General features: G+C 36.7%; 2 protein-coding genes across 2 annotated transcripts; one reads left to right on the top strand and one right to left on the bottom strand.

Moving 5' to 3' along the window:
* Window positions 1–7,203: 7,203 nt before the first annotated feature.
* On the top strand, window positions 7,204–18,323 carry Mocs2 (molybdenum cofactor synthesis 2). The gene is given in 5 exon segments (XM_034636846.2): window positions 7,204–7,301; window positions 10,359–10,486; window positions 11,098–11,248; window positions 12,099–12,222; window positions 14,418–18,323. Coding segments are annotated over 5 exon segments (570 nt in total). The 3' UTR covers window positions 14,487–18,323.
* A 3,559-nt stretch (window positions 18,324–21,882) lies between these two features.
* Itga2 (integrin subunit alpha 2) lies at window positions 21,883–118,209 on the bottom strand. The gene is made up of 30 exons (XM_027954420.2): window positions 118,034–118,209; window positions 86,978–87,098; window positions 72,930–73,039; window positions 69,773–69,864; window positions 66,320–66,434; window positions 66,037–66,164; window positions 63,139–63,287; window positions 59,691–59,841; window positions 59,242–59,407; window positions 57,046–57,122; window positions 55,254–55,392; window positions 54,015–54,160; window positions 52,018–52,161; window positions 48,327–48,530; window positions 47,619–47,755; window positions 45,223–45,362; window positions 42,005–42,156; window positions 39,792–39,902; window positions 39,528–39,610; window positions 38,967–39,108; window positions 37,783–37,875; window positions 37,145–37,221; window positions 36,983–37,066; window positions 33,032–33,134; window positions 31,655–31,765; window positions 30,566–30,670; window positions 28,696–28,809; window positions 25,473–25,562; window positions 22,956–23,072; window positions 21,883–22,368 (listed from the first exon to the last, which is right to left on the bottom strand). The coding sequence occupies exons 1-30, from the start codon at window positions 118,107–118,109 to the stop codon at window positions 22,288–22,290; spliced, it is 3,558 nt and encodes a 1,185-aa protein (XP_027810221.2). The 5' UTR covers window positions 118,110–118,209; the 3' UTR covers window positions 21,883–22,287.
* Window positions 118,210–121,896: the final 3,687 nt, after the last annotated feature.

Raw genomic sequence — 121,896 nt, forward strand, 5'->3', positions numbered from 1 at the left:
AGATAAATAGAGAGCCTACATCTTGGGAGAAAAGTTTTACCCCCTCACACATCAGATAGAGCACTATTCTCTAGAGTATATAAAGAACTCAAAAAGCTAAAGTCCACAAAACCCACAAATAACCCAATGAATAAAAGGGCCAAGGACCTAACAGACACTTCTCAGAAGAGGATATACAATCAATCAACAAATGTATGAAAAAATGTTCATCATCTCTAGCAATTGGAGAAATGTAAATCAAAACTACTCTTAAGATGTCATCTCACTCCTGTCAGAATGGTAGCTATTATGAAGACAAACAACAATAAGTGTAGGCAAGGATGTGGGGAAAAAGGTACACTCATATATTGCTGGTGGGACTGCAAGTTGGTGTACCCAATATGGAAAGCAGTATGGAGAGTCCTTGGAAAACTGGGAATGGAACCACCATTTGAACCAGCTATCCCTCCCCTCGGTCTATATCCAAAGGACTTAAAAACAGTATACTGCAGGGACACAGCCAAATCAATGTTTATAGCAGCACAATTCACAATAGCTAAACTGTGGAACCAAACTAGATACCCTTCAGTAGATAACTGAATAAAAAAAAAGTGGCATATGTACACAATGTAATATTACTCAGCAAAAAAGATAATAAAATCATGACATTTACAGGTAAATGGAGGGAGTTGGAGAAGATAATGCTAAGCGAAGTTAGCCAATCCCAAAATAACAAATGCTGAATGTGTCCTCTGATATAAGGTGACTGACTTATAGTGGGTAGGAAGGGGAGTATGGAAGGAATAGACAAATTAGATAGGGCAGAGGGAAGGGAGGGAATGGGAGGGGGCAAGGGGTTAGCAATGATGGTGGAATGTGATGGACATCATTATCCAAAGTACACATATGAAGACAGGAATTGGTGTGAACATACTTTATATACAACCAGAGGTATGAAAAATTGTGTTCTATATATGTAATATGAATTGTAATGCATTCTGCTGACATTTATTTTAAAAAATCAATAAAAACCTACACACACACCAGCCTACTATAAAGTTTATTAGAATTGCTTGAATGTGTTATTATAATACTAGATCTTTAATCACTAAACATGATAAATATATTCATTATTTGGTTGTTTTTCAATATAGTCTAAGTATTTTATTATTTTATTATTTAGCTATAAAAAAACAAACATCACTTTTATTTTTTTATTCCAGATATATGTTTTTAGTTTTGTTATAATTGCTTCATTATGATACTCATTATATAAATGGAACTGATTTGTTGGTATTTTTTTTTCTCAAAAAGGGTTGCTAAATTCTCTGGTAATTTTTATAATTTATTTATATATTCTATATGTAAAAATAAAGTGTTTTTAATTTTTTCAGTTATTACCTATTTTATTTCTTGTTCTTATTATTCTAACAATGTCTTCAAAATATAATTTTGAAAGAAGTAGTTACAGTCATCTGTTTTATTCCTGATATTAAGGGGACATTTTTCCAAAGTTCTGATGTTTGTTGTAAGATTTTGTAGTCCTTACTACAGTAAGGTAATTCTATACTCTTAATGTAGACAGATGTTTTATCATGAATAAATTTTGAATTTTATCAAATAAAAAAGAGAACTGATTCATATACTATATAATGAACAAAAGACATAAACAGGAACTTCACAGAGAAATACAAGGGCCAATAAAAAACATGAAAAGATTCTCCTAATAAGCAGAAAATACAAACAAAATAGGACAATATTATCAACATATTAGTCAAGGATTTTCTTCTTTTTCTGGGTTATTTACTTGAATTTATAAAAAACAAAGTAACTGAAGGGAAGCTGGGGAATGGAATTAGAAATCATCAGATTAGTATTTGTTCTTGATTTTAAAAAGATCCTTCTAAAACAAAGAAACCAGATTATGGAAAATATTGAGAAACATGAATTAATTCTTTGCAAGTATATGATCCAATTTTGGGCAATTCCCATATATATTTTAAATAATAAATGATATTATTCTGATAGCATTTACTTTTTCTTCCATAAACATAATCCCACAATTGATTTCTTATATTTGAATGGATTAAAATCTCAATGTGCTTTCTAATCTTACCATTAATGTCTTTATTCCTGAAGTTCTTGTTTTTACAACTGTCTTGACTGAATAAACTTTTTGCTTAAGAGGAATGTTTATCTGTTTCTTTGCTTTCTAGGAATATCAGTCTCTGGCCTTTATAAACACCAATTTGTGTCTATGTTTTTGTACTCGGCTTTTTTTTTTTTTTTTGCTATTGCACAACACTATTTTATGTCATTGGATGTCATTGGTTTAATTAATGAATTTGTAATTAAAATGGTCTAAGATCACTGTCATCTTGTTGTGGGGCAGGTCACTCAGAAAACACACCAAGTCCCAGTTTTGTCCAAATTGAAGACACTTTATTTAGCCAGCAAGCTGGTGATTGCTCCCTGCAGGACCCATAACTGTCTCTGCAAGGAACAGCCCCAAGCCTGAGCATTTTAGGATATTCAAAGACAAAAACTACATCAGGATTGATGTAGCTGTAAGCAAGCAGGTACAGAAGCTGAATTGGGCGATTAGCGAGACAATGCGATGGGTACACTGGTATTTCCCACAGGACTTTCCAGGTTGGCACAGTAGCAAACAAGCAGAAGGGAAATGGGTCAAAATGACCATAGTTGAGTACAAGTTAGAGAATGGTTACTAACATCTAGACAATCAATCTCTGACAAGCTATATCACCCATGAAAAATGGAAACCAAAGAGAACAATTTTACATTTTATAAGAATTGCTATTTTGTGTTGCCAAGTATGTTATGCTAGGTAACTATTAATGGGTGCAGAAGTGGGGCTTTCCCATGGGAGAAGCATTTCTTACATGATATGAAGTTTCACGGTAAAATGGAGTCTGTTTGGTTATTGCCCATACAGTCTGGCCCCTAACAATCTTTCCCTTGTTTTTCGGTATGGATGTGGATGTAATTCTACATCCTTGGTGTTTATCAATTTTACCCGGAAAATAAAAGTATGTATGTGAGTTTGTGTTTGTGTGTGTGTGTGTGTATGTGTATATGTCAGTGCTTGCCAATTTTTCATGCAATGGTATCACCAGTCTCACTTCCCACCATCTCCTTTCTTGCCCAGGGTACACCTGAGTTGCAAACTGTTTTTCCTTCTTCGAACTCATAATGCTGCTTTATATGCGTGGCACAGGTAAGCGAAGTGACCTCACTCTCATCCTGACAGGGTCATTTGCTTGTACAATTCTAGTAGATTTGGCACAAACATCTCGGTGAGACTTAGCACAGTCGTGGTGCAGCAGAGCAGACGCTGTACTAGCTCGGACACCTGCAATAACCCAGCAGAGTTCAGGTTCACCTTAGGCTTCGCTTTGACATCTTAATACCGCTATTCAGTTTATGATCAATGTTTCTTACAAATTTAGTGTATTACCTTATCAGAGCATTCGAACCGTATCAGATTGGTAGTTACTGCTCATCAGCCTCTCAGTAATTTATCCTCATGTTATTCATTCCCAACTTCATTCCCACAAGGACTCTGCTTTAAATTGCTTACAGTTAGGTGATGTAAGTGTCCCTCCCCTTGCAGCTTACAGTCCTTGACGGAAAGTCTTAAATATTAACGATAACTCCGTATACCAAGTATAATACTAGGCAAGATGTTACATTTCCTGGGACTGGTCTGGGTCACCTGGGAAGCTAATGAGCAGTAACTACCAATCTGATACGGTTCGAAGGCTCTGATAAGGTAATACTCTGAGTTTGTAAGAAACACTGATCATAAACTGAATAGCGGTATGAAAACTAAAAAAAAAAAAAAAAATAGAATATGTAACTTCCAAAAAAGAGGATGGAGAAAAAGAATTTGAAAAATACTCAACTTCAATAGAAAATGAAAAGATGTTTAAAACAAAGTATGGTAAATAGATAAGAAAAACAATGTGGTATAAATACAGCTGAACAAATTCACAATAAATGTAAATGGATCAAACTCTCCAGTTAAAGACCACTATTTCCAGATTGGATTTTTTTATTTCAGCCATATGTAAATATATTAAATCTACATAATAAACATTAATACATCTTACAGTATTTGATGAGAAAAACAAACTGAAAAAAAAGAATAGAGTATAATCCAATTGTGTATTATTTAAAATACTCTAAATAACACCACAGATTGTTTATAGCTATTAACATATGAAACAAAAGTGCAAAACCCTATAAAGTATTAAATATCATTTTGAGACATGGTAATTTCTGAGGATGAAAGGAGGGGAGTTGATAGGGGGAGGAACACATGTGAACTTCATCTGTAAATGTAAAGTTGCATTTCCTTAAATAAAACTAAAGCAATATGTACCAAAAAAAAAAAAAAAAAGATGTCAAAGAGAAACCTGAACTCTGCTGGGTTATGGCAAGTGTCCGGGCGAGTACAGCGTCTGCTCTGCTGCTCCACGACCTCTCTCCGGAGAGAAGGTCACGTAGGGACACCTCTTTTACCACATCCACACTTTGTCTTCGCGGGAGGAAACTAAACTTTTTGCGGAGCAGTCCGCAGTAGGAACAGGGGTCCCGGGCTGCGGAACAACGGGGCGGAGCTAGTCGTGCGCATGCTCTTTGCGGGACGCCATCCGGTTGCGCCTGCGCCGTGAGTCGGTCCGGCTCCGCCTTAGCGGGTCTAATTCGAGCAAGGTGTCCTTGCCGGGATGGTGCCGCGATGCCAGGTAAGGGGGGAGAGTGGGCGAACGAACTTGCCAGGGTGCCTGCTCCCCTGGACCTGTCTGCCCCACCTCTCCCGCCACAGACCCAGCCTGGATCAGGATGACCTTTTTCCATTCCTCGCTCCTCACGGACGCCCATCCTGGCCTGCGCCTTGGGTCCAGGGCCGCTACCGCCAAGGTGGTCTTTTTCTTTGAGGGCTTTGCTCCTGCCACCCCAACAAAAGTCAAGTCCACTTCACGAACTGTTGGTACACAGATCAGGGCGTTCAGAACCCGTTCGTTTCTGAAGGCGCGTGAACTTTTTTTTTTTTTACAGCTCTCTTTCTCAGAGTATTAGTTTGACCAAGATACCTCTTTAATTTTTAAAAATGCACTTAATTAAGAATTCTTGGGAAGAATTGCGCCTCACTGATGGATTTACAATCCCTAGATTGTTGGCAAAACCTGTCAATATTTCATAGAGAATAATCAGTGCTGAGTGACAGGTGGCTATACTTGGTCAGATCCCTTAGTAACGGGCCTATTGCACAGGTTTCTCTTAGGAAATACCAGTTTATCTGGTATTTCAAACCTGCTTGCTTTATGTAAATGTCAGGATTTGTATGTTGCATAACTTGATCTTCCGTGATGGCTGGATCGATGTAATGTAGAATGGAATCAAAGGTCATTTGGCAACCTTGAAAACAAGCCATTTGTTGATTCAGTCATTTGTGTAATTCATCTCTTGACTCACACATTTGTTCAGTTTGAAAAAAAAAATGATATTCTTTTATGTCAACTGAATATGGGCTTAATGGAAATCAAAACCAAAAACCATCCATTACTGAGTTGTGTTTAAAACATAAAAATTTTCCAAAATTTGAGCTTGTGGAGATGCTGCTTTTTATGGGTTTTCAAATTTTATCTAACATAAAATTTTTTTTTTTAATAATACATTTGGAAAAGGAGAAAACATCAGTATGAACAGTCAGAAAAGGACTATGAATTATTATTAAAATCATTTTCTTTCCTTTCAGGTTGAAATATTATATTTTGCAAAAAGTGCTGAAATAACAGGAGTTCGTTCAGAGACAATTTCTGTGCCGCAAGAAATAAAAGCATTGCAACTGTGGCATGAAATAGAAACTCGGCATCCTGGGTAATTAAAAATTTGTAGAATGCATGTGATTAATACTTTTTAATATTGTAAAATGTAAATATTTCATAGAAGTATTATGTAAATAAAATATAAATGATAAAAGTAAAAATGGTTAATTTTGATTTCCATGTGCAATATCAAAAGGGATTTTTAGTTATATTTTTCTGGATCTACTCCTGAAAACTTAAACTTAAACTCTAGTATTTAGAAATGCACCATTCTTTAAGGAAAGTTAAAGATAATTTATTAAAAAGTCACAGTAAACTGGGATACTTCCAGACAGATATGGTTATATAATCTATAATTATTTTCATAATCTACAATTGTAATAATAAAAAATTTAGTAATCTATAATTTTATTGCAATTATAGATTCTGCATTTTTATAACACTAAATGAAAATTTTATTGTTTAAAAACATGCTGTAATCTTTTTTGTCCTTTTCTCTCTTTAGAATACTCAAATTAGAAATTTCTAAGATTAAAAGAAAAATGAGTTACCACAAACTCTAAATGCTACTGGAATTGAGTTTTGCAATATTTGATTTGTTTTCCCGTATTCTTGAAAACCAGTAATTTTATTGCTGTCATTATTACCTCAAATCACTTTTGGAACAAAAAAAAATGAAAGTGACTTATTTGAGGATGTTCCGGAAATAGTAGTAGTGCCACTGAAGTCTATATAGACTTGGAAGTCCTAGGGCTATGTTAAAAAAAGACTTCTGAGGTCTGTGGGTGTAGCTCATCAAGCTTGATGAGGCTCTGGGTCTGATCGCCAGTAATAAAAACAGTATACACAAAGACTGGACATTGTGTGTTCAAAAGGAAACCTCCCTTTCTTGATTTCCTAAATTGCCCTTCATTCAGTGAAATCAGTAAGTAGCCTCTATACTATTTTACCTTTAACCTGCTTGTGGGCAGAAACTTGATCTTATAGGAAACGTCCTAGTTCTACTTAGTATACTTAGACCAAAGACCAATGGAAAGCCCATGTTCTGATTAGAAAATTTTTGGTTTGAATGTTGCCACTAGTGTAGTTTTTGTTTGTTTACAGCATTCATTAAAGAGTTGTTAGCATTTTAATGTGTTCTTTGCAAGGAATAAGTGTGTTCTTCAGTGGTTAGATCCTTTCTCCAAATGGAGTATGACTTAATTAGTAACTTTGCAGGTGATATTTCATATAGTAATATTTATGCAATGTCTTTAATAATACAGCTGAAGAGATTTGATGCCTATCACACCTTGATTCTTCTCACCAGACTTTTTCTCCCCCAGATTGGCTGATGTTAGAAATCAAGTGATATTCGCAGTTCGTCAAGAATATGTAGAGCTGGGAGACCAGCTCCTCCTCCTTCACCCAGGAGACGAAATTGCCATTATCCCCCCCATTAGTGGAGGGTAGTGCTTTTGAACTATCTAGGTATGTGAGATTTGTTTTTCTTAATGAGTCTTCTGGGGAAGGGTCGAACAGATGATAACTTGTATGTGGTTTGTTGTTACAGTATATTCTTTGTAATTGCACCAGTTCATTTTTTTCTTTTTTCCTGTATTGGGGATTGAACCCAAGGACACTCAACCACTGAGCCGTGTCTTCAGCCCTTTTTATTTTTTTTAATTTGAGACAGGGTTACCCTAAATTGCTAGGGACTTGCTAAGTTGCTGAGGCTGGCTTTGAACTTGTGATCCTCCTGCCTTAGACTTCCAAGCTGCTGGGATTACTGGCATGCGCCATCATGCCTGGCTTGTACCAATTCTTTGTTGATACTGTTGCTCTTTCTTGATACAATTTTAAATACCTCCCTACCATCCTTGCATCAACTCTATTTTAAGCAGTTTACATGTGATCATTATATTCATTTAACATATTTTATTGAGATATTTTGTGTGTTGGGCACAGTGCTAGACTGAAGTATTGATATACATATTTTACTGGTGGAAAAACTGAAATTCAGAGAAGTTACAAAAAATTTGCCTTTGGTCACATATCTAATAAGTGGCAGAGCCAAATTGGAATTCATATTATTGAACTCTGTACTTTTTTTTAACAAATGTACTTAATAATACTAGATAATAGCTTTTGTGGGGTGCAGAGAAATGTAGAAAAATTACACAGCTAGAAGATCAAAAGATCACTGTGCCTGAAAAGAAAACTTACCATTGTGGAAGTATAAAGGAATAGTTCTGTTGTTATAGCTGTGTTATAGGTGTATCCATTGACATCTGCTAAATCTTAGTCTTTCCAAGTAACTTAATCCATATTGGAGTAGGTCGAAGTGTAAGAACATTCTTCAATATAGTGTGAGATATCATGCTTTTCTTATGTATAAAGAGACAGAATGAAGCTTACTTTATTGCCAACTGAATAATAAAATGATGTAGAAATCAATCATTCCTGATTAAAAACTCTTTGGAAAGAAAAAAAGATGTAACTTTGATAGGGATTTTATCCAAAATCAATAGTAAACATCATACTCAATGACAAACCTTGGTTCCATTAGAGAAAGGAGCAAGCCAAGAACTCCTATTTAATTTTTTGCCCACTTTTCCCAACTTTCTCAGAGGGCAGTGCCACAAAAAATTGCAGAATTAGTCTGTACAGTGGATTGCCCAGCATGGCTACATTTAGGAACCTTTCTCATACCTATCATCTGGAAATTCTTTGTTAGATATGCATCTCAGTTTTATATGCACACTGTAATTACCTTATCACCATTGTGATTTTAGAAGATTCTAAAATGCTGGTTTTCAGAGCTTGGAATTTATTCAGAAGACAATAGACTGCCATGAAAGGTGTGTGTGTGTATGTGTGTTTGTGTGTGTGTAATGACTGTGGCTGTTCTTTGGAAAGATTAGAAAGATTACTCAACAGCATTGCATATTATGTGGATACTTTTGTCAGGATTTATGTTATGAAATTTTAGAATCTGCTAGTTAGGTTTTAGTAGTCTTGTACAGTAAAAAGTTTTTGAGAGTGTACTATGATTTGGAGCACAGATACCCCATTTTGGTTACCCGTTTAAAAGCAAGAAGAACAGGTATAAGAAGCTTCTGTGGCACATACAGCATTTGAAATGCCCTGGAAACTAGTGGCATATATGAGTAATTGTACTTTTCAGGAGTTAGAAGGAGATAAGGTAATATAAATTAGATTTACTAAGAGTTCTTTGTTAGAATTTCAGCACCTTGAAGAGTCCATAATTTCTCTAAGCCTCCTTTCATTTTTCAATTAAGGTGAAATCTCCAGGATTTGTAATCATACTTCTCAGGGTCTGGAAGGTCCTACCTCCCTGTCCGGCCTCAGGTCTTCCTCTCTCCTTTGCTCACTGTGCTTAGGTCTCCTGGAGGTTCTGAATGTGTCAAACTCTTTCTTGTTCCAGAACCTTCACATTTGCTAGTCCCGTCTCTTTATTTGGGGATCTATCCCATTTCATCACATGGCTGCCTTCTTGTCTTTTAGGTCTCCCTTTGAAATCTTCCCTCTTGAGGGAGACCTTTGGGATCCCTTTTCTCTAATAGCCCCCACACTTTGTCTCAGAACCTGTTTATTTCCGTAAGTTATCCCCATTTATGATTCTTCTTTATTACTTTGTTTCTTCCCTTGGGATACAACATCTTGATGACAGAAGCCTATGATTTTTTTTTGGGGGGGGGGGGTACTGGGGATTAAACTCAGGGGCATTCAAGTACTGAGCCACATCTCCAGCCCTATTTTGTATTTTATTTAGAGATGGGGTCTCATGGAGTTGCTTAACATCTTGCCAGTTGCTGAGGCTGGCTTTGAACTTGTGATCCTCCTGCCTGAACCTGCTGAGTTACTGGGATTACAGGCATGCGCTAGCACACCCAGCTGGGCCTGTGATCCCCCAACCCCTGGGTCTGTAACTAATGTCACAGTCTCTGACACTGTGTATGTAATACTGTTTGATGAATTAAATGCAAAATACATGCAAAAGCCTTTGTACAACACCTGGGTAAAAGGTGTACAGTTTATTCTCTATTTCTTCTATTACTTAACTGGGGTCATACCTCAGTGTGAAAGCAACATAGTTCCTGTGGAAGTCACTGTCACTTTTGCTTTCCCTGTCTTCTTTTTGGATAAAGGAAAAGGCAGTCTGGGTGTGGTGCTTGGTTACATAGTGATTAGAGGTGAATTGAATGAAGGCAAAGGTGGTAATATTTCAACTATACCATGATGGAAGATACAGGTAGCAATTGCAGAGTTGCAATAAATTGACAGAAGAGCTGTGTTACATTACAGTGACCATGCTAATATTGAATTACTTTTTACACATGCCCAATTCATTAGGGCTGTTTATGAATATAGCAGTTATACTAAAATTTTACATTTGCTTGTTTTTATTACCCAGATCAATCATGTCTCCTAACACATCTGATGTAGAGAAAATAAAAACAGTTCATAAGTTGAGGGTTTTGCTTCTAGTATTTGTACTAAAGTTTATTAATATCTTATTTCCAGAAAAGATATGGACAAAGTTGAAGAGACATCTAAAGATATAATAAAATTTACTGCTGAGAAACTTTCTGTGGATGATGTCTCCCAGTTAGTGACATCTCCTCTCTGTGGGGCAATATCCCTGTTTGTAGGTGAGTTGTATTTTAACAGTGTCTATTGACTGCACGTGGCAGTAGAAATCAGTTAGGGCTGTCCCTCTTCAGCATTAATAGTCAGAGGACTTTGAGCGATAAACCATGATTACCCATGAAAGTGGGTAGAAATTGTTTTAGTGTTCATTTTGTTTATTTTAATAACCTTCAGATTAACCTATATCAAAATACCAGGCATTAAAAGGGTATGATAGAAGTCATTGCTAGGAGAGAAAGTTGTATATTTTCCAAATGTTGAGTAAAACATATACTTGATTATAATTCTAAAAACAAAAATATTTTTTTTAAATGTCAAATGCTATTATTCATAAAAGTAATATAGCCTGTTTTGTCATGCAAATGTTTTCAATAAGCTTGCTTAATCAGTGTTCTCTTATTTCCTTAACATTTTTGGGATGATTATCTGTGATTTTCCTAATCAAGTTTTGTTCTTAGGAAATTTCAAAGCAATTTTCAGACAAAAATTTATGCTGTTTATTTACAATTTAAATATAATCCTTTTAACTCAACCATAATCCTTTTAAATTCTGTTAATGTGTTATTTCTATTGTCCGGGGAAAGCCTAATTGTTTCTTCTTTTTTTTTTCTAGGGACTACAAGAAATAACTTTGAAGGAAAAAAAGTCATTAGCTTAGAATATGAAGCATATCTACCAATGGCAGAAAATGAAATCAGAAAAATTTGTAGTGACATTAGGCAGAAATGGCCAGTCAAGCACATAGCAGTGTTCCATAGACTTGGGTATGATTTTCTTTACCAGTTTTGAAGTTGAGCATGATTGTTTTCCATATTTGTACGAATGCTGTTTCTGTAATCTTAGGAGTCCTATGTTACCATAAGAGGAAGGTTTGAATATTTTTCTGGAGGACAATGAAGATAGTTCCCAGTACCTTAAAGGCTACTTGTTGGGTTGTAATTTTGGAGAGCCCTTACTGTCTCTTTTGCTGTAACAAAGTGCAAATGTGCCAAGATTTTCAGACCCTGGGGCTAAGAGCCTATGTTAAAGTCCTTGAGGTCTTTTGAGAGTTGTCTTATGGTCTGCACTCTGTTTACATAAGAATCTGTTATAGATCTGAATCATTGAAGTAATTTGCCTTTTTATAAAACTAAAAAGATTAGAGTGCAAAACTTTAAAAAGAATCAGCAGTTAAGCCTATATCTGTTATGTTAGTTGTTATTTTGTTGTTAATTATACTTTTGTTAATAACCAGTATTTTTATTAATAACAAGCATGATCAGTCCTATTCCTTAATATCGTTTGCTATTTATTATTTAAATAATAAAGCAACTTTGTAGCTTTAGGAGTTACCTGGCAGTGTGCTTTGTTAGAATCAGATATTTACTGGGTCAACAAAAGGACTCTTTTTTTTTCTTAGTCCCTAACAAAGGGGATTTGTGGATAGTTGCTAACAAATTGGCCACAAGATCAGCCTCAGCATCCCCTCTGCTGAACGCAACTGGAATGAATTACTGTTTTCTAATTAAATTGGATGTTTTAAATAGAACTACCATATGTTCTAATGTATAACTGGATTTTTTCCTACATGCATATTAGGAGGTGATGGTAATTTTTTTCATCATCTTTTTTAAGTTTGGTTCCAGTGTCTGAAGCAAGCATAATTATTGCTGTGTCCTCAGCCCACAGGGCTGCATCCCTTGAAGCTGTCACCTATGCCATTGACACTTTAAAAGCCAGGGTGCCCATATGGAAAAAGGTAGGTTAAGAAGTTGCCTCATTTTGCCATGTGGATATTATTTTTCTTAGGAATTCTTTGATAAAGCATGGGGAATAGGAAAACATACACAATTTGTACTTATGCACTTTCCTTAATAATTGAATCTTGTTTTCTTTATATGTAAAACAGAACATTTATGTAATATCTCCCTTCCAAGTTTGTTAAGCTTGACAAACACAGGCCCCAAAGAATGCATGGCACAAAGCAGGCCCAGCAAGCAGAAGCAGTTAGAATTTGTAGACGGCAGCGTTCTCTGAGATTCAGCAGTGTTCTCTGGGATTCATGGGTGAAGTATTCCCTTGGAAGAATCCCCTTCAATTAGAGGGTCTTTCTTTTGCAGAGTTGTACATGGTCTCTGACTACTTAGGCAATGGCTAAAATAGAAATTCCTCAGGGCAAAAGAGCTTTTTCTAAAGCTTCTTCTTTATATGAAAGAAATAAATAAAAGGGTTAGATATTGCTGTCTCTGAGAAATGCATAGTGAGTGAATTTAAAAGCATAAATAGAAAATCATAGCTTATTTTTTGTCAATAAGTCAAGCACAAGCATTTCTCTATTTAAATAGAGTATTCTAAACTCCTCTAATTTCTCCCCTGGTTTAGGAGCATTAACAGTGGCATTGTTCTGTATTTATAAACATGTGTAATTATACTTCTAACCACAGAGTTGCCCATAGCAGTATGGCTATTGGCAAAGCTGAGGAATTAATGAGCAGCTCAGGGGATCAGAAGAGCAGAGGAGAGGAGAGGGCCAAGGCTTTAAAGGGTGAGTCTTCTGTCCTTTTAGGAGCTTCTGGCCTCAGTCAGTAGGAAAGATGAGCAAGTTGGACTCTGAGCCAGGGCCTAAGGAGTTTCATATCCTAATTTTCTGAATAAAATCTGAAATGTATTATTAGGTTTCCGATTTTAGGAAATAATTGGGGATTAGAGGATAGGATATATGAAAGGAAGCTTAGTAAAGCCCAGATGTATTGTTGCTTTGCTATGAACAAGGCAATCATAGGCTTTTTACAGAGCCTAAGGCAGGCCCTGGAAGAAGGAGAGGTAGGAAAGGCATTTCAAAATGAGCTTCCAGCCTAGGCAGCAGGGATGGCTTTCTTTACCAAGGATAAAGGAGTTCACAGTGAGCCAACAGAAAGTAGAAGAGGGGGTAGCCCCAGGAAGTAAAGGCAAAGGGCAGGAGTTGAGACATACTGTCATTTTTAGGCTTTAAGGACCAGCTGGGTTTTCTATTTGATTTTCTCTCTCTGTAGAGGGTTGGGGGAATTGTGTGTATTCAGTGATTATGTCCATGAGAGTTAAGAGCTTACAGGGAATGATAAGCTCACCAAATGGAACCAACAGGATACCAGTGCCCAGTCTTCATTAGATGGAGCTGAGAGGCCATTCAGACCAAGAATGCAAAATGGCTGTTTTGAGGAAACTCAGCTCCAAAAGAATTCAGAAAAGCAATTCAGAAATTTATCAGAAAATTTAACAAAGAAATTGAAATAATGAAAACAATTTTGAAAAAAGAGAGAGATCCTGGAGCTGAAAACTACAGTGAATGAACTTAAAGTCAGTTGACTTTGGAATCCCCTCCATAGGGGTTCTGACTAGGGTGGGAAAAGAAAGCAGTGTGTTCTCTTCCCTCCTTCTACAGGGATCTGAAATCTAGTCTCAATCTAGCCTCTAGGCTTGGAGATCATCTGAGATATCAGAAAGTAGCCGGCAGGTAGACTCATACTGTACTGAGCCTTTCATACCAGAGTGCGTTAGCTGCTTTCACAACTAATGGAATATCCCATTTCCCTTTGGAAAAGTGTACTGCTTAGCAATGTAAGGTAGTAGGTGTGTTGGAAATAAAAAATGTTTAAAAGTAACAACTTTCTATCTTCCCTTGCATAAACTGATGTCTCTTGTCATGGCCTGAGTGGAATTAATTATTTATTTCCTCCTGTAGTTGTACTTTGTCTTGATAGAGCTTCTGGGCTCTCATTCGTGGGAGTTCTTAAGTGTAGGGAACATGTGTATTCACTTTTCTGTTCTCAGTGCCTTACATAAAAATGTTGATTGGATTGTTAAAAGTGGAGCAGGTTGAAATAGATATGTTATTCATTTGTCTAATTTATTCAAATATATTTTTATTTATTAAAATGATCTGTTTGGAGTACCTATTTTGGTTCTGTTTTTTAGGAACTATATGAAGAATCATCATCATCTTGGAAAAGAAACAAAGAATGCTTTTGGGCAACCAACAGTTAATCACTTAACGTTTTTTTGAGCACTGAATCCTACATTTAGTAAACTTCTATTGTTGATCACATTTTGATCTTTCTTCTCCACAGTTTACTGAAGTTTACTGAAGCACAGGTTATACCTGTGGGACAAATGGCAAAAAAGAAAGCAAAATACGTGGATATGTAGGATGAGGGATTACTTGGGGCTAGCAATAGGGAAGAACTGTGATAATTGAGAGATGGCTGTGGAGATATATCATATCCCTTCATGACTAATTTTCAATTGAAACTCAAATCTCATTGAAGTATGGCCCCCTCCTCACTACTTCCATGCCATTGCATTGATGGTGTTAATATCAGGGTGTATTTTGGAAATATTGGTCGAACTGGAAAGTCATTGTCAGTTTTGATATTGTATGTTATATATTTTCAGAACATACATATTTTAAAAAAATAAACCTAAATAAACCCATGATTTTCAAAAGTAAAAAAATAGTACTTTTTTGTTTTTAAAAATTAAATAATACCTAAAATATTTTATATTGCAAAGACTTTTAGTATTTTGGAATCTGTAATTATACCATAATATTCTGTCTTATTAGTTATTAATATTTATTAATATACAAGTCAATATAAAATTATTGAACCTAGCTACCCGCCTAACTAGCAACACCTCATTGGTTTGTGTTAATATGTTAGTTGATTTTTAAAATTTGACCCATAGCTATTTAAACAAATTATATTAAGGAAATTAATGTAAGAGAAATTATATGATTATTTATTAAAGCATTTTCAGGATAGTTTTCCTTCTTATACTAAAAAATGATCAAATTTTTGATTAGTCAACCTACATATGGTGTTTTGATAGATTTGAGTATAAATCCCATACAATTTTTTTTCTTAGAGAGAGAGAGAGAGAATTTTTTAATATTTGTTTTTTAGTTTTCGGTGGACACAACATCTTTTATTTTATTTTTATGTGGTGCTGAGGATCGAACCCAGTGCCCCGCACATGCCAGGCGAGTGCGCTACCACTTGAGCCACATCCCCAGCCCCCCATACAATTTTTTATGAAAGATTTTCCAGCTTTATTGAGCTATTACAGTTCTTAAAGTAATAAAATATTGGCCTACTTTGGGCAATGGGCATCATCATAAAATTAGCATTTGCCTAATAAGAACAAAAACTGTAGTTTCAGACAATTAGGTTAAAAGTTTTCCTACTTTCTGTGACAAAAAGAAAAACCTATCTGTTGAAAACAATTTTTACCTAAGAAACTCGTTTATTCAATAAATACATATTGAATATCTGTTCTGTGCCAGACATCCATCCTTGTCTTCCAAGAAATATCACAAGGAAGATTCTGCATGTACTCTCTGGCTGGGAACTATAAGATAGCCACATCCACTTTAGGAATCTCCTGTTATTTAGCTCCTATTCCTTGGCCTGTATGGAGAGAGCGTGCTAGAAGGACACTGGTAAGAAAGACAAATGTCCACCAATTCCTCACTGGTTAGGTTAGTCTTTCTGGTCTCAGTCTGACCCTTTCAGCTCAATGCCTTCCTCTCCTTTCTTAGAGTTGTCACCTGGCCCTGCTGGAGATCAGGGTTCAGGTATTGATTGAAGTCAGTTGCACTGTATCTGAAAGCATACTAAAGTTAGTGGGCCATTGTAGATATTTCTAGGATTTTATACCTATGTTGTTAACATAATGTTTATTATGTTTAATGTATAATGTTAATATGAGATATATGTAGAAGTGAAATATTTCACCTGGAGCATGCTGAATCTGAAACATTTTTTAAAGTTTTATTATGCATTATATTGGACCTAAGTAGAATCTTCATTAATCCTTACTTCCTTAGGAGTGGCTGAATTAATTGATAGTTGAGATATTAAGGGGCTGGTATCATTCTGACATGTAGCCTTTGCAACTTGACTACACAACTAATAGAAGAGTAACCTAAAACAAAATAAAACAAAAATTCAGCCTTTAAGTGGATTGCCTGCAAGATTTTCAAGGTCACCTTGAAGCTTTGACTAAGTGATTAGTAGGTGAATTCATTCAAGAAGTGGGAAATTCATATTTATGCTCCAAGTATTTTTAATGGAAAAGATTTCATCATATTTGAAAGGAACCGCTGATATTCAATGAGTGAAGTATTCTGTGGATATTTTTGTCTTTTGAATATGATGTTTAGAGTCCCAATATATTTCCAGTATTTTTTGAGAATTGGCGATTAAGAAGGCTGGCCTGCTGACAGTCCTGCTGCCATGCTTCCCTCCCTAAAGTAGATCTGTAAGGGCCTTCTCATAGTTAACCACATCCTCAGATGTCAGTCTTCACCATGGCCTGAAGTCCTGAGCAGTGGGGCCCTAGCCTGCCCCTCACCCCCCATCTTGCTCAAATCTTGTGGTGACTGGTTCTGGTAGAATATTTCTACCTTTGAGAAGCTTCACCTGTTCTTTCTAGATTACTCTTCCTACAGACATCCCCATGGTCAGCTTCCTCTCTTTATTTTAGTCTCTGATTAAATGTTACCTCCCACAGAGAGTTTTTCTGGCTGCCTCTTTAAAAACTGGAAAACTGGCCCCTACTCTGACTTTTATTTTGTTGTGGTACTTAGTGATGATACTTGATGTACTACGTCTGCCACTCAAATATTTGGTGAATGAATTACCAGTGTTATATATTCTGTCCCAAATTAAACATACCTGAAACATGTATAATTGTCGTATTTTAAAAATGTGAAAAAACATCTGTATAAATTACTGAGTGGGTAGATGAACTTGTCTCTTCCACTCCTTTTCCTACTTTCATACCATGACATCTAGAATATTAGGATCTCTTACAGCAGTGATGAACTTTGGCTGTAGTTAGGCGTATCATCCAGCAGAGGGTGATAGAGTCAGAGCTATTGTAAGAACAAATTTGAATCTTCAGTTTTATTTTGCATGAAAAAGTTCAGTTTAGTGGCCATTTACCTTAATGTAAGGTGGGAGTTGTCCTTCAGTGAAAATAGGCCCTATTTTGTGTAAGATGATGTCCAATCTTTCATTAATATTTTACTTTAAAATTAAAGAGTTATGGTAGGATGAGAGAAGAATTTTTTTAAAATGCTGTTTGTAGTTTTTAACAGGTAATATACAATAAGTAAAAGGAATTACCCTTAAAAATGAGTATATATGAGATTATTTTCCAGTGAAATCATAGGACAAAATGGTAGCTTTAATACAGATCTTTGCTAACTTGCTGTGTTAAAAACTACTAATGCTCTTTTTTTTCTAACATTGTATTTAATGTGGGATAGATGCCACATGTGTCGATAGTTGTTCTGCAGTAAGTTGTCCATAGCTGTTTCCTTACCATGAGATGATCATAGAGGCATGTAACAGCATATCTGACAGGAACAGGAGACTTCTGTGCACTGATATAAATGGCAGCACAAATGGATGTTCTACCCAAACTTTGTACTAGTGCACCATTTTATGCAATGATGGCAGTCTGTTAGACTAATGCATATCTTTTTTTAATGCTTCAGCATATTTAATTTTTATAATAAAAATACTTAACCCCTCCTGGTTACTCCAGAGTTTTTTTTTTTTTCCTTTTTAATTATACTTATGACTCTGCTTTTGGATGTTGCAGCAGTTTGGCTGGGTTTTTTTTCTTATAAGACTAGACACCTGTGGCTACTAATATTCTTAGTCTTTTTAAATTGAACCTTTAATGTGTTCTGAGGCAAAGTGAGTCCATAAGACAAATACTGTGAAATGCATAATGTGTAAAACACCAAAACAAAATAGCTTTATATTCAAAACAACTTTAATAAATGATATTCTATAATGTGGTATGAAAAAAGTGGTTTTCTGTTCTGTTCTCATGCTTTGATATGAGAAAAGCCATTAGTTTTTGTTGATTACCATTCTGATTAAATCAAATGAATTGTGCAACTTGATGTACAAAATGTATACATTCATTTTTATAGTTTTGGTGGAGAGGAAAAAGGCAAAACATTTTAATTATAAAAAGCAAACATTTATATAAAGGAACTAAGACAACTTCTTTTTTAAAAAATATACAGTTTCAACATAGTCGTGCAATATATACATTTATATTTTGACTTCATCTGCCAAAATGAATCAAGTACATATGATACTTTTTATATTTACATAATGGCTACATTTTTATTTAAAATTCAAAGAAGTAATTAACATTTTTATTTATTTCAAACTTTACCCCCATTCTTATCTTTCACCTCTAGATGTTTTAATTTTTCAAATTGATTAAAGTGAATAGTCCTGAATGTATTATATTGGGTATAATACTATAATTGTTTATACAAATTTAAATATTAAGGAGGAATCAGAAAGCTCAGTTTAAGTAATCTATAATCACTTGTGTAATTATAATAAATTTCTTTGTTTTATTTACTTTTCACAGTTAATAGATATCTTTCACTATTTTTATAAAAATAACACTTCTAGCTGGAAAGATTTCTGTCCAGTTAGGAGTTCTCAGTTTACAGCTAAAATGAGTAAAGTACATTTTAAATCTCAATGAAGTTTCTTCCTTAAGTTATTTTTCTATGTTACTGTTTTATAAAGCTTATGTGGCAGCCAAGCATGAAACTCTAGTTTTCATGACACTCTATATACCTGTCTATGTACCATTTATGAAATGGAAATTTTAACAGGATATCTTTTAAGCCTATACGTACTTTTAAAGCAAAAGTGTGGTTGAATGGAACACACAACTTCTGTTTTTCTCCCTTAATTTCTTGGATGTATACTCAGTTTGTTTAGAAGTGCTTGAGAAATTCACTCCTCCTGGGAGTCATTTGGCAATGTCTGGAGACATTTTATGATTGTCATAGCTGTGCCTGGAGGATGCTACCTAGCACCTAGTAGATAGAGGCCAAGGATACTGCTAAACATCCTACAAGACATAGGACAGCCCACCACCTCACTCCCATGAAAACCATCCGGCTCCAAACAATAGTACTACGGCTGAAAACCCTGCCCTAGAGTGATATATGTGGAGACAAGTGGCTAATTTTTAGTTGGTAATCTACCAACTCCATGGAGACTGTAATCTAGGCTGTTTACCTAAGCCAAGGCTAGTTAGAGCTCTCAAGCTCAATGTGTGATATCACCTTAGCTTACCCTTATCTAAGGAAGGTGAGGCGAGTGAAATCAAAGGAATGATGTGCCATTGTTCTTTGTAAATCACATTGAAAAAAATAGTGTGCATATATGCAGTAGTTACATGGTTTGTTAAATACTCCTTGTCAGCCTAAGGACTAGTTCCTCCATTTTTTTTTTTTTAAATAAAAATTTGGTTGGAATGAAACAGTCCACACAGCTGTTAAAAGAATCAGATGCTATGGCATGCTTCACTAGAGAAAACCATGCTGTTTTTGCTATAAACCCCTGACATTTTATGGCTAAATATTTTTTCTTGTTTGTTTTACTTTGTCAAATACAAAGTAAGTCATTAAATAGTCCAGAGCTATCTCTGGCCAGGTCAGTAAGGCAGCCAAGGCCACCATATGCACAAGGGAAAATTCCTATTTTCCTTTGACATCTCCTCCAAGTCAAATTCATGGAAGATTGTCTATTTGTATTGTAGGAAGTCTGGATCATATAGTTTTAAAATCTAAAGCATCACTGCTGAGCTCCAGCCCAGTCTTCCAATTTTATAATGAGGACACTGAAGACATAGAGGTTGAAGACTTTGTCCAAAGCATTGGGCATGTAATGGTCCCCACTGCTCTTGCCTATGCTTTTTTCATCCAAGTCTTCGAAGTCTAGAGAATATGCAGGCTCAGAAATGGAGAAAAAAGGGAACAAAAGGTAGAAAAGGGTGGGCTTCCTCAAAGTGTGGTCCATTTACAGTGTAATGATGGAGTACTTATCAATATGCAGATTATCGGACCTCATACCAATCTGATCAAATAAGAACCTCAGAAATTGGGGCTTAATAATCAATATTTTGAACAAGGTTGCCTATATGAAGATGACTCTTGTAGAAACAAGACAAGCACAGAGGGTGCACCTTCTAGTATGGTCATTTCCAATGTCTCTGTGATTTCTTGCAAATTTCCAAAATGTTGTTTTATTCTACCTTGTTTATACTGCCTGAAATTCCAACATTTAGAAATTTACTCAAGACTATTTTTCTTTCTTACTTAGCAATAAGCAAAAATAGTTCCCTGATGTTGAGCTTGTTCAGTAATTGACCCAGATGTGTAAACTGAACAAATGACTTTTTCTTGTTAACATGTGGTATGGAGCAGCTAACCAGGGCATGGGACATTTGGATGAAGGGTGAAGTAAGATGGATAACAACAATGGAAGAGGAAGGTAGCTGCAGGGGACCCGTACCAGACTGGGAATCAAAGGGTGGGGGAATGTTTCAGAAAGTGGGGAGGAAGGATGCTAAAGAAATTGCTCCTTTTTCAAAAATTCACTAGGTACTAACTGTTGTGCATCCTAAAAGAAAGGACATTTCCTCCTTCCTTTGGCACAGGCTGGGCCTCCAGCAGACAACGGTGTTACCAAACATTTGTTATTAAAAAAAAAAAAAAAAAAAAAAAAAAAGAGGAAGGAAGCCCAGTACCCACAATGCAACACTTCAATATAAAAAGTGAAAGACAAATTCTAAGTCTGAAACGTGGAGCTAGTGAGGTAAGAGTCATCTCCAGAGGCACTGTCAGGACCACTGCTCTCTAAGAGGATCATGGCCCCAGGACTACAGCTGGAGCTTGATGGACAGTTCCCCATGTCCCTCATATGCTCACACCATCCAGCCCAGGTTCAAACTTGGTCATTTTAATGTTTGTTTTTACAATTTAATAAATAATTCTTTTAATGATTGCAGAAAAGAAATTTGTAATATAATCATTTATATAAGCAAAGTTTTGTGCCTTGGCCTTTACACTGTTCCCTTCTCCAATTTAAATGGAGATTTTCTTTGTAGGAGGTATATTCTAAGCTTTTAGTTACTCAGCCATGTTTTGACAATTAAAGTGAGATAGGATTCTGAAGAGGCAGCTGGAGTCTGAGACTGGAAAGAACCAATGGCATAATTTACCGAGTTTATACAAATAAAATTATCACTTAAAAGTATCTTCTCTGGCAACTTTGGATGAGCAGCATAAATTGAAAAAAAACATGTTAGCTTTTTTGCCCTCTTGTTAACATGATAATTTCACACACACACACACACACACACACACACGTACACACATGGAAGTACCTAATATAATATATATTATATATAATATGTATAATATATTATACAGTATTATACATTATATAATAATATACAAAATTACGTGATATATAGATAATATATAATTATTATATATGATATAATCTTTGTATAATATATAATTATATATAATATATATACTGGGTACTTCCATTTTTAGGGTTGCTATTTAAATCAATCATTTTAAAGATAGCATTCCCCACCCCCCAAATTCTGAGAAAATATTAGAATTTATTTAAGACTTATCATGCCTGGAAGCATTTCATCATCTTTGTGACATAATACACATCAGAATGTAAACCCTGGACCAGCCAGTTTAAAGATTGCTTTTTTCTTCCCCATAGAAAATAAGTTTTTTACCCTTTATATCCCAAGCCCCCACCCACAATTTCTTCCTTTCAAACTGACCAGCAGTTTCTCTTCAAATATCAAGCTAGTTTACCTATTACATATTAAGAAACTCGGACTTAAGAAGAACCCCATTCACCATCACAGAAAACCCCAGCTGGGATGCCGCCAGTTCCCACTACAGAAGCATCTGCTGAGTGGTTCAGCTGTTGAGTTCTGTGGTCTCATCAATCTCATCTGGATTTTTGGCCATTTTTTCATATTTTCTTTTGAAGAAGCCAAGCTGTAAAGGCGACAACATAAAAATGTTACCATTCCTTGGGTATGATCATTATCCTGACTTGAATATTATACCATGAATATCCCATATAGTAACATCACACTGTACCCAATGAACATGCATAAGTAAAAAAATAATTTTTCCACCCATGGTTTATTTGGCATGGTACCTTTGGCCCCTAAGCTGCCCACTTCCTCTGAGGCACCTCTGGGAGTCCCCAAGGCTCTGGAGAGTGAAAGTGTAGAAAGCGTATTGCTGATCTGGTATCTCCCACCCCTTTAGTGAGGAAATTTAGTTCTTGACAGTTCAATTGAAGTATAAAGTTAAATTTCTCAGAGTAGACTTATTGAAGCTGAACAAAATTTCAGCACCCTGAATGAATGGAAGTTAAAAAAAAAAATAAGATCAGATTTTTCAAAGACCGAGTGAGAAACTGTAAACAGCCTTGCATTTCTTTTCCCCATGACAGAGGCAGTGCCATATAATGCTTAAAGTTGCTATTTTGTAAGGAAATTGAAGACAGAAAGCTTTAAGAGTCCTGTATTTTAACATATGATTTATTTTTATTTATTTATTTATTTATTTTTTACCTTCCACAAAACAGCAACCAGGGCCAACAGCAAAAGGATTCCGGCAATTATACTTCCTACTATAACTCCTGTGGGTACTTCAGCTTTCTCGTCAGGTTTTGTTATCATAAGTGGGATCTGTAAATACATGTTCACAATTGAGTATCCAATTTTAGCATTGAAAACAGGGAGATGGTCTAGTTCAATTCTGTAATCCTATAAATGAAGGTCCTCAGCTTTAGAAGTGACATGATGACATTCCTCAAGCAGTGTGTAGACAGTTTTTAGAGAAAAATCTGCAAAATCCAAATTATTCTAGTTTCTCTTTTTTGATTGCTTCAGTATTTTATGGTTGCATAATACATGACAATCTCAGATCTCTTAATGATTTATGAAACCAGAATTTCAGTTTCATTTAGTTTTCATTCCCACCAACTGAAAGCAGCCTTGGGCCAGGGAGTCAGAGAACGATCCATTGAGCTTTCCTGATTCAACAACAAGAAGTTGGCATCAGGTTTTTAAACTAATTGATTTCTCTTAAATCTCAGTCAAGGTTGGTGTCAGTTGTTGGAAGACAAGATATAATACCTCAGGGCTCAAGGTGACCTTGCAGTGATGAAATTGTCCTTGAGGGCATTTATGACTCTTTATGACCATTTTCCTGGCAATCTTTGTCATACTACATGGGAACAGCTGTCCTAAGAGTTTTATTGTAACACTTCATATTCTACTTCCTTTTAATTTTTTTAATGGATGATAGAATCAGCAATTTCCTTCACAAATATCCTTAGCTATGTTTTAGAGCAAAATAAAGGGGTATTATCTATTTACATCATAATATTAAGTTAAGGTGGCAGATGAGCTAGCTGCTCCTTGTCATGCAACTTAGGGGTTGGGCTAAACTGGAAACTGGCCTTGGTGACTGTATTTCTCCTCATTTGTGTCTTCAAAAGCTAAAATCAGGGTTTTTATTTTCACAAATTTATGAATAAAGTACCTAAAAATTCATATAGTACACAGCATAATCACAGTCATATGCCTACTTCTCTATTCCATAGTTCCCTAACCTGGGGCCCATGGATCTCTATTGATTCATGAGTGCAAAGCTGTGCGTTTTGGATTTTTATGTGGCCTGGGATTTAAATAAATATAATAGTCACTTATTTACCTAGAGGGATGTGTTGATTTATTATTTGGGCTTAAAACATTATTCCAAAATTATCCCATTATTGTTTGGATTCAAGAAAACTTTCGTAGACACATGTAAAAGTTGATCTCTGTTACTTATTAGTGCTGCTGGGGGGAAACCAAGAAAGGGGAAACTAATACGTTCATAAAAGTTGTTAATTTGAACTTTCAATTAATATGCTTAAGTCTGCTTTCTAAAACACAAAGACTTCAGCAGAGTTTTACATATTGTTTGAACATTGCATTTTTCTAAAGTGAGCTTTTAAGAAAAATCTATAGTACTTTCCCCCTAAGCTAAGTTCATAGCAGTCTGAATCTGAAGTCTGCATTTCCTTTGGCTCTGTTTCTAATTTTCCATGCCTGGCCTCTGAAAAGAAGGTGTGGACTTTCACTGAAGTTCCTAAGTCAGTGGCAAAAAGCATCCTCTATTGTGTGGAATCATTTCCCCTGGGACAAGAGTGCCACAGCAGTGTTGTGAGCTCTATCTCAGGCATTGAGAGGCCCAGAGTTCACGGGCCATTGGTTTTTTCACCAGTCTGTGGGCTGAAGCAATGGACCCAGGCCAGCCATCCAGCTGCCTTGGGGGCAAAGTTGTGATCTGGCTTCCAACTCCTAACAAAAGCTTTGGGAAGAAAATGCTCAGGGTTCTGCCAGAAGATTAGCTGAACATAAAAATCTTACTATATCTAAAAATGGCATATGCTAACCAGAGTTTCAGTGCAGAGGAGAGTTATCCATGCCAGCTCTTGGAACAGAGAACCTTTGTTTTCTGTGGAAATGCATTTCTCTGAAGAATCATTTTTATCAAGGGGAACATTTATAGTTTTCTAGAATGTAAGACTATGAATGGACATGCCACACAGTGACAGTGTCTGGTTGTATTAAATACTATTTTAAAAAGTCTTCTAATAAATACCTTATTTAGTAGCTATGTTTCAACAGTTCTCTATAAGAAGTATTCCAAAATACAATTTATGATTTAATAAGCATGACTTGGATTATATGACCTAAGGTCTAGATGGTTTTGTGTAAACATAGGAGAAAGGAAAACTGGTATTGCTGATGTGGGCATAGAGAAAGGATAGCGTGATATCCCAAATAAGATGAGCACCCATTTGTGCCTTTCTGTGGATCATCACTTCTAGGAAACCCAGCCTTGCCAACATGGGCGCCTGGAGGAGGAAATGTATATCTCTGAAATTTAGCCAACACCTTTTCTAAAGCTCAACATAATAATCATCAGACTCAGAGTTTCAGTAAGATACCTCCATATGCACATGGATAAGAAGAATGAATATTCTGCACTTTTAGAAATAGGTTGCCAACCATGGGGAGGGGTGCGGTGCTTACCGTGACAGTGTTTTCTTCGATCACATATATCTGAGGGTTATGGGTGTCAATTTCTGCAGCTGCTGTCAGCTGTACTGTCTGGAAAGTCGACTGTAAGATAGAAAAAGGAAAATATTTTATCCTAACAGCAGTAAATGCAGAAAACTTGGCATGTTTATTATTTGTTTATTTGCCGGTAGAAAGTGACAAGAGCGAATGTCAATTATGAAGACTCAAGAATGTTTGTGTGCTTGAATGGGCCTTATGTAATGGGATTGCTCATTAGGAGTTGGTGGGCAACTTTGCAAATGTTGGTTGATTGGGCCTTGCCACCACAAATTAAACCCAATCATGGTGGGTAGGACCAGACAGAAGCCAGTTAAAACATCTCCCTATGTGATTTGAACGTGAAAATGGTTGAAAAGCCAGGATTTACAATACATGTTTTTAATATGTCAAGAAATAAAGTTAATGAAAATTAATAAAAATTTAATGAAACTTGGGACATGAGAGAAAATTACAAATAGTCTTTTTATGTATGTACCTGAGCAAGTCACATAATGGAATGAAAAGCCAACATTTATAAGAGAAGAGAATTTTCCTTTTGGGTGCACCTGTAAAATAATGCTGTCTCAAAGTACACTTGAACTTAACCATGCATGTCAGCAGCAGATAACTTGATCTTTTGGCATATTACATAACGTAAGGAACAATTTCAGGTTTCGTAATCTAAGTGTTTCTATCAAACAATACTAGATATTAGGTAGGCATATAGGAAGGACATATATTTTATGCTCAAGTTACTAGAAACCTCCTTATATGAAATAACTTTATATTCATTCTCCAATCTAGTCAAACAAAAATTTATTCTTCATTAGAAATGTTATTGATGTGTTCTCACTATACTGCAAAATTTGGGCATGACACTTCATATGAAATAGAGTACAATGCTCAGATTTTAGAGCTGTTTTCACATGCTCTGGCTACTAGGACTCAGTTTTTCTGGTTACTAGGGCACAAGATTCAACATACTCCATGAGGTAATTTGTTAAACTATCTCTAGGAGCCAGAAAGAGGGAACATAATTCCAAAAAGTGAGCAATTTATTTCCTTTCCACTGGCTCGGTCTTTGGTTCTTCTTAATTTTCTCAAGATGGAAGATTGCATCAGAAGTTAATCCTGATCACTGGTCTCTTAAACATATGTTATAGGGGAAATATTGAGTATTGATAATAGTTTACGTTTTAAAAAAAAGTAGCAGTTACGTGAATGCTAGTTGAATAGTCGCTGTGAAGCAGAAATAATTTTTCTTGCAACTCTGAGACATCTGCGTTTTCAAAGCAGGCCCCTCTTACAGGAACACAATTTCCTGGAAGAGTAACAACTATAAGCAGGCACACTTGCACATCTGGGAAAGGGAAGCAGCACACCTGCCAGCAAGCATTAAGGCCTTTTCTTACAATGGCGGCCTGTGCTCCCATCAGCTTGGAAGCCTGAGCAACCACTTCATGACAAATTACTTGACATGTAAAGTTGACTTGCACTACATCAGGAAAAAAAGGTGGCAAGAGAAGGCAGTGCGTTAATGTGCTCTAATAGAGGAAATGAGGTCTACATTTCAGACTGGATCTCTCAGGTGGCCTGAGAGACATCCACTTTGCTGTTGAAATAGCTGAAAACAGGGTACAGAATAAACATTTGACCTTTCATGAAAGAGGGATACGAGTGGGAATTGACATAGAATACCTCTCCAGGGTATTTTCTCAGTTCAGCCGTCATAACCATGTTGCAGAAGAATAAATAATATACTTTCTAAGAAATTTGCTCCCAGAAGTGAAACTACTGTTTCTGAAAACTGTTGGGAAGGTACTTAAACAAAACAAAACAAAACCTCATAGTTAAAATGGTGTAGCTTTAAACAAACTCAAGAAAAACCAAACACTTTTTACAGTACTGGCGTGACTGCATTTGGATATCCAAAAGCCACTTTTCCTTCCCAGTTGGCAAGGTTTGCTTTGAAACATCTGTTCCTCAAATCCAAGGAGCCAAGGACCTACTGGTAAACTGAGCATCAAACTGCCCCAGCTAGAAGGTGGTGCAGCTAACAGCTTATGTTGCATCTCAGGGGACTTAGAACTTCCCCAAGGGCTTTGAAGCAAATGCAGATAACAAGAAAACACATAAGAGCAAGCAAAAAGAAAACCAAACTCCTCATTTCCCCACTCCCCAACTCTGTATTTTCCCTAACATTTCAGTATTCCTTTTTATATTATGTCTCTGTATGAAAATATTTGCTTATATTTGATTCCAGACACAAGTTAGAAGAGCTCAGTTGTCTGATCTTTTACACAAAACTCCACATCAGGAAGTGGGGATTATTGAAGAGTCCATGACAGGGTGAAAAAACAGAGAGTGGAGTCTGGTTGGAAGCACTTTGGGAACTGATTTATTTGTTAAAAAAAAAAAAAGTACAGTGAGACCCACACAGGCCCCAGGAGGTTTCATACTAATTTATATTTTGTCAACTCAATCAGGGCCATGGTTGGCAAAAGGAATGGCTAGATACTCCAGCAGTCAGATTTAAGGAAGCCTGTTCATACTTATATTTTAATGCTACATTGAAATTTTGGCTACCCCAAACCATGCTGGAACACTGCTAAGTAGACTCATACCTGCCTTAGGGGAAAATGACACTGACATTGGGCACATTCTTTGAATTTTTCTTGGAGATTGAAATGACTTAAAAAGTTGTGTGGTCATTGGGCTCTCTTACCAGAGGAAGAGTCAAATAGGATAGCAGATATTACCTGCTCTCATATGGGAAGACAGACCTTTATGCTGGATTCATCTATGAATGATTTAAGACCAAATAGTTAAGGGTTCAAGGAGACAGACAGGGTCTCATGCATCTTGATATGGGTGTGGTGAAGGAGACTGGGAAGATGGAAATGTAGGAACACATGAGGAAGGAGACAATGCACATGTTATCTTTACCCAGGGCAACAAGACCTCATTCCTGTAGGTATCATAGGTAGGCATGGAGTCCATGAAGCAGAACATTGCATGAGCTCCCAGATCATTCTGAGGCACAGCCAGATTGGGGGAGCACTGGCAAGGTATGGGACCTTACTTCCTCTCAGAGTAAAGTGGCTATCATAAACCTGAATCAACCTAATAGCTCCTTGATAATGAAGCCTATGTTTCCTTGTTATTTATGAACCCAATGGGTAATATTGATACTTACTGCTGCAAAAGTCCTGTTCCAAATTCTGGTAGACACGTTAATGAAATATTCTCCTTTCATGTGAAGGTCTTTCAGCCAGCAGGTGACATTACTACAGGAGGCAGTTCTGCAGTTCTTTCAGGTTGGAGTCAATAGCAAAAGAAAAGAGAGTGTTAATACAGGTGAAAAAAAGAATAAATGCCAAAATTATACAAAGATAGATGAAACCCAGTGCTGGGAAGGATCTAGGGAAATAAACAATCTCATGAGTTATTAGTACTTGGAACTCTTCTTCAAGGGATTTTTTTTAACTAGGTCTCAAAATGTAAAAATTGCATACCCTTTGTGTCCAGCCATTTCCTATTTATACAGATAGCCTCAGGAGATAAGAAAAAGTGTGTGGATTTAAAGTACACCAACCCTGTCTATTGTACCACTAGATCTGAGAGTAAAAACAATGACAATGACAACAACAACAACAACAAATCCAACTTGTTTATCAATAATGTACTAGCTAAGTAAATTATTGAACATAAACAAATTTTACTATAATTTAGGCATTAATCCTAATAATGAAAATGAATTTATTCGATTTTTAAATTTGGAAAGAATTGAAGTTTTTTAATTTGAAAGAATCAATGATTGTCAAGGTTTGAGAGAGAGGGAAGAATACAGAGCTCAGAGGATTTTTTTTTTTTTTGGTAGTGAAACTTCTCTGTATGACACTATAATCATGAATACATGTCATTATACATCTGTCAAAATCCACACTATGGATTTTGACAATGGCAGTAGTGAACCCTGATGTGGAATATGGATTTGGGGTGATAATGATGAGTCAGTGTAGGTTCACTAATTGTAACAAATATACCACTTGGGTTCTGGATTTCAATGGTGGAGGAGGCCATGAGAATGTGGGGATGGGGCATATAGGAAAGTTCAGTAGATTTCAATTAGTTTTGCTGTGAATCTCAAACTACCTTAAAACATTAAAAAAAAAAAACAATTATGAGGGGTCTGGGGATGTAGCTGTGTGGTAGACCACTTGACGAGCATGCAGGAGGCCCTGGGCTCTATCCTCAGTACCAAACACACACACACACACACACACACACACACACATACACACACACATACACATACACACATACACACACACCCATAAACAGTTATGACATATTGGTATATGTCAGAGGTCAAAAGGTAGCAATGGCATTTAAGTAACAACACACACAAATCTGTATGTGGTCTAGTGCTCATTAAGAGACAAAATTTCATTCTCCCTTATTTTCCATCCTTCACAAAATAAAACAACTGCAATAAAGAAAACCAGGAGAATTTCAATATTATTCAGACTGGAGAGATGTGGTTTGTTCAGGGTTTATTGTTCACTAAATGTTTGCTTATTTGAATGCTTAATATATGCCAAGCACAATGCTAGACTAATCTCTTTCCAAAAGATAAAGGCATAGGTTGGGAGTAGAAGATGAAGTTCTGAAAAACAAAGAGGGTAGCAAACTTAGAAGAAGCTCAATGAAAGACATCAGTGACTATGTGGAAAGGGATCAAGGACACCACCTATAGAGGACACACCCAACTCTTGCAGCTCTTTGCAACTTTCCCAAAGTGTGCCGCACAGAGACACAATGGTCACAAGTGTCCTTTTGATGTCAGGAGCCCTGGATGTGCATTCTGTAAGTAATGGCCTAATTAATAATTCCAATAACCTCTCTTTGAGAATGTACTGTCTAAACCCCTACTCTCGCAAGCCACTGAAGGCAAAATGAGGATGATCTAAGATATGAACTGGTGGAGAAGGGAGGTGCCGAGATGCCAGGCAAAGCAAACACTGAATCACTGCAGCAAACTCCCCTGGGGTCCCTGTCCTCACCAACTCTTTAGTGTGCCGGAAATTTTCACTCTTGAAGGACACAGATGAAGAAGTCTGTCCTAGTTTGAGAGGATTTATTTCTGCTTTACAGCTGATGTCACCAGCCTACAAGGAAGAACACCAAATCAGATTTAGGAAGCAAAATGGTTGATGATGTTCCTTTCAACATGTTGGGATGTCCTGCTGGGGAGGGTGGTTAGGCTCCTTGCAGCTGTGCTTACCTGGCCGAACTTCTGGTGGCCACTAAAGTAAAACCACAGTATCCAAATCCTCTGAGGTGACTTGATGAGGTGGTCTAGGTTCTTATAGCCTGCTCTGGTTTAGAGGTGGTTTGTCCCCCAAAGTTCATGTAATTAACTTGATCCCCAGGGTAGCAGTGTTCATTGAGGACAGCACCTTTAGGAGTTGGGACCCAGCAGGAGGCCCTAAATGGGGTTGTGTCCTCAGAAGCAATTGTGGAACTCCAGTCCCTGTCTAGTTTCCTGTTTGACTATGTTCTCCCCACCCCTCTCTCTGCCTCCTAGCATTCACCATGAGGTTCTCGAATGATGCTGGTATCATACCCTTGAGTCTCCAGAACTGTAGGTTCAATAAATCTCTTCTCTTTATAAAAGCTACCTAGCCTTAGGTATTTGGTTGTAGTACTGCCAAATGGGGTAATACATAGGTCATAAGTGATGAGATAAATTTGGAATATAAATATATTGCAAATGATTTAATTCAGGGTTCTTGTCTGTGGAACATTTTAGATTTTTAGGTCCTATAGTCTCCCATGCACAGTGTAGGAAGAACAAAACTGTAAAACCAGCTAAGTGCCTGGTCCAAAGAGAGCCAACGTCAAGGTGTTTTGCTAGAGCAGTGCCTCTTGGCCCAGGCTACACGGGAGAACCACCGAGAAACTTTCAGAAAAAAACCCACTAATGTTAGAGAGCTATCTTTATGAAATTAACTGCTAAGTAATTGGCCCCTGGGATACAGAGAGGTTATTCTTTGTTTCTCATCTACAAAATGTCAGACAGCTGCCCAGAACTCCTGGGTTATTTCCATCTTAAAAGTGCACATTTTTATAGGCTATGTTGTGGTCCTTACCCGGTCTACGTGCACCCCAGTCAGGTACATCAATGGATTCTTTTCTTTGGTGTACTGAGGGATATGAATGATTACAGATGCCATGCTCACTGGAATACTTCCTGTTGTTACCTACATAGGGAAGAAAACACTCCTGTCATGACATGATTCATGTACACAAGGGAAATTATCAATAATCTCTGTGTTGATGGAGGACAACTATAATATAGTAAGCAACTGCAACAGAGTAGCAGAATTTCCGGTAAGGAAGCTCCTTATGCTACAGTTTTCTCATATGTGAAATAAAGATAATCAGAAACACCATGGGCATGCGGTGGTATACCGTCTGTTCTCATCGGTGGGGTTTCTGTTCTAGGTGGACAGTGCTTATGTCTTATTGGTTCTATAATTTAAAAAATAAAATCCCTAGGAATAATAACAGTACCAATCTCATAATTATCTGGAAATTAAACATGGTAACGTGTATATTTAAAACAATACTATGGCTGATACTCAGTACACTATGAATGCTATTTTATTTTTACTATGAACTGATTAAATTTCCAACAAAACATGGCTACCGAATACCATCCATATTTTATAAATTCCAGTATCTGTATAACAAATCAAGATTCTTTTATAGATTGTTTTTGAAGTCACAAAACTTGATAGTTGCAGCCATGTCATAGACTAGAAGGAAATGTACAAAAAATAAAATGGTACTGACTCAGGATGGAGGATGGATGCTTTTCTACTTTCCAAAATTTCTCCCATGTAATAACACTATTATGAAAGCCATTTTTTTCACAATTTAATTTCTTTTCATAAGACTGATCATAGTCTTTAGAATATAATTGCTTGTTCATAAACATTACAATTTAACTCAAAAATGTTTTTAGATACTACCAGGTATGACTGTACAAAACCCATACTTGTAAGCTTCTAAAACAGAAGTGGTCTCCAAGAATAAGCTGGCAACATCATTCTATTATGAGGATGTTTGCCACAGTAATATCCTATTGATTTCCATTGAATATTTGCCTTGAAGATATATCATTATCTCTTACCCACTTCATATAACTAAACACAAAGACTTGTTTACATATCTGTTGTTTATCCCAGTAGCTCTCAAAGTATATACAACCTGGACTAACAGCATCAGAATCACCTGGGAACTTGTCAAAAATACACATTTTTAGGCCACCCCCAGACTTACTGACTCAGAAATTCTGGGAATGAAGCCTGTTTTAACAAACCCTCCAGGTAAACCTAATGCATGCTCAAGTTTGAGAACCAGGGGGGTATTTCAACGTCATTTCCTTTTCTTCTCTTCCAAGACTCATCCCCGCCACCCCATGCCTTTTCCTGATTTACCAACCTTATGATAGGCTTACCAACCTTAAGAGAAAAGATGAATTTTGGACCAATATCTTCAAAATTGTGCACGATAGAAGGAACATTCACATCTGAGTAAACTTCATAAAAATTTATGTTGGTGGATCTATTGAATAACATTTATAAAGTCAGTATTTTTAGTTTTGATATTGTCTTGAAGCATCATATTTAAGTTTTTTTGTAGCTTATATTACAAGTAAAACAGTTTACTTTTAGTTACAAAAGCAGTAAAATGATTATTCCACATTCAGATTGATTGCTTTTGCTTCCACATATGAGCTAGAACATGGGGACCTTGTCTTTCTATGTCTGACTGGAGGCTGGGAAAATCTGAGGTGGGAGAGAATAGAAGGAGGTTGGATAAAGGGCACTAAAACACAGCAGAGAGAAGGAACAAGTTCTAGTGTTCTGCAGCACAGTGGGGTGGCTATTGTCTACAATGACTATTATATGTTTTATGAATAACTAGAAAAAACGAGCTTAAAACCTCCAAAACTAAGTAATGATAAGGATGAAAAAATGATAATTAGCCTGACTTGATAAGTGCACAAAGCATATGTGTATTGAAATATACTATACCCCATAAATACAGGTATAATTATTTCATGTCAATAAAAAACTTTAAAAAATTGAAGGATGTAGAAATGTCAATCACTCATGATTTTATCATTGCATATTATATACATGTGTTGAATTATCACTCTGTAATCCATACATACCATACAATTACAATTATAATAAAATTTCTAAAAGTATTAATGATAATAAATGCTTATGATATTATGGTCCAATGTGTATTTCTAAGACTAAAACAAATTCTTTTTTTTTAAAAAAAAAAGTCTCTTCATTGTCTTTCTGCTGAGATTCTGTTACATGCTTATCACTTGTCAAGTTTCTAAAGTAAGTACAGTTTTACTTTAGAATGGATCCTTGAACTGTTCTTAAGGTGACTGTTGACAGTTATGTTAATATATGTTAGTATCATCCTTGTTGATTGCATGAATGTATTTATAAGCCAGGGTTTTTTCATCTGGATGGCAGGAATACAGTAATGGGGTATTGGGTATTAGCTCCTGCATTATTCGTTACTGGGAGCCTATGAAACAGGACATAAATTTTCTTTATTAATTCTTCTTCCTATTCATCTCTAGTTCCAAGCCAACTCTAATGGTTCAGGTCTAAATTGGGGTGGATCAAATCAGTTTTCACCAGTAGTGGAATCACTTTCAAGATGGATGACCCAGAGATTTTATTAGACTAGACTAGAGATATTGGACTGATCTTGATTTTTTTTGCTTAGGATTGCCAACTAACAGCTGCAAGCATAGTGGAGTCTAGGTCAGAGGAAACCCAGGGGAGCACTCAGACTGGAATGAAACTTGACATCTCCCATCTTCGTGCTTATTTCTGGGTCTCTAAGGCTGGCTTCCAGCCAGGGCAACTTCTTCAGGTTGCAGAATATGAAGGAGCAGGTGGCAGGAGAAGGAGTCTGGAAAGCACTATGCAGATCCTCTCCTTTTGTTTCCAATGGATAGTTTATCTTAATTATAGGATGTTGATTCCATTTTCTAAAAAAAAAAAAATTGGGCTGGATATTTTCTGAGACAGAATTTTTTTTTTTTTTAGTTTCTCTACTGAAACTTTGTGTTTCTCTTTTTTATGCCTTAGAAAACACTTTTCCAAAAATCTCAGAAGGAAAATATGTCATAGGAAGATTTAAATAGATGTGGTATTTGTCAAGGTTTATATATATGAGGGGAAACAATGATTGGTGAGCCTTACATGGAAAATGGGAAAAGTGACAAGGATTTGAAACAGAAAGGCTGGCTATGTGTATATAGATTATTCTCTTTGCCTTTTTGAAGATGTTTGTGTGAGCTCCTAAACAGGGCCAATTTATAAATTGATTAATATGCTCAGCTTTTTGAATTTTAAAGAGATCTTACACGTGCCCATTCGTTACTTGTTTTTCCTAAGTTACTTAAATGTTGATTAATATATTTATAGCAGCATTTAGCTATGCTCAGAGGGATCTTGTTCCAAAAATAATTCTAATATCACCACCTATTTTCATCCATCATATTTATAAAATATAACTATATATTTAAACAGTATTAGAGTGGTTGCTATCTACTGGAATGTAGATAAACAAACTCTACCTAGGAGCTCTTCCAAATTACACCTGTGAGTCTCCTACAGAGTGCCACTGAGGAGAGAGGGAAGGTGTACTTCATATTTCATTGTATATCTTCCTGTAATATTTAGATTTTTCTATAGACATTTAATGTTTTTATTTCTAGAAAACATCTGGATAATTTTTTTTGTGTTGTAGGATTAGGATCCACTTTAACTTTTGTTCTTTATAATTCTCCACATTAAGCTTTTAGCTATACATTTATTGGGATGTAATGGAATCCGAATCACCAACATAAAAATACATAGCTGTCAATTAGTAAAAGTGAAGTCCCATTTCAATGTTATATTTATTTCATGTTAAAATATCTGAAAAAAAATTGGCTATGGGTAGAATGGAATGACCAAAAGTCTTTATTAACAATAAGTATGTAGAAGAAAGAATCAATGTAGGGGAGAAGAAAAATATTCAGACAATGTGCCAATACTGATCTCTGTGGCTGCATTTGTCTTCAATATCTTATTTTAAGAACTGTGAGTCTTTGAAATTTGTCATTATTGATTAATTCTTCAGGGATGGATGACTTGGACTGAATTTAGTCTCCACTCATGTGTATTCGCGATTCACTTGATACAGAAGCATTCTTTTCATCTTTGCTCATGCATCTCAAGCTCCAGACAGGATGACGTATTTTCCTTTTTGTTTTTGCTTAGTGATTTATTAGATAATCTGCATATTCCATGCTTTTAGGGGCTGGGGTGATGAGCTAGAGAAACTGTTGTCACTGGACTTCTTGGGGAAACACTGCCTCGTGTTTTTCCTGGGTCACTTGGTCTGTGCTTCACTGGGCAGAGAAGTCTGATTGCAGGCTTAGAGGTGGGCATCCCTCTGGCTCAGGCCTCTAAAACACTGACCTCAGATGATCTGTTCTGTGAACCAGACTCACTTCTGAGTGAGTTAAAGTGCTGTCAACCTATTTTTACCTGTGAGATTTGTATATTACTCACTTTCAAAGACAGCTGTTCCTCTGAACAATTCAAGATAGTTATAACTTTTAACCACTGCTCTCAAGTTTTCTTGCTTTGGGAAGGCAAGAAAAGGAACAAAAGCATTTCTTCATGAATGGCTTCCTTTGGAAAATCCCTCATTTCCTCCTGGTTGGAAGAAAACCCTAATCTCTTTTGTCAGGAATTTTCCATTCATGGGCTGGGGATATAGCTCCTTTGGTAGAGTGTTTGCCTCGCATGCGCAAGGCCCTGGGTTCAATCCCCAACACCAACACACACATTAAAAAAAAAAAAAAAAAAAAAGGAATTTTCCACTCAGAAGCTGGACTTGGCCTAGTTTCCATTTCTGAATTTGTTGTGACTTCCCAAGTACAAAGCATAGGTTTGGGGGCTTCAGTGTTCAGAAGCAGGGATATAACTTGACTTCTCATGAGCAAATTAGGAAGTAGGCAGCGAGAAGAAACTTCTGGCAGCTCTCAGGGCCCTTAAGAGTCTGTTTCAATGCCTTGGTAAGGTTTGTACTCCCTCTGAGGGCCTGCAGGGGAGTTTCTCTATGGCATGTGGCAAAAGCTTTGTCCTCTGCCTTCCTGTGCTGCTCTGAGTCAATAAACCCAAAGAATCACTTAAAGTTTTCCTAGGCACCAATTTGTCTATGGACTTCTGTTTTAGTTGACAAGGGGGAAACTATGTCTCATAACTAATTCTTTAGTTAAGACTGAGCATACAGATAGCTTCTCTAGTCATGAGCCAAGTGTGTTAAAAACCAGGGGGTGCCAATGACAACAGGCTATCTACCCATATACTCTTACGTACCTGGTTAAGTGAATTTCAGCATCATACAGGAGAGGAATTTTGAGGTTGACTGAGTTATCTGCATTGTTTGCTTCCTGGCTTTCACTATTGGAACAAACATGAAGAAATCACTCAAAAAGAACTATCCTAAAAACCATTCATCTTCAATTCATTATGTTTTACCTTAAGGCTTGGAAACTTATAGATGCCTGATTCCGAAGGTTTTGAAGGTCAAAGTCGAAGTTAATAGTAAAAGTCACCTACACACAAAATTAAAATTGATCAATCTATGATGCTTTATACACAGGAAAAAAATGTTCCTCATAAAGTAAACTCATTCCAGTTTGATTCTGAATTTTATACACCTTAAGCTTTTACATTTGTAGAATATTTTTAGTTGACCTTGCTTTAACCTGCTTACTTTAGAATTGGGAGAGCTTAAATTTCAACTGACATAGAAGTAATCCAGCCTCATATACTTGTCTGAATTGCAAATCTTTGGGCAAACATGAAACTTGTTTTTAAACACCAGGTGATCTCTGTGACTCTGACTTCAATGCTTTGACCTATATTGATCAACATATTCAGACAAAAAGCACTTTTGATATAGTGTGTGTATTTTTACATGTAGAAAAATCTCTCATTTATTAATAATTTAAAGAAAAAATCAGCTATTAAGAAACTTTTCTAAGCATGAATCCTGGTTATTTTGTGATGCTTATCAAATGATAATATCTAATAAAGAAGATGTTATGTTGGTGAATTGACATGAATGCTGAGGTATGCCTGGAATGGATTTGAGGATGACATGCAAGTTGTACCTGTTGTTCCCTCTTCAAAGCAGGGTAGCCCACATCACAGGAAAGAAACTTCTGAGATGAACCAACTTCACATGTTACTTCTGTACCATCAGCCTGAACAAGACCAGGGGAATAACAACAATCAATTACTTGATAATGTGTGTGTGTGTACATACATATTGAAAAATGTACAGGTACATTTTAGCAGTAAGATTGGTTTACATTCATACAGATTATTGTCACTAAAGACTTGAAAACCTTATACTGTGCAATTAACTAATATACTATTTTTACTGCTAACTCTAAGATATATCTGGACAAAGCAAAGAATAGATTAAAAGTTGGATTTTCCCTCTAAGAAGGAAATCAGTTATTATATTTTGGAAGCACAAAAGGCTTTAATCCAATATTCAGATATCTTTAGTCATATCATTCTCTTAATATTTTTGAAATTTATATTTTCAAGAGAAAAATATTTGTTGTTATTTATCCATGTTTTTAATCCATCAAATATTCTTTTTAAATTTTTCCTTATTTCATTTTGTTTTTAAAGTAAAATGTTGCTATTTGGCACAGAACATTAAATGCTAAGGTCAGAATAAGCTAAGAACTCTAAATCTATTGTGAGTTCACATTAACTTTAAATTGGATGAACCATTTTTTAAACCTTTAATCAAGTAGCTCCCTCGGAAAACAGCTTTTCCTTCTTTGCTTTGCATGGCTTAAGGGCAGAGGAGGGACCAAGGGGCCCTCATGGTCAAGGCAGTCCTGGTTTAGTGATCAGGTCCACTTGATTGCCTGGCTTTGCTGGAATGCATCATGTTGGCAGTAACAGGACCTGGGGTTGCAAAGCCCTGGCTAAGCCATGCGTCTCAGATGCCTCACAGCAAGTGCAGGACATCTGTGCAGGACCACAGCAATCTCATCACACAGATGGCTCGGGAAGAGTTACAGGAGTGTCTGGCTACTGTTGCCAAGTGTCGGGGTAAAGGAAAAAGTGACCGGAGCTGCAAAGCAGAATTGGCTCTAGATATAGAGCCAGACAGCTCTCCTGTGGCTTAACCAGTTAGAAGCCATAGTTCAGGACTGATCACGCCCAGGGGAACAGGGCTTCTTTAGACTATTTAGAGGATGCGGGAGGTTTGAGTACAAGGAAGACAGTTAAAGCAAGTGCGAAACACAGTGCTCAGGGTGTCCTCACATACCGGCATGGAGAATGAAGCAAAAAACAAGTTTTCTGAAAAATTAGCAACAATTCCAGTGTTGTAGGCACTTTCCTTTTTGTTTTTCAGTGTTACTGAAAATGTTAACCTTTTATTTTGATTGTTGACAATAAAGGATTGTTCTCTATTAAAAATCAAGAGAAGAAAAAGAAAAAGAAAAAAAGGCATTAAAAATAAAAAAGACAAATATTCATAAACTTCATACATTTAAGAAATAAACTCTATTTGGAAAGTGAGAAAATTGCTTAATAATAATAAATTATCTTCACATAAAAGTGCTACTATGCATAGGTAAATGCTACGAGACTTTTTTTGTTGTTGCTTTTAATTACATGGCAGGGACAACTATCCAAATACCAAGAATTTTGTATTTCTTATGCTCTATTCTTTTGTGAATGATAGAAATTATAATTTAGTCTTTACTAGTGTGAATTTTTTTTTTTGGTAAAAAAAAAGCAACCTCTATAAACATTGATTTGAATGAAACAATCAACTGTGTCTTTCATTTACACATTTTATACTGAGCGTTAAAATAGAACATACTGAACAGCTGGTAGTTGTTGGACATCTAGAACCAGATCAGAGATGCAAAGTCCATCGTCACCACAATCTTTATAGAAAGGGATCTGAAAAAAAAAGGTATATATGTATATCTATGTGTGTGTGTTTGTATATATATAACTTGAAGCATTTTTTTTTAGAAAATTAAGACATTAAGACTTTGTCCTGGGTATTTTTAAACACTACTGCAGTGACTGTGAACCTTTGTTAGTCAATCTCAATGGAGAAAGGGCATGTGGCACTTACACTGAAGACCTTGACTGTGTCAGAATAGGCTTCCAGGGCAGGGCTAGTGCCAGCATTTTCTAGACTGATATCCACACGCAGATCCAAAGAATTTACAACATCAGAGGGTTTCTATCACAGAACACACACACACCACAGAGTCAGCATGTTAAGGCACAGCAGGTTTAAAACAAGAAAATGACTTCAAATGTGTTTACGATTAAGAATCAGCACTTGATTATGTAGTATAGCATATGCTTGTTTTGAATGATCAGGTTCTGCTTCCTCTTTTCCATCCTACTTCTGCTGTCAGCCTCCATACTACTAGGAAACCTAAAGATTCTTGATTACAGTAAAAATCTAAAGCAGCAATTCTTAGTTGAATTCATCAATAATCTCATTATATATGCATAAGTCATTATAACATGAAAATCTTCCAATGACTTCTAAATCAGTACCTTGCTTTTGAGCTGATGTCTATGTCCTTCTCATTCTTATTTTCAAGACTAAAGAGTCCCCAGGTATCCAGATCAAACCTCTGGAAGGGCTTATTATGACCCAGCTCATAGATGGCTATTAAGGAGGGGGCAAGAATACTTCCTTCCTTGGTCAGAATCTAAGCCTTCTCTATAAAACCAGATAAAGATTCCTATGTCCAAAGTCAAGCTCTTTAGCCTCTGGCCCGAGCTGACTTTTAGGAACTCTGTTGTTGCTTGTACATGAAGATGATGTACATGTGACTGGATACTTATTAAAGTCAGCCTTGTACACACACTCTGCTTTGCTTCTGTATACAGAGTAGAGGATTTGCAGCATTACAGGAGGCTTGGGTCCCTTCCAGTTTTGAGGCTTCTTGTCTGATGAAACATGTAAAATGCCAAAACAGTTGCAAAACTCATCTAGCAATCCTCTTACAAATCTTTTCCAGTTCTTGTCAAGAAAGAATTATGTGTATACAAATGAAAACAATCCTAAGAATCTAATTTCCCTTCTCCCCAGACACAGTATGTTCATTGTCGTTGAGTGCATTTCACCAGCAGGACTTATTCTCAAGTCTTTGAGTCCTTTCTGGGATCCTGATACGAGGACAGCTTGACTCTGAGCTTCCTCAGTCAGCAGCAGGCTTGGTATATTGGGTGGTCTCATGTGGTATTGATGTCAAACAGTAAATAGGTCTTTTTTTTTTTCTTCAAGAAAAACAGCTTGGCTGTCTTCATCTCCCCACAATGGATTACATGTATAATTTGAATCACTAGTTGATACCAGATAGGAGAGAATGGAAGTCAGCTTTTGTTTTCTTTAAAAAATCTGTATAATTAGGATTTCAACAGCAACAACAAAATCCAGGCCTTCAAAGACAAGAAACTTTAAAATGAAATAATAACTTAAACAAGTCGACTGCACTTCATTCATCTAACCATGAAGTTGATGTCTTCCCAAATATCATGCTTGGCTTTTCTTGAAGTGTGATCTCTATACCATCCATCCACATTGGGAATAGCCGGCATGTCCCTTAAATCAGCATAATCTTTGCCCCTTCAAACCCAATTTATGGTGTTGGGAACCCAGAATGTGGATTTAATATGAGTTTCCTTGGCAATTCTTAGGTGCCTTAACCTCTGAGAACTGTGTTTAGGATAGAATACTTAAGCAGTTCTTTCTAAAGTGGGTTCCTGAGTAAATCACGCTTTCAAATGTCATTATGTAGTTGCTAAGGGGAGATGTTTCATAAAATATATAAAATAAATTTCCTCTTGGAAATTTTCTCCTGAGAAGCATTTTTCCTACCTGGGAGTTTTTCAAGAACCCTGAGAACTATATTAATTATGGCACAAGATTAGAACATGTAATCTTTAACTTACCATCGTTCTCCTATCAATAGTGGAAACACAATTAGAATTGGAATTTCAGTAGTTTAAAATGAATAAAATTTTCCCCAATGGGAAAATATGAAAATAAAATTTTTTGTCCACTGTAAATTTGCAATATTGAACATTAAAGAAAGTACTGTCTTTAATTTCTTTAAGAATCTTATTTTTAACCCTTTTAGTAATAATCCCAAATAAAATTTAATGCCACTAATTTATATAATAATAAAATGTGACCATAAGTATAAAGATAAAGGAAATATGCTTCCTGTTCATAGAATTAGACAAGAAAGGAAATAATTAGGAGGGCAAGCATTTTCTAACACAAATTTCCATTTTAGAACTTTTGTGACCATGAGGCCTCACCTGTATAAGAATGATGTACTCAGAGCAACTCTGTGCTTGATTTACTACCATATTCTTCTGCAAGCACCTTTCATTATTTTCTTTAAATAAACCTCTGGAGGTTACTCTGGATGAATATCTATCTGCATCAAGTGTGATGTTATACTTAATAGCTGTGATAAAAATCATAAAGAAATGTTATTACAAATAAACTTCTAAGGAAAAAAAGTCTTGCATTGTTTTTTCATATTACACAAAGTCTCTGTAAGTTCCAGAAAATAAAGAAATAGTCTTTACACTGGTAGATTATGAACTAAGGGTAGCACAATATGATTTTTTAATTCTAGCTCTGATAACTGACTTTGGATACAAAGAAATGTTATTCAGACAAATGTGGCTGGGAGCTGTGGAAAGAACATTGGACTTGCCACTGGGAAATCGACAGATAAACCTGGTCCAATTGCTCACTGCCTCCTGCCTCGGCTTCTTTCTCCATAACATGGAGACAGGGAAAACAAAGGGACAGTTATTGAATGCCTACAGTTAAACACATTCTCATGTTACCTTATACAAGCTTTACAATAAATCTGGGAAGTGGATATTGTTATTTTAGTTTTGAGATAATGATATAGAATCAGTGAGATAAAATAATTCACTTACACAGCTAAGACTTGGTAAGAAATAACACTTGGGTATTTTTGAAATAAATTCTGTGTTCTTTCTGTTTCTCTGCCATTTTAAGGGACAAATGTCCCCTTAAGGACTAACTAAGGTCCTCTGGAAGAATGCGTACAGTGCCAGCATGTTCTACACTCTTTCATGGGGAAAAGACATGCCACACTGCCACAATCAGGTTCAAGTCAGACTTGGTTTAAATTCTAATTCCATAGTCTCTGTGCTCTGTCACTTTGGGCAACTTAATCTCTTTGAACCTCTGCTTCTTCAGCTATCAAATAAAGATAATCATATAATCTCAGTGAATTAAAAATGAAAAAAAACACTGTATAAGAAAATTGATGATGGTACCAAGTGTCTAAACTATCAGAACTATTACTTTCAACTAAAGTCCACTGTTGGAAATTTAGAGTGAGTATCTCGTGCTATTCATAGATTATCAACTATTTTATTTGGGTTTACTCTATCAGATTTTATTTCTTTCAGTATTTTATGCATTATTGTCAATAGATTACTTTAAAAGACACATAAAGATTTAATGCTTTGAATATACTCCCTAAAGCATTAAATCTTTATGTGTCTTTTAAAGTTATCTATTGACAATACTGAATAATTTTTTCTTGCTCTAATTACTTAATGAGACCAAAAATATGGCTAAAATACATACACACACACACACACAAATTAACTAAAAATAAGCAGTGAAAATTAAAAAAAGAATTGTGGGTGGCTGGGGTTGTGGCTCAGTGGTGGAGCACTTGCCTAGCACATGTGAGGCACTGGATTCAATCTTCAGCTCCAAAAAAATTAAATAAATAAATAAATAAAGGTATTGTGTCAATCTACAACAAAAAAATTTATATTAAAAAAAAAGAATGGTGGGGAGATCACTGTAGTTAGGATAAAGTTTGTACATGTTATAATACTTTTCATTTTTTAAAGCAAATGGGTGAAACTGATATACAGTCTCATACTGGAACATATGCCCAATGTAATAAATAATATAAACCATATGCTTTATAATTCACTTTCCACAATTAAGAGGATGGGATTCTTGCCTTATACACTATTATTGACAAGCAATTAAGTGAGAGAAGATGATGACTGGCTTATCAGTGTGAACCTGGGGAATCAAGGTGAAAGATTCAAAGGAAATGGTGAATGACAGCATGAAAGCCAGGGACCCTCAGCAGCCAATCAATGGCCCAGGAAATTCTCTGACAGTGGAATTTCTGATGTGAGTCAATAGAAAAGATGAAATATGGTCAAAATGTGGAAGATGCTTGAGGCACATTTTTGCTTTAGGCAGGAAAGATGAGCAGCCAGGTATTCCTGTTAACTAACGTGTCTTCCAATTTAATGGTTTAGGCAGACTAGTAACAATGTTCATAGAGTAGTGATCTGTGATATAATTATCATGGCTACTCAGATGGACGTGTGCTCCAAGGCAGGTCTGTGAGCTATGCAGCTCAAAGTCGGGTCAATGTTTGAACACCTGAAAAGAAAACTTCCAGATGGATATGAAGTCTTGCATTGTTTTGTCATATTACACAAAGTCTAAGTTCCAGAAAATAAAGAAGTAGTCTTTACACTGGTAGATTATGAACTAAGGGTAGTGAAAGTTGTGCCACATATGAATCTAATGTTGGCTTTGTATTCTGGCCTTATTTATTTCTTGGTTCATATTATGGCAAACAACCTGACTGATTATTTTCAGGCTTTAAGTTAGTTTATTTGTTGTCCACTTAATTAAATATCTGTAGGAACTACAGGTTCTGAAGTGTAGAGCCAGAATCTGATGGAAGGGGGTTTAGAACCCATGAAATAGCAGGGTGGTTTTAAGTGTTAAATTGCATGCTGTCTACAGAAGGTGCTGAGATAAAAGATGGAGGTGAGATGGAGTGGTTAGAAAAGGCGTCAAAGAGGATCCTGGACCTTAGCCAGGACTAGAAAGATGACATGGCCAGCTGAGGGGACAGAGGATTACAACTCCTGTTGACACTTGCCTATGGTGCTTTTCCCATTTTCTGCCATTTGGTGAAACACATGCAGACCTTGACTTGCTTCTCTGGATTGTTTAGAAAACTTAAAACAATAGGCACAGATTCCATGCTTCCTTTCATTATTCAGTGCTCATTAATTATTCAAGAATAGGAACAGCATTCCATGTTTCACTGCATGTATTGTATCTAGAACAGGGCATAGCCAACAAGTGGCACCCTCATTTAAAACTACCAGTCCAGTGAAATCTGTGTGTGCCTGCAGATTTAAGTAAGAGAATTGTGGGTAAGAGAAACTCAAAGGACAGAGTTGAGAGAACCCATAATTATGCCATGAGATTACAACATTCGGCAGCAGAATGTCACCTTCCAGAGATGAGGAAGGAAGAGCTAAACAAACATTCTATGCCTAATGAACCATTCTTAAGTACCTCAAATGGGTGGCAATTTAAGTGTCTGCAAGTAAAGATGCTTCTTTCTTTTTGCCTACAAACCAAAGCATAGCTTACAGACTAAAACCATAAATAAACCTATCTCTGTACAGGTAATTTCAGGTCTACTCACCCACTTGATTGTTTTGCCTAGTAGGTCTAAACTTTGCACTGAAGCAGAGTTTGAGGATTATCTGAGCATTCTTGTTGAACAAAGTGATTTTTTCTGGTGTGAATGTAGCTTTCACAGCCACATCAGCAATACTCTGTGACCTGAAAGATACAAATGGAAACAGATAGACATTATTACCAAGCATACATATCATAAGCTTTACACAGAGAACCCAGTACCAGCATCATTTATTTTTTTCTACCTTGCATCTGAATACTTCTGCAATATTTTCCATTTGAAAGCTCTAAGGTGGTATGCTGGGACAATGACTTTTTGATTGTGACTACATCATCAGCACAACACACATACATTTGTTTTTAAATTCAATGAACAGCTGCATGAGCACAGGATAAAAGTCTGCAACCTCTTTGCAAGTGAAGAGCCAAGTCATGGTTTTGGTTTTCATCAGCTAGAAGTAGTGACATTCACCCTTCTCACAATGGTAGGGGAGAAAGAAGGTGAGCAGGTAGAGATGGCAGGGCTGAGGAATGTGGTCATGGCTTCTTCCTTACTGCCTCAGAGTTTAGCAGCAATTCTTTGAAATGTGGCATATGGCCATGAGGGTAGCAACTAGCTAAGTGCCAAAAAAAAGGCTGTAGAGTCATCTCAAGCAGATCGCTGTAACCTTCTGACCTGGATAAAGACTTTCTGATATCTTGCACTGATCTAATTTGCTCCTTACAACACTCCTATGAAATAGGTAGGACAAATATTATTTTCATTTTAGCAAAGGAAATGTCTGAGACACAAGACATTTGAGGACTTACCAGTTTACTTGATACAAGTTAGTTAGTGAGAAGTTGGAACCCACAGTCTCCTAATTCCCCTACAGTGGAATTTACACTTGATCACAGTGACCTGTGGTGTTTTTGCCCTCAATTATTTACAAAGTAATTTCACTGTTTTTTTTAAAGTATCACAAGAAGACATATAAAACATTTCCTTTTAATATCAGGTACCACCTGAAAGACTACGGTTAATGGAAACATAATTTCAATAGTTAATGTCTATCAGGCCTCCTAATGAATAGTCATAAAACATCTAATTAAAAAGGCAACTTATCCTCAAGTTTATAAGATGTGAAATGCTTAAGTGGATGTTTTCTTTAAGGCAATCTTTAAGAGAAAACAAGTATTTATTTCAATAGAGATGTCACTGATTTACATATTTTGTAAGTTTATTTAAAAAAATATTCTTAGGAGTTAAACAGAAAAAACAGTCCTGAAAACTTACCGAATGTGACCACAAAATGATCTTAACCTAGCTTGATTCTTATCTCCATATATTCATTGACTACATGTATCTTGATATTTTTGAAGAATCAAAATTGTATTCAATAAGGAAAAGTTTGACTATCACTAAATATATTTTAAAAAGTGTCATAGTATAGTGAATATATAGCCTACCAAGTATAAATTATAAAGCCTACCAGGATGTGTAGGGGGTGATGTTCACTGAGAGATTTCTTATTAAACCACTTAAAACTCAGCCATATAATTATATCACACCTTGCATTTACTCTTGGCATGCTACTTATAAACAACCTTAACAAATTTTATTTTGGAAATATATTTTCTTGTCTTTCTGTCTCAAATATTATCCTTGTGTTTTATTTCTACCACATAACAATTTCATTCTACAATAAAAGCAATGCACTTATTCATTAAAGAACAACTGAGTTTTACAAAAAGTATCATTAAACTTAAAAACATCAATGATTAATGTTTTGTGTCCTTGATATTCATTCAAAGCACATTTTTTTTAAAGAGATGAATGAATGGGGACTCTTTTTTTTTAAAGAGAGAGAGAGAATTTCAATATTTATTTTTTAGTTTTCGGCGGACACAACATCTTTGTTTTTATGTGGTGCTGAAGATCGAACCCGGGCCGAAAGCATGCCAGGCGAGCGTGCTACCGCTTGAGCCACATCCCCAGCCCAAATGGGAACTCTTGAATAATCAATTTCTTAATAATTCCAATCCCTCACAAGTCCATGCACTTATTTTTGACCTTGAATCACAAGGCCTTTGAATGTGATTCTTGTTCCCCCTCACCTTCAACTCCTATGGACGTCAATGAGAGGCTTCCTCTGTATGACTAACAATTTTAAAATACACCTTTTAATCACACATGAGAAGTTTCACTTTATTTGTGTGTTCTGAACATTCAGTATTTTCAATGTGTTCATGAGGCTTCCCTGCTATAAGCTGAGATAAGTCTGTTAACAGAAAGGTAAAATATAGTCCTCTTCTGGGCAAATTCCCCAGAATCTTATATAATGCACATGGCGTTTCTCCATTCCAGCACAGCAGCTCATGTTCAGTGAGCTAGTTTGCATCTGGCACTTACTGACTCACCAGAGTTGAACCACTTGTCCAAAAGCACCGATGGAGACATCAGTGATGGAATCCCCATTTAAGTCTCCATAGCCATCCAAGGATCTCCCAAAGAACTGGAGATGGCTCCTAAAGGCTCCATCAGATCCCAAGATTTTCTGTAAAAGCAAGTTTGATATGAAATGACACTGCACAACCGTGGAGCCAGACAAATGGCAGCCCCTGTCCTCTAATGCCCCATGTTGTCATTTTCCAGGTTATCTTTATTCTCCAAAAATTTCTGCTGTTTTTTCAATCACTTCTTATTTGCCTGTGCACCACTTTTGCACCCACATTTCCATTAATAAAACAGCATGCACCTACGATATAAAACCACAAACCAACACAAAATAGTGAAAAGTTCAGTGGATGGAGAATAAATTGATGCAAGTTCAGGTCCAGATTCCTATCCCAGCTTGCCTTGTTCAGGTCTTACACAAAAATTGCCTGCGTAAGGATGTTGCTTAGTTATCCTTTATCCAATTGGTATTTCTCACTTGAAATTGTATTCCCTAATTCAGTTTTCTTTTCTTTTTTAAATTCTGTGGCATTTATTACTATCGGAAATCCTTCATCTTATTTATCTGTTTTCCAATTGTCTCCTCTATTAGAATACAAAATCCATGGAGAGCAGAATTTGACATGATGACAATTGCATATAAGTGCATCATCATGTAGCTCATGGCTTACCTGGGAATACTTTGTGCGAATGGTGTCCTTGTGACCATTGTAAATGTACACAGCTCCAGAATTCTGATTTTCTAAAGGTGAACCGACGATCACATCATTAAAGCCATCCATGTTGATGTCTGACAAAGCTGCAATTGCGGAACCAAACCTAGCATTTTCAAAGCCCTTGGGGCCTTCTAGAAATTGGTGTTGATTCAAAATGCCCTTGCAAAGGGAATAAAGGATGATTAAAGCAAATCTCACAACATGTGTAATTAAAATTCACAGCAACTGATGTCCAAAACAAAATGTTACTTATAAGTAATATCTTGAATTAGAATTCAAAATTTTCTATTTATGATGACAATGATAAATAAAAACTTTAATAAGTAAAATCACTGCATATTTGCTCATAAACCGAGATTAAAAGAGGTATTTCTCTTTAGCTGAACAACCTAAAAAAAGTATTCATTCCTTTTTCTCCTTTTCCTCTCATATTAAGATCTTCACCTGTTTCCAAATTTTTAATTTAAAACATTCTGATGAAAAATCTAATGTCTGGGATGAAATTAAGGTAGATGCAAAACAAAATAAAATATGATGATTTAAGTTATACTTAAAAGTCACAAAACAGTGGCATAATTATAATGGGATAGGAAGTGGAAAGTGAAATAGTTAATATTCCATTGTAAGAAACACTAAGTAATTCTGCCCAGTGGAAAAGACATTTCCTTGTAAAAGACACAGTTTTTCCTTAAGATTTTGTAATCAACTAAGGAAATATTTCATGACTTCGCAAGAAAGTCATGCTCCTCAACCATGAAACTGGGTCAGTGTTGTTTTTTCTTCTATTGTAATCTCACGGAAATGAATTTGCTACTGAGTTTGATAACATATTAAGAGATTTTTACATCTTCAACCATTAATGAAATAGTTCAGAATATTTGAAAAGCAAGGAACATTTTAAAAATTGTGGATTTATTAAATTTTCAAATAAGTAGATGTGCACTTCCCTTATTGTATGTACAATGATACACTCTGATTATATAGGTATAATCAGAATTATTTACATTGCTTCTATGAAAGGGTTAATTTTTACATTAATCTAAATAAATGAGCTAGGATAAACTATCACAACAACTAAGCATAATCTTGACTATGTTAACTTCAGTTTCTCTTTTTCTCTCCATACTTGTCTAATTTTCCATGCCAAACTGTGCCTTTAATTTTCTTCCTGATTTCACTGAGTCCACTATACCTCTATACATGCATTTAGAGAGTTCAGTCTGCAATTTGGAAAAATTGTGCTTTTTTATGTCAGATTGAACTAAATTTTATGTGCAAGGATTTGAAAATCTAAGAGTTGGACATACACCTAAATGTTTCACTAAGCAATGGAATTTCCTGACAAACTTATGTAGAAAGCATCTAAGATTCTATGGAGTTTTCTAAAGTGGCTGGTACTATTTCTCTTTACTGCAAGTTGATAACAAAATAGCACTGTTCTGTTATTATTATCTTTTCATAAAAAAATGAATGAAGTGGGCTGGGGATGTAACTCAGTGGTAGTGTGCATGTCTAGCAAGTATGAGGCCCTGGGTTCAATCCCCAGGAGTGAAAAAGATGGAAAGAATCCTTACGTTTGTGGATAGGCAGAATTAGTACTATCAAAATGGCCATATCACCAAAAGCATTACACAGAGTCAGTGCAATCCTTCAAAATACCAATAATATTCTTCACAGAACTAGAAAAAACAATTCTAAAATCCGTTCAGAAAATAAGAGACCCCAAATAGCAAAGCAATTCTGAGTAAGAATGAAGCTTATAGCATTACAATACAGGACTTCAAATTATACTATAGAGGTATAGTAACAAAAACAGTATGGTATTTTGGCACCAAAACAGAGAGGAAGACAAATGTAATAGAATAGAAGACACAGAGAAAAATCCACATAGATAGAGTCTTCTGATATTTGACAAGGTGCCAAAAACACATGCTGGAGAAAATATAGCCTTTTTAAAAAAATACAAATGGTGCTGAGAAAACTGGTAGAAGAATGAATACGTAGAAGAATGAATCTCGATTCCTATCCCTCTCCCTGCACAAAAGCTGACTCAAGGTGGATCAGAGACCTAGGAATTAGAACAGAACTCTGAAACTGCTAGAAGACAATGTAGAGCCAACACTAACTACATCGTGGTGGCACAGGCACCAACTTCCTTAATAAGACTCTTAAAGTGCAAAAAGTAAAACCAAGAATTGATAAATAGAATGGTATCAAATAAAAAAAACCTTCTGTGCAGCAAAGGAAATAATAAAGAACATATAGAGAGGACCTACAGAATGGGAAAGATCTTTGCCACCTACTTCTCAGACAAGGGATTAATATCCAGAATATATAAAGAACTAAAAAAAACCCACCAAAACCCCAAATAACCCAATTAATAAATGGGCAAGAGAACTAAGAGCCAGTTCTCAAAAGAATAAGCACAAATAGTCAACAAATATATAAATAAAAAGTTCAACACCTCTGGCAATCAGGGAAAGGCAAAGAAAAAGTATATTGAGATGTCATCTCACTGTAGTCAGAATGGCAACTATAAAGAATACAAATAAAGATAAATGCTGGCAAGGATGTGGGGAAGATGTACATTCATACATTTTTGGTGGGACTGCAAATTAGTACAATCATTCTGGAAAGCATTATGGAGATGCCTTACAACTATAGAAATGGAACCACCATATGACCTAATTATTCCACTCCTTGCTATATATACAAAAGATCTAAAATCAGCATACTATAGGGATACAGCCACACCAATGTTTATGAGGTTTACAACTCATAATAGCCAAGTTATTCAACCAACCCAGATGCCCATCAACAGACAAACGGATAAAGGAACTGTGGTATTTATACATGATGTAGTTGTACTTAATCATAAAGAAGAATGAAATGGCATTTGCTTGTAAGTGGATGGAGGTGGAGAACATCATGCTATGTGAAATAAGCCAGACCCAGAAAATAAAGTGTCAAATGTTTTCTTTCATATGTGGAAGTTAGATAAAAATAAGGGCAAAAACAGGGGGTGGGTGGGAACCAGTGGAATTGAGGAAGGGGATTGAATCTGAGGGAGAACGTTTAGGAAAAGGGAGGAATTATGAAATGAAACTGACCAAAGTGAATTTCACCTTTATGTAATCTCTAATGCACTAATTTAAAAAACTACAAATAAATAGAAAAAAGACCAGTAGAATAGAGGAAGGGAAAGAGAGGGTGGAGGAGGGGAAGGAAAGGAGAAGTACTGGGAAATGAATTGGAGAAAACTATATCCCATGTTTGTATTATTATGTCAAAATGATGCCAATATTATGTATATCTATAGTGCACTAATAAAAATGCATGAGATACTTGGAAAATGCACTAACATTTTGTGTATATTTCAGAAATGATTTTAATTTATAATGACTTTATTTTTATAAGATAAATGTTTCCAAAGACTTCTCATGTAAATTGGCATTAAACTCTAATTATGCCTTTTAACATGATTTTAAGGTCATTACTTAATGGTGACATCCTCAAAATTAATAAAATACAAACCAAACTCGACATGCGAATCAATTATCATCCAGTAATAACTTTTTTTTCAAAATGCAGATTAACTTTTACTTGTCAGTACTAAAGCAAATTAAACTGCTTGTTTTAAGTTTACCTTTACAATAGTAAACAGGTAGACTCTTCCTTCCTCTTTCTTGAGGTCATTCATGTACATTGGTGCCCCGACCAAGAGCACATCTGTAATGGTGTCTTTATCCACGTCAACTGAACACAGCACACTACCAAAATAGGAGCCAATCTGGAGTAATAAAGCATATTAGTCTTAGGATTTTTAGGATTCTTATACATTGAATATCACATTGAACTTTAATTAACATTTAAAATGCACAAAAATGGAGCTTTTACAACCTGAAAGATGCTAGAATATAAAGATGGAGAGCAGATTCCTTTCCTTCAGGTTAAATCACCATCTAGCTACTTGATTCTTAATTGGTAAGGAATTGTCTTTAAGACTTATTACTAAGCCTTCTGATGAAATGTCTGGAATGTGATCCAAAAAAAATTTTTTTTTTAAATAAGCACCTCTGGTATTTCTAATGATGTTGAACCAAAGGCCACATTTATAAGAGAAATCCTTAGTAACTATGTAAAGGGTGCTGTAGAGAAAGGTAAGAGTAGAAGCAAGAGGAATAAATAATTATACTTCCATAAAAAATATACTGTAATATGGGCAAGTCTCAAAGGTTGAGTGATTGGAGTACCTGGACATCAGGAAGGCTTAGAAGGATAAAGCATTATTTGAATTGCATCTTAAGGACTTTCCAGGTGGAGAGAAATGGGGAAGCATGAATGACATAAATATCCATGGTTGGTCTGGGACAGCTGAGTCGCTGCCAGATTGACTAGTATAGGAGGGCTGGGTGGAGATACAGTGAAAAAATAGAGGCTGGGAATTTGGATATTCATCCCACTCAGCCATATTCATTGTATGCCTAAGCAAAAACCTCTTTAAGGATTAGAAATTAATAAAAACAGATTGCTTCCATAACATTTTCTTTAAAATATTCAACGCCCTTCTTTTAAAAATACTAAAGAGGATGAAAGAGTGTGTGATTATAGCTAGTCTGTGTCCCAGGAAGTCAAGAACTCAGGTCTTCTTACTCTTTTTTTGTGGTACTAGGGATTGAACCCAAGGGTGCTTAACCACTGAGCCACATCCCCTGGTATTTTTTTTATATTTTTATTTAGAGACAGGGTCTTGCTGAGTTGCTTAGGGCTTCACTAAATTAATGAGGCTGGGACTCATAATTGGCCTGCCTTAGCCTTGTGAGCTGCCAGGATTACACGCGAGAGCCATCATGCCCAGCAGGTCTTCTTATTCTTAGAAAATCCACAGCAACAGCAAAATCAGAATTACTTCCAGAGAACAGAAGTCTGTGGTTAGTTTCTCTGTCTCAAGGAAGGAAATCACTTTCTGTTGTTTGCTGGGGTTCAGGGATGTACATTTCACATATGGCCAGTACCAGAGGGCAGAACTGAAACAGGAGCCCATAAGCTGGCCTTTGCTCCTGCATGACACCAGGATTCTGCTTAGGGTTCAATAACCAAATGACCACCCACAAACAGAAAATGGAAGAGAGTTGTTTGACCTTTTAGGAACATGAAGGCCAACAGGACACCTCGACAGGCTCAGGTGCCGCTCAGTTTCTATTATAACCTACTGTTCCTGTGTTACCATTTCTCCTCCAGACTCTTGGCTCCTCATGTGGCTTTGTTCACAAAACATAGTGCCTGCCACCATGACTAAACAACAGCCACCTAGTGTTCATGTGGGCAGTCAGAACAATGGACTGGGATATTACTAAACATCACAAGCTTTGAGGCCAGTTAAGATTGAGTTGTGAAAGTAACTTAATACCATTAAAATTGTGTTTTCTTAAAAATCCGGCTAAACTCTCAGTAACCTATCAAAGTGGAGAACAGATGTTCTAGTATTACTGTGAAAATGTAAGGAATGTACAAAATTAAGATCACAGAGCCAAATGCAGAGGAGGCACTTGATAAATGTTAGCTCTCATTTCTACCTGCCCAATTCCCTATGTACCCAGTTGTCCATAAAATTATTTTCACCTGATAAACAATGATATTTACCTGGTCCCCTCTGTGAGCCTGGATAATTGTGACATTGCCATTCTCATTAACAGTGTACAGCACTATCTGGCCAGTGTAATTTGCTCTAGGAGCACCAGCAACAAAGTGGACATTTTTTTCAGTAGAAATTGCAGCCACAGAATAACCTAGGAGAGAAGGAAACACAGGGTGTCAATGGATATCTCAGCCAGATAAGGCTTGCCCAGTTAGTAGAGATAATCAGAGATCCTTTACTTTAGACATGGAGCACAGTTCCCCATGCTCCTAGGTATGTCACCAAGGACACATCTTTCTATTTCTAAGATGAACTGCTCTTGCCCTTCCACTTTTCACACTATCCAGCATAGACCCATGGGTCTCTCTCCACCTACAAACCTGGCTCTAGATTCCAGGTTGTCCTCATCGGCAACCTATGAATGTGGCACTCAACAAATATGCCTTGAATGAATGAGCAAATGGAGTTAAAAAGTAATGTCACACAGAGGAAAAGCCACAGGCCACAGGAGTTAGACCGTTCTAGATACAAACTGTGGATTTGACACTTACTAGGTTGTTGGATCTTTTAAGGATCCTAGAGGTAAAATGGCTTTCATGTGGTTGTTAGAAGGATTTAAATGTTTATATAGATAGAATAGCCATCCCAGGAACTGCCCCATAGTAGGTCCTCTAAATCAGTGGTTGTTTATCATAAGAAAAAGAAAAAAAAAACGGAAAACTCTAAAACAGTATAAAACTACCACTTAGTGTATTGGCTTTTAGAAACTATTTCTATTTTATTTATTTAGTTTTGATATTGGGGATTGAACTTGGAGGCATTTAACCATGGAGCCACACACCCAGCCCTTTTTTGTATTTTATTAGACATAGGGTCTTGCTAAGTTGCTTAGGGCCTCTATAAGTTGCTGAGGCTGGCTTTGAACTGGTGATCCTTCTGCTTCAGCCTCCCAAGCCCCTGTGTGCACCACTGCACCCGACCACTATTTCTATTTTAGAGAGACATGATCATATTCCAGGAATTACAGTTGATTAAACAGTCATAGGGATGGGAGTGCAAAGCAAATGTTTTATTAAGCAATTGTGAATTAAAGCCGGATTGGCAAAGAGGCAACATATGTATGAACAACAAATATGATGGCATTTCAGAGGCTTTGCTGAACTGACTGACCCTAAGATTCAACAAGAAGCTAGTTTAAAGGACAGGAACTTCAGTCTGCTGAGCCAAATGCTTCTATGCCTTACCTAAATATGAACTGTGATTTCTATCCTGCAGAATCTGGTCAAAGGCTTGTTTAGGAAAGATTGAATATCCATGAGATGTCCCCCGGACAATAGTCCCACTCCAGTCAAAAGCTCCAACTGCTCCTAGCATCAGAATATCCTAAAGTAATTGAAAGTTGAAGATCATTAAACAAATCACATATAATGCATGAGAAGGCAGGGTAGGGGAAATATTGAAATAAGCTATTTATATTTAAGAAAAATAAATGCAATGAAAGGAAATATATATTAATGTATCTTGATATATCTCAAAATTGTTTTCATATATTTGCACTGGAGAACAAATCTTATCATGGTTTATCTTATTTTGGGCCCTACTTTTGACATGTTACATAGATAAATATTTTGTAATAAGCTCTGGTATAAAACAGGTACGTAGTCATCTTAAAATATCCACTCAAAACACACACATTTGCCAATGCTGAGTCCTTATGAGCCTATAAAAAGGCATTATAGTAGAATGTCAGTCCCACATATTCATAGGAAAAGCTCACAACTGGAAATGAATCATGCTTGAGTCACAGAGTGCTGACCCGAGAGGAGAAAGAACATGCTCCTGCTGTCTCAGGCATGTCCTGGGGTCACTTTTCTGACCTATTATTTTTAACTTTTTCCTCTCTCTTTTTGATTCATTCTCAAATCCCCATATCCCACCTGTGGGATGACAGTGCAGCTACAAAAGGAATCTGTAGCTGTGACAGTTGATCTATTGGAAGGAAAATTAGCATGGGCCAGCCCTGGGGAAGGGTAGAGGGGGACAGGCTACTGTGGATTGGAGCAAGCTCAGTTTGAATATCAAAAGCTATAAGTCATCATTGAAGGCAGGTTTCATCAACACGGGAAACTTTATATTTAAGTTTTTGGCCTTAGATCTTAGAAAACATCAAAGGTATGATTCCAGATCATAAAATAGTAGCCAGGGAAACAATGTGTGCCATTTTGAGGATTAGAGAGTGTGAAATGATGTGAATGAATGTAGTATTAGGGACTCTGATCAGGACTCTGATCAGCATGGACGGGTTTACAGAATTGTTATAAAATTCTCTGTGTATAGATTCATTTGTATTTATTTCTATGGGAAATATTAATAACTTTCAGCATCTCTAAGATTTGGTGCCCCAGAAACAGCCCACACTTTCTATTCTAGACATACAAGGAGCTGTTCTTGGTCCTTGGTCTGCCCCTGAGTTCACACTGTATCCTGACTATTTCTCAGGGCATCACATATTTTTTCCCCTTTCACTATCTACTCATATCCTAGATGGAATTAGAGTAGAGGCTTGAAGGCAGATGCTTCTGAGAAAGAAGACTGGGCTTCTCTGAGCTAAGAAAACACTGGTGTATTCCAATCTTCTCTCACATCTTTTCTAAACTTTTTCAACTATTTTCTGTCTCTGCTCTTAGAGAAAAATACTATTGCAACTCGGAATTTGTTAATTGGTTGAAAGGACATTCCTGTAGGGATAATATCTCACATTAATATAGGGCTTGAGCCCTGGAGCAGTGAAAGTCTTCTTTGCATATTATCTCTCTTCCTCCCCATAGAAAATCCCTTTGAAATAGGAAAGGGGAGGCATTGTTAATCTTCATTTTTGAGGTAATAAAGTAGCAACACAAAGAAGCTAAGGAGCATGGCTAGGAACCAGAACTATCGGTCTCTAGATGGTTGTTTTTTCTACTTCATGTATAAGTTATTGAGTCTGAAAGCATAGGGGTGAATGGCAGTATGGCTTGAAGTTATCTATATACACACGTTTTGAGGAGAGTAATCCGCACTGAATCCTACTTGTGACATTTCCATCTGGAAGTTCTCTCCTCCTTGAACAGTACCTGGGAAATAATCAGTTTCAAAATTGTATTACTATCAGCTAGTAATGAAAAAAATTTTTAAAAACTGACTTCAGGGACTGGGGTTGTGGCTCAGTGGTAGAGCGTTTGCCTAGCATGTGCGAGGGACTGGGTTCGATTCCCTTTTAAATCAAGTTTTCAAACATAAGTATACATGCATATCTCTCTCTCTCTCTCTCTCTCTCTCTCTCTGTGTGTGTGTGTGTGTGTGTGTGTGTCTCTCTCTCTCTCTCTCACACACACACACATACCCACATACTCATATACAACATTCACCCAAAAATAAAGAGCTGGAAGATCCTGGAAAAAGAAAATGACTAAGAAAGTGTTCTAACAGATTATGAAAATCTATAATACCTCCAAAGTAGGGTTCATAGTTGGTTTTAACTTAAGATTAATGCATTTAATGACATGCCTACAAAGTTCCTGATATTAAAGACCCTTCCATAAAGGAAGGGTATGAGGCAAGATGAAAATTAAAGTCAGTTTTCTAAAAAATATTTTTTAATTGTCAATGGACCTTCATTTTATTTATTTATATGTGGCACTGAGAATTGAACCCACTGCCTCACACATGCTAGGCAAGTGCTCTACCACTAAGCCACAACCCCAGTCCTGATGTCTTTTTTTTTTTTAAGTTTTCATTACTAGTTGAAAAACTAACTGAATTTTTAACTTTTAAGTATTTCTCTCAATAAATGCACACATATCTCAGATGCAGTTGGATGAGCTAGTTAATTGACCAGTGGTGAAGATTCTGCTGAGAGATATTTGGGTTAGCTACCAGAAACCAGGATTAAATATTGAGGAGGAATTTTACCAAGGAGGAAGTTGTTCATCTATATAACCTAGTGTTGTTTAGAAGAAGTAATGATTTACACAGAGTGAGCAGAGGTAATTTTTAATAAAATAGAACAGTGCTCTTCAAAAAGTTTGTAGTAGCAGATAATGTACAAAATCATTTCTGGTTAGCTTTTAGATTACATTGTGGTCATTCTTATTCATGCCACTGCAAATGCACAAAATTATCAGCACGGACAGCTTAGTAATTTTGTATCTCAGGGAACATGAGATTTTGATGATGACTAGTCACTTAGAAGCACCATAGGATATTTAAGAATCAGTTTTTGATTAGGAATTTCCAGTAAATAATTTTTGATTAGGAATTTCCAGTAAATAATCAGGAGATCAAGATGTAAATATAGAAATGAACTTTTAATTTATACAATCTCCTTGGATGCAGATTTGGAGGTAGTTCCTGATATGTAACTGATCAGTAAAATACCCTTTTTAAAAGAATTTTTAAATTTATTCTAATTAGTTTTACATGACAATAGAATGCATTTATGAACTTTGATATACATAGATGGGTATAATTTCTCATTTTTCTGAGTGTACATGTTGTAGAATCATATTGTTCATGCAGTTAAATATATACATAAAGTAATGATACCTGTTTTGTTCTACTATCCTTGCTATTCCTACCTCTTCTTCCCTTAAAATACCATTTTTATTGCAGAGAGTTGTGTTAACCATCTGGAACCAGGTGATTTGGGTAGTGTGGAACTCTTTACGAAATTTAAAGAGTGTTCTAATCTTCCACACAGTGAGTGCCTGGATATGTGATATTTCTACACTGACCAGACTTTTTAAGTCCACATAAGTAAATTATTTTAGATCTGATGAGTAAAATGTTTCTTCAAAAATTATACAATATCATATAAAAAGATAAAACTATTCAGGAATTTAATAGATATTGCTATTTTTTCATCAATTTATCATCTTATCAACAATGTATGAGCTTCTTTACTTCTCAATAATCTCTGTAATAGTAAACATTATTGTGCACATTTAGGTAAAATATAAAAGTGATAGAAATTTTATTTTTAAATAATTACTGAAGTTGGGAATATTATGTTTATGAGTCATTTATATTCTATCCTTTATAAAGTACTTATTCATATTTGTAAATTTTTCTTACTGATGTATAGAAGCTTTTTTCTACAAAACTATACTAATTGACATTAATAATGCAAATGTGTGTATACAATAAAAATTTCAAAAAGTTTTGGAAGAAAATTCTTAAAAGGAGCTCTTTTACCTTCAATGCCGAAAATTTGTTCTCCTAATGTCCCGGCCTTTTCCAGAAGAGCTGCTTCATCAGACACATTGAAAAAGTATCTTTCTGTTGGAACACTAGCAATGGCTTTGATTTCTTTTATTAAATTTTTAGTATCAAGGGCATTTCTGTTTAAATACCCAAGAACCTTGAAAATAGAGGAAGAAGGAAAAAAGTCATTCCCGTTGTTCTCCATGTTTCCTGTTAACACCTTCTAGCCTACTTCCCAACACCAAAGACCTTCTGAAGAAGTAAATCAAGCAACATTTCTACACCCATTTATTTAGTCGACAAGACTGAAAATAGCAAGGAGCAGAGAGACAGTAAAAACTTTTTTAAATAATAAACTTTGAACAGTCAATAAGAAAATGCTGGTATAAAGGAACATTTATCCATCAACTACAAAACACATGAAAAGAAAAGCCACCTACTGCTATGCCAAATCTCAGTATATTGTCGTTGTTGCATTGCTCAATCACATCCTTCAGCATTGAACCATCATGGGACTCCCCATCAGTCACAACCACCATTACTTTGGTAGCTCTTGGTCGTCCACCGGAAGCTGCTGAATAAGCAAAATCTCTGTGGCCGATAAAATTAAAGACTCGTTATCAAAAGATGAAGTTAATATGTAGATCTCTGGTTTAAAATTAAAATCCAGCCTATATGTATTTCAAATAATTTATTCAGTTCATTGATATTTTTTCAATTTTAATCCATTAACCCTTTTCTTTGTGTTTTTCATATTTGACATGGTATTTTACAGACTACTCATGTATAAAGCTTTTTTTTTTTTTCTGGTAATAGAAATTGATTCAACTCAGAGGCACTCAACCACTGAGCCACATCCCCAGCCCTATTTTGTATTTTATTTAGAGGCAGGGTCTCACTGAGTTGCTTACTGCCTCTCTTTTGCTAAGGCTGGCTTTAATCTTGAGATCCTCCTGTCTCAGCCTCCTGAGCTGCTGTGATTACAGGTGTGCATCATGGCACCCAACTAAATCACTCAACTTCTATAATTGTTTAAAATGGTTCCATTTTCTTAGATTTAAATTTTTGGTCAACCTGAAATCTATTTTGATGCAAGGAGCAAGGCAGGTTTTTAGCTTTATTTTGTTTTTAGGTGATTAACTAGCTGTTCAGTAACCTATTTCTCTCTGTCAAATGGACCATCTTGTTACACATTTTTTTTTCTATATAATTTTACCTACTCCTTTGGATAAACTACCATTTATCTAATGATACTTTAACACCTGTATCTGTCCTCAATTCATCTCTTCCATCTTCAAATTTACATATTCAATGTGTGCTGCATATTTTTACCTGAATGTGTAAGAAGTTCTTCAAGTTCTTGATATTTTAAAATGAAGCATATCATTTTATTTCCTAAAATATTTTGTGTACTCTATTTTATAGAATATAAAAACGTAGAAAACTGTTCCATAGTTTTCAGCTAGATAAATTTGAATTACAGTTTTTCACATCCAACCTTTTTGAGTGAAGTATATCTTCTAGGACATAGTCTAGATCACAAGTATGAGTGAAGATTTTAAGAAGAGAAACTGGGCCTTGTTTAGTTTTGATGACCTGCAATGCCTGTGACAATACATTGCAATGACAGACAGTGAAATAAGGTGAAGGAAACAGGACAACACTTAATGCAAAAAAGTGCCAAAATTCTATTCAGTGTTTTAAAGAAAGAGAGAGAGGGAAAGAGAGAGACAGAGACAGAGAGAGAAAGAGGAGAGAAACAGAGCTAATTACAGTTTGGGTGGTACAGGAAACTGGGTGATTCTCCTGGCAACAGGAGAATTAAATTCTCATAGCTCGAGAAATAATGGTGGCACAGGGAAGAAAACCCAAGTTTTGAAAAGATGATTAAAACTGTAAAAAAGTTTCATCTGAGTAGACAGTGACCATTATCTTGGAGAGGAAAGTTTTTCAGGGCCCCGGATGCCTACCATGGAAAAGTGCCACACCTCTATTTCGTGATGAAAACAGGGACCCTTGGCAGTTTCTAACTCTAACGAGGCCATTTTGTATCAACCAAGTTCTTCCCCTCAGTCTGGATCAGAAAAGGCACTTGACCTTATGGCAGCTGACCCTATTGACTGGCCAGCAGTTGACGAGATGACCTGGCCCTACAGGACATCTTAATAGAGACAAGAAAGATTAAACCCATCAATCATATCTTCCCTTATAGGGAATCTGATTTTGAGATAGATACAGAGAGTCACCCACTACTAGAAGCAGCAACTAAAATATACACACAGAGAGGGGGAAAAAAAGAGAGAAGAAAAGAAAAGAAAGGACAGATGTAATGGGAAGTGCAGAAATATAAATGACAGGATGTGGTGACTGACCAGACGTTTGATCTAAGAAGGAATAGAAAGAATACAGAAAAACATCAAGTTTTTGAGTGACTGAGCAAATAGACTGTGACATGAATCAAAAAGACAGAGTCATGAGGAGTTCTGGGGAAGGAATGACCAATTTAGCACATGCTGAATTTGATAAGTGAGTTGACACTCCAAATAAAGGTATTCAGCATCAGCCTGATGCCCATGTGGCTTTGGGAGGAAAATTCAGGAATTACTGCTCAGCAGTGGGGTGACATCAAGAGAGCTGATGCTGACACCACAGGAGGGGACGCAATTCCTAAGAGGAAGGGCTATACGGAAGGAAGGGCTCTGTTTAAAGAAGAAAAATAAGCCAGTGACTAGGCAAAAGTTGTTCTCAAAAAGTTGCCAGGTATCCAGATTTTGGCCATGTCATGACAAGTGTTTCAGAATAGTAGAGTAGGTTCATCCTTATCACATGCTCAAGGGAATCCAAGAGGATGAGGCTTGAGGGGTGGCTTAGAGGCCTGCATAGCTAGGGGAAGAGCTAGGTTTCAAGAAAGTGGAAGGAGAGGGTACAGACCCTGTTTAAATGGAATTCTGGTACCAGGAAGAAGCTATGCACAAGATGAAAAGGCAGGAAGGAGGCTTAAGGAAAGGCACGGGTATTGTTCTCATTTTTTTTTTTTTTTTTTTAACAACAGGGCAGTACTTAGGATTTTTGTAAAGGGATCTGATTAAATCAGTAAAGGTGAAGGTCATGGACCTGGAAAAATATAGAAACTGACATAAGAATGAGAAAAACACTGCATAGTGTAAAACCCACACTTCCCACAGATTATGTATATAATGAACCATGTGATTTGGTTCATATGTTTAAGATTCTACAGCTCTTGTTAATTTGCATGAAGTGCTTCATAAACTTAATTAGTAAAAATTTATGATAAATATTAACAAATAATGATGCTGGCATTTTAAGCTAAGATCTTGTTTCATTTAATTCATGAAAAATTATAAAATAAAAATTTAATTGTTGCAAAATTTAAAATTTAATAATAAAATAAAATTTAATAACAGAATAAAAATTTAAATGAAAATTTAATTCACGAAAAATCATCTTATAAAAATCCCAGAATTGAGCTGGGCCCGATGGTGCATGCTTATAATCCCAGTGGCTCGGGAAGCTGAGGCAGGAGGATTGGAAGTTCAAAGTCAGTCTCAGCAAAATCAAGGCGCCAAGCAACTCAGTGAGAACCTATTTCTAAAATAGGGCTTGGGATGTGGCTCAGTGATCAAATGCCCTTGAGTTCAATCTTTGGTACCAGAAAAAAAAAAAAATCTCAGAATCAAAGATTTTAACCTTATTTTCTAAGTGTCTTCTCAAAGTACTCAAATTATAGAATGTGGAGACTTTTGTTTATTAGCCCGATTTAAGTGTGGGTTCCAGACATATTACTTTTCTTTTGTCTTTTATTTCCTTTTTCTTACTCTCAGCACTTTTATATTGTCAGAATAGTGGTGTTTTGGCAATAAAACTTACCTTGCAAACTGAATTGCTTTGAAGGTGTTTGTGAGGTCCCCACCATACTGGGATGTCTGGGATGTTGCTGCAATCATTTCATCTTTGGTCGCAAAAGTATTCAGGTTAAACACAACTCTTGGATTGTTGGCATATTGAATTAACCCCACCTTCAAAAGAGCAGAATTTTATTAATGGACTGTCATCACATAATAAACAATTTCTATATGACCAGTATAATAAAAGTAAAAAATGCATTTAGACATGTATTCGTGGCTTAAGGGAACCACTTCAAATTTTTTTCTTGGCAGTTATTTTTCTTTGGATGGAATGATGTCTGTGTATAACAGTCATACGGATTGCCAAGCAACAGAATGTGCTGTGGATTATGACTTGGTTATCTAGATTTAACCATTATGGGGAACCACTCTGAATGACCATGCCTTCCAGTCCTGGAGCAGGAGGCTCTAGAGCCAATCACCATATTTCATAGTGACTTGAGCTTTGTCCCAGCTTGGATAGCAAGGCCTGGCTCCAGTGTATGCATCACCTGGGAGGGTTGAGCTACTCTCACCCATTCCTTTGTAGTCATATCCCTTTGCCCTTTTGGGGATAGAATGTTCCATGGAACCTCCCCTTGTGTGTTCCCTATATAAGAATAAAGAATTCTGGTGGCTCTCTCTCTTTCCAAGGACCATAAGGTCACAGAGCCGTCTCTGGAATATTGAAAGGGGTATTTCTGTGTGGTTGCATGCTTTCTTTGTCGTTTCTTGAGTTATTGGAATAGTCAGATTTTGTGGACCCAGCATTAGGTCGCCAACTAGGACAGTTGGTGACAAACCATAAAGATTTTTAATGCATGACCCTATGCTATTAATATGGATGAATATTAGAATAATGTTAAAACAGGAAGATTAAAATAGATAGAAACAAACTTTGTAATTATCAGCAGACATAGACTTGCAAACAACTATAAGCAATCATAGACAAGGCAACACTACATCATTTGAGGATAATCATGCTATAAAAAAATCAGAGTTGAATACAAGATAAGTAAGTGTACCCCTAAGGTATGGAGTCAATTTAGATTTATTTACTGCACTGGATTTCAGTTTTGACACATATGGGGGAAAGTTGTTGGCTATGCATATGGAACAGAGAATTTTGGGCCGATTTCAAGGGAAAATACCATTAGGGAAATCTTATTGGAGAGAGATGAAAGAAAGGAGACTTCTGAACGAGATGTTTGGGGACATTCTTTTCAATCTTTGGGTTCAAGGAGGTCACACACTTCTATTAATGCCCTCATTTTCAGGCATTGGAATCACTATCTAAACTGAAAGATGGGATTTTATGAACAAGAAATAGAAATCAGAGAAATAGGGATCAGTGGAAAGAGGCTCCCTGAAAGTCTCTCTGAGGTCATTATATAAGGAAGATAGAAGGAGGGAGGCCTGGATTTCTGAGTTCAATCAGGGATTTTTTTGCCTGGGAGAGGGGATGCTGGGCCCCATGAGCATGATGATAAATATATTCTTGGACCTCTTTCTTTAGGAAAAGGATGTATGGTTTGAAAGGAAGGGAAGGATAAAAAATAATGGAGGATTTCAAAGTCTGATATGAGAGGTTGATGGTGGCGCAGTAACCCTCTAGACAGCCCCAACATTCTAAGTGAGAATAGGGAAGGGGATTAAAAGACATGTTGTATATTAGATCTTATAGAAAGGCCCAATTTCATTTGTGAGAAACGAGACTGGGTTATACCTCTCCTCGAGAGGAATAAGATTCATTGAGACTTTGAATGCATCTGAGGCAAGATGCATTCATATGAGACTTTGACAGTGTTTCTCTCCAGGAATCTGTGCTATACTTAGTCTAGGTTAACACAAATTTCTGGTAAAAGCTCACAGTGAAACTTCCAAGGTCTCAGCAGGCATTAATGTCCTCTTGGTGGTATAAAGTAACATCAATATTTTATAATGCTGCATAGGGAAGTGGAAAAGCAGATTTCAATAAAAACAGATGCAATGCCTATAGAGGAAAATATTTCAAAATTTTTACTAGATGTTGGATACTGAGGTATCAGATGCAACCCAAGAACATAACTGGTAACTATGTGAACAGTTCTCTGCTGGGGTTGGTTCACTGGGCTGTAAAAACTAGAATAAATGGCAGAGCCAAGCAAAAATGAGGGGGAAAAAAGAAGAAAAAGAAAAAACAGAAATGAAACTTTTTTTGAACCCCTAGGATTAAGGGATAATCTTGCCTCAGCTTCCTGAGTAGCTGAAATTATAAGTAGCACTTTTAACATAAATGCTCTTCAGTCTCCTTACAAGATCATGGAACTTCTGCTCCTGAATTTGGGTTGCCTGTCCTGAGAAGATGTAAAAGCAAATTGAAAGCTTCTAAAGACATAGAGAGCTATACCAAAATATTGAAAAGATTTGGTCTTATGTTTCAAAAAAAAATACTGGCTAGACTAGAAAACAATAAAAGAATATAAAATAAGAGATGGTAGAATTGCCCTTAGTGACTTATTTCTAAAATTTCCATAATTCAAAGAGTATACAGCAAGGAATAAACATAAGAAATTCATTATTAATACAGACATGAAGAAATAAGACATATGCATGTATTCATAAACTCATGGGTTAGAGAGGTTAAAATAGGCCCCTGAAAGAGAATAAAATGTTACTCCCCAAAGTCTTGATACCTGTGTCACAAAACTCTAAGGTCAACAGCATTGGACAGACTGATAGGGAGAAGAATAACTTACAGTAGTTCAAATTTCAATTAACTTTCAAGATTAACATTTAATGCATTTAATATGGAGATTTGGCAAATGCAAATATTAAGACTTCATGTCTGTCATTTTTCTCTCATAAAGAAAGCTATGGGTTAGTTTATTGATATGCATACCTGTGTCTTCTTGGGGCCTATATCTAGGCCTTGCACAAATTTTTCCAAAAAATTCTTTACTGCATCCCATGGATAAATACTGTTTGATTCATCACACACAACCACAACATCTATTAAGGAAGGGCAGGCTAGAAAAGATGGAAGAAGCAGATTTCCATAGATAAGTCAAGTTTCATACCCATGTAAAAATTAGACTTATGGAGGGATTGGGTAGGACTTGATAACCTCCCCCCTCCTCTAAATGAAAAGCCTTGTTCATATCTTTCACACATTTATAACTTACTCTGAACTGCAGGTGAGAAGCTGGCTGAGAGCTGAAAATCAGGACTGACGTCAGAACACATACCAGTTGTATAATACTGATTTCCACACTGCTGTGCCCACAGGGGACCACATGTCTTCAAAGAAATGAGAAAATGATAAATGGAAACACATGGAAAATGCTAACCTTCTACTGCCCCATTTTGGAACTAAGGAATTGTTTCTATTCTTTTCCAAGATTCTGGGGATTTTCAGTTCTTTAACAGATGAAAAACTGGAGAGGGCAGAAGTGATGGAGAAGAAAGTGGCAGACCTTCTGTGTCCAGTGGCAGCTCAGTAAGAAGAAGAATTATTGGTACTGTCAGGGGCAGGTGTCAGTGAAGGGGAGTCCAAGAGGTCCCCCAACTATGCTAGAGAACACCCAGAATCAGTAGTGCAAAGTTGATTTTTTATGTCTCAGTTACTTGGGCCTCATCTATAAAATTAGCATAACCTTATCTCTTGTCGAGATTGTTTGAAGAGTATGGTCTGCAGATTTAAAACACTTTACAGTGCAGGGAAACAGCAAGCACTGTTGGCTAGCATCTTTAGTGTGAATGATGGATCATCAATTTACTCCTATCCCTTCCAATCAGACTACAGAAACCATAAGGCCAAGTGCCTCTGAGAGCCAGATGGAACCCTGGAGGAGTGGCTGGGCCAGGTAGAGACAACTGAAACCATGAAGAACCTATTTCTTATATCCAGGGACAGGCTAGCTACTGTGTCCTCCCATCATTGCTGTGAAAGAGAGTTTTCTGTTTTCCTGAGAGTCATAGAGGGAAATTTTTGCATGAAAATTCACAAGTTAAAAAAACACTCTGTTAACCAAACACAAATGAGGTTTAAGGACTGAAAGGTGATTTTTTTTTCCCTTTGCTCTTAAGTATTTATTTACTTTTAGATCTCCCAAATTCCTTATTTCCATTTTCTAATTTATCTTGTCACCAAAGCTGACTGACACTTGTCTCCTTGCCCTTATCATCCACATTTCAGTTCCTAAAATCTCCATCAACAGAATCCCCATTCTCTCCTTTGCATCAGACCTTTAATAAATGCCAGGAACTTCTGATTCAATCATGATTAGAGCATATGGGAAACATTATATTAAATAATATTAAAATCAGCAGATGAAAAAGGAGAAAAGAAGAAATGAGAAGTGTAGCCAAGATCCTAAAATTTTTTACAAAATTTAGTATTATGTAAAGCTGTGGGTGATATGTAAAGTTTATGCAAAGTGTTGATCTTATGGGAGGTTCATTTATTAAAACTGAACAGAAAAGTGTGGACTTGAAGAAGCAATTGGAAAAACAAAAGGAAATTTATTTGACCCAGTTTAACTGTTCGTAGCATAATAGAAGCAGCTGTGGTCATATTTCATGCTCAATGAATAAGGCATAGTTTTCCTTCTATAAAACTGATTCATTTTGCCAACTTGTTAGAAAAAAAGTCATTATCAATGTTTCTGACTAATTTATGAAATAACAGATACCAATTATTGATTCTTATCTGCATTCGAAAGCATTTTTTAAAAATCAACTTGCAAAATAGCTTATGATGTACTCAAGAACGGATTTTTTTTTTCTTTCATGAGCACTGGAAAACAGTATAAGAAGTTGAAATTAAAATATGCCAATTGTTAATGCCAGAACATTCTTGCTTTAAGCCCAGAATTTAAGAAGTTTAAAAAAAAAAAGTGACTATCGTCAGTCAGTTTTTTTCCATGTAATTCTGAAGAGTTTCTTATAATTTTGACCTATCAGGTATATAAGAAAAACTTTGATCAATCTTGTCTCTCCCTTCTCTCTCCTCCTCTCTCTCTGCATCTCTGCATTGCTGGTTTTTACATTGACTGTTCGATTACTCTCTTAGATTAGCTTTCATTTTTACTTTATCTGGAGTCAGAGATGAAATTTTTTTAAAAAAAATTTGAAGCACATTCTATAATCCCTGATTCTCAATATGTTCCTCTTTCTGACTAACTCAACCTGAAAAACAAAGAAAAGAAACAAAAATATGAAAACAGCCATATGATAAAGATTTTAGAATATCATAAACCATGGAGATGCACTGCAATATTATTTATGTACAGTTGTAATACATTATTATAAGCAACATTTAATTTACTTAGCGGTAGCAAAGATGGTAGAGAACTAATATCTATCATTACAAATAGAATGACATTGTTCAAAATTGGTTACATTTTTAGAATAATACAAGTATAAAGCAGGCTTTTAAGTTAGCAAGTTATGGCATTAAAAATATTAATGTAAATTTAAATTAGGCTTTCAAAAACAACTTTAACTGGGCTAAGCAAGTAGGTTATCCTTATATGAGAAAGCAGAAATTTCAAATAAGATTGACTTTTTATTTTCCTTTCTACTTTTTTTGTATGTGTTATTTTAAATTTTTATATAATTAAATATTATCAACAATTTTCTATGATATTTCTTCATTAGTTCTAAGCTCAGAAATTCTCTCCTTCAAAAAATTCCCATTAAAGAAAATTTCCATTTTCTTCTAGTTTTTCTTTAATATTAACTCTTTAAAGTCACTTGATAGTGTTTTTTTTTTCCTTTGGTATATTAAAGTTATTAACTAGTTAGTTGTCATCAGACCACTTGTTTAAAAAGACATTTAAAAAAATTTGGTAGTTGTAGATGGACAGGATGCCTTCTTTTTTTGTTTGTTTGTTTGTTTATTGTAAAATATTTTATTAGGAGGTGATGGACCTTTATTTATTTATATGAGGTGTTGAGGATTGAACTCAGTCACACATGCTAGCCAAGCACTCTACCACTGAGCCACAACCCAGATCCCTTATTTATTTATTTTTATGATGTGCTGAGGATCAAATCCAGTGCCTCATGCATGCTAGGCAAGCACTCTGCCACTGAGCTACAGCCCCAGCCCTAAAATGACATTTTATTTTACTGATAAGTGATATTTTTCATAGCATTTTAGAAACCAAATAAGACATAAAATATGATAAAAAGTATACCATTCTTTAAATATTATCAGATAAGCCAACCAATAGTAAAGGATTGAAAACAAAAATATTCATTAGCTTTGAAACCTACTCTCTGAATTAATAGCACTAAACTTGAAGGTTCTTTTAGAAAGCAGAAATGAGACATGGGATTTTGATGTTATCATTGAGTACTAAGCATATATACCAAGGGTAAGGAATCAAGGGGGGAAAATCCTTTTTTTAAAAAAAAAAAAAAAATCCTGTGATAATGGTTTTGTTGACTATCTAAGAGGTTCACACATCAACAGACTGTTATTTGCACTGGATATTCAAATAGCATAACTGATACAAAAGCAAGCTCTGCTGTTTAAATCTGAAGACTTGACTTGATGGTGGGGGATGGTGAGAAGACACTGACTACAAACTTTTTCAAGAGGAAAGAGGATCTGAGAAGTAAATACTTACAAGAAACCCTCCAGTTCCCATGTTCCGTTTGAGGGTCAAGCCGAGGTTCATGTTGGTTTTTATCTCAGTAACATTTGGAATTCTTGTTGAAGCTTTTAGAGGGAAATAAATTTTTTAAAAAGTGATTAAATCTTTACATTTACTTAAGATTATTAAAAAAGGCACACCCTTGTTTACATGTAGTATTGGATTTAGTATCATATGTCCAGAGTTTGTGTAATGAAGTGTAGGAAATGAGAATCCTTTGGAGCTCTGACAGCTCATTTTAGTGTGTGAGACTGAAGGCTATCAGGGAGGGCTTTTAAAATCCAACTGTTTTACAAACAATCTTCTGACTAAACAAAATACACTCGAGGATATCATTTGTTCATGCGCCAACTCTACCTTTCCAAAGTCATATATATAAATATATTAATATATTAATATAAATATATTAAATATATATATATATATAAATATATAAATATATTTATTTATTTTTTCTTTCTGGATAGTTAAAATATCCTTAAAGTGTTATCAGAGAATGCCATTTGATAGAATTTGGCTCGAATGAGTGGGTGAATTTTTAAAGAAAATCGTGAGACAGGTAAAATAATAAATGAATCTCTCTAACCTCTTCTCTCTGTCTGAACTAAGGCATCACCTGTTGGATCCAGTTTTGATGTATTGAACTTTGCAATGGTCTATAATAATGTCCATTGCTTATGTTCTCCAATCTTGGCTAAGCCATCTTTACCACTTTCATTTAATCTTAGTTGGATTCTGTAGCCTCTATCCAGAGCGCGCTACTGAACCAAAGTCACTCGAGGGAATTTGGGGTGACACGAAAAGACTACGCAAACATGGAATATCTTTTCTGAGATTCAGGACGGTTTCCCCAGCTCCCAGCCTCAGGCTCCCACAAAGTGGGGCAAGAGAAAGATACCAGAGGCTGATGAAAGAGAGAGAGGGGGCACGTTCTGAAGCTCACCTTTTATTGGGGGTGCTATTCCATGGAACATTCTATCCGAAAAAGGTCAAGGAGTAGGATTACAAAGGAATAGGTGGGTGTAACTCAACCCCACCTGGTGACCCCAACTCCTGGAGCCACACCTCATTATCTGAGCAGAGGTGAAGTCCAATGTATTGCGGGGTGCAATAACTGTTCAGTACCCCTTTACTCAGGACTCAAAGGTGTGCACATAGCTTCTATCCAGAGAGGTTCCCGACAGGATTCTTTCCTTATTTCCCAGGTGACTGTTCAAAGCCTCTCCTATCTTCTGGAGCCTCCAACTTCAAGCCCCATCCTGCCACTCTCAGTGAATAACCTGTCTACTACAGAGAGGAGGAATCACACCTGCAGGGTAACTTCCATTTTTCTTCATTCTTACACAGGATCATCCTAGAACTCCTACTTTTCCCCTCCTGCTTAGAGAAGAAAGCATTCTAAGACTCATTTCCCCAAGTACCATTTATCCCACTCAGTTAACTATATTTCTAAATAATAATCATTTCCCTTTTGCTACCTCCTGACACTCTCCTACAAATAAGAGCATCTCTTTTTTACTCCAAGGATCTTTCAATCTTGCTATCCTGTAGAACTGCTTTTCCCAGTGATCCTTCTGTGATCACCTCCTGAAAAGCAGGTTAACTTTCACCTGGTCTTGGTCCACTACTCATCCATTCCTAAATTCTTTATCTGTTTCTCCCCTAAGTGTTACTGGATTTATAGTCTAGGTGAAGGAGGAATACAAAATATAATTAATTTGCTGTAGTACAGAAAGAAAATAGTGGAATTTTTTGAATGTATATTTTTATGCTTTAAATGTATTTTTTAGGTAAATGCATTATTAAGATAATATGTCAGTACATGTGTGTAGCTTGAAAGCATATTAAACATACACATCAGGGCTAAGTGTTCCAAAGTTAAGGGTAAAGGGTGATTGACACATCAAAGGTGATAAACTATTTAACTATATAATAAAATCTTTTAAAACTCACTAATAATGCATATATTTTGATTATTAAAAAATACAAGTATCACAAGTGTTCAAAATGCTTGGAGATCCTTGATCTTCACGAGCCACAACCTCCTTAAGTAAGCAGAAGGTGTTTAAGTAAGCAGAAGGTGTTTAAGTAAGCAGAAGGTGTTTAAGTAAGCAGAAGGTGTTTCCTGAGTCCTCAGTCCTTTTTTACTTCTGAAGTGTTGACACCACTGATACCCCTCCCACTTCGCTGGAGATATGTTCATTGAAGTCCCTACTATGTTCTATAAATTACACTAGAAATTAGATAAACACAGATGTGTAAGAAATCCACCCACCCTTGCTTCTCAGTCTTACTTGAGAAACTTCTTTCCCTTGGTTTTCATAACACTTTATTTTCTCATTTCATCCCTTAATCCTCCAGGACAACTCTGTTCCTCTGTGCTGTTTTTGTTGTTTTGATGCTGCTGCTAACACGATCATGATCAAATTGAGTGGCTTTTACTTGCTTCAGAAACTATTGTCTGGAAATATCAGTCATTTACATTTATTTTTTATTTATTTTTGTGGTGTTGGGGATTGAACCCAGGGCCTTGTGCATGTGAGGTAAGCACGAACTGAGCTATATCCCCAGCCCACTCATTTACTTTTGTAGCCTTGCATTTTCAGTGTCTTTTTTTTTTTTTAATATTAGAAAGCATCTGAGATATGGAGAGTTAAAACAACAAATAATTCCATATTGTGAGTTTTCTATTAGAATGCAATCACTTAGACATAAATAACAACAGGGTTTTTCTTGGTACCTCCCAACAACCCTAGAACTGATGTTGCCATACTGAATGGCTTGTTTTGGAAAGAGGAGGGAGAGAGATATGGAGAGTTTAGGATTATATTGCTGATTCCAAAAGTAATCAGCAATATAATCCTAAATATTGAAGGAAACTTGTCTATGGTCTGGGATAAATGATCCAGGAGGTGCTTGTACATTTTGGATGCATACTGTTAAATTAGGTCTTCAAGCTGTTTTGGAAATTTGGATTAGTTGGGCCTTACCTGACTGAAGAGATAAAGGTCTAAAGCTGCCCACTTTTCTTTAAGGCAGAACAATGATTGTTTTTGCTGTCATTTTTCAGTTGAGTCTATGATGAATATTTTTCTGTTTATGAAGAATAACTTTGCTAATTACAACTTACTTTGCAAATTCAGTTTTTCACAGGTAGCGGTGGACAGGTCAACAGGGCATTTGTACACATCTCCCATTCGGTTTTTAGGAAAACCACTCCAGGGTGAACCAACCAGTAACCTAGAAACAGGGTTTTGTTTTTCAGTAATCATAACACATTTATTTTCTTACAGATAAAACTGACCACAAATCACAAAAACTGACCAAAACAAAACAAAAATAAAACCACTTAATTTTAATTTTTATATCGATTCACGTTCGCTATAATTTGAGCTGCTTTCTTTCTTCTTAGCCACTCAAGATCCTTAATGAATGTGTGCAGTATGGTTGCTTTAAGACTCACCTAAGAGGTCTCTCCTCAGGGGAGATCTCTAAAAGACACACAATGCAAGCCACAAAATGTGAGCACATAGGTCATTTCAAATTTTCTAGTAGTAGTATGATAATAGGATTTTTAAAAATCAAGTGAATTAATACTCTATTTTACTTAATCCAATATGTACATGTCACTATAAAAAATTATGAATGAGTTGTTTTTTGTTCTTTTTTTCCCCCCTTGCTAAGTCTTTGATGTTCAGTGTGCATTCTCTACTTGGAGCACATCTCAATATGGACAAGTAACATTTAAATACCAAACAGTCACATGTGATAGAAGCAGCCATATCAGTTAGCAGAGCTCTCAAGAATGAAATCATGTTAAAATCTAAGAGCAACAACTAACATTGGTTGAGTTTTTATACACCCTAAGCTCTGTTGTATGTTAGCTGATTTAGGGAGCTAAGGAATTATCTAGGTGATTTCATGCTTATTTATAATGGGATATTTAGCAAAAACACAGAACAAATGTATCATGGGGGTCTACTCTAACAAAGTGTGTATATCTAGAATGCAGGATGAAGCTGGTGCTCACATCCTTCCTTTGGTTAGTTTCACTTCCTGCAGAGCTTCTCCAACTAGAGAGTAGTGTGTTTCCCTCCAGAAACCCTCACTTGATGTTTCTGACAACAGATAATTGGACAGAAAGAGCCCATGTAATATTTTGATATTTAGAAAACTATAACAGGTTAATTGTTCATTTAGTTACTAAGAAAGCATAATTTGCTTCAATGTTTTTATTTTTGTCAAAGCTGGGAATAATTAGGTTATCTATGAAATTTAAATTCTTTCATGAGCCTTCTGAATAATTTGTCAGTAACATTTAAACATGGTCCCCATCCTAAGTGCTATAGAAGTTTTTTTTTTTTTTTTCAAAAAGCTAGTAAACCTGCTCAAAATACATGACAAGTAAAATATCATATGGATGAACTGAAAGATAAAACTTAGCTCCCTTGTGGAATACACTTTTAAATGGTCAAAGGATGCAAAAAAAAAAAAAAAAATGAACATTCAAGGGTGAGAGATAGCTTCAGTTTGGTCATAAGCTTCTTGCCTTGCTCATCTCATAAAATCACAGAACATTCTTGGATACTTCAATTCAATTAAATTTGAATAGGTTAGAACTGAAACATTTTTGTCTTCTGAGGAAACAATTTTGCATAATTTATCTATTAAAATATTACCCATGGTCAAGATTACAACAGTCCCAGGCATATAGTTTTAAGATTTTTGAGAAAGATAGAAATCTTCATGCTGGATGTTATCAAATTTCCACATTCACTTTGGTGGAGGAAGGGACTCGGTGGCAGGGCTTGGAATGCATGTGAGAGCATATCTGGTATTCTTCAAAGTCATGACCATTTGGAGGAAACCAGGAATCTCATAAAGTCTCTGCGCTGTGAAAACTCTTTTCCAGCAGCTCAGTATTCTTGCTCAGGGTCTGTTGATGGTGGAGCTGCACAGCGTTCCTCTGACTGTGTGCTGGGCATATGCTGAAGTGTACCAAGGAGAGAGAATGGCCTCTTGCTTTCTTCTCCAACCCCGTGTCTTCCCTGCACCTTCCTGAAGCTCTGATGTTTTAAGAATATTGAATTCAGGTCCTCCACATCAGGTTCTCTCTTGCTTCCAAACCTTCACACATGCTGTCTCCTGCCTGGTAAATTCTACTCAATAGTTAGGTCTCTTGTTAGACACTACTTCCTCCAGGAAGTCCCTCTGGCCCCTCCAATTCTGAGGATTAAATCCCTGATCAGAAATGAAAGGTATAGAGGGTTGGGCATTCTGTGACTACAGGACTGAATAACTACCGTTGGATCCAATGAATGAAAAAATATACCAATAAATAAATGATTCTCCACTATTAGGAACTTTGTGTTGGTTGAGGTAAAGTAGAAAATCCTTAATTCTGTTGTAATTTACATCCTATCTATCTATCTATCTATCTATCCATCCTATGTGCCAGGACCACCCTGTGAGAGCGCATCACATGGTGGGGCCCAGGCTACAATTTGCAATGACAGGTAAGGACAGGATATATTCCAGAAATAGCAAGTGTGATAATTCAGGTGATGACCTTCCCCCCCCCCAAGTGAAGTCAAAACATTTTTAAAAAGAGGTGAAAAAAAATCAACCCAGTCAAGTGGAAGGTACACAGCATTACTGTTCTGACAGCTGTTCCTGATTCGGCCTCCACATATCTACTATGCAGCAAAGTTAGTTGAGTTTTTTGTTTTTGTTTTTGACAAAAGCTGACTATGACGTATGTGTAGGGAAGAAAATAGCAACTTATAGAAAGAAGTGTGACTCTGCCCCTTGGGATGCTGGGACTTCCTATTAATTACAGCAAATTTTACAACATTTTGTAGTGGGTGCAAGGCTTTCCAAACATTATTTGATTTAGTCTGCAAAGTAAGTCTGAAATTATATCTCCATTTTATGGGTGCAACCACTGAGACAGGAAGAGACAAGCAACTTATTCATGATCAAATGGCTAGTGGGAGCCAAGTATGCCCAGTTCTGAAGCCCAAATTCCTAATCTTTTAGGCTCTTCTTTCTCTTGGCTGCATGGAGGCCTGACAGAGGGCCCAGAGAGGGAAACCAATCTGAACAGAGGAGCTGGATTCTAGAACTTAGCATGGAGTAGAAACCAGGAAGGACAGTCAGGCCACACTTACTGAGCCTGAATATGTGGCTGGGTGGCATAGAAGGGGGTTGCAGACCAGATACCTGCTAGGGCCACCCTGTGAGGGCTCATCCACATAGTGGGGCCCAGGCTACAGTTTTCAATGGCAGATAAAGACAGGATACATTCTGAAAATAACAAATGTGATAATTCAGGTGACTACCTTTCCACCGTCCTCACCACAACCAAAGAGACACACACTGAGAAACAAAAGTCAAGTGTTTCTGATGGGAGACTTAAGCATTTTGTTCCTAAGGACCCCAGCAGTAAGCCTGCTCCACTGGTGACTTATACTGCATTGGCTGTTTCCTGCACCAAGCATTTCCTGGGTACTGCCCTTCTCACCTCTCCCCACCTCCCCCAGAAACTCAGGATCTGGTAACCTTGAACTTCCAGAGGCTATGACATCACCACTCCACTATGAGAATCATGGCCCTTTTAAGTTAATCAGACAGGACTAGGAGAAAGGCAAGAATTTGTACAATGTGTACCATTTAGCAAGGAGGATGGGAAAGCTCTTGAAATTCTCTGAAAGAATTCAAATAAGTAGGAATAAATTTCTGACAGTATCATGGTACCATAAACTCTTAACACAGGACCACAGGAAACAGTGGAAAACCAGGCTATTCCAGTGACTATTAAAGATCAAGGGTGTCACCATACACAACTTGTCCCTTAAATATTATGTAGCCCATTAAAAGTAGCCTCCATAAATTTATTATCTTTTAATGCTGAGTAACATTCCATTGTATAGATATATATACCACAGTTTCTTTACCCATTCACCTATTGAAGGGCATATAAATTATGGCATTAGCAGGTAAATGGATGGAGTGGAGAATATCATGCTAAGCAAAGTAAGCCAATCCCTAAAAAACAAAGACGGAATATTCTTTCTGATAAGTGGATGCTGATATACAATGGGGTGGAAGGTGCATGGAAAATATGGAGGAACTTTGACTGGACAAAGGGGAGGGAGGGTTGGGGATGGTGCACGGGGGCAGGAAAAATGGTGGAATGAGATGGATATCATTACCCTAGGTACATGTATGATTGCACATGTGGTGTGACGCTACATGGTGTACAACCAGAGAAATGAAAAGTTGTGCTACAATTGTGCACAATGAATCAAAATGCATTCAGCTGTCATATATACCTAATTAAAATTAATTAATTAATTTAAAAGACAAATAAATAAAAGCAGTCATGATAGTGACTCTGGAGGTTTCCAAAGCCACTGGACACACCCTTCACTGAAAGGTCCCAGCAGAGTCTCCTCTTCCCACCGTGAGGCCTTGGTGAAGTCTGGTGTCTCACAACTCATTCTAAGGAGGAGAGTCTATGACACTGCCTGAGGCCACTGCCAGGGAATTGCAGCATTCTTGAATGAACAAGCAGGAAGTGGGGGAGTCTGGTATAAGTATCTGTAAATGTTTACGCAATCAGCTGTAGCAGGAATAGACGCATCAGGACAAAATGTTAGAACGGCGAGGAGTAGGATGTGTTGGTGGGTAAACTCTGTTGAAATAAGGCAAAACTTCTTTGAAGCAATGAGTTTAATCTCAACCACACAAAAGAGCTGAATGAATGGTTCCTGTGTGCTGATTCTTAAAACAAAACCCAATCCCAAGATATAAACTCTTTTCCTACAGTGAAACTGGGAATTCTTCCAAGACTACTTTAAATAACACTAACTGTTCAATTATCTTGTAGGAAAATAGTGATTATATAGACTCCCCAAACATAGCCAATTTGCCCACCTCCAGTGGAATTCAAAATACTTTGGTTGGTAAGTGGTATTTATGGTGGTGTAGGTAGGGTAGTTTTAAACCTACAATCCAAGAGCTGTTATAAATATCTTTCTTTGGTCTATGGGTCCCTAAACTCGCCAAGTGTTCCTCCAATACTAGACATATTTTAGAGATTACTTACAGAGGTGTACTTAAAATAGTATGGCAAAACATTTTGTTTTATTCAAGTCAAACAATTTTTATTGATTTCCTATGGGGTTGATATGTCATGTAACTCCAGGGGCACTATTCTTATGTAAACTGAGTAACTTCACCTTGTGCAGTATACACTCTGTGAGGCTGACATGGGAGCCTGACTTACTATGGGCCACACTCAATTCTAGGCAGTAGGGATATATTAGTGAATAAATTATTGTTGGCCTCATGGACTTATATGCTAGTTAGAGAAGTTAGTCCGTAAATCTAATAAGTAAATAAATTATGTGGTCTTGACTTTGGTGGTTTTGGGAGGGGGATGAGAATGGAAAAACTACGAGTATAGGGTGGAGAATGGTGTAATCTTCATGAAAATGGCCAGAGAAGGGCTCCATGAGAAGGGGACATTAAAGTAAAGATTTGAAGGAGGTAAAGGAATGGCCATAAGAGAAATGAAGGAGTAGTTCAGGCTGTGAGAATGGCAAGTGCAAAAGTCCTGTGGAACAGAGGCATAAAATGAGATGGAATCAGGTTGTCATGGGGCCAGACCATATAGAGATCATAAGTAATTAGAAGCCTTAGCTTTTGCTCTGAGTGAAATGAGAAAGCCTTTGCAGGGTTGTGAGTAGAGCAGTCATGTGATCAGACACAGACCAAGCTGGGGGATTTTGAAGGCTGCTCTGTTGAACATGATCATTTTGGAGCAAAGGAGAAGCAAGTGAAGCATCTAGAAGGGGACTGTACTACTGTAGGCCAGAGATGCTGGAGGGCTTCTGCAGGCTGGTGGAAGTGGCATTATTTAAGATAAATTGTGAAAGGAAGACAAGTAGGGTTGTTCTTTGAATTGAAAATTAAGTAAGTAAATAACTTAAGTAAGTAACTAAGGAAAGAAAGAAAAAAAGGAAGGAAAGAAAAGAGAAAGAAAGAGAGAGTGAGTCAAGGATGATCCTAAGAGTTTTGTCTGAGAAACTAAAAAGAATGAGCCATGACCATCAGATGAAGGAAACATTATCAGCAGAGCAAGATTTTGGAAGGGGAACTCCCAGGAGTTCACTGGGAGATATTTTAATTTTGAGATGTCTGTCAGACACTCAAGGGGATATTTTACATCAGCTTAGAAGTCTATTGCAGATAACTAATTTGAATTAATGTCAGAGGTCTCAGGCCTACAGCATAGCTATAAATTTGCCAACACAGTGTCCATTAAGACCTAGGTGGCTACTGTTTCTTAATAGTAAATATGAAAGGACTTTGTAATGTAAACAATTAATCTATAAAGAATGAGAATGGGGTAAAGAGAATTCACCTTTTACGTCTTTGTTAGAAAATATTGCTACTACAATTTTAATAGTTTAACTCTTTGGCATTTGTTGAAAAGCAGTTTTAGTATTTAAAGCATCATTTTGAGTCAGGCAGGAGGATTGTGAGTTCAAAGCCAGCCGCAGCAATTTAGCGAGGCCCTAAGCAACTTAGTGAGACCCTGTCTCTAAATAAAATACAAAAAAAGGGATGGGGATGTGGCTCAGTGGTTAAGTGCCCCTGAGTTCAATCTCCAGTACAAAAAAAAAAAGCCTCAGACCGAGGCTGTCAATCACCTCCTTATAGAATGGATGGCTAAACCCTGGAGGTCTTTCAGGGTCTCCATGCAGAATCCACCACACTTATTACTGATAAAGCATCTTCAGCTATTGTTTTGCCTCATAAAAAAACCCTGCAAATTGGCTTTTGCCTTGGAAGCCAATGAATCCATAAAAACTGACTATTATGTCAATACATCTAACATGCAGTTTTCTTGAAGTTCAAATCAAAAGCTGCACTGGTCACTATAAAGCACTGTGATGATACAAATTATCCATTCTTGGGCCTATCCTGGGGAGAGAGGTTTGATTTTAAGACCACCACATTTCAGAAATCAAAACCCATGAGTCAGTACCTTTCAACAGGGTGCTTTGACAGATGGTTGTTTTTAATCCATGATAAAAATTGGAATAGCAACAACATCGTAAACTGCATTACAGTTTATAAAGCACTTTTTATGTGCATTCTCTCCTTTGATGCTTATAAATACTCTGTGAGGTGAAGTGTTAGAACTATTTCTGCTGTCATAAAATGAAACTGACTCCAAGTGATTTCGTGGCTACAAACCCAGGTGGGTAACAGTGCTGTTTCATTTCAAATCCCTGATTATTGCTACCATAATATGTCTGCTTAAAAGTCTTCCAGAGAAGACGTACTCATTGTTTTCCTCATCATTTGGGTTATCAAAAAATTAACAAGTAGTTTCCACCTGTGCCACTTAGCGTGTCCTAGATTCCTCTTTAGATGGACTTAGATGGATGGAATGTTTTAGATCAGCATACACCAGAGGGTGTGTGTGTAAGTCTCCTTCTCCCTTGTCATGAACCTTATTTTAGAAACAGGTATTCATACATCACTACAGAGGAAAGTTTAAACTTATACAACTAATGGGCATGGAGGATTTTCACAGATCATTGACATGCTCCAGAATTCTACAGCAACTCTCTTCCAAGTACAATTCACAACATGGGTGTGTAGGTGTGTTGTGTTTGTAGGTGCACACACAAACTTGTGTTCAGAATGAAGGAAGGGAGAAGGAAGTCAAAGCAAGGAATATTTAATATGTTTTTCTCTGCTATAGATTTTTAAATTTATGGTGACTAGCCCAACGCATTTTAAAAGTTATTCATTAATATTATTTAGAGTTTGTGAAAAAGTAATCAGCAAGTATATTATAAATAAATGTGTGGTGTGCTAAATATGCAGTAAGTATAGGTGAACCAATGTAGAGTGGTTCATGGGGCCTATGTTCTGAAAGGCACTTGCTTCTTCATTTACCCTACACCTGTTGCCAGGTTAAGTGAAAATTACTGTTGATAGGAGACTTGCTATTTTGTATACCAATATGGATGGTTTTGAGTGGTGGTTTAATTACATGGTAATAGCATAATAATCATTTGTTAAAAATGACAATATTTTTTCAAACTTAAAATTATGAGAATATATTCTACTCAGAATACCAATACCTTTGTAGAATAAAAAATTGGAATAAGTTATGTTAGTAAAAAATAACTAAAATTTAATGGGAAAAAGGAATATATATGTTATGGATTTAAAATAAAAGCAAACCCTGTGATTAAATGGAGTAAACATGTTAAATGGGACTGCTAAGACAATCTGATGCCAAGAGGATTGTATCTCTTTGGGAAGAAAGGTAAGGATGTAATTGGTTAATATTTAAAGGTCATATTGAAAGACAAAGACATGGTTATTTTGGAAAGGGAATCAAATAGCATTCTTGGCCAAGAATAAATGGACTATTACGGATCCAATATTCATGGAAGCCAATCCATGACAGATGAGAAATGGCTGAGGGGCAAAGAGTAAGAAGAGACAGGAGGAGCTAATTATAAAAAACTGATTTTCTTTCTGCTTTACATAGTGCTGAAAAGAGTAGCTCATATATGTGCGGAGGATTTTGTTGTTGAAGTGGTTCACTTTTATTCTTGCAAAATGTGCTTATAATATTCCCATTTGGTAAAGAAGGTGTTCTTGTACTCCAGAGAGGTTGTGTGACTTTTCCAAAGTCACACAGTGAGTGGTGAGAAAGATGAGGAAAAACTCTCCCGCTCTGGAGGAGCAGTTTCTGAGAGTACAAATGTACCTGGTAACCAGTTTCTGAGAGTACAAATGTACCTGGTAACCAGAATCCTTGCCCAAGCAACACCTAACAGTAAAGCCGGTGGAAGACTAATGGGATAAGTTGAGTAACAGAATTGTTAATACAAAATTCTGAAACTTTATCTTACAGTATAAAGTTGATGTTAAAATAAAATTTAGATATTATTTATATATGCCAGTGACATTCTGTCATTTCCTTGGTTACCTACAAAAACAAAAATGTGTTCATTGGGCACATCTTTTTTATGTTGCATTAATTTACTTTACCTTTATTACTTCTTAGCTCTGTAATCTTAAGCAAACAACCTAAACTTCCTAAGCCCTTCTTTTGCAAAAGGAATAATAATTTTATAAGCTCCTAGTATCATTATGAGTGTTATGTTTGCCAAGAAAGAGTGCTCAATAAATATTAGGTACTATTATTATCAAGATAACAAATGACATAATATTTGATGTTTGCTATAAAATTGAACATGTTTTATTTAGTCTTATTTTAAATTCTTTATTAACCTTGTCCCAGTTCAAAAGTTAAAACTATAATGTGAGTCCATACATAGCTGGATTTTTGTCTTGTTTTTCCATGACACACATCCATTATATTTCTCCTTTCTTTTTAAGGAACTAGAATGCACCAGTCCCTGCCAGAACAAGAAAAAAATGCACTTCTTTATCTGGAAATACCCCTAGTTCTCATTCAGTCCTCATTACACCAGTGATTGTAGTTTTCAGTGGCTTTTGAGTCATAATGAACTCAGCTTCTTCCTGGGACCAGCCTTCAGATTACACAGACTGAAACAGTGTGTATCACCAAAAGCTCCAGGAAATGCTTTTAAACATATCTCAATCCTTTGTAGATTGTTTGTGATACAATTGCATCATCCTCATTGGAACATCCTGTATGTAAAGTAAGGGCTGGGGGCAGGGGTTGGGGGTGGGGAGGCATGGTAGCCTCTGCCTAACCTGAAAGAGGACCAGACCACAGTTTTACCTACAGCCAGGAGGCTGCTCCTGGGCTCAGTTTTGGAGGTCATCTTGCTTTTAATATTATCCAGCTCACTTGAGACTGTTGAAAGGGCTCAAGAATGACCAAACCCATGTCACAACTATTTTCATTTCTAGAGTAGAAGCTAACCGTGTAATAAAACCTAATAAACCAAACTAGTAAAAGAGTCAAGATTATTTTGTTAAAATCTGGTAGATCTTGATGTAAAATATGCCTATAAATTCTTAGAAACACAGGACACAAAAGAGTTAAAATTGTAGTTTTTAGACACAATGGAGTGTGATTTAAGAAAACTCAAAACTAGAGTCTTAAGTGAGTCATTAGAGGGAAGAAAGGGGCTGAGAGACAGAGTCGGGGTTCAGACAGTTTGTAAAGGCAAAGGAAAAAGGGAAGCAAAATCACAGCTCAAAACAGGCAACAGGAGAGCAAAGAAAATAAAGATGTGTGCATGTGTGTGTGTGTGTGTGTGTGTGTGTGTGTACCCTTGCACTGTTCTCGTATAATATGCAAACATTCTGGGAAGAAAGACGCATAGTTTATTAAAGGAATTCATGGTAATCCCCCTTTCTGTGCCCAAAGTTAACTTGATTAGTATCAGAAGAAAAGTTAATATTTACACAGTCCTTTTCACATCTGCTACTTCCATAATGTCTGAGCAATTGTCATAAATTAACAGTGGGGAAGGGAACAGTGCCAATTGTCAAAACAAACAGGCAATTCTGGACTCCAAATTTCACATTATTTTCCTTGAGCATTCCGAGTGCTGCCTGTCCTAGCTGTGGCCCGCTCCAGTGCTGGAACGGCATCACCCCCTGACCTGTCTCCTGGCCCCAGCTCTGCCTCCAGGAGAAGGAATGCTGGCAGGGCAGGGCTAATAACACGGATCCTGAGGAAACCTTGTCCCTTTGGTGTATGTGGCCTTATTAAATTAATGTAGCTAGGGATACCAAAATAACACCAACACTATTGATATAAGGGGTTGGGACTAAGTTCTGTCTTCTGTATTATTCCTGTCTTTCCTCAAAGTCAAGTTCTATATTTCTGCACCTCCCATAGTGTCAGTCCACAATGAATTAGAAGCTTGTGCCCTGTGGTTTGGCTTCTTTCTTTGTCTCCAGACCAGATCAGTGAAGGGACTCACAGGCAGCCTGTCAGCTCTGGTTCTTTCCTACCAACTTCTCACCTCCATGTGGTTCAGCCCCTTCAGGGCAGAGAGCTGCTTGCCCTTCTCCCCTTCTTGTGTGGTGGGACATGCTCACACCAGCTGGTAATTAGATAGAGGCTTAATGTTGAACCTTACCAGAAAGCTCCACTCTAGAAGTAAAAGCACTAGCCCCGCCGATGGCAGAGAGGATCTTTGTCTCCCAGTAGCCATTGTCCCATGTTTTTCTATCTCTCTGAGTGCTCTAGGATAGCCAAGGCAGGGTTTAGAAATATCTGTTTTCCCGGGTTTTGCACCAGAATCTCACTATAAACTCCTAACAGGCTTGTCTTTTAACCAGGTCTTGAATGGTTAGCAAGAAGCCTTCAGAGGGAAAGGAGAGATGGCTGCCTCTTACTTTCCCAGAACTGGAAAAATTCTTGTCAACTCTTTGTCCCTTCTGATCTTACTCAATTTCCATCCTGCTACTTGGCCCGTGGTTTGGTTCCCTTATAATACATGATGGGCTTATTATCTCTGATAATGTCTGTTAATGATGCTGGCTTTTATTCTTGGAGCTTCCCTGTCCCAGGAAAGTTGTTGCTTAAGAAGAATCACCTCAAACTCAATGCCACCTTGTCCTCAGACCAGCCCCACTTTTGAAGTGTGGAGAAAGTGCTAAATACATAGGTGTACTCTGACAGTTTTCTGAGGAGCAGATGCCTCAACTGAGACTGAGAGATGAGAACCAACCAGCTAATGAAGATCTTGGAGGGCAACTTTTCCAGGCAGGAGAAGGATGTGCAGAAGTTTTGGAGCAGGAATGAGCTTTGTGTAGTCAAGGAACAAAAGACAGCCCACAAAGCATAGGAAACAGGGAGCAAGGGCTGAAGAAAACCTAGGAAAGGCAGGCTGGCACTGTAGCAGTCCTCCACTTCACTTTTGAATACAGTTTTGAGGCTTATTTTTAAAAGGGACATTTTTTTTTCCTTTTCCTTTTCTCTCTCTCTGTCCCTAACTTGGGGGTGGTGAACAAGATTACCCTGAATTATCTATGCTCCACAGGAAGGAGATGTCTGCCAGAGGATCTAGGAAGTGACAAATTAACAAGTGAATCCTAACCCACCATCAAAGCACCCTGGACCCCCTGTCGGGGCACACCTGGAGTGAAGCCCTTGAAGAGCTCCTTTAAAATGCCCCTGTTCCTCCTGATGGGGAGAGTCACAGCCTTTGGGACAGGAGTCCCCTGTGTTTTTCCTTTGCTAACAAAGCAATAAACCTTCTTTTTCCTTTTGATCAAAACCATATCCTTATTATTAAATTGGCATTAATTGGCATTGGGGACAGGGTGTGAGCTTTCGGTTACAGCACCAGATCATGAAGGGACCTTTAGGAATTTTAATTTTTTCTAATAAAGTAAAAAAACACATTATTTTATTTCTTTCTAATAAAGTAAAAAAAACACATAAGTTCACGCTGGCTCTAGAGAGCAGTATGGAATAAAGTGGGGTGAGAAGGAAGCAGGACACAGGCCAAGAAGTTGTTACAGCCGAATCTGCAGAAGCTAGTGCTGGCTTCCATCATGTTAGCAGCAGGAGAGATGGTTGGCAATGACCAGACATGTCATGCATTTTGGTGATGGGTCAACAGGATTCAGTTATGGATGAGGTAGGAGGAGAGAGAGAAAGGAATCAAAGTGTTGTGGTCTCTTTAGCTGGCACAAAAAATTAAATAGTTGTGTTTTCTTACTTATGTGTGATGTGTCTATTAGGTATTAAAATGGAGATGTTGACTGGATTGGATTATGGGACTCTGCAGAAGGGAACAGGGTTGGGCATGTAAAATTCCAGGTTATTAGCAACTTCGTCTGCTGTATTCCAAGATCGAAACACTGACCATATCATCTTTCTAGCCTTCTTACTACTTTATGATTGTCAAAGCAAAATCTAGTAGTTGGTTGAGATGCAACTCTCTGTCATATTCCAAATGATTAAATAATCAATTACTAATCTTTCCAACTTAACCATTCTTATCCTTCAATTTGATTGACTCACTATCTCCAGCATACTTTGCTTTCAAGTCTCTTCCCATTAGTTAACACTCACCTGCAGCCTCTTCATCACCATCACTTAAATCTACTTCACCATTCACCTCCTCCAACTTGCCTTCTGAAATACACTTCTCCTCTCTCATGTTAATTTCATTTTGCTTCCTCATGACACAGACAGTCAGGCAGACCCCAACATGCAAATAACTTGAATTTAAACTATTTATTTGAATTCAGTTGTTTACAGCATCAAATATAAGTTCACATGCAAAAGGCTATACATTGTAGGTCTTATCTGATAAGCCAATAGCATTCCCTATAATCATGGGAAAGTGTTTTAGAGGGTGATCAGAAACTGAAGCTCCAGGGAGATAAGGTTTCTATCAGACGCCACTCTGCCTGCTGAGATGGCTCTGTTTATAAGTGGGCATCAATTCAGGCAGAGGAAAAACTTTATTCAAAATCTGATTTCCCCTGAGTTGATCTATTTTGCTATTATGGGAAGCTTCAACTGGCAATGAGGATATATATTTCTTTCTATTTCTATGAAGGTGGTTGTTTTGCATCAAGGAGAGAAACTATGTTTTATAAATGTAATTCTTACCTCACATTAAAAGACTGGAAGGGGGTGCTTGGGAGCAAAAACGAAAGCACTAAATACACTATAGAAAGACACCTTTGTAAACTTTCTAAAATTGTTTGTGAGTATTCTTTACCACATGGCATGAGGAAGATTTAGAATGAAGCAAGTGGACAAAGTCATGTAAAGGAGAAAATTTAGGGAGAAATTCTACCGTCTAGAAATGACCCCAACATAGTATTAGATAGCTCATTATTTTAAAAGATGAATGATCATCAACTTATAGAATAAGAAATGAAGATAATATCTATGATCTATCTAATGCTCAACCCTGGTATTATAAATTTACTATGAAATATTTAGAGAAAATTTTCTATCCAGGTATTTTTTAAAAAATATCATTATGCCATCCCATTAATTATCAATCTGCAGTTGTCACTCTCAAAGATAGGTCCTTCATTTAAAAGTATTTGTGGGCTATCCATTACTTTTCTAATCATATACTCGTTTTAATAAGAATTGGAGTCAAATATTAAATTTACACAGTATTTTTATTCAAATCATAAAGAAAAGAATATTCTTACCAGTTGCCTTTTGGATTTATAAACTGCTGCACTGCATAGCCAAACTGCTCACTTGAAGGACCGGAAAATATTTTTGCTTCTGGGAGACCAACATTGTATGCCAAGCAACAACTTAAAATGCCTATTAAGAAAAATGAAAACATAGTCCATATTAGCAATTTGTTAAAATGTGTGCAATATAATTGTTGAAGCCCACTTGAAAAAAAATTGAGCTTATAATTATTCTCCTTATTTAAATTTAAATAAATTCTCAGTATTTATCAAGAAGTAATACCTATGCCTGAAATATTTACTCAAGGTCCTAAAAACCACACTAAATACCTTATATGCATAATCTTACTATCATCAGAGAAATTTAGGAAATGGTTACCAATATTACCTTTCTTTTATGGAGATTTCTGAGGTTCTAAGAGGTAAGTGTGCCTCATAGCTGGAGAGTGATAATCCTAAATGCAAGTACTGAGCATAAAATGAGCTAATTCGTGATCCTGAATGCTTAATCTACTGTAATACCTCTAAGGACTCTTAAGTAATTTGAGTTCCATTTGTCCTCCAACACAATAATACTCAAAGTGCAGAACCTGAAGGACATATTTTATCTCTTCTGGATTCCCCTACAGATCCTGACATGGTCTCCAGATGAAATATCTGTTGAAAAGGCAATGCTGGCTGTATCAAAGGAGGTAGAAAAATCATACCTCTTTGAAAATTGTGTCATTTTCTTTCAGAATAGATCATTTTAGAGGATAATAAATGTAGGAGTAGGTGTCATATCTTTTTTATCCCAATGGGAACTGTCAAAAGTAGTTTTGCTTTTTGATGCTTCTGTCTGAATGATCAAGAAATGACAGCCATTAAACACACACACACACACACACACACACACACACACACACACACACACACACCAAGGAGAATAACACCTTGGGAGAATAACACCTTGATGGTATTTTTTTAAAGTTGTGTTTCTGATGGAAAGAGGAACAAGGGAAAGAGTGAGGTGGATTATGTTTCCTCTCTGACATGGACAGCATTAATGCTGACAGTGTTCCCTTCTATAGAAAAAAGGCTTTGTGGATATGAATGCTTTAAATGGAGATGGAATATGTTTCATGTGGCTTAGGGTCAGCATTTATCTTTGCAGACACAGAAGACAGAGAGAACTCTTTAAAATTAACATCAAAGTTCCATTAATAATAGTATTTTCACAAAGGAATAGCCCATAATCTGGACAACACTGAAAGGGCATAGCATTTCAGAAGTCTATTGTTCTAGGCACTGAAAGGCTGGAAGAAAATGACCTGCTGTCCATTGTACCTCAAAACTTCTGGAAACAGATTCTGTAGAGTGCTTCAAAGGAAAAATGAAGTCAATGATGAAGCTCTGGGGACTTAAAGCAGTCAATGTGCCTCTCTAAGTGCCCAAATCACTCTATCAGGGATTTGCTCCCTCAAGAAAGCTTGGCTCATTATTTTTTAGAAGTATGTGTTGCCAGGAAAAAAGTACAAATATTAACTTTCAAATACCTCACAGTGAAATCTACACAGCTCAACATTCACAAATTTTATCCCCAACATATATTTTCCCAAAGGTACCACTGCTTCTTTTCATTTTGAGGAAATAAAATACAAAAGAAAATAACAGCACATAAAGCAGAAAATCAGAATTGACATTTAGAATACTGATGTTTCCAATCAACACTTTATTTTCACCCCATTGTATGGAACTCTATAAATACTATTTGAGTACTTAACCACTGTCAAACATACTAGTAAAAACTTGCTGAGATGATGCCAAACTTATACTTTTGAAATATTTAGTGGTAGAAAGAACATATATGACTGTATATTCAGTGACTCCAATTTTCCCCCATTAAGTGGATGTTGGCAAATCATATAATGCCATGAAATCATCATGGAGTTCATTTTATCATCTATCAGATAAATGTTATCATTTACATACTGTATACACAGTCATGCCTCACTTAACAACAGGCCTTTCTTTTGAGAAATGCTACTGGTCCATTGTTGACCAAAATGTTGTTATGCAGTACATATAAGTAGTACATGTATATTATTATATGTATATTTTTATTATTATCAATTGACACAAATAAGGAAACTGGAGGTCATTTTATCATCTGATAGTCTAATTTTATTATATATAATTAATGTATATGTATTGTATACATATACATATATATACATATATATAACATATATATACTTACATATATATATTGTATTGTGTGTGTGTGTATATATATATATATATATATATATATATATATATATATATTCGTTGAATACATCTAGCTCATTTTGCTCACAACATTTGCAACTGCTTGTCCCATAGTCTATAACATACTCCCAACTCAGCATTTAGATTTTGGCACCTATTCACCATGTGGGTCTTTGCTCAGATAAGTCTGCCCTGACCCCTCTATCTAGCACAACACTCTGCTTCATAAATATACTATTATTCTAAAAATTATTATATGAAATTGTCTTACATATCTACATTGTTTTGTGTCTAGCTCTACTTGCTAAAATGCTAGCTCCTTGAATGACGAGACCTTTTTTTAAAAAAAAATCTCTGTGATTTTCTCATCCCCTAAGATATTATTTATCAAATAAAACAATTTTTAATTAATATATATTTCTCAATGATGGTTTGGAATACAGAGAAAATTGGAGAGGAGAACTTCAGAGTTCTAACCTTCTTACTTAAGTGCAATTAATTTGAATAAATTTCCTCGCAATGTTTTTTCCTCTATGATCTATAGTCTAAACCATAATGTATATTCCAATTTCTATCCCACTATTTCTTAGTGCTTATGTCTTGCCAGTGTCAGAATCATCCTGACTCATTTGACCTCCACAATAACTTTGCATAACAGCAAAGCCTAGTTATATCACCAAGTTACAAATAAGAAAAATGGAACTCATGAAGGTTAAATGTCTTTCTTGCTCAATACCACACAACTGATGGCTGAGCACTGAGTTTTGGTTGGGCTCATCTTTTCCAACCTATTGTTTAGAGTTTCCATTCATAAATGGTCTGCTTATTTTCTTCACAAAACATGTCATTCTTATTCCCATTCCTTCAGTCTGCTGATCCTCAACCTCTTCTTTCTTGCTATAAATCCCTGCTTCTTTTGGTAAATTTGGACAATCTCAACTCATCAACTTATTTCTCTCCAAAATGTCTATGTCATCATTTCACTCTTAGCATATGATACCTAGTCAGTTACACAAATTTAATACTTTTATATGAAGTATTCATCAAACTGAACATCTATTCTTCACAATCCTAATGCTAATTGGACCATGTGGATCATACAAGTCATGTTTGATCTTGTTTCCTTCCTTCCAGCCATACCTATATGTCTATACATACTAAGAAATGGATGGTTCAACAAGTACTTATGTAGCTCCTTTGTGCTAGGAATGTTTTTAGGTCCCAAGGGTACCGTATCTAGAAAGAAATGAACAAAAGGACAATATTTCTACACTCTTTGAGCTTTCATTCTTGTAATTTGATTAGAAAAAAATAGCTATATCATAGTGTGATGAGTATAAAATGCAGAGGTATACTGAGTCAAAGGCTGGGACAAAGGGCAGTTTAAGTTTGAAGGCTTCACGGTAGAGGTGGCAATTAGTCTGGCTCTTGAAGGATGAACTGGAAATCACTACAATTCTGTGATTTCAGGCACAAGGAGCATCCTGGGGAGCAGGCATAGGTGTGGGGATGGCGAAAAGTTTGGCAAAGCAAGGCTTCAAGGGCTTCATTAGTGTAAACACTTCTGTTCTCCATTAGATTCAGTGCATCTCAGACAGGCTTGAACTCTGCCCTGCCAGGAGCATATTATTACCAGATTGTAAGTCTTCCCTATTTGTCCTCATGTGAATGCAGTAATGGAGTCGCAGAGTCCAAGTTTTTATCAAAGGTTTCCTTGCTATACATTTGTTTCTAGTAACCAAGCCAAAGTATTCTGGTAAATCCCACCAAAGCTTACTGAAAATATAAACATGTGTCTCCTGGAGAGTTGATTAATTTCTCCTACTTTCACAATGAAAATTGGATACTGTTTCATCCTTGATTATTATTGCTGTTTTAGTATTCATAGGGAAATCATAGAGTTAAGTACAAAGTAGTTTATGCAGAGTTTTTTTTGTGTGTGTGTCTTTTACTCATTTAAGCATTTTAGAGGACCTCCTTCTTTGAAGGTTTCTGACCATCTCTGAAATAGGTTTTTTTATAAACTCTAGTCATTTAAGAATTAGTTTCTGCAAATGTAGAATCTACTGTCTTGCTATATTCTGGAACCCATGTTTAAGTTATAATCAAAATAGAAATATATGCCTGTGGATTGGATATAGTTAATCTAGTTTTGTTCTCAAGACACAGTAAAACTCAGAATGAAGAAAAAATGTGCTTCGAAAATGAAAACATAAATAAATGTATAAAACAAAAATGCGTTAACCTGTATTCAAGTACAAAAATTTAGCAGGGAAGTTTATTGATTCCCATATCATTCCCAAAGCTTAAGGAAACACGTTGGTAGTAAACACTGGCAGAAGGAGGCTCTAATCTATGTAGTCAATGCCCATATAGGAATATCTGTGTTCACTGATGGACAAACGGGGAGAGCTTTTCACAGAATGTGTTCATGCAGAAGGATTCAAGGACAAGTATGGGAATAAATTCTGGTTAAGAGAAGAGGGTAAAGACTAAAAGTGAGAGATGGACTTAGGAATAAAGAGGTGCTTTGAACAAGGGTTCCTCAGATTGTACTTTGGCCCTTTCTTGCAGGTATACTCTGGCATTTCAGGAGAAAAATTGTCTCCTTTAAATAGTCAACAGAAACATTTATGAACTGTGAGCACTGAGTGTCAAGAATTGGAGCACGGTGCTCCCCTGCCTGAGGAGACTGGACCCAAGAAGTATTGGCAGGAGCAGGGCCAGAGGAGAGCCACCTATGCATCAAGACTTCAGGCCTAGAGCAAGTGCAGCAGTGACCAGGACACAGGGGATCACTAGAAAGACCTGCAAAGGTTTCCAGGAGACCCATGTTCAGAATCCAGGAGAATATTCACTACTCCCAACGAATGAAAAAGCAGTGTTTAGGTATAGGCTTCCCTGTCTTTGAAGTAGGAGAGTAAGCCACGTAAGTACTATTTTGTTAATCAGGATTTTATATTATCTCTCAGTCTTTGGTGCCCAAAGAAAACACATTTTACACATGCTAAATGACTTTGATGATTTTTAGCAGTCTAAAGTTAGTTCTTAATAATCATAATTAAAATGTATTGAATGTTCAATAGGAAGAGACTGAATAGGCAAATCATAGCATACAAACTAGATGGAATTCTACACTGTCATTGTAAAACAGTAATTGTGAAGACTTTACAGTAGAAAGAAAATGATGAAAACAAAAAATTCAGAATAGAATAAAAACTGAAAAATGTATAAAATACTAACATAACAAGCAGTACAATTGTGAGTATAATTTGCTGCTTTCAAATTTTCTATTAGTGTATTATATTTTTCCAGGATAAAAAAATAAGTAAGAAAGAAATTACTTCTATTCTGGATTAGTAGAACTATCAGTATAAGCAACTTCACTTCAAACCCATTTACATTGGCTAATCTTATGATCACACTCCTCAAATAACATTTAAAATATGTGAAATGAATTTTTAGTTAATTGGGATGGATTTGACTAAATTTATTTTGCTAGACAAGTAAAAAGAATCAAAATATCTCTATTTATGCATTTGAAAGGACAATGGTTATAAATGTCTAAAATGGCCACATGATAACACTTCAATTCTATGAAAGTCTATTTTTCTAATATGTTATTTGTGTAAACTTGTCCATGTTTGTCTGATGTTGTGGTATTTCTCCATGATTCTATGATTTTCTTCACTCTGTTCGTAACTGTCTATAATACGAAGTAGATGAATTTAAACACACACAAATGCATATGCACACGCATACATATTTGTTAAACAGACTTTATTTTCTCATTTATTCACTTTTTATTGAGTTAACAAGCATTTACTATTTACTACCTAGTAGATTCTGTTCTTACAGTAGGGATGATAATTATAAGATACCATCTCTTTCCTAAGCTTCTCACAGAATCCATGCAGATGAGTCATAAAACTGAGCATAGTATTAGGATTGACAGCTTTTTATAAATTTCAATTGCACCCATAGTTATTACTTGCACTTGTAGTGAGCAAATTCTTCCATTCTATATCTTTTGTGTCTGGATGGGTGGAACCATATTCTTAGCTTGGGAGATCATGCTTCTACAACTCTGTTTCTTGTTCTTAATTCTGAGATTCTCTAACTCCTGGATTTCCTGGTTCTTTCTTGCCTTCCTCCTTTACTATCACTCCCTCTCCCTCACCCTGTCTCACATATGTATGTTACTACTCTGGATCTCTTAACATTCTTTTAAACAATATTACATGGATAAAATTGATCACTCTTTTATGTGGGGAATATTTAACATGTATATTTTTATATTTATATTCTCTTTGATTGGAAAATTCCTTGCTAAACAGAGGTAAAGGTAAAAATCTTTAAGGCATCAGATAAAGAGGCAAGGCTGCTAAAAAGAAAACTGAACAAGACTTTGGGGGAACCAAAGAGAACAATGAAGAAAGGAAGGAAATAAATGAGGATCAGCAGCACAGGGTGTGGTTGAAAATTCATAGAAACAGGCTGCTTCACACTGGAGTTTGCATTGGTAAGATTGACTTGCCTCCTCTCTCTCCTATCCACATCCACAAAGGCCTGGTATGCGGGATTTTGTGGGGAAGTTGAACATGTCAGCTCTCAGTCAGTAAGAATGAACTACAGGAGGCTTAGTGTCAGGAGAGACCTCCATGGGTCTTTTGCCCTGTACACATTTTAATGAACTTGGTTGTTTCCTGTGGCTACTGCAGCAAATTACCACAAAGTAAATGGCTTAAACAAAAATTTATTCTCTCACATTTCTGGATATCAAAAAATCTGCAATCAAAGTTTTCTCAAGGCCATGCTTTCTCTGGAGACTCCAGGGGACAATCTATTTCTTGCCTCTTCTTGCTTCTGGGGACAATGAGTGTTCCTTAACCTCATGTCTGTAACACTCTGTGTCTTGTGGTCACATCATCTCCTTCTCTATTTGTGTGTCAAATGTCTCTCTGACTCACTCTTGTCAGGACACATTCTGTTGGCTACCCAGGCCACCCAGCATGTTCTCATCTCAAGAACCTTCACTTAATCACAAAGACTCTTTCTCCAAATGAGGTAACACTCACTAGTTCTAGTGATTATGATGTGGATATATCTTTTAAGAAACCACCAATAAGCCCATTATACTCTGCTGACCACCCTCCCCCAAACCATGTTACGTGCAAAACATATTTCCTCACTTCTTTAAGAATCTCAACCTGGGGCTGGGAGGCAGAGCACTTGTCTCACATGTATGAGGCACTGGGTTTGATCCTCAGCGCTGTGTAAAAATAAAATAAAATAAACGTATTGTGTCTATCTAATATATATATATATATATATATATATATATATATATATATATATATATATATATATATATCCATTACAGAACCAAGTCTGACTGAGCCTCAGAACTCATCTAAATATTATTAATTTAAAAGTTCTAAACTTAGATATGAATGAGATTATTTCAGGTGATCTGTGTCCTGGGGCAAAATTCCTCTCTATTTGTGGTTTTGAAAACCTGAAGAACAAGTTACCTACTTCTAAAATGGAATAGTGTTGCAGGCACATCTTAGAGAATTTTAATGTAAAAGGCAGGAATTGGAAGGAAAAAAGAAGTTTCCAATCTCAAAGAAGTTTGACACTTAGGGCATAAAATTCCATTAGAATTTTCTCTTTAACTTTCTGAGGAGAAATCTCTGTTGTTCATGGCTTTGTCCTCTGGGTCCAAAGCAGCTGTATCTCCCTTAGTTTAATGTGCAGTGTTTCTGCTGAGGCAACATTCTTAAAATCCTTGTAGGTCTCCAATATATGTCATGGAGAGCTGTGTCACTGTATAAAGGAGTTTTCCATAAATCTTTCCTGGATAACCTCATCTCTATTCCTGGCCTGTGCTGAGATGGTTGAGAGGATGCATGAATCACATACCCAATCTGTTCAGCAAGAGCTTGTTCACCCACACCATGGGCCTTTTTTAGGCATGCTTTCCTAACAGTGAATCTCCTGATACTGTTTTAGTTTGGGCTACCATAACAAAGTACCACAGACTGTGTGGCATACAAGCAACATAAAGTTATTCCTCAAAATTCTGAAGGCTGGAACTCTGAGTTCAGGTTCTAATGTGGTCGGATTCTGGTGAGAGTCCTCTTTGAATTTAAAGATGATCAGTTTCTGGTTGTATCCTCTCAAGGCAAAAGAGAGCTAGCTAGCCCTCTACCTTCTTATAAAGAGACTAATTCCTAAAGTCTTCACCTCCAGATATTATCACACCAGAGATTTCAACATGCAAAGTTTGGAAGGATGCAAACATTCTTTGTTCCATCTGAATAGGTTGGAAATTTTCCAGATCATCAAGGCTGATGATAGACTGGTTCCTTTGGTTTAACTGATCCTTCTTCAGATTGCCACTTTTCTATCACATTTTGCTACATTTTGAAAAGAAAAAGAAGTTTATACCTTCAACATTTTGTTTGGAAATCTGCTCAACTAAATATCCAAGTCTGTTGCTTGAGAGTTGTGTGCTTTCCACACAACTATAGGAAATAACGACACCCAAATTTCTGCCACTATACAGTGAGAATTACATTTCCTCCAGTTTCCAGTAGCACTTTTTTTTTGTATTTTCTTCCAAATCCTCAATAGAAACAGCTGGAACACTCACTCAAATTTCTGTCAACAGTCTCCTCAAGGCATTCTACAAAGACCTCTCTCCAAATATGGTCATAAATTTTAGGGACCATGGTGGTGACATTTCTTGACAAGGTCACCATTCAACCCAATACTATAGCTATGTTGAGAATGTAAGATCCCGACTTCTCTCTATCTGGGCCCTTTCTTAGGGTTGGGTTTATAGTGAGCAACACTGAGGGATTGATGAGTCAGTATCTCCCCCAGGACAGAGAGCAGGCTGGCTGACCCTTGCAATAACATAGCAGATTCACCAAGCTCACCTGATCTTTCCTACAGTGCAACCTTGTATGTGCACGGGTCCATCTCCTTATGCAATGACTATGAGATTACAGTGGGGCAAAGGGACCGAGCATAAGTACGCTCATGATGCTTGCTGGGCTGTGAGTGAAAAAGTTCTTCTCTGACTTACAAATCTTGTGCCATCTCTCAACATCTATAACACAGTAACAGGCTAAAGGGTGAGCTTGCACACAGGGTAACAGCAAATACCAGACTTAAGAGAGTATAAAACAAATACCCACAGTCAGGAAGCTGGAGTCAAATAACAATGAAAATATATACTTCCTGGGTGTTCAGAGAAATCTTGGGAATGCATTATATTTTCTTACAGGGATACAAGAATTTGAATGAAATCTTACCTTGATTTTAAGAGGCAAAGAGACAGACTGTAATAATATACTGCTTCATGATTTACAAACGATATTTTTAGTGAATAAATGTATAATTTAAAAAAAATATTTTTAGTTGTTGATGGACATTTATTTTATTAATTTATTTATATGTGGTGCTGAGATTGAACCCAGTGCTTCACACATGTGAGTCAAGCATTCTACCACTGAGCACAACCTCAGCATGAATGTATAATTAATTGACAATTACTCTATGTTCATATCAAAGAAATGTAAGCATTACTTTCACAGTCGGACATAAACTCTTAAATAAATATTTTTTTTTGTCTAAGGCAATGTTATTAATTGAGTTATTCCTCTCAAAATTCATATACTGAAGCTCTACCCTCCAATGTGGCTCTATTTGGAGACAGGGGCTATAAGAAAGTAATTAAGGTTGAATGAGGTCATAAAAGTGAAGCCCTAACTAATCCAACACAGCCAGTTTCCTTATAAGAGGACTCCAGAGATACCTCAATCTCAGCACAGGCTCCGAGGAAAGGCCTTGGGAGGACACAGAGAAATGTGGCCATCTACATGCCACAAGAGAGCCCCCACTAGGAACTAATCTCCAAAGCACCTTGATCTTGGACTGCTGACTTCCACCACAGTAAAAATAAATTTCTGTTGGCTAAGGCTGTCACATTTTTTTATGGCAACCCTAGACAGCCAATATGGAGGGAAATCAGATTTACCAGAATTTCAACTTAATAATCCAGCTTTCAAAAGATAATTCTGTCAATACATACATGCACTTATATAAATACAAGGAGAGGTATGTACAAGTTCTAGTTGTTTAACTTAAGGTTCATATTTTGTGTGGAAAAAGAAGTCTGTGTGTGTGTGTGTGTGTGTGTGTGTGTGAGAGAGAGAGAGAGAGAGAGAGAGAGAGAGAGAGAGAGAGAGCACAGTGGGAGGGAGTCAGATTGCATTCAGTCAGAGATTACTGTGGCACATAGTTAGGTCACTTCAAGGCCATTTCACATTTCAATAATTCGATCTTGAAGGCAATAAATGTCTCAAAAAGCCCTCTGTATTTGTTTCTTACATCCATTTACCATGACTTAGAACTTCCTAACAACTCAATAGATTCTTTTTTTTTCCTACATAAAGAGGGTGGAGGGTGAGCTGCTTTTTGGCAGATCCATTGGCTCTCTGTGGCTGAGAAAGAGACAGTGAAATACAGGAGAAAGAATGTTGGCCCAAGAGTTACCAGGAAAATGAGGAGCAATACCATCTCTTGGATTCACTTTCTATTTTTCCACTTCATCCTAAATTCCTTCTATGTAAAAGGAGAAAACCCCTCCTCTCTCTCTCTCTTTCTCAAAATGCCACTTTTGCACAGTTAGCAAGTCAGTTCCTGTTGTCCAACTTGCTAATTAACAAGCTATGTTTTATTTGTCTTCAGGCAACGCATGGAAGGAATAGATGTGATTAGCATTAGTATTTCTTCTGCTGTATCTCTGTTTGCAAGCCATTTATACACAAACCTGTGGCCCATCTGGGCCTGCTCACACCCTTCTTCCAACTCCCTTGATACTTTCCACTTCATCTCTTACAGTAGTGTACTACCTGGAATTGTTACTCTGCTGCTCTCAGGTATAAGATTTGCCTCCACAGTTGCATGATCACCCTTCCTTCACCAGTCTGACTCTACCTTTTGGTTCACTCAGCTACAATCATGGCTCCTCCTCCAACACACACTGACTTCAGGCCCTTTGTACCTTATTCCCTTGAGTTTTTCCCAGGGATATGGATATTCATTTTCACTGCATTCCAACTCCTCTCATAAATTAACCTGTTAGAGATGCCTCCTCCCCTGACCTGGGGTAGGCATATTGCAGAGCACCCCCTAGTGATTCACATTTCCAGATAACTATGTTTTTGTGTAACAACTTCCTCTTGGGAGAAGGCAGGACCCAACACTATCTGATATATTTTTAGATTCAAAAAATAGAAACAAATATCAGGGATGTCACATAAGATTGCAGCATCCATCTTGCCACTGTACGCTCTTCCTTACTGGGCTGGATGAAGAGAAGAGGCCCACAGGGCAAGGAAACAGAGCAGCTTCCAGTTGAGAGAAAGCAAGGAAGGGAGGGCCTCAGTCAAACAGCCTGGAAGAAAGTAATTCTACCAACCATCTGAGTAAGCAGAAAAGGGAGCCCCCTCCCAGTCCAGCAATCGATGAGACCCTGCACTCACCAACATGATCATGGCAGCCTTGCAAGAAACTCTGAACTAGTGGACCCCAGTGAAGCCAGGTCAAGACTCCTGACCTTCAGAAACTAAGATAATAAATATCATTTTGCATCACCTTGTGTATTATAATTCTTCATTCAGCAATAGAACCCTGCATAAAAATATCTCTCCCCCTCAACCCTATCATTCTCTGTCCCCTTTACTATGTTTATTTTCTTAATAGACCACCCATCGCTACCTTAATTCATACATTTGTTTTTTATTGTCAGCCTTCCCATTAAAATCTATAGGGGGGCCCAAGATTTGTAGGGATGGAAGCTTCTGAAGTTTGAAGAAGAAAGACTTCTTATGTAAAATTTTAAAAAAATTAACTAGCTTAATAAATTCAGGTATAAAATTAACTATTTACTTAAAGTGAGAAAAGCAATGTTTTGCAAATTACTCATTTTCAAAAGCTGACAAATTTAAAAATCACATATTTCACTAATTGCCTGGAACACTTCTTCTATATCCTTCTTTCTTCTTTTGATCCCCTTCACATGACCACAATTTTATAACATTATATTCTCTTAAAAGAATAAGACAATGCATTTTTTTCTAGCATGATAAATTAAATTTTAAAATGGTTACTTTCAGTTAAGAAATATTCCTTTCATTTTCACACCTCCATATTTTCAATGTCAAGAAAATATTAAGGATCATTTCCCAATTTTATATAGGAGCTATAGTATTCAAGGCACCTCAAGTTTTCTTCTACAGGGATTAATCCAGAAATCTGGAATTGACTAAATTGAACAATTAGTTTACTATGGATGTCCTTTTTGTTGAAATATATTAGGGTGGAAAAGAAACAACGATCATAGCTTTTGCAAATTTGATAAAAGTATTGGGCTGTGTATAGAGGACCTGCGCAGTGAGGTCCCTGAAACTTAAGCTTCACTTCTTTCATGGTAAGTATGTATTTGTCTCTAAGAGTAGGAACTGTGTCTGTTCTGTTACCGGCACTATTGTAGTTGGATCTTAAATGTCCCCCAAAAGGTCATTTCTTGGAGTCTTGATCCCCATTGCAACAGTGTTGAGAGGAGGGTCCTTGGGAGGTGATTGGTTTATGAGAGCTCTGACCTCATGAATGGATTAATCCATTAATGGATCCATACAATGGGATATTGAAAGGCAGAAAGAACTTCAGGAGTTGGGGCCTAGTTAGAGGAAGTAGGGGCATGGGGGCATGCCCTTGAAGGCTATGTTTTGTCCCTGGCCTCCCCCTCCACATTTTCTGCTTCCTGGCTGCTATGAGGTGAGCAGCTGTGCTCCATCATGCATATGCTCCCTTCAGTGATGTTCTACCTCACCAAAAACCCAGAAACAACAGCCAAGTGATCGTGGACTGAAATAAATTTTAAAATAAAATTTTTCCTTCTTTAACTTAATTTTCTCCAGTATTTTGTCACAGTGAAGGAAATCTGACTAACACAGCCACAATGCTCAGTACTCAGAATAGCATCTGGCACAATGCTTCACAATTCAGTAGTAATTACTAAACAAGTAGGGAAATTAATTATTTCACAGTTCCACCACACAGTAAGATATATATTTTATATATATATATATATATGTGTGTGTGTGTGTGTGTGTGTATATATATATATATATATATGATTTACAGCTTTATATATATAAAGCTCTGGGCTGATACAAAGGAAAGATGTTTGAATGTAGAATATTGTGCAAATACAAAGAAAGACAGATGGCTCAATACATGCGTTAATAAATGTACACTATATATGTATAAATATAAAATATAAATACATATATAATATAAATAAATATATTCTGCACATCTATATGTATATGATGCACATATATACATGTAAACATACTTACAGCTTACTTTCTATTTAGAATTTTAGAAGACATTAAACTTCTTTTATCTAGCTCTAGGAGAACACTAAAAAGAAAACTGACTATATATGAGGATGATGGGGGTGGAAGTATATAGAAGATGGAAATACAGCATTTTTTTAAACCAAAAAATCTACTTATCAAGCAAGGGCAACAGTACAATGTAATGTCTAAGAGCTTGGCCTCTGAGATTTGACCTTGGGCAAGTTTCTCATTCTATATAAGCCATTGCTTTCTTATCTGCAAAACAGATATGTGTGGCTCCCTCCTCATTATCAGGTAATGCATATGACATTCTCAACCAGGTGCGTAAAAAATGACAGGCACTCAGTAAATAACAAAAGACTGTTTTTGCCCTTAATATAATTATGTGCTACAGAGGATAACACACTTCTTGGGAAGTTTAATAAGGCTGGCCAATTAGAGATCCTACTTCCACTGCTAGTATAGAAAGCATATCCTGAATAGACTCTATTTACATTTCTGATGACTGCTGTTTATTGAATAGGAGGACAGCATTGCTGCTTTTGCTGAGGCACACAAAAGGCACACCATAAAAGCCAAGAAAATATTATCAGTCCATGGACCCTCCAGGAAGCCTAACAGGAAATGGGATTATTCAGACTCTGATTCTGGAACTGAGCAAACAAACTCCCAACTCTACAGTGCAGCTAATCATTACCCAGGATATGTATGGTAACGGAAATGGTCATAGGTCACATAAGATCATTTGAACACATAGATAACCACAGGAAGTCTCATTTTCAATAGCATTGTCTTCTGGCTGAGGGAACAATAATGCAGGTAGAAAGCACTTCCCTTCACAAAAAAAAAAAAAAAAATGCATCTAAGCTTAGAAACTATAGACTCTTTGGAAAGGGTCACATACCACATACAGGGTTAAGCTCTCAAATGTTTGATTTACAACTGTAAGCATTTTTAGAAAGTGAAAAAAGCAAAAGCACAAAATGATTCCTACAACTATTTTTGAATGTAGTGGTGAAAAAAGCAATTTTCTTTAAAAAGTCTTTGCTTTAAGTATCCATCTTCACATTCAATTAAGATACAGGAGCCAGTCACTATGAAATCCATTTGTAATCCCAGTGACTCAAAAGGTTGAGGTCAGTGGATCACAAGTTCAAGGCCAGTCTGGACATGGTGAGACCCTGTCTCAAAATGAAAAATAAAAAGGGTTGGGGATGTAGCTCAGAAGTAGTGCACCCCTGGGCTCAATCTTCTGTACTGAGAAGAAAAAAATAAGACAAAGATGTAGGTGCTACTGTTCCCCATTACAGGTGATGTTAGAAATGGAAAGGTGAGCTCCTGCAGGGGGTGCCTTAGATCCTATCATTCCCCAGTGCTGACACTCAGTGTCATCTTACAGGCACTCCATCTTAAAAAGTTCCTTAAATAAACGAATGATGATAAAAATTGATGAATACCCAGTATGTGGATTTAAAAAAAATAGCATTATAAATGCTTTTACAATCTGAAAAATACTTTTCATAGTTCCATTGATACTTCTAGTGACCCAACAAGGTAGGGAATAATTTGCTTGTGATTTATTTAAAGTGAGCTAGAAAAATGATGGCATTTAACTTACTCTTCAGAGCTGAATTCTATGTTGCCATGAACATTAAATGTGCTTAATATGTGTTTGCTTTGTGTCATTGTTTCAACTGAGAGGAATTTTGTTCATTTTGCTCATGTCCGGATGTATGTTTTGGTTGTCACATTGGGGTGCTGACATCTAGAGGGTAAAGGCCAGGGATGCTGTACAATATCCTACAATGCACAGACCAGACCCCTCTAACTGGCCCCAGAAGAAATGGTCAAGCCTTAGATGTCAATAATGTCAATGTTTAAATCCTAGGCTAACCAGTGGGTAGTCCTGTAAGGACTATTAAATTATTCAATTTCCTGTAGTGGTTTTAAAAAATGCCTGGGAATATTTTTATATCCTGTAGTCAAGAGGCAGAATCTTCCCTGGAATCTAGGTGGGACATCTGCAATTGTGTGATCTCTGAGTCAAGATTAGGTAAGGCCAAGCAATTTTTTCCTTTTCTTTTTGTAACATTTGACCCGAGTCACCACACAAGAAGTCAGCCTTCTCAGAGGGCACCATGACTGAGAGACTGGAGGATACCACATGAATAGAGGAAATCTGTCTACCCTCTAAGGACACCACTCAAGAGCCCTAGATCTAGAAGGACCTGGCCAAACCATTCTTAAGGTCCCAGCCCAAACAACTATGAGAGATAATAAACGATAAGTCATTATGAAGCCACCAAGCTTTGGGATGATTTGCTGCACTAATCTGGTTATCCAACCAGAGCCAGGTACAGATTCAGTTATTCAAAATCAAAGGCTCTGAGGAATAGAATGTTTTCCCTTTCCCCCTACAGGGTTCTAACACAAGGAAGTGCAAAGACTGTCATTCCTCAAATGGAAATGGAACATATTTAGCATATAACAGAAAGGAGACAGAGGGAAGTCTGCAAGATTTTTAGAGGGTGATCCAAAGGGCTTCCCAAAATGACAGACAGCAGGTTGACAGTCTGGGCTTCGGTCATTTCACAAGCCAGTTATTACAAAGAATGAGGAGGAACACAGAACGAGATGATCTCTTGAGGTTTCCTCTAGACTTAAATTCTAGGATCTTAAGCCTACATTCTTGATGCTCATCTATAAATACTTTTCAAAAGATAAGCATTTAAATATTATTATTTGAAAAATAAATGATGCATGAATAAAAAATAAATAAATATGTATCATTGCTTTACATCCATCTAACTGGAAAAAGTAAATGAAAATGTAATGCTGGTGAAATGAGTAAATTCTCACATTACAGAGGGCTATGCTGTTTACACTGTTCTATATGCTATAAGAACTAAAAAAAATACACATAATCCTTGACACAATAATAGTACTCTTCTGGAAAACATCCAAAAGGAAGAAGAAAAAAATCTTCTTGTACAATGAGTTTTTATAGCCACAATATTTACAGTTGGGGGGGGGGGATATCCCACAGGAAACAGCCCAAATATCTAACAATGGGACAATAGTTAACAGCAACACAGCAGGATGTATCAATGTAAAGTTATAAATGTGAAACCCAAATGGAAAAATATATATATGGCATATTAAGTGAGAAAAGCAAAGTATACTTTTGCATGCAAATCGTGAATATCTCTAAGAAAAATTCACATTCATACATCTAAATATCAAAATAAGGAAATATATTTTGTTCAGATAAATGTTAGTATGTATCATTTCTCTATCAACATGGAAAAATAGCTTTATAAACAATAACTTCTATAAATTGAAATTATTAATCAAATTTATCATTTCAATAGACACTTTACAGTTAAAGAAAAGAGAATAATTAATATAAGCAAATATATAGATTTACAAAATTAAAGGTGAGTTAAATTTTTAAGTAAAAACATTTTCTACTATAAAATTGAAATTTTACAATACTGATCAATATGAGCATTATTTTAGCTAGGTACAGTGGCGCCCAACTGTAATTCCTGTGGCTCAGGAGGGAGGCTGAGATAGGAGGGCAGCAAATTCAAGGTCCGCCTCAGCAAATTAGCGAGGCCCTCAGCAACTTAAAGAGACCCTGTCTCAAAATGACAAAAACAACAAGGGCTGGGGATGTCATTCAGGGTTAAGTGCCCCTGGGTTAAATTCCCATGGCTTAAAAAAAGAAAAAAAAAAAAAAAGTCTACTCTTCCATCAGTTAACATGTCACATCAATAGATAGTATATAAGGAATTTGGAAAATTAAAAATCAATATTTGCTTTTTAACAGGAGACCCTTAAAATGCTACTCTGGATTTTCTCTTTTGGTAATAAAGGGGTTAGCTGTTTGAACCAATTCTCTCACATTTAAGCACTCTTCCTACAACAGGAGAAGAAAGAAATTCAGAGAAGAGACTCAGGCTGTTGTACCACTTTTTGCCTTGGTGAGGAGTGGGGAGAAAGGAATTTTCCAGTCCTCAAACAGAAATGAAAAACTGAAACCCAAGACCTAACTGAAAGGGGATACCTGATAAACCTCCTCATGATTAAAGTCCATACACAAACCACAGTCCCTCAGATGACAAGTGAACTAGAAGTAAACCAGTCCTTGAGGGCAATGACCAGATAGCCTATGAAGTGTCCAGCCCTGAAACTGTGGGAAACTGATAGGAGAATTACTAGCATTTCTAGAATGTTGCTTCAATAGAAGGAAATGAAAGCATTTTCCTTAGAGAGAGATCATCCAATGCTTCAAATTATTTTCTCAAATAATTTTTTCTAATCTAATGTTCAGCAAAGATGAGCAGGCACCACGGTAGAGAGGCAACATATGTGAAAAGTAACACTAATAACAGACCACAGAAAAGATAATTACAGGCTAATTCAACGTAAACGTGAATATAAGAATTCTAGTCAAAATCCAGCAACCAATCAAAAGCTGTTGATGAAGCTGCATGTGTCACATGAATACAATGTTGTATTCACATCTGAAAATCAATGTAAAGCACCATATTAATAGATTACAGGAGAAAATTTATGTGATCATCAATAAATGCTGGAAATATTTATAAAAGTCAATGTTCCATTATCACTTTAAAAAATTCTCCTGGGAAAGGAACAAAAAAGTAAAACTATGTGATAAAAATGTATCCATGAACAGCACACTTCAGGAGCCACTCTGCAAATACATGCCCTTAAGTCCTGAGCAAGAGATACTGAATAATCATTGCACCCTACAATAACTTGGGCTTTACCTCCCTTCAGATAATGAGGCGTGGCTCCAGAAATAGGTGTTACCCTGTGGAGTTGAGTTACACTCACCTGTTTCTTTGTAATCCTACCCCTTTGCCCTTTTTGGGATAGAATGTTCCATGGAACCTCCCATTGTGTGTCCCCTATATATGAATAAAGAATTTCAGTAGCTCTCTCTGTCTTTCCACAGACCTCTAAGGTGGGAGAGCTATCCCAGATGTTGAAAAGATATTTTGAAAAGGTGCTTCTGTGTGTTTGCATGCTTTCTTTGCTGTTTTCTTAAGTTATTGGAATAGTCAGATTTGTGAACACAACATAGGTCGCCAGCTAGGATAGATGGTGATAGCCCAATACAAACACCGTATTTTGTACTAAAGATTCTAAGCATGATAAGGATGCCTACTATTGTCTTTTGCTTTTTGGTTCTCATGCCCTCAACCTTTTTTGTATTTCATTTAGAGACAGGGTATCCCTGAGTTGCTAAGGGCCTTGATGAGTTGTTGAAGCTGGCTTTGAACTCACAGTCCTCCTGCCCCAGCCTCTTGAGCCGCTGGGATAACAGACATGCACCTCTGCACCTTTCACCTTTTTAATTCAGTATTCTACACAATAATGGTATCCTTGGTGGTTCAGTGCAGCAAGAAAATGTAAAAAAAAAAAAAAAAAAAAGTAAAAAGTTGGAGAAAGAAGAAATAATGCTCTGCTAATTATAGATGATATGATAAAGTATATGGAAAATCCAAGAGGATTAAAAAATATTAGAAGAAATAAGATTAGCAAGACTGCTATATATAAAATAATGAAACTTGCATTTCAAAGTACCAGCAATTAAATTTTACTTAGAAAAGTTTAGAGTCATTGTTTATAGTAACTTCAAAAGGTATTGCATTCCTAGAAATAAATCTATAAAGATGCTATTTGAGTTGTCTGTACAGAAAACTACAAATTATCACTGAAAGAAATTAAAGAAGACTTAAATAAATGGAAAGATTATCAGATTCATGGATAGAAATACTTAAGATTCTAAGTATGTAAATTCCCCCAACATTAATTTATAGAGTTGATGAAATTAATATTTTTAAACATTTTGAGATTTTAAAAGTCATGAATGTTAACAAGCTTATCCCAAAATTTATATTAAAATGCAAAGGACAAGACACGTTTAAAGGGGAAAAATGGAGAAGTTCTTAGAATTTATTACAAACCTAAGGAATCTACTGTAATTAAGAAAGACTGATAGTGGAACACACCAGAGAGACTGGAAACAGATGAAAGCATATATGACACTTGATTTATGATCAAGATAGCATGGCAGAATGAACTATTTTTTTTTCTTTATAAATTGTGTTAATTGGCTTTCTATATAGAACATAAGAAGATCTTTGACTCTTACCTCATTTCATTCTCAAAAATCAGTTGCAAGAGAACACAAGTCTATCTAAAATACAATGTAACTATGTTTTTGGTGATACAGGAGGAAATCTTTATGGCCTCGAGTTAGAGAACTATTCCTTGAATATAATACTTGAAACAAAAACTTGATACATTTGAATACATTAATGTTAAAAACTTTATCAACATGCATCATTGAAAGATTGAATTGTTCCTAATAAGAAGAAGTGCTTGCAACATGCACAACTGGCTCATATTCAGAATATGGAAAGAACTACCACTGCAAATCAACAGAGGCAGGAACCCCATTGTACTCTTGTATTCATTTGTGTCTGGCTATATTAAATATTCCATGGAAAAGGAAATCTGGATGCCTAATAAACATGAAAATATTCTAAACTACATTACCATTCAAAAATGCTGATTATAATTATCATGAGATTCTCTCTCTCTTTCTCTCTCTCTCTCTCTCTTTAACTCTCTCTCTCTCTCTCTCTCTCTCTCTCTCTCTCTCTCTCTCACACACACACACACACACACACTCACACCAAATGGCTAAATTTTAAAACTCCTACATCACCTAAGATAAAGGTAGACTGGAGCAACAGGACTGCCCATACACTACTGAGAGCACTAATTTAGTACAAGAATTTGGAAAATTGTCAGAATTTACTAAGGAAGAATACTTGTATTCCCTATGGCCTAGTAATTGAACTCCTAGATATATCCCAGTTGAAATGTGTCCTCACGTTTACCAAAGATGGTTACAAAAACACTCAGAGCAAGACTACTTATAATATATTATAATGAAAACTACTCAAGTATCCATCAATTAGAATGAATGGATAAATAAACTGCAATAAAGTCATACAATACAATACAATACTGTGAAGTAGCAAAAACAAAAGTGCTACACCTACATGCAACAGATTAAGCCCACCAACACAATGTTAACAAAAGTCAGACACAGAAGAATATGTACTCTGTATGTGTGTGTCTTTAAAACCTAACAAAATGGAGCAACCAGAGTTCAAAGAAATGTATACATACCTAGTACAAGTGAAAAAAATAGCAAAGAAATGATTGCCAAAAAAGCAAGGAGAGAATGATTTGTTCATGGGAAAAATTAGGTAGAGGACATCTGGGGGTCCTGTCATTTTTTTTCCCTGAGTTGTGGTTATACAAATTTTTAAAAATAACAACTTGTAAGCTGTGGTGGAAAACACTTGTGGCTATGTCACATACTCACACTTCTGCTGAGTATGTGAGTATGTAGAAGATGCAAGACAGACCACTGTCCTCACACCCTTTCTTTTTATTTGTTTTCTTTTTTCTCTTTCTTTATTTTTTCTTTTTCTTTTTCTTCTTCTTCTTTTTTTTTTTTTTTTTGCAGTACTTGGGTTTGAACCCAGGGTCTCCTGCATGTCAGATAAGGGCTTCACCACTGAGCTACATCCCCAGCCGCCTGGCACTCTGCCATGCAACTTCTCAGGGTTCTGTTTAAGCCACTTTGAGGGATGAGGTAACGTCTCCCTGTGAGAAAAAGAGAAGGATTGTTGACTGCTTGCTATAAAACAGCCAGTTCACCAAGCTCAGTGTTTCTTTCCTGAAATTTAACTAATGAAATCTCCTGTGTATGTTGACATCTATCTGGGCCCTCTGTGTTGTCCCTCTGTGACAAACATAAATATGCTGCTGCTTATATTGTTTGCTGTCTCATGAGTAAGAAAGACCTTGGTCCTGGGGCTAGGCTGTAGCTCAGTGGCAGAGCACTTGCCTAGAATGTGTGAGGAACTGAGTTCCGTCCTTGTCACCACATAAAAATAAACAAACAAAATAAAGGCATGCTGTCCATCTACAACTACCGAAAAACTTAAAAAAAATAAAAATAAATAAATGCATTTTTTAAAAAAAGAGACAGAGACCTTGGTCCCTCAGGAGTCTTGTGTCTTCTGCCAACACATATGAAACATAGCAAGCAAACATTAATTTTAAGTGGAGGCAAAAATCAAATCCAAGCCCTGATAAACTGTACAGTTATTCTTGATGCATTTTTCTGTACATGTTATATTTTACAATGAAAAGTTTCTAAATTTTACCTAAATTTATTTTTCTCTATGTTTCTTTTTTAAAACCCATGATTTTCTGAGTATTTACTGTATGCTGGGCTCTGGGAATACAGTGATAAATAGGAGGACATGATCTTACAGAATATATTCAGTGACAGAAAGAAGCAGTCCAAAGATGAGTAATGGTGCTGTTTTATGAGAAGAAAAAAAGAGATTAGGAAAGGTGTTTGAAAAAAAATGTATGTCTTTACTATTTTAAGACTTTTATTAATATTGTTAGTTAGTAGAGCTAGTTAGACATTTTGAGACAAGGAGAAATGTGTTAAAAGCAAACAAACTCTGTCAAAAAAAGGAAAACTGATTTATCAATTAAGGGAATATTTTAGCAAATTCAGATAAACTTGCAAACTGTGATTTTGCATATGCTGATTGGAAAAGATTAGAAATTTTTCAGTTTGGCACGTATTCATAAATTGTGCCTTTAATCCTGTAGCAGTCATTTATGGCTCATGCATTCATTCATTCAAAACAACAGTACCAAGGGCACTTTGCATGGATGAAGAAGATATGAATTTGTTCTCATAGTGTCTGCAATCTAAAGGAATAAAACCAGGCTATCAAAATAGAATGTGACCACTGCTAGGAAAGGATCCACCTAAATTTGGATTAGGGGACAGGGATCCTTCCCGGTGTGCATGAACCTCAACAAAATTGAGATTTAAGTGATGTGCAGAATGGGAGTTGGGAGCTAGAGCATTTCAGAATAAGAGAAGTGGATGCATGCTATTGTGGGGTGGGATTCTTAAAAAGAGTTCACTTGAGTCATAACACACTGGAATCTCATTGAACCACAAGAAAAAATAAGAAATAATGACACAAGTATGTATCTGCAGGGCAAAAAGTAAACACTTTAATAATAAAGAAATTTCTTAATTACCATGACATTTGCATAAATTACTTAACCATGTCCAATTATTTATTTATTTATCTATCTATCTATTTATTTATTTATTTATTTATTTAGAGGTGCTGGGGATTGAACCCAGGGCCTTGTGCATGCGAGGCAAGGATTCTACCAACTGAGCATTTTATGTTTTTTTTTTTTTTTTTTTAATCAGGACTATTTATTACCTTATGTTGAAAGAAAAATAAAGATCACGAAAGAATATTCCAGTTTTCTGTTAAGTTTTTCTTTTTTCCCACCCAGGGAACAATGTTAACAAATACATAGAAAACTAAGTGGATTTTTGTAAAATATCTATTTTATGCATTAGTATTCAAAATATGACTTAGAAGGGGTGATAAAATCCAAGAAGTTTCATCTTCTATCAAGCATCCAGGAAGCAATGTGGTTAGAGAAACTGAACATAACTGACAAACAATTTGGAATAGAGTTGTCCAACTGAGCTAACCAGGAGCTGGTTTGTGTTCAGTCTGCATTTCTACATGGTATCCATGGAAATGTGATCAGGCTTGCACAAAGACAAACAAAGGCCACCTTCAATTGAATCAGGGAGAATGACAACTGCCAATGTTCAAGGCACCCCATCAATGCAATAGCTTTGCTCCTGCTTTTCAAAACACGATGAAATAATCTCTAACACCGACAATACAGTGTCTAACGCTCTTTTATTTCCATTGCTCTGTTTAAACATTAACCTCATTTTTATACAGAAAGCCTTTCAGTGGTCTGAAGTTATGTATGGCTTCTGTAGGAAAAACTGTCTCTAGTCACTTTAAACCAATAAAAGGAAGAATTGCAGTCACCCTTTCAAAATGTAGATTAATCCCCAAGTCTTTGCTGACAAAATTATACAGTTTCTATTGACTATTTGGACAACAGAAGAGACAAATGACTCAAAGGAAATGAAATATATTGGAAAATTATTAACAGTTTCAATATCTTGTGGAGGTGAAACATTAACAATATATGCTGTTTAAATGTGTAATAGTTAGTAAATGTAATTTACATATACAAGAATCATCAGGCATAGAATGGATAGAACACTTGAATACAAGCATTTTGAACTCTAACAAAATTAAGAGTAGACATCCATTTCTTTTCTAATTTATATGATTAAGTGACATTGCTTTAAAATGCTTTTAAAAAGCCACAGGTTACACAGAATAAAGGGCTTTACTATTTTACTCATAAACCTTCCAAAGACAGCACTAACTCTCTCTGATATAGGAGACTGATTACTAAAAGTATTATTTAGGGGTTTTTTATTACAGCAGATAAAAATAAGAAATTAAAAGATTAACTAAAGAAATATAAATCTATACCTCTAAAAGAACTTTTTTTTAAGGAAATCTGACTGAAGCAATGATATCAATCCTGACATCAGAATTGGAATATTACTCTATATCACACACCCTAAAAGCAGCATATTAATTGCGCCTATAGTAGTGTGGGAACTCTGTCCTAAAAGAAACAAAAACGTTCCTCAAAATATACAGAATGCTCCTCCAAGCAGCCTCATTGGAGTGTGAGAGGTTCCTTTTCTCAGAGCTCTTCTTTTGGGGGTAGGGGTGGAACCCAGAGTCTTTTGCATACTAGGCAAGCACTCTACTACTGAGTTACATCCCTAGTCCAACGAATGGCCCAAAGTTTTCTTTACTTTTTCATAATTATGCTTCCATTTCCTCTTAGCACACTGGAATCAGCACCGCTTTCTTTCATCATCTAACATGACCTCTCCTGTTTATATGCTAGAACCTAGTTTGCCTCTAGTCAGGGCCTCCTTTTGGCCAGGGCTGTTGTTTCTGGTCATCAATATTTCTCCCTCTCCCTTTTTCTGTTAATATTCTTTCCATAGTTGTTTAAAGGTAGCTATTAGTTTAGTTGTTTAAAGGTAGCTATTCCTATCTCTTCCCTCATGTTAATACTTTCTCCCTTTTACTACCAAAGTTTTCCACACTGTCTACATTTACTGCTTCCATTTGCCCACTCACTCCATTCTGGTTACTACTTTTTGCACTTCATGGAGATTGCCCTTGTCCAGGTTTGACTTCTGTGAAAACCCCGTTGACCAAATTTTCTTTCTCCAAATATTTCTGTGGTACCCACTAACGGCTGTGTCTTTCTACTTCTCTAGCTCTTTCTTCCACTCCTTTTGCACCTCTTTTTTCTCACCTGACCCTCTTCCTGAATTGTGGCCAGAGACTGTGGCCAGTCTCTTCACTTGATTCATCAATGCCCTGTCTTCTATTATTCTCTAGAGGTGGATGATCCCTAAATCTCTCTCCCCATTTCACTCTTTTGTCTACTCCTAACACCTCTACACATAACTATTATCTTCTAATTAAATGAATACACCTGGATGTCTCAACTCAACCTGTGCTGATAAACCTGATCATCTTTTTCCTCCTACTTATTCTCCTCCAACACTTCTTGCCCCATAAATGGCACTACGTTTATTGAGATTTCTACATCAGAGACTTATGCATCTGCTTCCTGTCATCAAGTCCTGTCTATATTTCTTCCTTAATATCTTTCCAATTGGTCCCCTACTCTGGTTCCCTACTGCTGCTATCTGAGAATTTTCTACATTCATCTTTTATCTCACTGAACACTATAAACCAGTTCTTTCCTAAATAGTCTTGGTGCCTTCTCTATGGCCTGGATCCATCTGTCCTCCTCCCTGCCATCAGAGTGATTTACCCCAGCAGCAAATCTGATCATGCCACTCCCCTGCTCAAGGCCCTTCAAAATCTCCCCATTGACCTGAGGGTAAAACTCAGACTCTTTGTCATGTTTAAAGGCCTCATAGCCTGGTGGCTGCTTACCTTTCATCTTTCATTCTCAGTGAACACCCTGAGTACTCTGTTCTGGGCATAAGGACCTTCTGTTTTTAAGGTGTCAGTTTCCCATTTAAGAACCTAAGTATCTAACCCAGGAACCCGGAGACTTGCATCCTGCTGCTAGTTAGATTACTCTAGGATCACTTGCAGGCATTTTAAATGATGGAGCATTGGATTTCACAATTGCCAAGATCCTTCAAAGCAGACCTATATTCTAATGAGCTTGCCCCCCAAGACTCCAGAGGCTTGACATACCAGTGTATCACAATGCTATATCTCCATCCTCTAAACTGAACACTGAGTTCTGTATCACTTATTAATTATATGCAAACATATGATGTTTATTATGCTGTAACTTAAGTTATATTAAAATAACTTTTAAGTTATATAAAAATTAAAGACACTGAAGAGAAAGATGGTCTTAAATTTAAATAATTTATAAGTTCAAAGACAAATCAGGGACTCTTCCTCTCCTTCTTTTCATGAGGCTACCCACAATACATTGTCTTTATCTTTAAAGTTAGCAGACATCAACATTGCAAAATAGCTGCTCTGAACTTTACATCTGCACCTGACAATGTTTCTTAACCAATATCTCTCTTATACATGAAAAAGTTTCTTCAGAAGTCTTACAGCAGATCCCAGCCCCCATATCTCATTAACCAACATTGCATGTTAAGCTGGTTGTCTGCATCAGATGGTGAGTGATGTTGTGCCACCAGATTGGCTTAAGGCAATCACCCTCTTCTCTTCTGAGTCTTCTAGTTGGGCAGAAGAAGGTAGAAGCTAGATAAACAGAATTCTGCTGCAAAGGATGATGATGAGGACAGAAATTGGTTAGGCATTCTTCAGGGCTGAGACAATTTCCTTTCCCCATGTTTGGATTTGTTTCCAAATAGATTGGATCCTCTCTGTACCATGTTTCAGATTTTCTCTTGTTTGACACTGAGCCTACCACACCACTTCTGGTAAAATAGGTGCTTTATAAAGATAAGATCAAATATTAGTTTTATGGAGTTCAGCCTCTGTGAATCATCAGAAGGGGCGTAGAAATCACTGTCATACACAGAATTCGTTGTCCCAGGACTTGTGATATAAGAACTCTTCTCTTCAGAGGGATTCTTCTGTGCATTCTTCCTGGAAAAGCACTCATCACCATGACAACTGGAAGAATCAGGACAAAGACTCTGGCACCTTGATCAAAGCTACAAACTTACAAAGTTCTTCTTCTTTTGTGCTGTGCTGAATCTTTTAGGAATATCCTAATTTGCATAGGGCTGGTAATTAAGACTAAAGCTTTTGGCTCTGATGATAACATTTGCATGATATTAGGTGACTTTGGGCCTTAAATATTTCTCCTGAATTTTTTTTTTTTTTTTTTGTTTTTACATACTGACTGAACATTTGTCTTTATTTTGCTGGATATCTAAAATTCCATCATTAGAAGATCATCTCTTTACATTAAAAAGCTTCTTCCTTTTAATATGCTCAAGGCTTTTAGCACATGAAGACAGAGAACAGTCATCATCTGTTTTAGAATGAATTAATTTAAAGTGATGTAGTCACTGACTCCTGGTGTTGAAATCTACCTGTCTTGGTGGCCAGCTCACAGGGTGGTACAGGAAACACTGGAATTTTAATTTGTTAGGAAGTAGGGGGAGGGCAGTGATAATATATGTAGACAGTCATTTCCAAATATGACTGTGCATCAGCAATACATGAGTAATGGCTTTTAAATATAGAATCTTGAGCCCCAATCCATGAATACTTCTCTAAGACCAAACATGGATGAATCAGGTGTAGTTAGAATACACAATGGTACATACAGATGTATGTATAAGGCTTTGGAGTATATGTGTGTGTACATGTATGTAGTGTGTACCAGTGTGTGTTTTTGTGCAGGAAGAAGTAGACAGTAGGTAGGTTGCATTCAGACAGTGAAGGACTTTTAATGACATGCCAAAAAAAAATTTGAACTTTACCCTATGTCAGAGGGAAAGTCATCAAGTGTGGAGTAATTGGACACAGATAAGTGTTTTAAAAGACAACATTGGTGATAATAAGGAGAAGGAACTGGAAGTATAAGAAAGTAAAATAAGAAAGTCAGTTTAAAAGCTCCAGTTGTCCAGATACCACAAGAAGAGGGCCGGAACTGTGTTGGTGGCTGAAGTTAGATGATTGGTGGAAGAACCAACAGAATCTCAAGGTTGATTATGATATTGAAAACATGGGGACAAATTTCTGGGGTCTCTGCAAGACAGTACTACCATTAAACCTTAGTAGACAACACAGGAGAACATTGAAGGATAGGTGATGAATTCAATTTAAGCAATGTTGAGTCTGACATGTTTACAGGACAGGTGGACAGAAAACTTGGGGGGGTTGATGAAAATACTAATCTGGAATTTGGGAGAGGAGTGTGGCTGGAGATCCTGACTTGGGCATGGTGCTGACCCAGCGAGCAGCAATACAATGAAGAAGAGATGAGATAAATGTCACAGTAGAATGAGTAGAGAATAGTGATGGGAGGGGAGGGGGGGATAGGGAGGGCAGCAGAATACAACTGACACTAGGATTGCTGTATGTATATACATGGATGTATAACCAATGTGATCCTGCAATCTGTACACGTGGAAAAATGAGAATTCATACCCTATTTGAATCAAATGTATGATATGTACAAGATCATTGTATTGTCTTGAGCAACTAATAAAAAAAAAAGAAGAAGAAGAGGTTCCTAGGTGGAGCTCTGCAAACACTACCCAGATAAGGGGCACATGGATGAGTCTCTGCAGGAGACAAAGAAAATGTACAAGAAAATAGAAGAAAAAACAAAGAGAACCAAAGTCAGAGAGGTAGAGGGTGTTTCAGGAGGAAATTCAATCTTAAAAGGAAGCTGAGTGCAGGGGTGCATGCTTGTAATCCCAACTATTCAGAAGGCTGAGGGAAAAGGTTTGTAAATTCCAGGCCAACCTAGGTAATCTAGTGAGACCCTGTCTTAAAGTAAAATGAAATACAGGATTAGGGATGTAACTCAGTGGTAGTACATTTGCCTAACGTGCATATGCTTGAGGCCCTGAGTTCCATCTCCAGTAAGGCAAAAGAAGAAGAAGAAAAGGAAGAGGAGGAGGAGAAGGAGGAGGAGAAAGACTTTTTTTTTTTTTTTTACTATGAAAGAAATTAGAATATTTACAGATTGAAGGGAATTTACATTCTTGAGAGAATTTAAAGATCTACATTAGAGAGGGCTAACTGCTCAGACCCTACTAGAGGCAGTAAAATGTGATCCAGCATCCAGGTGGAAAGAATGGGCTGTTAACACGCTGGAGAAAATGTGACTTCACTCATTCAGTTACAGTTGCTTTTCTCTAGGACTTTATTTCGTTTTCAGATTATCTTGGCCTCCTGGGGTCTCTTTTCTACCCTCAACCTGCCTGTGAACAATCCAAAGTGATAAATATGGGACTTAGTATGATTAATAAATAATACAACTTTCTCTTAAGCACTTGTGAGCAGGTTTATGGAAGCAGATTGGAATCTAAGTGTAAAGTGAGATTCTCAGATCATATATTTCTAAAGTAGTTTGTGTGTATACTGGAGACAATGTAAGATGAATAGACACATACCTATGGAATTTTAACTTGGTATGTGTTTATATTACACAATTGCACATATGTGGTGTGTTTAGTGATGAAGAATGCTCATCACCTAGTTGATATAGAGGTCAATGCATAATAATTTTGTCTGGCCAAGAGATTTTAATTATTTATGTTAACCTCAGATACCCAAAGTACCAAAAAACAATGCTACTTTCCTAAGAATCTTAATTTATATCACAAATGACAAAGCTTTATTATAATCATCTCAAATCATGAAAAAGCTTGTTCCTTGAGTATTCAAATGACTGGAGCAGTGGGAGGGAACAAATAAATACACAGAATATTTTAACAGATGTCATTTTAAATCACCTCTGCTTGACTTATTAGCTAACCACAGGTTATAATCTCTGTTCCTGACTCTATGCCTTGCAGCAATACATTCCTCTAAAGTTTTTCACTACTCTTTACAGAACAAGCCTCGACATTTCAAAGATTAGAAAATGATGTTATGTTTCCTTAGCTTCTTTTAATACTGGTAATTGAAGAGAGATGAAAAGCTCTGGTTTATATTTATATTATTCTTCAGAAGGTGTAGTGTTCCAGGGACCAATTTTCAATGTGGAATACAACTTTGTTGGACTAAGTTTCTTCCACCATAAAGTTCATGACTGGCAGAATGTCAGCATCAAAGGATAGTTAAGGAAATATTTACCTTCTTTGTGAAAACACTTGAAAATCAGAGACCACATTTGTTTGTTTTGTAATTTTCCAAACTATAAGATACAACTATGATTCCTTCTCCCTTTAAGTAAACTAAAGTTCTTACATTTAGGTACACACTAGGCTCTGGAAAAAAAAGTCAGGACAAATTATCCCCCATGTTCTCACAGAGGCTCAGCATCCCTGCCTTCATTTCCCTACTTAGTGTAAAAGAAGTCAGGGCGATGTGAGTGGCCCCTATTCCCACTGCACTGAAGTTGGTGCTTCTTCTCCCACTTTTTTTCTAGCCTTGTGGGGTCCAAGATAAGAAAGTGGAAAAACTTGGTCTAAGTTTACATTCTTTGCACTGATGATGTTACAACAATGAGAGGAAGGCAGAAGGGAAGGAAGAAATTCCCTCTGCCAAGTATTTAAAAGGCACTTAGTGTTTTTCTGTGTCTCCAAAGGAAAGAAACACCAGCACTGCGTTCTGAAGTAAGAAATGGGGGAATTATTCACACTCTTGGATTGAAAAATAAGCATTTTGGAGTCTTCTGCTGACCTAACTGGCATCGCGCTGGGGAACTCCTGGCTGCTGTTCTGTACTGGATTCCTTGGTCCTGGGCAGGTGTGGTACCTGACAAACAGGGGAAGTTGGGCTGCAGGATGCGCGGTCTTCGGACCACTCATAGAGCCCTAGTTGTGTGTGTGTGTGTGTGTGTGTGTGTGTGTGTTCCCCAAACCAAAGTGGTCAGGGAGATGACTTTGGTGCTTCTTGAGAAGTTCGTGACAGGGTGAAATATGTCTCACGAGAACTCAAGACCCCAATTGTGAGGTGGAGTGGGATAAGGGTGTATCTCTCCAAGCAGCTCCGGATGGCTGGGAGCCCAGGTCCACGTGGAATCACAGCCGAGACTCACGCTGCTAACTCCCTGGCCCCACATAACCCCTCCCTCACACCGCCAGACCCCTGAGGGTGTCCTGCAGCCGAAGAGCCGCAAACTGCAGACTTACCTTGACTGAACGCTAACACCAGCCTCAGCCGCAGCGGCAGCGGCAGTGGCGCGCCCCCTGCCTGTCCTGGCCGCATCCTGGATCTGTTCTGGGGACTGTAGATGCTCTGAGTTTGCAGAGAATACTCTTGATCGAGGGACAGGGAGACTGCAGAAGCTGTCCGAGGGCTTCTCGACTTGCCTGGGTAAGAGCAGGGAAAAGTTGCCTGGCAGTTCCTGCAGCGAAAGGACCCGCCCCGGCCCGCCCCTCCCGCTTTGGCCAACGCCGGATCTGCCCCTGCCACGCCCCGCCAAGTCCCAGCCCAGTGGCCCCGCAGGCTACACCTCCGCTCCTCCACACCCCCAGCACCACACCTTGATTCCCCTACATCCCCCAGCCTAGCCATCCTGGAAGTGGGAATGGGGACCGAGAGCGCCTAGCGGCCCTTTTCTGCCCTGGACAAGACCAGCTTTGCACATCCAAGAGCGCCAGTCCTCGCGCTGACCCGCCCCCTGACGAATTGTCAGCCCACCAGAGAACCCTGCAGATCCCCAGGACCACCCCACACCCTCTGCAGCCCCTTGTGGCTCTCAGTCTTACCAGGGGGAAACCTCTAACCCTACACCTACAGTTCACCTACAGTTACTGTGGGCTGAGTGGTGCGTGGCTTTCTGCCTTCCCCAAGTGGGTGGAGAACGGGACGAAAATAAGTGCGGAATGACCAGGTTAGAAACTAACTCATGAGGAAAGATCTGCTCTCAAGTTATGATTATCCGAGGTGCTATTTAAGTTAGACCTGCAACTGGAATGCCACAAAGGTGTGTGTGTGTGTGTGTGTGTGTGTGTGTGTGTGAGAGAGAGAGAGAGAGAGAGAGAGAGAGAGAGAGAGAGAGAGAGAGAGAATGAGAATATCACCATTCATTTCTCCCGAGATAACGAGCTGAATCGATTACTGAGTTACATGATTTATTTCAAGACAAAAAGGAAGGGTGAGAACCCATATATGAACTGATGGCTCTTCCTCTTCCTCTATGTTTCACCATGACTGTTTTCTTCCATTCTTTCAGTCTCAGGCCTGGAATGAGAACGTTCTACAACGTATCTGAGATATTTCACTTACAAACCTAAGAAATAGAATATTCACTTTTTATCTCTAAATCTCTTTTTCTTCCTAAAAGTTCACCCACAAATTTCCAGCACACTGATGAAAACAGAATTCTTCCAGTAACTATGTTTTGTGAAGTAACCAAATGTTCTCATAAATTAGAGTTATTTGCCTAATCATTTTTATTAACACCATTTCAAATCTTTATGGGGCAATACTCTAAGAAGAATGGGATACTACCACCAGAAGCAAAGTGGTTCCAGGTAGGAAGGACTTAATTATTTGATAAAAATAAAATGCTTTTTAAATAAAAAATAATCATAATAGGGGGTGAAGTCTTGAATTATTAAAGTATTAAACTGATATTCATCAGATGCTACTGCTTACGATCATGAGTTAATTCCACACCTTTGAACCCAAAAATACATAGCCTCAGATCCTTTCCTTTCCTGTTTTCTAATCTGTCACTTACTAATGTTACTTACTAATCCTGACTGGCAGTGAAGGTGGTTTTGTTTTGTTTTGTTTTGTTTTCCTGTCTGTGGTACTTACTTGCTTACTAAGATGCCAGCTACCACCTGAGAGCTCTTAGGTGGCCCCTGACACACAATCTCAGCTCCTCACAGACGTCTTGTGGGAAGTCAGCCAGGTTTCAGGGAGATGAATATCTGTCTGTTTCCTTCTGACTCACTGAAATGTGAGTAAGTGTTTGGAACAGACCCTTCTTTGGGAGGCAGGATGGTTCCTTTAATGTTCTTTGTCTCTGGGTGCTGGAAACCCAAATGAACCCTTCTTTGTTTTTGATCTCAGAACGGGACATATTCACATTATACTGCCATGAGATACAAAATAGATTTAGAGCTATATTTTTCCAGAGCAAGCATAAATCTTAGAAAATAAAGGGACAAATTCCTGCCTCCCATGAATTTAAAAAGCAGAAAGGGTCACTCAGACAACACAGTTTGTGAACCCCTGCTTCACCCACCTTGGAGCTAACCTGCCTAGGTATAGTTGAGTTTTACACCACATTCTGTGCAAGATGTAAGGAAGGCTAAAGCAGGTATTATGGTTTGGATATGAGGTATCCCTGGAAAGTTCTTGTGTTAATGAAGAAATATACAGAGATGCAATGATTAGATTATGGGAACTATAACCCATCCGGTCCATCCTAGTTTGAATGGACTGAGTGTTAACTATAGGCAGGTGGCTGGAGGAGGTGGGTCCCTAGGTGAGTGCCCTGGAAGGGTCATTTTTCGTGTGTCTCTTTCCCCCACTCCTGCTTCCTGGTGGCCAATAGTGGAGCAGTGCTTCTCCATCACACCTTTGTGCCATAATGTTCTGCCTCTTCTTGGATCCAGAGCAATGGAGTCAGCCTACCATGGATTGAAACTCTGATACTATGAACCAAAATTAACTTTGCCTTCTCTAAGTTTTTTTTTTTTTTTTTTTTGGTCAGGTATTTTGGTCATAGTGATGCATTAGACACTTCAAACAATTAAAGAATAGTTGCTTCTGTGAATTATTTCTATTGATGTTTATCCTGTGAGATATTAAAACAGATAATTTTCAGATATTTATTAATTGATTTTTAAAATAGCAATGAGCCCATTAGATGTTAACATAAATATCATAGTTTTATAAAAACTATATTTCCTAAAATAAAATAATACATGAAAAGAGTGCATTGTTCTACATTTTTGTCAATCTTTCTAATATATGGCTTAAAAATAGACATATTGATTTTCATATATGTTTTGGTATTCACTATGTTGTGATATGTAGTTTGGCTCAAAACATACAGATTAATATAGAGTCAGAAAGATGTATATTTGGAAAAACAGTGGACAATATAGATGAATCTCTAATATTACACCAAAGCTCAACAAATATTTGTTGCTAAAATACTAGTTTCAATGTGGGATAAGAAACCATATCAATAACCATATCAATAACTTTTTCTACTTTGTGGCATTAAAAGTTATTAGCCTACTGACCACCTCCATTTTTGTCTGAGTGACTAGCACAAAAAGTATGATTTCCAGTACCCCTCATTGTGCTTACATCCTCAGGGCAAATGTCTGCTTAGTGAAAAAGGCAAATAATGCTTCAATATTGTTATGAAAATAATTTTGACATCATTGAGCACTTAAAAGGGTCTTGAGAGACCAGAGACCATATTCTGAAAGCACTCAGGCATGGAGCAAGGGCCTTCAGTCTGTTCCTTCTCTTAGCTCTTAGGAATTGTGTTAGGTCAGTTTTTTCCCAGCATTCCTTTCTGATCTCTTTTATTTTCATGTCCTGCTGGTCTTTGCTTATTTTATTCCCATGTGACAATCACTAAACAAGAAACTTCTTCTTTCCTCACAGGGCCATCAGCAGGCCAGCTGCCACCACACATATTATCCTTGGTCTCTGCCATGGCTCTCAGTGGCACCCTCCTTTTCCTGGTCTTTTTCGATATTTCAGAATGACATTCTACATAATCTTTCTATGATTATTCCCCTCCCATCTCCAGTCTTCCTTTTGCACCTCTTATCACAATTTTCTTTCTAAAATGCAGGATTGATCTGCTGGAAATCTTTGTCTGTCTCTAGGATCAATTCAAGCATCTTAGCACTTAAGATCCCAGTGGAGCCCTAACCTACTTCTGCAGTCTCTGTCAATGCATTCCTCTGGCATACTAGGTGTAGGCTTGTTTTAGTCAGCTTTTTCACTGCTTCCATTGAAAGACCCGACTTGAACAACTGTACAGGAGAAATGGCTTATTTGAAGGCTCACA

Source organism: Marmota flaviventris, chromosome 5, assembly GCF_047511675.1.
Source record: "Marmota flaviventris isolate mMarFla1 chromosome 5, mMarFla1.hap1, whole genome shotgun sequence".
Taxonomy (NCBI): Eukaryota; Metazoa; Chordata; class Mammalia; order Rodentia; family Sciuridae; genus Marmota; species Marmota flaviventris.

Bases quoted from the DNA above. Each gene is read 5' to 3' on its own strand.
- Itga2 (XM_027954420.2), bottom strand. From the start codon at position 118,109: ATGCGGCCAGGACAGGCAGGGGGCGCGCCACTGCCGCTGCCGCTGCGG. The intron at 37,876-38,966 runs GTATGTGAGGAC...GGTCTTGTTCAG, and splicing joins TTGCTTCATTCTCCATGCCG to GCTGATGGTACAGAAGTAAC. The intron at 28,810-30,565 runs GTGAGGACAGGG...CCAACCTGAAAG, and splicing joins TCCGGCACACTAAAGAGTTG to AACTGCAGAACTGCCTCCTG.